This window comes from Lissotriton vulgaris, chromosome 7 (genome assembly GCF_964263255.1).
Source record: "Lissotriton vulgaris chromosome 7, aLisVul1.2, whole genome shotgun sequence".
Classification (NCBI taxonomy): Eukaryota; Metazoa; Chordata; class Amphibia; order Caudata; family Salamandridae; genus Lissotriton; species Lissotriton vulgaris.
This window is the reverse complement of record NC_141695.1, coordinates 171,641,857-171,786,035: the sequence shown is the minus strand read 5'-3', so window position 1 is coordinate 171,786,035 and position 144,179 is coordinate 171,641,857.

Below are 144,179 nucleotides of genomic sequence, written 5' to 3'. Positions count from 1 at the left end.
TCTTCAAAATTCCAAAATATTTACCCTTTTTTCTGGCACATTTACTCTGCTTAAAGTAGAACTATTCTTAAAGAACAGCGCTTCTATTTTTAGTAATTCTAGAGACAAAATATTACCTCAGCCTCTAGCACACTTACAAGCAATTGAATTTATATGTGATGAAATAGTCTCGACCTTCTTTTCTGTATTAAGAGACATTTCATGTGTAATTTTCGTTCAGCTAAATATATCTATGCATCCTTTTTACTGAATGATTACACTGCTTGATAAACGTACAGTACCAATAATCTTTCGTGTATTTCGCATACACCATTTCAAATGCAAAAATGTATTTTGGGGTGGGTTGGAATATACATGCACCTTTACATGTTTACTATTGCTTAGTTTTAGTAATCAATCAATCAATCAATGACATTTATAAAGTGCACTACATACCCGTAGGGTCTCAAGGCGCTGGGGGTGGGGGGGGGGGTGCCGCTACTGCTCGAACAGCCAGGTCTTCAGCTTCCTCCTGAAGGAGAGGTGGTCTTGGGTCAGGCGCAGGTCGGTCGGGAGGGAGTTCCAGGTCTTGGCGGCCAGGTAGGAGAAGGACCTTCCTCCTGTAGTCGCTCTTCGGATGCGGGGGACGGCGGCGAGGGCGTGGTTGGCTGATCGGAGGTGGCGTTTGGGAGCGTAGAAGTTGATTCGGCTGTTGAGGTAGCTCGGGCCTTGGTCGTGTAGGGCTTTGTGTGCGTGGGTGAGGAGGCGGAAGGTGATTCTTTTGTTGACGGGGAGCCAGTGAAGGTCTTTCAGGTGTCCGGAGATGTGGCTGGTTAGTGGGATGTCGAGGATGAGTCTGGCTGAGGCGTTCTGGATCCGCTGGAGTCTCTTCTGGAGCTTGGCGGTGGTACCGGCGTAGAGGGCGTTGCCGTAGTCCAGTCGGCTAGTGACGAGGGCCTGGGTGACGGTCTTCCTGGTCTCGGTGGGGATCCACCAGAAGATCTTCCGTAGCATGCGTAGGATGTTGAAGCACGCCGAGGAAACGTTGTTGACTTGCCTGGTCATGGAGAGGGAGGAGTCCAGGATGAAGCCCAGGTTGCGTGCATGGTCTGTCGGTTTGGGTGCGGTGCCCAGGGCGGGAGGCCACCAGGAGTCGTCCCAGGTGGAGGGTGAGGGGCCCAGGATGAGGACCTCCGTCTTGTCCGAGTTCAGTTTCAGGCGGCTGGTCGTCATCCACTCGGCTACCTCTTTCATCCCTTCGTGCAGGTTGGCTCTGGCGGTGGCGGGGTCGTTGGTCAGGGAGAGGATCAGCTGGGTGTCGTCGGCGTAGGAGATTATGTTGAGGTTGTGCTGGCGTTCGATGGCCGCGAGGGGGCTCATGTAGACGTTGAAGAGGGTGGGGCTCAGCGAGGATCCTTGAGGGACGCCGCAGATGACTTCGGTGGCTTCTGACTTGTACGGTGGTAGGTGGACTCTCTGTGTTCTTCCGTCGAGGAAGGAGATGACGCATTCCAGCGCCTTGTCCTGGATTCCGACGTTGCTGAGGCGCTGTACTAGGGTGCGGTGGCAGACGGTGTCGAATGCCGCGGAGAGGTCTAGGAGGATGAGGGCCGCTGTTTCTCCGTTGTCCATCAGGGCTCGGATGTCATCGGTGGCGGCGATGAGGGCGGTCTCGGTGCTGTGATTGGCTCGGAAGCCGGACTGTGAGGGGTCGAGGGATCCATTCAACTCGAGGAAGGCGGCCATCTGCTTGTTGACCGTCTTCTCGATGACTTTGGCTGGAAACGGGAGGAGCGAGATGGGGCGGTAATTCTTGAGTTCGGTGGGGTCCGCTGTGGGTTTCTTGAGTAGAGCGCTGAGTTCGGCGTGCTTCCAGCTCTCAGGGAAGGTGGCGGTGTCGAAGGATGTGTTGATGATGTCTCGCAGGTGGGGTGCGATGACAGCGTCAGCCTTGTTGAAGACGTGGTGAGGGCAGGGGTCGGTCGGTGATCCGGAGTGGATGGAGTTCATCGTGCGGATGGTGTCTTCGGTGCTGATCGGGGTCCAGGCGTGGGGGGGTGGTTGTTCGGTCTTGGTGTGCGTTGGTTGGTTGTTGAAGCTGTTGTGTATGTCCGCGATCTTGTTGTGGAAGTATGAAGCGAGGGAGTTGCAGAGGTCTTGCGATGGGGTGATGTTGTTGTTTCCTGCGCTGGGGTTGGATAGCTCTTTCACGATGTTGAAGAGTTCCTTGCAGTTGTGTGCGTTGTTGTCCAGCCGGTCCTTGAATGCAGTTTTCTTGGCGGCGCGGATCAGCTGGTGGTGCTTCCGGGGGGCCAGCTTGAAGGTGGTCCTGTTGTCCGGTGTAGGTTCCCTTCTCCAGACTTTCTCGAGGGCTCGACAGTTCTTCTTGGAGCTCATGAGTTCGTCGGTGAACCACGGGGCTTTCTTGCTGCCGGGTCTGCTGGGCGGGGTCCTCAGCGGGGCGAGTTCGTCTGCGCAGTTGCTGATCCACTTTGTGAGGTTGTCGGCGGCCTGGCTGGGGTTCGCTGAGCTGGCAGGAGGGTGCTGGCTCAGGGAGGTGGCGAGCTGGTCTGCTGTGATCTTGTTCCAGCTTCTGCGGGCGGCCTGTTGCTGGTGGTGGTGGGTCATCGTTCTCTTGAAGGTGAAGTGGACGCAGCTGTGGTCCGTCCAGTGGAGTCCGGTGGCGTGGTTGAAGACGATGTCTTTGCAGGATGAGAAGACTGCGTCGAGTGTGTGTCCGGCGAGGTGGGTGGGGGTGGACACCAGCTGCTTGAGTCCAAGATTGGCGAGGTTGTCGAGCAGGGTGCTGGTGTTACGGTCGTTGTTGTTCTCCAGGTGGAAGTTGAGGTCCCCCAGGAGGATGTAGTCGGCGGAGGGGAGGGAATGCGGGCTGACGAAGTCGGCGATGTCCTCGCTGAATTGTGTGCGTGGTCCCGGGGGTCGGTAGATCAGGGTGCCTCTGAGGGTGGTGTTCGGGTCGGTGTGGATCTGGAAATGCAGGTGTTCGGCGGTGGTCAGGGTGTTGTCGGTGCTGGTCGTGAGACGGATGGTGTTCCTGTGGATGATGGCGATGCCTCCTCCCATCTGGTTGGCGTTGCGGTCCCTCCGGACGATCTTGTAGCCCTCTGGGATAGCGATGGCGATGTCGGGAGCTGAAGAGGCGTTCATCCAGGTCTCTGTGAGGAAGGCAACGTCTGGGGCTGTGGCGTCTAGGAGGTTCCAGAGTTCGATGGCGTGTCTGTGGACGGAGCGGGTGTTGAGCAGGATGCACTTGAGGTGGGTGCTGGTGGTGTTCGACTTGGCGGGTGCTGGTGCGGGGCAGGTCCGGATGCAGGTGAATTTGCAGGCGTGGCAGCTGAAGGGTCCGTGGGTGCGTCGTGGTGTGGCTTGGTGGCATTCTGGGAGTCGGCCGGTGTTGAGTGCGATGAGGGTGGCGGCGGAGTACGTCAGGCGGGTAGGTCGGGGTCTTCGTGGGCCAGGGGTCCTGGCCCTGGTCGCGATCCGGTCGCGGACGGGACGGGCGCAGACGGGCTTACCTTTGACGCGCCTTCGGCGCACAATCGGCGCGCCCGCTGCGCGTGACCGCTGCGCGTTCGCACGGTCGCCATATTAGGCGAAGTGCGCGGGTGGGCGGGGCAGCTGGGAGGCGGGAGCGGGGAGGGAACAGAAGGAAAAAAGGGGCGGGGTCTGCGGTGGTGGCGGGAAGCGGGGAGCGGGGAGGGAAGACGGAGGGCGGCGAGGTAGGCGGGCAAACAGGAAGGAAAACGCTGATACGGCAACAAAAACAATAACAATGCAAAAGGAGAATAGGACGCTAACACGGGCACAGAAATAGAATACAGGCACAAATGAAAGTAAAAACAAGGCAAAAACAACAACAGCGGAGTCGGCCGTCAACCGGCAACGAGGCAGGCAGCGAGGCAGAGGGCAGGCAAAGGGGCACACGCAGCAGCTGGTGGCCGTGCGGCGCGGGGGTGTCCCACAAGTGGGTCACACTCACCTGCGTCGCACGGTCGCCATATAAGGCCAAGTGCGCGGGTGGGTGGGGCAGCTGGGAGGCGGGAGCGGGGAGGGAACAGAAGGAAAAAAGGGGCGGGGTCTGCGGTGGTGGCGGGAAGCGGGGAGCGGGGAGGGAAGACGGAGGGCGGCGAGGTAGGCGGGCAAACAGGAAGGAAAACGCTGATACGGCAACAAAAACAATAACAATGCAAAAGGAGAATAGGACGCTAACACGGGCACAGAAATAGAATACAGGCACAAATGAAAGTAAAAACAAGGCAAAAACAACAACAGCGGAGTCGGCCGTCAACCGGCAACGAGGCAGGCAGCGAGGCAGAGGGCAGGCAAAGGGGCACACGCAGCAGCTGGTGGCCGTGCGGCGCGGGGGTGTCCCACAAGTGGGTCACACTCACCTGCGTCGCACGGGCGCCATATAAGGCAAAGTGCGCGGGTGGGCGGGGCAGCTGGGAGGCGGGAGCGGGGAGGGAACAGAAGGAAAAAGGGGCGGGGTCTGCGGTGGTGGCGGCAAGCGGGGAGCGGGGAGGGAAGACGGAGGGCGGCGAGGTAGGCGGGCAAACAGGAAGGAAAACGCTGATACGGCAACAAAAACAATAACAATGCAAAAGGAGAATAGAACGCTAACACGGGCACAGAAATAGAATACAGGCACAAATGAAAGTAAAAACAAGGCAAAAACAACAACAGCGGAGTCGGCCGTCAACCGGCAACGAGGCAGGCAGCGAGGCAGAGGGCAGGCAAAGGGGCACACGCAGCAGCTGGTGGCCGTGCGGCGCGGGGGTGTCCCACAAGTGGGTCACACTCACCTGCGTCGCACGGTCGCCATATAAGGCCAAGTGCGCGGGTGGGCGGGGCAGCTGGGAGGCGGGAGCGGGGAGGGAACAGAAGGAAAAAAGGGGCGGGGTCTGCGGTGGTGGCGGGAAGCGGGGAGCGGGGAGGGAAGACGGAGGGCAGCGAGGTAGGCAGGCAAACAGGAAGGAAAACGCTGATACGGCAACAAAATCAATAACAATGCAAAAGGAGAATAGGACGCTAACACGGGCACAGAAATAGAATACAGGCACAAATGAAAGTAAAAACAAGGCAAAAACAACAACAGCGGAGTCGGCCGTCAACCGGCAACGAGGCAGGCAGCGAGGCAGAGGGCAGGCAAAGGGGCACACGCAGCAGCTGGTGGCCGTGCGGCGCGGGGGTGTCCCACAAGTGGGTCACACTCACCTGCGTCGCACGGTCGCCATATAAGGCCAAGTGCGCGGGTGGGCGGGGCAGCTGGGAGGCGGGAGCGGGGAGGGAACAGAAGGAAAAAAGGGGCGGGGTCTGCGGTGGTGGCGGGAAGCGGGGAGCGGGGAGGGAAGACGGAGGGCGGCGAGGTAGGCGGGCAAACAGGAAGGAAAACGCTGATACGGCAACAAAAACAATAACAATGCAAAAGGAGAATAGGACGCTAACACGGGCACATAAATAGAATACAGGCACAAATGAAAGTAAAAACAAGGCAAAAACAACAACAGCGGAGTCGGCCGTCAACCGGCAACGAGGCAGGCAGCGAGGCAGAGGGCAGGCAAAGGGGCACACGCAGCAGCTGGTGGCCGTGCGGCGCGGGGGTGTCCCACAAGTAATGTAATGATGCACATTAGATCGTGGAGTGGGTATTGTGTTTTTATCTAGGAACCTGAATCAATATTGCTATTCTATGCCCTTGTACGGCTATAATCAATAATATCCCTATAATGGCATAAAAATCAGATCCATATTTAAGTAAATCGCCCTTGCAGTCCAAGGCACGGCAAAAGCTACTTCCTTGGATTCCTAGAAAGCACAACGAGTTCTTTCGACACACCACACCTCCAGCAACCTGGGAAATTCCCACTTGCTTTGTTTTGATTTGTAATAGAACTCCTGCGAGCACTGTAAGAACGGACAGTTCTTAGTGACATCTTTATTGACGTCTTATGTCCAAACCTTACGTCAAACTCGGCACCTTTCAGGTATAAATATACCAACGTTGCCTTAAGCAAACACACGGTGGTGGTTTTGGAGCAGAGCAGCTATCTACTTGCCGAGAGCCCAGCTGATGCGAGAAGCCCACGGACGCTGCCCCTCCTCTTTGACGCGCTGAGAAAGACGCTGTCTTTTCTCCTGCCGAGAAAATCCAGCTCCGGCGTTTCCAGCCTACCCTTGCGGGTGACTGGGATATCGAGTCCTGAAAGAGAGATACCAGACCTCCCACATTCTATTCCCATGGTACAGTGCTGACTAAACCCTTAAAGAGAATTCTTGAATCAGATTCTTGGCAAAACCAACTTAACTTAAACTGCTACTTACTTACTCCTTCCCACGTATTAGGCTTAGGTCAGGTACACCGGGGTAGGCGTATTTTAGAAGCACCAGTTGAGCACGTTAGTCAATGTATATATGTATGTATATATTTTATCCATTTTAAAGTGTCTTATGGCTAAGAAACCATACCAATGCTTTTACAGTATTATTAATTAAGTTTAACATGGTCAGTAGAGACCTAGATGACCTCAGTCCTACGTCTAAACTGCTGTTTATGTTATTCCAATGCGCAGAGCCTATTGGGAAAATAGGAACTACACTACACCGACACTCGCGGAGACTCAGGACATTATTGAAGTCACCACCCCTGGGGTTAGTTTTCACCTTTTCTACCACCCACCAGCTTAGACTCTCTGTTTTATGTCTGAATATGGAAAAGTGATCTACCAAGGGCACTCCCGTTGTTTGGCATCTAATGCGGCTACAGTGCTGCAGGATCCGACTTTTTACTTTTTGAATCGTTTGTCCTATGTACATGAAATTGCATGGACAGGTAATGCCGTATATGACCCCCGTGGTGTTGCGATTGGTATGGTCTTGTAGTTCATGCCTCTGATTGTTATGTGTGAACCCTGTGGTTTCTTTTACCATTGGACATGCTTTACACTGTCCACATTTTGTATGGCCTTAGACTGGAGGGATGCCCCATAATGCAGTTTGGCTCCCAGTGGTTACTGAGGGAAGTAGTGAATTAACAACGTGATCTCTTACGTTTTTTCCTTTTTTGAAAGCGTGAAGTGGCGGTGGTGCATTGCCAAGCTCATCTGAAACTAGGTGCCAGTGAACATTGATACTCTTTTTGACAGAGTTACTCTTGGTCGAAAAAGTTGTGACGCACACTAGGCGGTCCTCCTGATCCTTTTTCTGTCTGGGTTCCAAAAGATGCTCTCTATGATTGTGCCACACACGCTTCCGCGCCTGTTTGAGAAGTCGAATGGGATACCCTCTTTCAATCAGATGGGTCAGTAGGCCCGCTGATTCGTCAAAATAATCTTCCTTTCTAGTGCAGTTCCTAAGCAATCTCAGGAATTGCCCAAAGGGGAGGTTATCCCTGAGGTTGCGTGGGGGATGGCTTGGGTAACAAAGTAAATCCTTTGCACACGGAACTCTGCTGCCGCTAAGACGCCCATCATTTTGCTGAGGGGGCTCACCTTGAAAGTCAACTGTAGCCCAGCCTTGCAGCGTCCTGCCCGCCTCCCGCCGCTCGCTGGTGAAGCGCAGCCGCCGAGTGGAGAGCGGGGCAGGAAACTACATTACCCATCAGCCCATGCGGGCTGCGACGCCTGAAACCGCGCCAGGAGGCGCTTAAAATCAGCGTTAGCCCTGACGAGGGGGGAATCCTTTGCACACGGAACTCTGCTGCCGCTAAGACGCCCATCATTTTGCTGAGGGGGCTCACCTTGAAAGTCAACTGTAGCCCAGCCTTGCAGCGTCCTGCCCGCCTCCCGCCGCTCGCTGGTGAAGCGCAGCCGCTGAGTGGAGTGCGGGGCAGGAAACTACATTACCCATCAGCCCATGCGGGCTGCAACGCCTAAAACCGCGCCAGGAGGCGCTTAAAATCAACGTTAACCCCGCCTCGCGGGACGCGAGCGGGACACCGGGCGAAGCCCGGGCAAAGGGCGGGCCCTCTGTGGCCCTCAGAGGCCTGAGGAGCCTGGCCTGGGCCACCACCCCTGCCTGATTTTCTTCAGCCCAAGTAAAGTCCGGAGAAAGAAACTGTAAGTTTGCTAATATCTATTAATACGACATTGGGATGTTTGACATTCATTGCTAAGTCCTAAGTATATGGACCTGTCTTTACACTGCTAATATTTTAAAAGGCCATTTGAGATTAGCATTGGGGCCCGCCATGAACTGTCGGGAAACCAGAAGCATGGCTGTTGCAGGAGCAAAAAAATTAACCGGGACTTTGGACGACTTTATTGTTCGTACCCATGCATTAATCGATGAGGGGATAATATTAATGGACAGGAGGGTGTCCCAAGACCTAGCGATGGCTAAGAGATCTTCTCTAGGGCTTATTGCCCAGGCATGCACGCCTAACACCGAATCCCGATCCAACACCCTTGCCATGGTACTTTACATCGGGGATACCGGGGATTCTGACGTCTTAATCTCACAACAAGACTTGGAAGCTACCCCGAATCTCAATCTTCTGACAGAGAGTGGCCCAGACAGAAATGAGTCAGACAATCCACCTTTGGCAAGTGCCACACATCAAAGGGGTTTGAAAGAAGGAGCTATCCCTAAACAAAAGGTCAACAAATCTACCACCCTCAAAGGGAAAAAAGTACAAACTGCCCACAACCGAAGCAACACCACCATAGACCCGGCTTGTCTCTAAGTCTTCCAGACGACACCATCATCGATAACATTCTGGAGGAAATCCTGGAGCTTAGTGGCAGAGTCACTAATCCAGCCAAATATAGCCAAGATGGGAGCGGATTAATTACGAATAATATTAACATTTTTAATATGTTGAAAGTCTTACTCGAACCCATAGAGGCTAGATTACGCTGCCTAGAAACTATCTTGAAAAATATCCATAAAGATATAAGTGCCCCAAGTTTTACCTTGAATCCTAAGACACCCCATGTTGCGAATACAGTCAGCAAGCCAGCTAATAAGTCATCCTTGGCTGAAAAAAATGTCACTGTGGCTAAGAACAATGCTCCCAAGAACCCTAGTAACACTCCAAATCTGGCTATCACTAAAGTAAAGACCCCTGACCCAAAACAATCAGAGAATCCAAATAATTCTAAATTAACTCCCCAAGTTATATCTAATGATTCCACTCCGCTGACCACAAATCCCGACCTGGCCCCTAGAGTTAAGGTAACGGCGCACAGAAACATCCATCTCCCCCCAGACGCCTGTCCCTACGTAGTGATTCTCACTGGAGTCTGTGGTAAATAAATTACCTAGTCAATTTTTCTGTATAATTATCATTACAAGACAGCTCATTCAAATGAGAGGCAGAGTCCGTGGTATCTGAGTCATACGGGTTTTTAATGAAAAACCTCGAGGTTGGAGATCATGTTCCGTCACCACTAGGGTTCGGGAAGGGACAGTCAACGTTTTATTAACAGTACACATTATATATAGTAAAGTATCATCATTGAATCCAATACAGTAGGCGTAACAGGTGAATAGAAGAAGATAAGAACACATGTGCGTAACAGGGGGCGTGAAGGAAGGCGTGTAATAGGCGTACACGGAGGCGTATAGTGTGGACGTAATGTAGACGTCACAGAGAGTGTCATAAGTGGGTGTGTGCACAGAGATAATCTGCAGAGTCAGCAGGAAGTGCGGATGCGCGCGCAGCTAGCATGACGTGACGTGGTCGTGTAACTGGGGAGAACTTTAACACTAGTAGAGGAGACAGAAGTCTGGGATGTCAGAACGACCTGGACCTATAACATATCTGGTATCTTATGTTTGGAGGATGTATTATCTGGAGTAGAAGGTCTCTCGGGCAGAGGCTATTCTATACTGAATGCTAGTGCGTGCATATGCGTCTAAGTGTCTACGTGCAGGGCCATGGGCCTACTATGGCAACGGGAACTGTAAATTACTTGCATGGAGACAGGACGGCTTGCTCTTTGCTCTGCAGCCGGGGAGATGTTTACCTAAATCACTAGACAGGAATGTATTTTCGAGGAGGCTGAACAGATAACTTGAAGACAAAATACTGTCTTGGCAGGCAGGCCAGGTTGAGCCAGGCACTGTTTCGCTTGGCAGGAAGTAAGGCAGAGGTCAGGGATACGTGTCCATGCTGCAGCTTTCAGAGGCAGAAAGCAGAAAGGGCTCGGAGACAGAAATCAGGGCTTAGCTCGGCAGAGCCAGGAAAAACATAAAAGTGTACCATGTAAAGACGTTGGCATGGCATGGTTAGGAACTGAATTATCGATCCATTCATGGTGGATCTGAAAGAGGACATGTTAACGTTGGACGCAAATGTATTTGCGTCTCCATATTCGGTCATGGAGGGAAATTACATGTACTTGAAGCACGTACATGGAGACATTGGGGTACACGTTAGGGGACATACTTGACCATAAAAATTTCAATTACCTCAAGTCACTAAAATCTCACCATCTGAAGTAGAATCCTACCAGGCCTTGAAAAATAAAGTGTGCCACTGGCTCTCCAAAAACCATCCCCTACCTCCAAACATTCCAAGTAATATTCTAATGGTGGAGAGAACCCCATGGGTGGGAGGGAATAGAAAAAACCTACAGGGGGATTGTGTTGTGGCCACTTTCGAGAACACACAGGTGGTAGAACACATATGCAGAGGATCCTCTAGATATCAAGCAAGCACAGTCACTGCTAGGCCCCTCTCTTACTTCTACTCACCGGGGAATCAAGTAGACAAAAGATGGAGCTGGTTAAGGGGCCCAAAAGACCAAAAATCCAGGCAGAGGTTTAACCCCCCATGGGAGGCGCAACCTTACGGCTGGGATGAGGGTGGAGACGAGGAATGGAACTTGGTCAGGAGAAGAAGAGGCAGACCGCTCCAAGGTGGGTTTGTCGCAGGGCCACTAAATAGTTACCCACATTATTACCACCAGACTGTAAATGGGTACGATAATCATTTTAACTTCCCAACCGCTAACCACTATGAATGTCTGTCAACCACGGATTGGGTTGACTGACAAAAACAGGGCCTGCCAATTGGACAGAGGACTCATACTCTCCTCACTCCTCCGGAAAAGGAAAATAGCATTCAGGACATGCAGAACTTAAATTTAATTTCAACTTCTGATAAGGGTCTTGTAGCTGCTGAGGTTAGGGTGACGTATAACCCCCAAAAAACATTTTGTAAAATCCTTACTTGGAATGTGGCGGGGATAACTGCTAAGGCCCAAGACCCTGTTTGGCAGGGTTTTGTCAAACAATATGATATACTGGCCTTCCAAGAAACTTGGGATAAATCAACCTGTTTTTCTTTGGATGGCTTTCATAGTTTCTCCACCCCAGCAGTATCGGGTGTAAGAGGGAGAGCTAAGGGAGGCTTACTCACACTGTTTTCACTTACCCTGGCTGGGGTTTTTAAAAAAATCGAACCTGCTCCTACGAACACGCTTATCATTGAGTGGGTCATTTCGGACCATCAAACGCTTTTATTCATTAATCTTTATAATTCCAGGGAAGGCTCTCTAGTGAATGAGCACCTGATTGCCCTGCTAGATTTTTTGTCAGTCTATAAACACGATTGCACTTCCGTCCCAGAGATGGTTATCCTGGGCGATTTTAATATTCACCCCTGTGAGGGGGATTGCTATAATGACACATATGGAGGTTTACCGGCCGAGGGGATTCCCCATTTCGAACACACTAAGGAGGGCGAGGGGCTTGAGAATCTTCTTGCCAACCTAAATCTATTTGAACCAGGCCTTGAGAATAATGAGACCAGAGTGCCCACATTTATTGGGAGAGATGCAAATACTATAATTGACTACATTTTTGTCTCATCTGGGGTGCTAGTAAAAGCACGGGAATACAGGGTGGAGACCGCTATTTTCAGCGATCACAACCCTGTTTTATTGACCGTGGATCTGGATTGTTTTCTGACTGGAAGAGACACAGGTGTGGTTGCCCCAAGAGACCTTTCAAGCAAGGAGCAGGGCAGGAGGATAAAATGGGAGAAGATGGTCCCAGAAAACTTCTTCCAAACATTAGCGCAGGAAACAGAGGCAAATATGGCAGTCTGCCTTGATCCTACTTCCCTAGGGCCTGATGTTGTGGCTGCTTACGTTGAGATTTGCTCAAGGATCTCCAAGAACTTAGAGTCCAGGAACGGCTCACAAGGTATCAAGAAGACACACAAATGGTTTGATAAGGAATGCTCGCTCACGCATAGTGCCTTACTGAAAGCACTCAAACATAGACCTAGAGACAAGATTCTTGTGGCGAGCCTCCGATAGGATTACAAACTTGCGTTTGCCAAGCGTAAGTAACAAATCAAGGAGGAAGCCTGGGACAAACTTTTATCCACAGACGTACTGAGAGATAGTAAAGCATTTTGTGCCATTACTAATCAACCTTTTTTCACAGAGGATGGGAAATCAGATATGGACTGTGTGATCGAAGACGAAAGTTGGCTTAACCATTTTAAACAAATTTATGAAACTGAGGTAGGGGTTCCAACTTCCCCAGTTATAGCGCCTCCTCGAAACACCATGACCATGAATTTTACCATCTCCGAGGGCGAAAGGGCGATCAAAGATACAAGTAAACATAAGGCCCCTGGACCCGATGGGGTCCCTGCGGACCTTTACATCCAGTATCCTCAATTTTGGTCAAAAATACTAACTAATGTCTTTAATGCTATACCATCAGCAGGCTTCCCATCCTCCTGGTCCACCTCTATTATTGTCCCGATCTTTAAGAAGGGGAACAGGGGGGATCCTGCCTGCTACAGGCCAATCTCCTTGTTGGACTCTGCTGTTAAAATCTTGGGCAGAGTCATTCTACAAAGACTTGGGGATTGGCTTGAGGGGAGTGGGGTTCTCTCTGACCTCCAGTATGGTTTTAGAGCACATAGGGGGACCATGGACCAATGTTTAAATCTTCACCTCATTATTAGCAAATACACAGTGGTGAAGGAAGGGTTATTATATTTAGGTTTCATGGATTTATCCTCCGCATTTGATTTAGTTAACCGTTCTAAACTATGGCTTATTTTGTGGGACATGGGTTTGGACATTACCTTGGTTAATTTTTTACACAATCTTCATCAGGACTTGTCCGCTTCTGTTAGGGTAACAAGGGACGGGAGGTGTACTGAGCAATTCAGATCAGAGAGAGGGGTCAGACAAGGTTGTATTCTGGCCCCTCTCCTATTTACACTCTATATCAATTCCTTGGGTAAATCTTTGAATTTAGCCACCCTGGACGTTCCGCGTATGGGAGGGTCACCTATCCCAGTCGTCCTGTACGCGGATGACGCCGTCCTACTTGCTCGCACAGGCACTGGCCTACAAAGACTGCTAGGCCACTTTGGATCCTTCATGGAAGCCTTGGATTTAAAAATTAATACATCAAAATCCCACGTTATGGTAACTGGTCCTCACAAGAAAAGCATGAAGATCAAAACTTTTAGATGTAATGAAACACCAATCTCCAGGGTACCTTTTTTCTGTTATTTAGGTGTTACTTTTGATGAAAGAGGGACCTGGGGGCCTCAGCTGAAACTTAAAGGCAATGGGGTTGTTAGATCCACCACAGGACTCATGAACTTTTCTAAAAGACTTGGCTTGAGACCCATGGAGGCTATGATCCGCATTTATAAATCCAAATGTTTAGCAATTGCATCCTATGGGGCTGATATTTGGGGCTATGTACCATCTCCAGGCATTCAAATTATTGAAAATAACTTCATCCAATCTCTTTTGTCACTCCCAAATTCCTCCCCTACTTTTTCAATCCATTGTGAAGTGGGCCTGGGTTATATTACTGACCTCCTAAAAATGACCCCCTTGTTACGATGGGTTAAAAACTGGACAAATGAGGAGATTACGCTGAACCACCTTATACTCAACGACTGTATGGCCTTGGACAATGCGAATAGTATACCCTGGCTTGCGTATGTTAGAGCGGCATGCATAAGGCTGGGGCGTCCGGACATGTACTTATCACCACAGGGCCTCAAGAAAGAGGATGTAGGGTGGGTTAAGTTACATTTCCAAAACATGTTGGAGGCAGAAAGGGAGGAGGTTGAACTCAGTAAACCAATGGTGGGATCAATATACCAATTATCAATCTCCCCAGTCATGGAACCTTATTTAAAATATGTGACTAAACCATACCATCGTTTTCTTTTACTTAGGTTCAGGTTCAATCTCATTCATCTTGTGCTTGGTGCTTACACAAAGTGGGGGAACCCAGAAAACATCCCTCCTTGTACCTGTGATAGTTTTTCAACACAGGACACGCTTCATCTAGTGATGTTTTGTGAACACTATTTGGTGCCCCGGAAAAAATTCCTATACCCAATTCTGAAAGATCTTAACTTTGTCCAGGTGAGGCCTGCTCTTCTACATTTGCAAATGCTTAACTCTGTGCAGGTCACATTTAGTGTAGCCAGTTTTTTGGTAGCGGCAGCTCGAATAAATAAATTAAGACTCGCCCAGACGACCATATAACTAGGCCGATAATCTTTCAACTATTCTTTGAGAAAATGTATTATGAATAGTGGGAGACAGGGCTGGCTTCTTTTAACTTACACTGTTTAGTATTTACTCTTTGTATCAAAGATTTTAATTGTTTTAAGTATGAACGTATGATTTGCAATCTTGTGTATATTTGTATATCTGTAATTTTTTATCTTGGATAATGTATGTAGGTATAAAAATGAATTGTGTACTGCTTTTATGGTTTTAATTAACCGAAATAAAGATATTTGACTGACTGACTGACTGAGTAACAAAGTAAAGTATTATGCTCGCTACTTTTCCTGTAGCGACTGGTATACAGTGTTTCAGATTGTGCATTAATGGTTATATCTAAAAAGTTTATTTTGTACCTATCAAAGTCAAGTGTAAATCGAATATCTGGGGAACAAGTATTCAACCAAGTGTGAAAGTTTTGCAGGATGCCCCCTTTCCATATGATGAGGACGTTGTCTATGTAGCGACGCCACATCTCCACGCATTCCACGTGTGAGTTGTAGTCGTTGAACACGTGTGCTTGTTCGAATGCATTCATATAAATGATCTCCAGGTTGGGAGCAAAACTTGCCCCCATCGCTACGCCTTTGGTCTGGACATAGTAATGGTCCTAGAAGCAGAAGAAGTTCTTGGTCATGGCAATAGTGAGTAGTTCAATGATGAATTGTGTAGGGACGGTATGTGGTGCGGACGTTGGTTCAGGGCAATTTCCATACAGCTAAGAGCATCAGCCTGGGGAATATTGGTATAAAGTGATGTAATGTCCATTGTGGCCAAGAGGTGAGTGCTACTGTCATGAGGGCGCTGATCTACTAATTTGATAGTTTGCATGGTGTCCCTAATGTATGTGGACATACTTTCTGCTAAGGGTTTTAAGGAGATATCGATATACTTACATAGTGGTTCCAATAAGGATCCACAGCCAGATATGATCGGCCTGCCAGGTGGGTCCTGCATTCTCTTGTGGACATTAGGGAGCGTGTACATGGCGGGCATCCTTGGGTGTTTATTATTAAGATACTCCAATTTATTCTTGCTGAGAAAACCACACTCAAAACCCTTCAGAGTCAAAGTTTCAATCATTTTGCTGATTGCCACGGTCGGATCCGTCCTGAGTTTTTCATAGTTACCTGGGACCTCTAGTTGGGATAGTATATCCTTTTTGTAGTCATCGCGGTTCTGAACCATGAAGGCCCCCACTTGCCTGCCGATTTTGTAACTATAGAAGTGTTATTTTTTAGGGTTCCCAGTGCTTTGCGTTCAGCTTTGGAGATGTTGTATTTTACATAGTCTCTTTACGAGAGGGTTCTGTCTACATCGCGTATCACAACTTGTTCATATGCCAGAATTTTTGATGGTTTGAGATGTGCGGGGTTGAATTTAGAGGGAGGTCTTAACCCACTCCCTGTAAAGGGAGTGTATTTTTTTAAAGTAATGTTTTAAACGTACCTTCCCAAAAAATTGGTGAAGTTCAACCTTTAGATTAAAGCTGTTTGGCAGTGAGGTGGGTACAGGCCTTTAGCAAGGATACCTTGTTCATCCGGGGTCAGGGTATACATAGACAAATTAATCACAGTGTTCTCAGCTGTATATTCTACCATCTGTAGTGCTGCCGTCTGGTCCGTATGTCCCCATGTGCCTCCTGTTGAAACTGTGTTTGGCCCCTGACACGGCTCCTCCCCCTGTTCCATGTTTGTGTTCTCGGTCCCCATAATCCTCCTCCCCCTCCTAAGCGCCTTGAGACCCTCTGGGTATGTAGTGCGCTATATAAATTCTTTGACTTGACTTGACTTGACTTGGTTCTGCCCCGGGGGCGTCCTCTTCCTCTCTGATCCCACCATTGGTCTTCTTCTAAAAAAGGTGTCTGGTCTGTGTATGTCAAATCAGTTCTTGAGCTGCCTACCCCGTGCTAGTACTTGGGCGCTCGCGGTCGCTCCCCGAGTTACTGTCTAGAGAGGATCTTGAAAAAGTGGCGTACTGTCTGTAGCCCCCTCTACCCCTGCTAGAGTATGTACCCTGCTGTTCCCTTAGGTAGTATCCGTCTTGCAAGTAGGGGTAGTTTATCTTTTTGTCATACATTTTATTGTCTTTTGCCACCTTGTTGAGTTTAGATGTTTGGGTATAGATATCAAACTCACGTATTGTCCTTTCTAATCTCTTCAGAGCTTCTTTGGCATTAATAAGTGCCGTATCTTTCTTTTCTCAGTTCCCCTATTTCTTTGGTTAATCGCTGGACTTCCTCAACTGCAGTCTCTATGCCAAGCACCATCCAGTGCCTCGAACAGTTGTCTGAGACAAAACTAAATCCCTCCTTGAACTTTGGATTGTCTACAAAAATTGCAGGCTCTTTCCTTACTCTAAGTCCCAAAGGTATTACATTGGGCTGCAAGTATTTGGCTAAAGTATGTCTGTGTAGCCTTGTTCTAATAAGCTTCTTTTCAAGTCGTTCTAATTTGGAAATCTTCTCATTTAGTGTGGTGTCAAAGTTGGGTGTAGTTCCTCCCAGGAAGCTCGACCCACCCTGAGCTCTTAACAATTGGTCAATGTACTCTTCGCTGTAAGACTCAACCTCGGTACTGGTTTGCCCTCCCGTCCTGAAGAAGACCCTCCAGCTGAGGTCCTACTAACCCTAGAGCACTAAGTCGGGTCTAAACATCGACGCCCCCTAACTCTACACTTGGATAACGATCTCCCCTATTGTGAATACGTGGCTAAAATTGATTTTGTAATTCTATTGCCCAGGAAAATGTAAAATATTGTTTGAAAATTCAAATGTGGCCATGTTTGAAATTGTACTGTGATCGGATGACCAGTCTTTTAAGAAAACACCTACTCTCACCTTTCCCACAGCTTTCTGACATCACTTGATCACCACTTTCTTGCACGCCCTCTGGGGTAACCTCCCCTATGTACCACATGTGTCTATAAGTAAATGAATTACAATTTACTGCTCTGAGACTGTGAAAAGTAAACCCATTGTTTTCTAAATCGGTTTTTGTTCTTGATTGTTGCACACTCTAAAAATTCATGTTTATATTTAAGTATCATGAGCGATCAAAGCAGGAGCTCAAAGAATGAGGTAAATTAGGATTGTAAACTTGTTTAATTCTATTTTAAATCAACGTCTAGGACCACTGTCTTTGATAACGTGTTCTATTTTGGCAGCCTAACTATGGTGCAAGGGTGCCTCAGTTGCAGTCAGGATTGTTCTTGTGCAGCACGGAGCCCCTTCCTTCACAAAAATAATTCTATGATGCGTTTTCTCTTTCCAGGTGCACTGCACTCTGCAGCACACATGGAAAGACGAAAAAACAAAGTGAAATGAACATCTTTCTCCTCGTTACGCCTCACCTAGGGAGGCGTATGGATTTAACTCTTTCCCAAGTTTACTACACTTTGTAAATCTGGGGCAGCTTCAAATTCCATGGGTGTTGCATGGGAAAACCCAACGCAACGTCCATGGAATGTCTCCCGGGCGCAGAGTAAGGTGATGCAGTGATTTGCGCTGTGTTATCTTGTTCATGATTATGAGGCCATTCAAAGCAATACAGGGTGGCTTTGGGCGGCTTTAAACACCTGTGAGAGCCCTGTATTATGCATGTACCACTTTACATGGGCAAAAGTGAAGCGGGGTTCTCATAAATAAGCCCCTGGATTGCTAGAGAATGCCTCACTCTGAGCTGCGGCTAAACAACACAAGTTTTAAGTCTAAAATTATCAGTTTTTGTGAAGCCTTGCTGATAGAGAAAGACATCTTGGTACATGCTGGTACATGTACAGTAACAGAATATTTTTTAAGTAAATGAATAAATACATTAAATAGTGTCAAAAACAGTACACTTTAAAGAATAAAACGAGAGTAAACGGCAAAACAGTATATATGGTTGTACAGATAAGGATATAGCAGATAAATTGTATTGGGCATCCCTTCCAAATACCGATTCTTTAGCTTATGTATTGATGTTTTGCAACTGAAAACTAATAGCAGATTATATATTTTTTTTACCACCAAATAAAAATTCGAACGGAACCCTTTCCCCTCTGTGAATGACAGTAAAAACATATTTTAGGAGCAGGCAGTGTTCTTCTATCGGATCACTGCCTGCCCCTAGAAAAATGTTTATGAATGTATAAATCTTCATTTTCAAACACATCCATTTTCCTAGCTTCAATTTCTATTTTGAAGACAGGCTGCATTTAAAAAATAAGATTTCTATTTTTAAAAGCAATCACAGACATGGTAGACTTGTAGAGGGTACATTATGTCAATTTGTGACCTACCACATCTATATTAACGAGGTAGGTCGAATTGCGTCCCACTATGATTTATTAGTTTGTGAAACAACCTATTAATAGATAGGTTGGTTCTCAAAATACCAATGCATTCCGTAGAAGTCAGTGTGCAAATTTCACCCACTTCTACGAATCCATTGCAATAAGAAATTACAAATGACATTTTTATTTGATTCGATTTTAGATTTTTTGATAGGATTCTAAGTGCATCAGGCCCAAGGTCAACATTGAAGATTTAATTTATTGTGTGTTCAGTTTTCTTCCATTATGGTTGGATATATTTACAATAATAAAGGAAGTGCTATATGTCACCAGGGCATTCGTTACAGTGCCAATAGAGGTTCAAGTCTATTAGCCCAAGTTTGTGTAGATTTACTAGAGACCAAAAAAGTCATCAAATCATTCAGTAGTTGCCTTAGTAAAGTGTAAGGAAAATACTGTGTGCATGAAGTGAGTTCAATATTTTTGCAAAGAGCATAGGGGAGGAGGACACATGTTGTAGAGGGTATGAGGATCAGTCCATGGGACCTATGCCTGCTCTTAATGATTTTTTAAACATTCTCAAAGGGCCAAGGGTCCCAAAGGGACCAGTTCCCATTTGCAGATGGATTAACACCAGCTTTCAGTTGTGGTAAAGTACAAATGTTTTGAAACCACATTTCAGTTCCAAAACATTAGTACATACCATTCTGATTCCCTATTTGGAAGGGAGGGCCTGAACAGGCCTCTCCAAATAGCTATTCTGCTTTTCTTCGCACGCGCAAACTGCAATATGGTAACTATTTACCAAATCGAAATCTGGAGTTTGTACATTGCAAAGAGCATTTTTGCAGCTGCAAACGGCCTGACTCATGAATCAGGCTGTTTGGAGCATTAAAAATGCTTTGTGCATCTAGCCTCTGATGGACTAGGGATTTAAGGGTACTTAATGCAGTCTGACATGTGGAATTTTCCTACTTTCCTAAGTGCAACTTTAAAATCATAATTTAAATAACGTAGCATTCCATTTTTCCAGTAGTGTCAAAGACAGCTGTAATACCAAAAACCGGTCCTAGTAAGCTTGTTTCCGGTCCAGGAAAGGCATGGCTTGGCAGTTCGGGCTGGACTGTTCCCATGAGGCACAGGGTCAGACTGATTTGCATATGGCCTTGTCTGAACTGGGGTGGAAGAGTGGGCTAAAGAACCTTGATGGATTAAATCCAGATCTGTTGACTGGGTGTGAGTGTTTGATTGGTTCAGATGCTCCATCCATCACCACCCCCTTTTGTACCGCTTTGTTTGCCATAAGTTTGCAGGGTGTGCTCAGACGTGAGTCCCTTGCTCACTTTGCCACTGGATTCAAGCAAGCCGGGCTGAAGACAGATGTAATGCCAGAAACTGGTCCTAGGAAGCTTGTTTCCGGTCCAGGGAAGGCATGGCTTGGCAGTTCGGGCTGGATTGTTCCCATGAGGCACAGGGTCAGACTGTTTTGCATATGGCTTTGTCTGAACTGGGGTGGCAGAGTCGGCTAAAGAACAGTGATGGATTAAACCCAGATCTATTGACTGGGTGTGAGTGTTTGATTGATTCAGATGCTCCGTCCATCACCACCTCCTCTTGTACCGCGTTGATTATGAGTTTGGCAGACAGTTACTCCATCTCAAATGTGACGGATATAATGTCAACCAAATTACAATTCCCTTACATCCTATGGACTTTTAATTTGGAGGACAGGAGTAACCTTTTCTGTCTGCCAAACTCGTAATCAGGTTCCTTAATCACTTTCATGCTTTCATTATATTAATGAAAGTTTAAATGGCATTCCAAACACAGCATCAGCAAATAATAATAATCACTGATGATACCAATCATTTCCGATTTTTGATTTCTCTAACATATGTAGCATAGGTACAGCATGGGCATCTGCAGTCAAATTTTCCCCAACTCTTAAAACAGATAGACCACAGGAGCTAGCTGAAGTGAAAGGTCTCCCTTCACACAGAGCTGGACTTGAAGTATCTCAGTCCTGCTGCATAGGGTGCCATGCGAAAGCTGAGCTTGTGTTATGGTCATACTTCAATGTTGCATGTCCCCAGAAGGTTGAGATTTTGGTGATTCAACAGCAAGGGTTAAATCAGACATCTCTGCACGTAGCATAAATGGAATATCAAACCAAAATCAATCAGTTAATTGCACACTGCCATTTTATCTAGATGTTAACACCGGGATTGGTATGTTCTAGATGCTCTCCATTCTGACAGAAAAGGGAACAAGAAAGAAAAGAGAAACATGCTTTGCCCTTCTAAGCAACCCTAGTTTTACATTCCTTAAAGAAAACTTTGGCACTTTTCTGTCTTATTGTGAAAACTTTGGTCCTGATTTAAATGTTGATGGACAGGCAACTCCATCGTAATGGCAACAGAGTTCCATCTGCCAACATTATGGTCTGCCCACCTGATTCTGCACTGTGCAGACCATTGGTTTGCTGATGGCCGAGGCTACACCGTCTCTGCCATGGTTAAACTTATCCGATGGCCTGATGGAGTAAGAGCCGTCAGAGTTTTGTCTCTATGTCCTCCCAGATAATGTAGATGGGCTTGCATAGAGCCAATTTTTGATGCCCTTCAGTGCTGGGAAAAATCTGGTGCTAAGGGGCATTAAAAGTGCTCAATGCCCCCCCTCGCAATGGGAGGAAAATTTGGGGTTTTCTTTTTTAAAGTAAAAAAAAAGTCAATTTGCCTTACAGCTCAATCATGTTAATGTCAGTTCCTGCCAATGCTGGAAATGTTCACTAGACTGGCAGACATTTCTAAATTTGCAACGATCCCGATGGAGGCATCCCTGGCCGAACTTCAGAAATATAAATCTGGGGTCACCTGGCGATCCCCGGCCAGCAAAACATACAGTGCTCTGGCTGAGTGCCTTAATCTCCCTCTTAATGCCATCTGGAATTCCTCACTCAGACAGGGGATCTTCTCATCGGCCTGGAAACATGCGTTTTTTTTCCCCATATTGAAAAAAGCTAATGCTGACTCTGAAGTCACAAGTAATTACAGGCTCCTTTCTCTGCTCCCCGCCCTGCTAACGTTTTAGAGAAACTAGCCCATCAGCAGCTGGGAGCTTTCATAGAATCCAATGGTCTATTGCACGAGTCCCAGTCCCGCTTTTGCCCTGGCTTACGTACAGAATCCACACTGTTTGAGATGGCTTACTCCATTCGCTGGGGGGTGAATGGAGTCTCCCATGTTGGTGCTTCTCGACTTGTCAGCGTCGTTTGACACTGTGACCCATTCCATCTTACTGGATCACCTTAAACAGATTGGCATCCAGGGGACGGCGATGAACTGGATCGCGTCTTACCTGCATGACCGAGAACAACAGGTCTCAATCCACCCTTTTACCTACCCTGCTAAACCACTAAAATGGGGGGTGCCACAGGGATCGGCCCTAAGCCCGCTACTTTTTAATATCTACTTGACACCATTGGCGGAGCTCATCGCCAAAACGGGGATCAAGGTGACATCCTACGCAGATGATACTCAACTGAAGTTCACCTTCAGCAGGGTGACGGCATCCACTAAAAGAGTGCCTTAAAAGCATTTCTGCCTGGATGAGCAGCAACTTCTTAAAGCTTAACGCCGACAAAACAGAGGTCTTGTTTTTTAACTAATTTGTACCACCCCGACGGCCTTTTGGTTGTCAGCTTCTGTTTCTCTCTTGACTTCTTTGTGGTTATGCTTCGCGCCAGGATACTCAAGATTAGTTGTGCGCGTAATAAATACCCATATAACATAACATAATATAATTTGTCCCCACACCTAAGGACGCGGTCAAAAATTTAGGAGTCAGGCGGGACAAAGACCTGCCCCTCGCTACCCATGTTCAACTGGTAGCTGCGGCCTGCTTTGGCAAAATGAAAACCATCAGAAAATGTATTGATTTCTTGCCAGAGTCAGCTTGCAAAACCGTTGTTCTTGCATTAATCACCTTCCATCTCCATTACGCTAGTGGACTTTACATGGGTCTGCCGATCGGCCTGATCCGTAAGCTCCAGTTTATACAAAACGCGGCAGCTAGACTGGTCTGCAAGGTCCCGGTCCACCAACGTGTTTCTCCTCACCTTGCACAACTCCATTGGCTTCTGGTAGCCAAACGCATCGAATTTAAGGCCCCTATCTTAGGGGCTCACTGATTAGAGCGGCAGACCCTGATGCAGAGGTCTAGCCTGGGACCAGGGTTCAATTCCCGACGCGGCAGGGTCCTGAGCCCAAAAATGTCCACGGACTCGATAATTCTCGCCTCGGTGCCTATTCTAATCATGGGGTCCCACGCTGCAACTCTGGGCAATAGCTTGCTTAATCTCCACTACAACGGCCCACCCGCTGCAGGATGCCTGGCTTTCACTTTGGGGATGCCCAGTAGGGGTCATCTCACAGGGAAAAGTCAGGACAGGTTCCCAAGGCAAGCACCTTGATGCCTTCGGGTGATACGTGCGCTATATAAGTCGCAATACATACATCTTTGCCTTTCGGGCATATGAAGGTATAGGGTCCAACTACCTAAGGAAGAGACTTCATCCCTACCAGCAGGACAGATCCCTAAAGTTCAACCACAAACGATACCCACCACCCTTCGTTTTGCAGAGGCAAGAATGGGGGAAGGACATTCCAGGTGGGTACCACTAAATGCAAACTACCTGCTCAATTACGCACAATGCATTCAAAACAGGAATTTAGAAAGGCCTTGAAGACCTGTTTTTTTAGTCGCAATGACTAGATGCGTACATACCCATACCTTTGTTGCTGTCCATGTAAGCGCCGGGACACCCCATTCGGGTTAGCTGCGTGCTTTATAAGTATCTTTTATTATTAGTATTTATTATTTGGTGAGAGGTACTCCCATCAGAGTGATGGAGTAATTTCCTCTGTTGCCTCAGGGTGACAGAATAATTTAGATAGATCTATCTATACTAATATAATAAAGAGAGAGCTCAAACCTTTGAGGCGGGTAATCTCAGGAACCATAGCCCCAATCACAACACCCAATATAGCGTTGGAAATGGCAGTTGCAGCAGAAGGACATAGGCTATGCAGACGCCCACCATATACATTTAAAAGGTAAAAGAACCGTGCCAGCAAAGTAGTCCCTTGTGGGTGTGTCTGCATTGTGCTGGGGGAGTGACAAATGCTGGGGGCGTGTGGCACGTTCCGCCCTTCATGCCATGTCTCATATTGTGTGCTGTGGGCGTGTGCTGGGGGCGTGGGCGTGTGCGGGGCGCGGGATTACAGTAAAAAAAAGCGAGCACTGTGCCCAATATTTCATTGTTTTTGCTTCCCAGATTCTGTACATTCCAGCTCCGTGTGTGCTTGCCCAGCGCTCCCAGTGACGTGCACCTGCTTTACTGTATGGAGGTCAGGCATGGCGCTATTCCCAAGGCCCGGAAGGAGCGCAAACAGGGGCCATTGTGCAGGAAATGTAATCTCGCCTCAACTTCCGGTGACGCCTGAAGCGCACACTGGAGATTTTCCACTTCTGTTGCGCACAGGCCTGGCGCCACGAATATCCGGACACAAGGCCGGCCTCCACGGAAATAGAAAGAAAGGGACTATCCCTCCCCCGGGAATATGTGACGATATTACGCAAACCAACATCCCGCATACCATCACTCCGCAATTTTTATAACGCGGGACTATTACTCCGCAAAGACATAATTTCTAAAACTTTTACAACGCATATGACTTTATCACGCATGCCATTATAACGCAAATGCATGTGTGGTAAAGTCATATACATTGTAAAAGTACGTTATTAAAACATCAAATATATGTTTGTATATATGTGTGTATATATATATATATATATATATATATATATATGCACGACAATAGCCAAATTGTGTATATATATATATATATATATATATATATATATATATATATATGCACGACAATAGCCGAATTGTGGCCCCAGGTCCCCAGGACGAAACAGACGACCAAACGAATCCAGTATGAGGCAAATAGGATTTTTAATAAGGCAAACTCAGCAGCAAAAGCGAACTGACGCATTTCGGGCAGATGCCCTTGATCACATTTTTTTAATTTAATTAAAACATGTATTCTTTTAAATTGCATTATTTATATTATTTTTATTTAATATTTTATTTTATTACCCTTTACACCCTAAAAACGAATCCCACCCTGCTCCCTATAAATACCCCTGCACCCCATAATCATAACCCACCCTTACTCCTTAAAATACCCCAACACCCTTAAACACTAACCCATCTTAACCCTACAAATATACCCTGTACCCCAAAACCCAAACCTATCCCTAAACCCTACAAATACCCCTGTACCCCAAACCCAAAACAGCCCTGAACCCTTAAAATACCCCTGTACCCCAAAACCCAAATCTACCCTTGAACCCTAAAAATACCCCTGTACCCCAAAACCCAAACCTAGCCGGGAACCCTAAAAATAACCCTGTACCCCAAAACCCAAACCTACCCCTGAACCCTAAAATACCCCTGTACCCCAAAACTAAAACCTAGCCCTGAACCCTAAAAATACCCCTGTACCCCAAAACCCAAACCTAGCCCATAACCCTAAAAATACCCCTGTACCCCAAAACCCATACCTATCCCTAAACCCTAAAACTACCCCTGTTCCCCATAACCCAAAACTATATCTGAACCCTTAAAATACCCAAACACCCCAAAACATATACCTCAGTACCCCAAAATATATAGCCCTATACCCATACTTACCTTATCCAAACATTAAAAAAACATGCAGCAGAAAACCAGAAAGGGTCAAGGCAGCAGACCGGGTCAAGCACTACAAGTTCTATGTTTCTAAATTTTTGGGTCGGTGCAAAACTTCTTCCTACACCTGCTACCAGTCGGTGTTAAGGTCAAAAGATCCAAATACAAAAAATGGAAGGTGCACTCAATGAGAGTCCAAAGGAAAGAAAGTATATTGTATATCTTCTTCTTTATTAGTAGTTTTTTTCACATACAGGCACAGCCAACGCGTTTCGTTCCATTAACCATGTGGAACTTCGTCAGGGCGAATTAATTCAGTATTGAAATTGGGATCTATACAAACACGAGGACAACCCGGGACGCCGCCACGAGACGCTATAGTAATTTGGAGCACCCGACTGCAGGTGCACAGTGGTCATTACCGCGAACACCGAGTTTTATTACGGACCGGTGACCCTTTTCTTTTTGTACTGATGCCGACATTGGAGCCTGGCACCAGGGGGAACAACAGGATATCGTCTTGGCGAAAATTAGATTGCCTGTGGACACTTACCCCACTTTGAACCAGTTTCCTACCTAGATCGCCGGCACCTTGAAGACTAAGAGGCATAGCATAAGAATTACCACTGGACGCTCAAAGGGGTATCCAGTTGAGTGCACCTTCTCTATATAAATGGTTACATGCCTTTGAAATACTGGAGACCACTATTTTTGCGATCCACAAGTCGTGTTTGTATAGATCCCAATTTCAATACTGAATTAATTCGCCCTGACGAAGTTCCACATGGTTAATGGAACGAAACGCGTTGGCTGTGCCTGTATGTGAAAAAAACTACTAATAAAGAAGAAGATATACAATATACTTTCTTTCCTTTGGACTCTCATTGAGTGCACCTTCCATTTTTTGTATTAAAAAAACATGATTTTACCATTCATGCATTTACAACGAATTTCGTTGTAAATGTATGAGTGGTAAAAGCATATAAAATGTAATGCCATGCGTTATAATGGCATTGCGGAGTCATGGGGCCTCATTTATGAGAAATGACGCATCGCTGCGTGAAAGCAGCGATGCGTCACTTCTCAGTGCGCACTCCTTGCGACATTTCTGATGCGTCATATTTAATGAATGACTCATCATGTCGCAAGTAGTTACAGATACGTCAGTATTTCTGACGTATCTGTAAGCGCAAAAGTGACGCATTGCTGGAGTGTGTCACAAAAGTGACACAACTCCAGCAATGCGTCCTTTCACATGGGGAAAGCCCCATGGGAAAGGGCCTGCGTCAGTCTTACACTTGCTGTGAGGCAGGCGCACTATTTTGACGCAACGGCATCCTAAAAGTGACGCAGTGAAATCTCATAGATTTCACTGCGTCACTTCTACGACCCTTCCTTGCGTCAATACACCCCCCTTGCATACATTATACCTGGCGTAGTTATAATGTGGCGCAGGGGTTTACAAAGTGACGCATGTACCTAGATGTGTCACTTTGTAAATATGGTGTGACAAGGCGCATTTTTTACGCCACTGATGCCTCACAAAAAGTGACGCACCGGCGGCGTAAAAGTGACGCACAGCATCATAAATGAGGCCCATGGTACTTTCGTAATGAAAGTATGCGGAGTGATGGTATGCGGAAAGAAAGTTGCGGAATAATGGGTGTTTACCCTCCCCCGGTAAGTACATTGGTGGCATGGCGGCCCACATCTCCAGCAACATACTCATATTTTTTTACCACCCATTTGATAAATGCACAGGTCTCTCTCATTGATGGCCAGCACCGACATACACTTTTAGGCACACCTCCCGCCACAAGTTCTAGAATTGCGAATTTTAGAGCAGGGCAGCTATGTTCGAATCTCGGCATCAGCTCAACATCCTGTGATTCCAGGCAAATCGCTTTGTCTCCCCGTGCCTACCACAAATGAATGTGTTCTTCTGTAATGTAAATTGTGGTCATGCCATGTTGTCGAGTTCGCGCTATATAATATTGCAAGGAAAAATAAAGTAGGGAAACTCAAGTTCACACACTACTGAACACGCACTCTTAAGTGCATCAGCAGTGCACTATGAATCGGAGCGTTTCAAAGGCCTGTCACATCGCTATCAAAACGAAATCCTACAAAACAATATACTACTGGCCGGCAGCAATTCATACCCGGACAACGTCGGGACAGGCTGCTAGTAGATATATATAGGTATAAATATTGCACCCAAAAAATTACGGTTTGCCGGTCTGCACCAGAACACAGGTGGTGCAAGGAAGGGTGCTGCTGTTAGCGTCTTTAAACTACCAACAAATTCCATATGTTTATTGGATCAGGCAACACAGAAAAGATACACTCATCTAATACATCTGGCAACTCTGAAAAAAGACTAATTTTGGCTGATCAGCAGCCTTTCTCAATCTAACATATCACTGTTTTGGTAGCTCTATATGTACTTGCAATCCACAAGATAAAGAAGAAATATATCCAAGTTACTTGTCTCAATCACACATACAATCAATATGAACAATCATTTTAGCCTATGCACTTTTTAATTAGCAGCTGGAGCAACGCCTCATGGAACTCCTTCAAAACGTTTGAGAAAAGAACCATTCATAATATTCTAACAACTCTCAAACCCAGAAACCTCTTCAATGACCCTCTACCTCCCAATTTCTCCTGGAGAACATTACTCCCACTTTAGACCAAGATTGTTATTGCTTCCCTCCTTCAAGGCATTATCTCCGACTGCCTTAAGTCTGGTCAGGTTTCTCCCATCCCCAAAAAACCAAAAGCAGATCAAACTGACTGAAACAACTTCCGGCCTATCTCCAATATTCCTACTTTGGCGAATGTCCTTGATAAATGTGTTTTCATCCAACTCTGTAACCACATTGATCCTTTCTGGTTATTAGACCAATTTCAATCTGGTTCTGTCTAGGGCACAGCACTGAATCAGATATGACACACATAATGGACGATGACACACTGAGCCCACCACTTCAAAAAACATAGATTTCTTGAACAGAAACTAGAACTCACTTGGGGTTTCAGATCATCCAGAAGCTACAACACCTTACTTCTGAAACCTCAGAGTTTCCACAAGAAGAAAATATACAACCAATCTTTCTCAGGGATTGCTCCAAGAATTTGGAATTCCTTGACCCTTGAATCCCTCAACTGTATCCTTCAAGAAAGATTTCAAAGCACTCCTTATGAACACATTTCTTCCATAGATCCTAAGATTCACATCCCGACTCCTCAATTTTCCTCATAACTACGGCATACTGACAACTTTCAGCCTGATTCATGAACGGGCCGTTTTGCGAGGCTCAAATAGCGATTCATAAGGAATCGCTATTTGAGACTCGCAAAACGGTATTCATGTAGGAATCGCAATATTAATTGCGATTCCCACTGATTCCTTATTTGCGATTAGCTAATTGCTAATCGCAAATAAGGAATAACTCCCCATGCATTCCTATGGGCCAAAAGGCCCATAGGAATGCATGGGGAGTCATTCCTCATTTGCGATTAGCAATTAGCTAATCGCAAATGAGATTGCGAGTACAAGGGTGCCAGGGGTGTCCAAAGGACACCCTGTAGCACCCTGCAATGGAAATTAACACAGGTGTTGCACACACACATGTCCAAAGGACATGTGTGTGTGTAACGTGCAACTCAGAAAAATGCATTTAAATGCATTTTTCTGAGTTTTCGCAATTTACCACGAGGTTTGACCTCGCGGTAAATTGCGGCCCGAAATTGCGATTTCGCAATTGTAAAATGGATGATGAATTACATTTAAGGAATCTCAAATAGAGATTCCTTAAATGTAAATCCTCGCAAATATGCGAATTAGCAAATAGCGATTTTTGCATTTGGGATGCTGAATCCCAAATGCAAAAATCGCTCTCGCAAAGGGCCAGATTCTCAGAATCTGGCCCTTTGCGAGCGCTATTTTCTTTCATGAATCGGGCGGTTAGTGTTTTTGAATTCTCAGTGCTGACACTATCCTCAGTTTTCTCAGTACAGCATGTTCCTGCAGTTTTCTTGATACTTTTGTTTTTATAGGCTTTTTACCTCTGCTCTCAGAACATTGTAAAGCTTACCCTTCCTTTCCGGATGCTACATTTTCCTATATTTTTCTCGAATATGATATTATAGTTTTTATTGCTCTCCTCTCTGTATACTTGTAAAGCGCTCTGTTACCCACAAGGGTCATGTTCGCGATATATAAAACAATGCAATAAATGAATAAGCAAAAAGAGCAAATAGGTAAATGCCACAATCACTATTACACTATGTAAATTTCGCCCAAGCGGTACAGTACAGAACATTATAAAAATGTATTTTGAAGAAGTTTGCTGCAGAGTCTAAATAGGAGAACAGATAAAACAGCAGTTCCAAATGAGCCCATGCCACCCTCATTGGAACTGCTGCTTGTGCCTGCTATCTTATTTATAAACTTAGGGATTTTTGCCTAAACCTCAAATGTTGGTTGAAACAATAAATGCTGGTTGACCCGATAAACAAAACTTTATTAGTTTACCCCAACAATGATTTATGTCTTTTGATTTTTACTCAGTTATCAAAATATTTTTTCTTTTTTTTGCTCAAAAACAAAAGATCGCCATCAACTTCATGTGTGGCCATATATAGTTTGTAAAACAGATTGTGAATATTTACAGTGAAAAAACACAACAGTGAACGTGTGAGTACATATACATCAATAATGTGTACGTGATTGTGACATGGACAAATTGATCATAAACATTATGGACAAATTAACCATAAACATTGAGAGAATCACAGTAATCAATAAACAACTTGGGGAATAGGAGACTTTCCAAAATCAAACCCCAGAACCTGAGATAGAATAAATCAGTACAATTCAGGAAGAAATGCTAATTTCTGCACCAGTAACATTGGCATTAAATGTCTGAAAGGGAGAAATGCCGATGCGTTTCGAATCCCGTTACATAGTTTGCAGGATTCTCATCAGGGCGGTATGATTCGGGTCCATGAGAACTGTTTATGAAAAGGAAAAGGATTGTTTTAGCAACCAGGGTCCTCAAGCCTAATGGTTAATAAAAATGTACGCATCTCAAGATGCGGCATACCTTGTGTAATTCTTGCCCAAGGATGCACTTGCTTAATGGGGTCGTCTATGCCGTCGACCCTGATTGCTTACCCATCAGGGTCTCAGGGTGCCATACACTGAGTAGCACATCCAGTTACTAATCTTAAGAGCCACTTATATTCCCATTTAGACACCCGTATAGTCAATGACACACCCAGTCACATACGGAGACACCCTGTTTGCCATAGGAATCTGTGTAGTTTACCGCTGCTAGATACACTTGTAGGGCCAGATCTACAAAGGAAATCTGAGCCAAAAGTCTAACTTTATGACTTTTTGTATTCACAAAGGTCATTTACTCCCATCCGAATGGACTGTAGTGTCTGATGGGAGGGCAAACTGTTCTGGAATATGATGTAGTTTCCGGCCTCACCTTTTTCCCTGCCTAAACTGATTTTCATGACCTTCTCTACATTTATCACACATTCTTAATGTTCCTTTTTTTAAAAACTGCATTGATTACATCCTGCCCGAGCCAGAGAGTATGACCGAAGCCAGAGAGTACTGCCCGGGTGTGGAGAGCAAGGCCCAAGCTGGAGATTTTGGCCCAACTGTGGACATAAAGATACAACTCGTAAATTACCTCTGTGAATACCAAAAGTCATAAAGTTAGACTTTTGTCTCAGATTGCCTTTGTGAATTAGGCCCCTGGTGTAGTTAATCAGACATACAGGAGGTTTAAGTGTGTTTCTTTATGTGTAAATAGTTAAATAAGTTATGTTAAGTTTATTGTAAACATTTTATTTAAATTGTATTGCAATCTTTCAGCAAAATGCATTTGAAAAATTATAAAAACGCATATTACTAATTTAAATTATGGGTCACAAATACACCCATATAGGTCCTCATACATGAAATCACACACCTGTAGAATAATTCACACAGGTACTGACACACCCACTCATGAACTCACACACCCACTCAAAATCCCATACAGTCTGTCACACACCCATTTAAACATGCATTCACCAAACTACACATTTAATGCGCATTGTTTTCTACAATATTCATGATTGTTTTTTCCCCACTAATCAAGGATGACTCTTTCAACATTGCATCATTTATGGTATATGAGTATAGAACCTGAGAACAGTACAAAAGGGGAAATGCACCCACAGAAGAAATTTTTATAGCGGCAAGCATGTCACATTTTGCACAGTGAGTAACCATCTCCCTCAAACCTTCACAGGCAGCTGGTATTGTAATGGTTGCCGCTGATGATGGTTCTCCCAAGGGTGCTGTAAAGGTGGACTGTCCTGCTGCACCTGCTTTCTCCCACATCATCCAGTTTTAGCCCCTTTCATGAGTTGCTTTTACGTGATTCTACGTGGAACTTGTTCCCTGTCAACACTTCTTGGTAGCACCCCTGGATAACTGCTTGCAGCAAAGATTACACTTCCCATATTTAGCTGTAACTTTCTTCTTCATGAAGGTATTGCAAAAGGTTTCCATGCATCATCATGGGCTTGATTTTGATGACTGTGGGACCATCACTGACAGCCTGTCGGTGGCGGTCCCACCGCCATCGTATCACTTTTTACCACCCGCCACATTAGTATGGTGAGCGGATGTCTGGCGGTTTGAGAGACCGACCGACATGCATCCAATTGGCTCAATGAACCTGTTGGTGCTTTAGAAGAAGTTGTAATCCCTACAACAGTGGCGGTGCCTTCTCATGCACTGCCATAGGGATTACAATGTCCCTTTCTGCTGGCCATTTCATGGAGGTTAACCCGCCATGAAAAGGCTGATGGAAAGGGACTTTGGAAACCAGTAGCATGCCTCCATTCCTCTCTGAAGCTCCAACTTGCCCCCTGGGGGTCACCAACATACCCCTGCACCATGTGGCAGGCACCGGATGGTGCCTGCCACTAATGGCAGGGATATGCACGGGTGCATATTTTGAGCCCACATCACCTGCCACAATACAAAATGTACACTTTTGGTCGCATTGCCAGAGTTAGTCCCTTTTTTTGGTTCTTGCTAGGCTAAAGATATTATTGGATGTATCTGGAGTACTTGTCCAGAAAAGTCGATTTGTAAATAGTTAAAGAAGTTGTCTTATTTGTTAATTGTTTTGATTTTAATTGTATTGCAATGTGTTACTAAATTGCATTTGTGAAGCTGTAAAAATGTTATGAAAAAGTCAACTTATACAAGTACTCATACATGAACTCACACACCTATACATTCATTCAGACACCCACTTAAACACTCATACAGCCACTCAAAACCCCTGAGTCTGTCACACATCCATTTACACATGCAAATACCTATGCATGTTTATTCATACACCCATGCAGTCATTCACACACCCACTCATACACCCATACAGCCACTCACACACTAAGCCACACACCAATACAACCAATCATGCATCCAGCTGTTCAGTGATACACCCACTCAGACACCCACTCCCCAATAGAGCTACTCACATCTGCCCATACACTGTTAAAGCAACACAGAGGCTGACACATCCATACACAGTCCAGTACAGTCACAGAAATACCAAGGACCTCACTGATACAACCACTGACAGAATCAGGCTCACACTGATACAACCACTGACACACTGAGGGAAACATCAATACAGCCACAAACATACCCGGACACACACTACCATAACTACTGACACCTAGCCACATTCCAATACAGCAACTGGCACATCCAGGTACATAATCATACAGCCATTGACCCACCTAGTCACATATTGATGCAGCCACTTAGACATTCAGCCAGACACTAATATGGCCTCTGAAACACCCATACATATACTGATACAGCCACTGACACACCCAGCCACACACAAAATACAGATACTAACACCCCCAGGCACACATTGTTACAGACACTGACACTCCCAGGCACATACCGATATAGCCACTAACACACATAAGTATACACTCATATAACCAAATAAAAAATCCACTCACACATTGATAGAGCCGTTTACACACCCAGACATACACTGATAACAGCTGCTGACACAAGCAGCCAAACTCAGGTACAGATACTAATACATTCATATGCACACTGATACAACCACTGACACACCCAGGCGCACAGGGATGCAGCCACTAACACCCAGTCTCACAATTATACACAATGTGTCACATTAAAAACACAGCGTTAGCTCTTTGCTTCACTAGATGGTGGTTCTAAAAATACCCAGGTTTTTTTGTTGTAGAAGCGTTTTAAAAGTTTATTTTACCCTTTTTTACAAAAAGTAAAGAGGGTAGTAAAAGGGTATGGATAGGGAAATGCAAAGAAGCAACTCACTTCAGTCTATAAAAAAACATTATGTGGTAACTGGAAGCAAAAAATAAAAACTAACAGTGATGTTTCTTCACTCTATCAGAGAATGCACCCCCAGAAGACATTTTTACAGCAACAATAATGTCACATTTCTCATAGAGTGTAACCATCTCACTTGGTTCTCTGCAAGCAGCTGGTATTGTGATGAATGCAGCTTATGAATTTTCTGCCAAGGGTGCTGTGGATGCAAACTGTCCTGCTGCATCACCGGCTTCCCTATGCATCATCGGGTTGTAGCCCCTTTCATGAATTGTTTTTATGAACTTACATATGGAACTTGTACCATGTGAATTCTTCTTGGCAGTGCCCCTCGATAACTGCTCCCCACAGACACTGCACTACTCATATTTATCTCTAACCTTCTTTTCTCCTGAAGGTATTGTAAAATTCTTCTAGACATCACTTTGATTTCTTGGAGGTGGTGTTTCTTCCTGCTCATCCCCAACACGTTTTTGATGTTCATTCTGGACAGAAGATGAAGTTTCAACCATTCTATGAAAGCAGAGCGCCACTGCTTCTCAATCCTCTTTCTACAGAGTTCACTGGAGAAATAACAGTTTTTGCGTATGGCTTTACATGTACACGGATGTGGTCCTAATGTTCCCAATCAAAAGGCAAGGCTTGGGTGTGTCATCATGCAGATTCGGAAATCCGGTCCTTACATTTGCGGGTTCGCGAAACTCATAAAATATTAAACTTTCTCGAAAAAAGATATTGGGGGCCATATATATATATATATAAATATATATATATATTCACTGAAAAAACCATAGGTTTAACACCAGTTATAGTTAGCTGGACATTTTACTCATGCAAAACCATTGAAATTCCCACGTTATAGTTAGTTGGACTCACTATAACTTGCGCGCCCGCAATCCACTGCTGATGGTGTCACATATGACATCATTCAAGACTTGGTCAGTGACATCACCGATGACATCGCTAAACATATATATATATATATATATATATGTGACCAAGAGCCCGTGAGCTCGAAACGCGTCTTGTTCATGCCCTAAATAAACAACTTTTTCGGTACCTGGTGGTGTGGCTCGTCATCCTTTTCCTGAATCGAAAGGAGTCCGTGGATATATATATATATTGACATGCTTTACACTGTTAACATTTTATAAAGCCTTTACTTTTCAACCATTGAATTCCTCACTAATAATGGATCATTCAAGAGAATCAAAACAGATTGTAAACATCTTAAGAAAGAATTGGAAAATTCTACACCTAGATGACACTGCCGGAAAAATAATGGGAAAACATCCTGAAGTAACATTCAGACAGGCGACAAGCCTGAGAGATAAGCTGGTACACAGTTTCCATCAAGACCCGGATAAAAAAAAAAGGAATTCAATGGTTGAAAAGTAAAGGCTGTATAAAATGTCAACAGTGTAAAGCATGTCAAATTGCTGTGAATAAAACAGAAGTAACATTGCCCAACAAAAAATCTATGATAATTAAACAACTGATAAACTGCAAAACTGGATACGTTGTTTACGTAATAGAATGTCCATGTGCGTTAAAATATATCGGCAGCACAAAGAAAGAACTAAAACTAAGAATCTTAGAACACATAAGAGCAACGGCGAATAAAGATAGAGGAAACGCCATTGCAAAGCACAAGGAGGCTGCACACAATGGGGACTGGAAACTTCTGAAATTCTATACATTGGAAACCATTGTCCCTCATAAGAGAGGGGGGGACAGAGAGCGGAAACTAAGATGTAGAGAGTCACGTCAGATATTGAACTTTAGAACTTTACATCCGGACGGTCTGAATCAGAGCGAAGAACTTTATGTACATCTGTAAATAGTCTAATTTGTGAATAATAAGATAAACAGACAAAATAGAACAACTAACTGTGAAACCATTAGAGTGGGACAATGATACATTAAGAGTATCAAAAACCTTTCCTTCCATAATAGGATATAACAATATATGGGTAACAGGCTAACACATTAGATTTAGTTGGGAACTGAGAGTCTCTCATAATTGTGCAAACAGAATGCAAGGTTGTGATTAGAACGGTAGAACTTCATGCCCACTGGAGGGCGTTATTCATGAAAAATAAATATCACTTTCTTCAGCGCAGCGAGTCCTCTGCTGATACACCATTTTGGCCCTTCACAACTGCGCAGCAGAACTACCCAGCCTCAGAACGGCTGTTTCACAACCAGCTCATGCCGCCTGACCTGGAAAGGGCGGAATTTGAGACCTCAACGACGCGTGCGCCTAATTACCGAGCTGTATTAAGTGAGTCCACAGCCTGTCTTCCAGATGTTTCTTCTTCACGGCCAGTGCTTCCTTCAAGCAATCGGACATCCCTGCGGTGGTCTGCGAGTAATGCATTCCTCCATCAAAATCGCCATCCGCTTAACTCTTTAATTATATGGTATTTATTTTGAACAATTTTACAGCTGCGCAGCAAATAGTGCCAGCTGCACCATTTAGGCCTTTTACAGCTGCGCAGCAAGTAGTGCCAGCTGCACCGTTTAGGCCTTTTTACAGCTGCGCAGCAAGTAATGCCAGCTGCATCGTTTAGGCCTTTTTACTGCCTGACGGCACATCAACCCGGTTTTCCCACCACAAACGTTTGGATTATGCGCCCCCTTTTTGCCCTCTTTTTTCTCCTCACTTCCGCTCTCCCAGCAACACCCCTCCCATCTCTCCCCCACCCTCCTTCGCCTCAGTTTCCCAACATGGCCACCTCTCGAATTAAGTCTGGAGCCAATTGCTACAAAATCATTTATCCTCCCGACCAGACTAAAGCTACAATAAAACGACTTAAGCATAGCACTATTGAACGTTTCCCGGACTCCCTTTTTGTGGATCAATTTTACAATGGTCGTCTTGGGAGGCTCAAAAACGATTTCATCTTCTTCACTCGCGACATACCCTCTTGGTCCAACAGTTTTTACAATTCCCTTAACGTCACCTCCTCCTCCTCTATCCCTTATGGGAAACAACTAAAAATTTCCCCCTCTGGGTGCTTCAATGGCTACCTCACTATCTCACTCTATAACAACGGTACTGTCATGATCCAAGGCAAAGACTCCTGCCTCTCGATCTTTGACCACCTCTTCCCCTCCCTACTCCCCGTCTCTGCAACCGGGTCTCCCCTTGACTCTCCTTCCAGCTCCACCCATTACTCCCTTTCTCCTCCGCCGACCCCTCCCCACTCCAACTGGCTGCACTCACGAGAAGGGCAGGTCGGCCCTCTTCCCTCCCCCCCCCAACTTACCTCATCTCCTAATCCTCCTCCCCCACAGTATGTCCCATCCCGCATTACTTCAGCCTTACCACTAGCTAACACGCTCCTCGTCCCATCTGCACCTTCACGACACTCCAATCTATTCTCCTCCCCCATACTTCTTCCCGTCACCCCCCTCTTTAGTCCACCTCTCCTCCAACACTCTCTCCCAATTAACTTTCCCTATGCTCCCCTTAGCCCTCTCTCCATCCCTCCTCTCCACCCCTTCATCCCCTCGTCATTCACCCCGTTTCTGCCACATTCCCACTGCATCTCTCTCCTCCCTCCTACTCCTCCAGTACTGCCGCACTACCCCCTTGCCACTCCTAGGAACACCTTCCATCTCCCTCACTCAGGCCCAGCAGAACCACTTCCCCTCCTCAACTTCCCTTTCTCTCAACCCCCCTCACTCTGCCAGATGACCGTTCCCTCAGTGCTACCTCTCCTAACTGACAGGACCTCCGCAACCAATGCACCTCTGTTCCTCCCAAACCTCCTACACTCCCATGACGCCACACAGGCCTCCCCCCTTCTACTTCCCTACCGACGTGTTCCGCACCTTTCTCCCTCTAAATTTGTCCTTAATTCCTCTCCCTCTTGCAACACCAACAATGACAACTCTCCCTTAACCCCCAATTCACTTACTCCCGCTTCCAACCCCCACCTTTCCCCACCTGTGAACCCCACCCCCCAATACACCTCCTGTCCCCCCACTTCTCCCTGCCGTCCACCACCAATTCCACCCCCCCTTATTTCAATCGAGCCACCCAACCTTCCGCGCTCGGCCTCTTTCTCACTGGAAAATACGCTTGGCTCTCTGATCACCTCCATCTCTCAGCTTACAGCTGCCATTTCACTTTTATGCTCTAAGATCTCCACCCCTCCATGCACCTCTACTCCCTCCCAACTTCCCCAGAGATTCACCTCGCCCCCTCACCCCAATACAGCCAAGCTCAACCTTTCGTCTGCAAACGTCGTTAACTTACACAAGCCCCTGAACGCCACCCTTCTTCAACAGGCATACCCTAGCAACCCCACTGTCTACACTATTCCGACCATCACCTCTGTCAGAACAAAGCGTCCACCTAAACCCTCCCGAGCACCCCCGCAAATGTACAATATCCCGATCACCCTTCAGAGCCCAAGTGCCCCCGTCACCAAAACAGTCTTGACAGAGCTGCGCTGTATGCTTCACAACTGCAGATCTGCAGTTAAACACAAACTTGAAATATCCGACACCATCTCCCTTCACAAACTTGACATGCTCTTCCTCACAGAGACCTGGTTCAAAGATACCTCTCACTCTATATTTGATCTCCTAGTACCCACAGGTTATTCCATATTTAGGAATGACAGAACTGAAAACACGGGGGGAGGTGTTGCTGTCATCTTCAGAAACGCCCTCCAACTTAAGGCGTCACCTAGCAGCTCCTCCCACACCTTTGAATGCCTTTCTCTTGAACTTCAATTGCAACACCGTTCACCGCTCAGATTCCATATCATTTACCGCCCGTCTCGTAGTAGTAGCTCTTCGTTTATAGAAGATCTCAAAGACTTCATCAGCGACCAATACTCTCAAAGTGACAATCAGACCATCGTGGGTGACTTCAATCTCCACTGGGGCGCACCGCAAGACTCCTCTGCGAACTCACTGGCCACCTTCTTCTCGGCAAATGATCTTATCCAACACTGCACTGAACCAACCCACTCTAAGGGCGCAATCCTGGACCTTGTTATTTCTAAAGCAGGCATGCTTTCTACTTCTACCCCTATTCATGTAGATTGGTCTGACCACCACCTCATCCCATTCTCTCTTCAACTTTCACACTCTATAACTCTTGGCCAACCCAAAAGGGCCATCTCCTGGTTCCGTGACGCCAAAAACATTGATGTCGGTCCCCTCTGTGAATCAGCTTTGCTTTCACTTCCAAGGCTAGACCCGAACATAGCTGTTGACGATCTCACCTCCCAATGCCTCACAGTTCTTGCAGCTGAAATTAATAACGTCGCTCCACTTAAAAGCAAAAGGATAAGGCCCACTCCCTCAGCACCTTGGTTCAACAAATCCCTTTATGAGGAAAGGAAGCAGCTAAGAGTCCTGGAGAAGCAATGGAGGCAATTGCCTTCCACTGACAATTTAGCCTTGCTTCGCACAGCAAGATCCAAATACCACAAGCACATCTTCCTTGAGAAAGCGACGCACTTCAAAACCCTCCTTGACTCCGCCAAAAATAGACCCAAAAAACTATTCGATCTCATCAAGACTCCAAGCTGCTCTCCCCCAACCTCCAAGGTGGAGGATTCTACAAAGAGAGCAGCGGAATTCGCTATTTTCTTCGATGAAAAGGTGAAATCACTTGTGGATCAGGTTGCTCATCCTACACCTCCAGAGGAGCGCAAATCCTTAACCATTTGGCAGAGCTTTGACCCCATATCTGAAGATGCCCTTCTCAAGTGCATACGCGAAACAAAGCCCTCCAACCATTCTCTTGACCCTATTCCCAGTGCCATTGCCTTTGACTTCTATACCCATTCCCTCTCCTATTGGTCCACTCTGATCAATATCTCCCTCTGGCAAGGATCCCTTCCTGTCTCCTTCAAAACTGGGCAGGTCACCCCTCTGCTGAAAAAGCCCACTGCTGATGCGAATGACCTCAACAATTTCCGCCCCATCACCAACCTTCCCTTTCTTGCGAAGATCACGGAAAGATGTGTAGCCAAACAACTCTCTCGTCATATCAAGGACAATGATCTTCTTGACAATTGTCAGTCCGGCTTCATCCAAAACTGCAGCACTGAAACAGCCCTACTGCAAGTGGTTGATGATGCGCTGAGGATACTCGACTCAGGGGGGTCCTGTCTGCTAATTCTCCTTGACCTTTCCGCAGCCTTCGACACTGTTAATCACAACACCCTCCTCAATATTCTTCAACAGAGAATGGGCTTGGAGGGCACTGTGCTTAAATGGTTTGCATCCTTCCTCTCTGACAGATCTCAAATGATCAAAATAGCGAACAGTCTTTCTTCTCCTGTGGCGGTGGGTCAAGGTGTTCCCCAAGGCTCTATACTTGCACCCACATTGTTCAATCTCTACTTAGAACCACTGGGAAACCTCCTAAGCAAATCCGGGATTCATTATCATCTCTATGCAGATGACACTCAACTCTACCTCAAGGTTGCCTCCACTCATGACCTCTCCATCCTAAGCTCCACTCTCGACTCCATTCAAAATTGGATGTCATCTCATCAACTGATTCTGAATCCCTCCAAAACTGAATTCCTCCTCTTCTCCTCCTCACTCTCTCCTCCCCCGGTTCAATCATGGATGGATCAGATGAATCTACTCAACAATAAACCCATCATTGTCGACAGCGCAAAATCCCTTGGTGTCATTCTAGACAAAAATCTCAATCTAACTCCCTACATCAATTCTATTGCAAAATCTGCTCGCTACCAACTGCGCCTTCTTTGGGCAATACGTCGCTTCTTCCCGGAGCAGGACCTTATAACCCTGGTGCAATCGCTGGTCCTCTCCAGACTAGACTACTGCAATTCTCTTCTTACTGGCCTCCCCAAATCTCACCTGTCCCCACTTAAGTCTGTCTTCCATTCAGCAGCTCGTTTCATTTATGGGGCCAAAAGAAGCGATCACATCACACCGATGTTATCCACCCTCCGCTGGCTTCCCTTCGAGGCTAGAGCTATCTACAAGACCGCTTGTATCACCCACAAAGCCTTGCACTCCTCCTCTCCCCGCTACCTGGCGAATAAACTGAAACTCTCTGGAGGCTCTAGACCTTCACGCAATGCGGAGAATCTACTGCTTGAACCTCCCACTTTCAAGAAGGAAAGAACAATGGCCCAATCCTTTTCAGGCAATGCAGTGAGAATCTGGAACTCGTTTCCGCCTCAGCTCCGGACCACCGCCTTCAAAAGGGACCTCAAAGTTCTCCTCCTCCAGAGACACCTCCAAAAGTAATTCACGTCCTCTTGCTATTTGGAGGAAGACTTCCCACTACTGATATTTTCTACTTTCCATGATCATGGAAGTGCCTTCCCAGTGTTTGTCCTGTGGTTGGAGTGTCTGCCTTTTCGCAGTATTCTCCATGTTCTTGTGTTCGGTGCCCTTTTGTAACATGCACACACCACTTTGCCCTTGTAACACACGGTTGCTACCTCTCACATGTTTTTACCTTTGATACTTGCACAAGTGCCACCTTGCCTACGTAACGCTTGTTCGTGTGCCTAGCATTTATTGCAGTATTATACCTCAATTTATACTCTGTTTTCTCTTATAACTACACACTTGTCACTTTCCTCTTGTGCACTTTTGACTACCTCATGTATTTTTGGTTGCTCACAATTTTTACTACCTCAAGTATTTTGTTTGCTCACAATTATCACTATTACCTTTACTACCTCATGTATTTTTGGTTGCTCACAATTTTTACTACTACCTCAAGTATTTTGTTTTCTCACAATTGTCACTTTTACCTTTACTACCTCATGTAATTTTGGTGGCTCACAATTTTTACTACCTCATGTATTTTGTTTGCTCACAATTGTCACTATTACCTTATGTAAGTAACGTATGCTTTTGTAATGTGCTCTTTTGTAATGTTTCTCATTATGTTTCATTTCTGTTCCTAATGTGAAGCGCTCTGACGCCTTCGGGTAAAGTCCGGGCTATATAAAAATGCATAAATAAATAAATAAATAAATAAATGAAGGCCCACTAGAGGGCGATAACCGGAAAAACAGATAATGGTAAACCCGAAATTCGGGCACTGAATGAATAAATGCATGAATAACTTGGGGTATGTATCAAGAAAAAAGAACCAGTACCCTTATAACACCGACAATTCTGTGAAAACATGATGTATAAAAATGCTTGCACAGGTAGAAAATAATGTGTTTATCAATACAATGTATGTATACATGAAATGAACTACAAGACCCATAATTCTTAGCTGTAATGACAGGAAGTCACGTGATAATCATGGGGCTTTGTGTAACCACTCCTTAAAGGAAGTTAGTGGGCAGACTGAATATTGACCGTGATCAAGCCATCAGTTGGCGGCAAAATGCGTTGGTAATCAAATTGATATTGAGAACTTTGGATAATAAAGGAATTGGAAAGCGAGATCCTGATGAGTGCGTGTTCATTTCCTGACATGGGAGGAGTGAATGATTGATTTCGGCGGGGCTCTGCCGAGGAACTCGCACCGATAGTAGACGCGCCAGGGGTCAACCAGAAACGAGCCAAGTTGTTGTGATATATATATATATATCTATATATATATATATATATATAGATATATATATATATATATTGTAAATATGTTCACACCGATGTCATAAATGAAAATAGAGGGAGGTACATATGTGAAATAATCTTTTAAATTTTCCTTGAATCTGCTGGTCCAACTTTGCTGGTTCATTAAATCACATGATTGGAATTACAAACAATCCAGTCCTTGTGGTTCTGCCTAGGTTTTTCGACCCTCGTATGCAATTATATTTATAAAAACATTATAGGGCCAATTACGATGTTGACTGGAAATCCTGTAACCGCTAGTTGAAGGCTTTCCAACCAGAGTCTGAGGCTTTCTGACTGTGAATTTACTGTCAGACCGACTAATTAGAATGTCGGAACTTAAACTGGCCAGTCATTATGACTCGATTCCGAAGAGATCTGGGGGTCTTCTTGTCAGTTGGAACTGCACCGTAATCCCCTATGGATGCCGTTTCCGCCATTGGATTACAATGCCGATGTCTCATAGCTTTTCTGCCCGGCTTTATGATATGGAAAGGCTGTCGGAGAGCGAGCCCCCGAGCACCGTCCACAGTTGGTCTGCTGTTCGCCGACACCTGGAAAAAGTGGCGCCGGCTGGCGCGTGAAAACGGTGATTGAGTGAAAACAGACGAGCCACGGAGTGCCCGGTAAGAAGTGTCCGAGTGTTTTTGGACGGATAGATTTTCAACCGACCGAACACTATATCAAGGTCGAGCAATTTACGCTCCCAGCTTAAAGTGCCATAATGTCCGCAAATAAGTTGCGCGAACGTGAGGAGGCAGCTGAAACAATGTTTCTGGATTCCCCGGCGGGGGGTCTGGTCTCACATCACAGACTGTGCAAACTACAACAGGGAGACCCACCACTCAGGATTTATTTAAGAAGCTGGAAAAGCTTATGCGTTCAGAACAATCGAAGTGGTGGGAGCACCGGTCCCTTACTCTGTATCTACAGGTCAACAGGGTACCGAGGGGGCTGAGAATAACTTTGGCTCCCAGCTACGAGAATCCTGACCCTGCTATGCTCAATGAGTGGGCAGAATCCAACTTGGAATCATCAGCAAAACTTATAAAGATCCTAGTTAAATACGCATCTAGTGATCGCATTAAATTGCAGGGGGAAATAGACAAACTGGAGGAAGAAATCTCTGCGTTGGGCATGAATGAGCAAATTAAAAAGATGCGTGAGGACAAGCTGGTTTGTTTGAACAAGGAGGAGGAGGTAATCAAAAAAAGAAAGACATACAAATTTGAAAGAGACCGTCTTGATTACCTGAACGGCCAAATTTTCACCTTTGCTCGGCGTTATGATGGTGTAAAAGCAAGAGTCAAGGGCTCACAAAATAAAAATACCGGGGTGCGGGAAATTTCTATTTCGGGATCTGACCTCAGTTCTAACGTCGAAAGTGAAGTGTAAGGTGAAAATTCAACGGATCCTACTTTGGGGTTTACCAAACTTTCCATGGCAGAGGAGGTAGACTGCCTCTGCCTAGATCGAAGGGATACGTTGCGCTCATGAACATTGCCGGCGAAGCAAACACCAGGCGCAACTACAAGCGGAGTCAACGCCGCAAAAAGTGCCGGAACCGCCAGAGGCAAAGCCAAGGGACCCCCAAGAGGAAGGTGGAACCGTTTCCAAAAGCGCAACACGACACAAACAACAACCCCAACTCAGTGATTAACCTAACGAAAATAGCACTATCTCAGCAGGAGGAAGCAGTGTTGTCGTTGGGCTTGTCTTTTTGCCCGCCATGTGATTTTAATTATGCAGATTCACGTATGGACACTTATAGGTTTGTCCGTAAACTGAAACTCAATATATTCCACAGTCTACAGTCCAAAAAGAAACGAACTGTTGAGGCCGGAAGTCCCACTTTACTGACAGTGAGGGACCAGGAAGCAATGAATGAAATATGGTCTCTTCAGAAAGAAACTGTGGGCAGTCAACAATCCGAATCTAACATGGAAATGGGAAATGCTTATGCTGGATTAACACCTTTTAAACGGAAGTCCATGTTTCAACCTATAATGCTCCACGATAACATAGACGTATATCATGATTTGGTGGTTAAGGAGCTAAAACAACTATATATTGCCACCAACAGTAAACGTCAAAAAAATCACAAAACAAAATTGGAGCTATGCTCAGTTGATTAAAAAATTGGACTCGGACAATAATATATTGGTGCGACAGGTGGATAAAGGTGGAAATGTTGTGCTCTGGCCCCGTGACTTATATCTGGAGGAGGCAGAGGCACAACTGAATGACATTTCCTGTTATAGGAAAAGCAATTGGCTGACTTTATTTATTTTTTATTTATTTTTTTTAGAAGCTTGTAAAGCGCGCGGCTACCTCCGGCGGAGGTGTCCCGGCGCTATGATTACCTGAGTATCCCCAGAGAGAGTTACCAGGTTCAAGTCCAACTGAGAGGAATAAGAGATACTGAAGAACTTTAACGTTTAGTAAACAACCAGGTTTTAAGTTTACGTCGAAAGACTGGCTCAGAATCAATGAACCTGAGGTCAAGAGGTAGGCTGTTCCAAAGCTTGGCAGCTGTGACGGTGAAAGTTCTGCCGCCACTTCGAGAAAGCCTGAATCTAGGCACGATCAGTAGACTTTGAAAGCAGCATGGTGGGATCAAATTGCTAAGCTCCAGGCTTGGAGAAGTGGAGGGGTTATCACCGAGGATGAATTTCGGTTCTTGAAAAAAGAGCACCCGGTGGTACCATCCTTTTACTTGATCCCTAAAATTCACAAGAACTGCAACAAACCACCGGGTCGCCCATTAATCTCGGCATAAGACAGCTCATTGGAGAATGTGTCCAAATACATCGACTATTTTCTGCAAGACTGGGTTAAAGGGTTGAGTTCGTATGTGCAAGATTCCACAGACTTTATTAGCAAAATTGATCAGTTGGAGTGGGGTCCAGACTTTTTGCTTATGACTTTAGATGTATCATCGTTATACACCTTAATTGGGTATCGAGATGGTCTTAAGGCAATTGAACATTTTCTGAACAAACTTCCCATATATTATGGGGTGCACAACAAGATGTTATTATCCATGACTCAAATGTGCTTAGAGTAGAATTTCTTCTTGTTTAATAATCAAATTTATCAACAAGTTAGAGGAGTCGCCATGGGGGCCTGTTTCTCCCCCAGTTACGCATGTTTACACATGGGGCTGTGGGAGGAACAGGTCCTGGCGGGGGTACTCCGGGCAGTCATGGAACAACATGTGGTCACCTACCTTAGACATATAGATGATTTGTTTTTTATTTGGAGAGGGACGGAAGAGGCAGCTATTCAGTTTGTCAATAGGTTAAACATTAACAACTTAAACCTACGATTCACGTCATGTATACCTGCAGTGTCTGTTAGTTTTCTGGACATGGAAATTTATGTTCAGGATAATTGCATTCAAACTAAATTGTTCAGAAAGCCCAGAGCGGGCAATACCATCCTGCATGCAGCTAGTCACCATCCACGCCACCTGATTCGCAGCATCCCCTACGGGGAGATGTTGCGTATCAGGCGGATCTGCAGCAGTGATGAGGAATGTGGGATTGCTCAAGAAGCTAGCAGGTGCAGATTCCTTGCTAGAGGATATTCTAACACTATCATCGAGTCTGCCCAAAAGAGAACGCAGCTTATATCCAGCGATACTGCACTCATCCCTAAAAATAAGGATGCCCTCACAACCCCGGCTGGGTACGTGATTAAACAACGAATGATTGTAGCATACAGTAGGCAACATTCAGCCCTTAGAAAAATAGTCAACCGCAATTGGAATCTCATATTAGGATATCTCATCATTGGCAATAGAGTGTTGAACAAACCGCTCCTCACATTCAGAAAATCAGTGTCGATGGCCAAATCTTTGGTCAAAAATACCTTAGAACCTTAAATCTCGAATACTTGGAAGGCTTTGGGCAGAGGTTTCAAGAAATGCACACAATGTAAGGCGTGCAAACATGGGGTCAACAAGACTAAATATGTTGTCCCATTTTCACACACACCACGTGAAATCACTAAACGCCTGCATTGTAAAACGGACTATGCGGTCTATGTGTTGGAGTGCACGTGTGAACTCAGGAATGTGGGTAGTACCCGCCTGCCGGTCCACAAACGTGTACTCCAGCACATTAGGGCCATCATTAATAAAGACCAAGCCTACCCAGTGGCAAGGCATTTTGAAACCGAGCATAGTTCCAATCCAATGCATTTATCACACTTTGCCATTGATTCAATTTGGCCCATGAAGAGAGGTGGGAATCGAGACGTGAGGCTTCGCCTTCTCGAAACCAGATACATCTTAGAATTAGACAACAAACAACCTCATGGGCTGAATGCGACGGAGGACCTTTACACATGCTTGTGAGTTGTCCTTCCGTTTTTTCACATCTCAGGGCCCGTCTGTTTTAAGGCTAACTAGGGGATTCCTTTGGGTTATAATGCAAACTAATACCTGTGAAAATTAAGAGAGATGCTCTATTTATAAATTGGCTTTGAACAATCCCCTGTGTTAAGAAGATGTTTTTGTACATAAGCAATCAGTAGGTTCTATAACAATTTTGCACAGTTCGATTTTAAATTTGGAAAATCATGAATTTTTTCCCATTTTTTTGGTGTCTGCATCACCTCACGTATTGATTAATTGAGCTATCTTTTAAGAGGGCCACCCCGGAGGAGATTCTGGGGTTATCAACATCAGGTCTATATTTGAATATTATTTCTTTCAATTTTTCGTTTAGCACTTGCACTTTCACTTTTTTATCAAATTATGCACCTCTTTACATGCCGGTAACAAAAAGAGCAAAATTCTCTGGGCTTTACACAAGGTCTAAGCCCACTTGGGCTCAATTCTGTTATACGTTAATTATGCATTCGAAAATGTGAGGCAACTTGTAAGACTGTATTGAACATGATCTGGGAAGGTGAACGATTTCATTACCCTTATTCATTGTCTTACCTGTATTTAAACAGTAATGTACAAACACATTTTTAAAATATTTAAATACTTATTTATGTATTTTATAATGTTGTCGTTTGTGTGATTAACATTGCGTTTCAAACAATTATCTCAATGTACAATATGTGGACATAGTATTTTGTCTATGTTGTTTGCACTCACTTGGGAATTGCCCGCGCACTTGCACTTAAAAATACCGGCGTTAGCTCTTAGCAACTTGCCATGTGATCAAGCTTTGTGGAAAGCGAACCGCGTAATGGCGGCGGCTGACTTGCTTGCTGGAGAAAATAAAGCACATTGATTGAGCACTCACAAACGGGTCTGTTCTTTCGTCATTGAAGTTTGGGCTGGGGCGGCGCCTCAGTTCGTGTGGCGAAATTCCGTGCATATATATATATATATATATATATATATATATATATATATATATATATATATATATATATATATATATATATATTGTAAATATGTTCACACAGATGTCATAAATGAAAATAGAGGGAGGTACATATGTGAAATAATCTTTTAAATTTTCCTTGAATCTGCTGGTCCAACTTTGCTGGTTCATTAAATCACATGATTGGAATTACAAACAATCCAGTCCTTGTGGTTCTGCCTTGGTTTTTTGACCCTCGTATGCAATTATATTTATAAAAACATTATAGGGCCAATTACGATGTTGGCTGAAAATCCTGTAACCGCTAGTTGAAGGCTTTCCAACCAGAGTCTGAGGCTTTCTGACTGTGAATTTGCTGTCAGACCGACTGATTAGAATGTCGGAACTTAAACTGGCCAGTCATTATGACTCAGTTCCGACGAGCTCTGGGGGTCTTCTTGTCAGTTGGAACAGCACCGTAATCCCCTATGGATGCCGTTTCCGCCATTGGATTACAATGCAGATGTCTCATAGCTTTTCTGCCCGGCTTTATGATATGGAAAGGCTGTCGGAGAGCGATTTTGGGAACCCCTAGCTGGGCCCTTTTGACTCTTCAGTCTACGGTTGGTGGGTGAGGGGGTACCTATGGTACTCCCCTGTACAACCCTACACTGTGTGGCAGCCACCATGGGGTGCCTGCTACTGCGTTCAGGGTTTCACACACACCCCCATTTCTCTATAGAAACCTACATCACGACTGGTTTAAATAAAAAAATGTAACACAAGCTCTCATAGAGATCAGTAGGAATCCGACCAAACAGTGTTCGGTCGCATTGTAATCAGGCAGTCAGTCCCGAGTACGAGACAGTGTTGGTCGGAGGCAACTCTGACCAACTTCATAATAAGCCCTTATATATTTTACTTTAAGTATGTATGTCAGTTTTACCTTTCAAAAGATATTCAAAGTAAATTCTTATGTAAAAAATGACTGCAGTTCAAAAACAAAAATGCTAACTTATAAATCAGAATAAATTATAGTATGCTTTGTACTAAAAATAAAAGCCATAAATTCATTCAAAAAAGAAAGCATTATGCAGGTGGTCAATGACTGGGTGTACGCGGATCAGTCGGAACCGGCCTACAGAGTGGACCGAATAGTTATGCTGGGTTGAAGTTTCGAGCCACTGCCCTAGGATAAAAAAAATGAACAAAAAAAGGAAAGCATTCCATGGACACAATACTTTAGAAAAAGAATTTGAAAAACCTTTGAAATTCTGAAAAACGAAAAGAATATCGCTGTAAAAAATATAATTTTCAAATCATATTTTTTTAAAAATATTTTTATTGTTATTGCAAGAAAGATATCATCTTCAAATTAACATAATACATCATATAAAAAAGAAACATCATTAATATCCTTTTAAACTTATGACAGAGGACAGCAATATTTACTTTTCACAAAATAGTCTAACAAGTACAGGTTCGTAATGGTCTCGTTCAATAGCTTTAGTCCATAAAAGTAAAAAAAAAAAAAAAAAAGGAATAAAGAAAAATAAATCAAAGAAAAAAATCAAAGATCAAGTGAATAGTGCCCAGATTTTTTCCCTCTTACTTAGAGCCTTAGGACCTCTAAGTTTAGCTAATGCCAGTTCTATAGTACGAACCTCATTGATCGAGATCCACCTTTCCATTACACTTGGAGGTTCCTTAGATATCCATAATTTAGCTATAACTAACCTAGCACATGCATATATTATAGATATTAAATCTTTATGATGATAATGAACATCTTGAATGTCCAATAGAACCAAGTGCTCCGAAAGTGGTGGAGTTGCAATTTGATTCTTAATTAAAACATCAATATTCCTTTCCAGAATATAGATAGCTCCAGGCATGTGAAAAGCATATGTTCAATACCAGCTGCTTCCAAATTGCATTTCGGGCACTCAGTTCTCTCATTTGTTCGGTTTCCTGACGACCAATTAGTAATTCTTTGTAGAGTATAATGTAGCTGGCAAATAGTTCTATAAAGCTGGAGCCTTAAGTTGGAGGATTGTACTACCTGGTTAATTTGTCTAAGTGAATCTGAGATCTGGTTAGGGCTGATGTTTATGCCTAGTCTATTCGACCATTTGGTTGCTATTTTCCCAGAGTCATCTATCTTACCTGAAATTAAATGGTTGTAGCTTTGACTAATGAGTGATTTTGTTTTATCCGAGTATAAACATTTTAAAGTATCTGAACTAACAACTACTTCAATTTTCATTTTTCGAACTAGAAAATCTTGAATCTGGATATATTTGAAGTACATATCATCACTTTTTTTATATAGAAGTTTCAAAGCAACAAAGCTTAAAAAACCATTAGATCAATAGAGTTCCCCCAGTGTAAAAATACCATATCCAGCCCATTGGGTCCCAGCCCCATCAGAGAAAATATTAGGTAATCCTGGATTCCCCCATAATTGTATTTCCGCATTATAGAAAGGAATCTTGTCGATAGTCATAATTTTATCCCAAATTTTCTTAATATGTCTGGCAGTCTTAAATTTTACTCTTTTAAAATAATTTGGATCATGAGCCCTAAGTAAAAATCGACTACTCACAGGTCCTAACATAAATTGATGATAAAAAAGCGGACTTCCATTTTTTAGGAGACTACATATACGACTAAAGAAAGTCGCCAAAAAATATAGCTTAAAGTCAGGGAAACAATGACACAAACTATTTATAACATATAAATTTCAATAATATTTTATACACAAAGATGATTTTAAGTTTTTAGACTTCAAATCATCTTTGTGTATAAAATATAATTTAAATGTATATGTTATAAATAGTTTGTGTCATTGTTAATTTATTTAAATTAGTTTGTAATTTTAAGTTAGTTATAATTTTATTTCAATTTAATTGTTAATGGTATTTTAATGTCGTAGCAGGATGTAAGGATTGCAGAGATACAGGGTGGAAGGTTAATTAAGTCTAATTAATTAAAAATGAATTTTGAATTTGCATTAATTATTTAAGTAATAATTAATTATGAATATTGTGCAATTATTACTTTTTTAAAGTTATATTTCAGGTGTGCATTGTTGGCTTTGTAAGGTCATACAGTGGGATGTTAATGACTTAATAATTAATAAATAATTAAATATATATCTTTTATACATTTTTTAACTTGAGAATGAATGATATACATTGCGTAATTATTATATTTTTTAAGTTAGATGTTAGGTGCAGGTAGTTGGATTTGTAGAGGTATAAGGTGAAAAGTTGATTAAGTAATAATCCATTAATAATAAATTATTATTGTATTGTTAATTATTTATTTGATAAATATTTAAGTAAATTGTGTACTTATATTGGTGTAGGTTGTTAGGTTTGTAGTGGGAAGTTAATTTAGTAAATATTACATTTCAATTAGTTATTGATTTTAATTGAAATATGTAATTTATTTATACTTTTGTGAATTATTTAATTGCAGGCGCGAGAGTTATAGTTAGCTGAACTAACTATGATGGGGGAATTTTTTATGGTTTTTTTTGAGTGAAATGTCCAACTAACTATAACCCCCCTGAAACCAATGGTTTTTTCAGTGAATTTCTAAGATTTTTTAAATGCTAATTTCTAACTATAACGTGCCTGAAACCTATGGTTTTTTAAGTGAACTTCTATAGTTTTTTAAATGCTAGTTTCTAACTTTGCCTACAGAGGTAGCTCATGTGAAGAAAGAAGAAAAAACGCAAATGCACAGAAAGAAGAAATGCAGAAAGAAGCAACAGAAGTCCTCCAAGGCAAAGAAAAGTGCAGGAAGAAGGAAGAGGTGCAGAAAGAACAAACTGGGGAGCAAAATCATCCTGTACCCTCAACTTTTTCAGATGGGTACTGGTGGTAACTGACTCTGACTAACCAGCCCTAGAGCCAGTGCTATGCTAAAAGACACTTAGAAGTGTGGCTCAGGGGTTAGAGGCGGCAGACCTGGAGCTTGAGTTCGGCCCGGGACCAGGGTTCAATTCCCCGCCTCGGCGGGTCTTGGGCTCAAAAATTCCACGGACTCGTTAATTCTCGCTCCGGTGCCTTCTCGACTCACGGGTTCACACTCTGCGACTCTGGGCAATAGCTTGCTTAATCTCCACAACGGCCCCTCGCGGCGGGATGCCTGGCTTTCACCTTGTGGATACCCTGCCAGGGTATCTCACAGGGGAATACCAGGACGGGTTCCCTAAGCAAGCCCTGAGATGCCCCAGGGTAAGTCGTGCGCTATATAAAACTCATTCATTTCATTTCATTCAATACAGTAAAAACACCTACATACACTAGGGAACACTAAGTGTTGGGGTACCCCTGTGATTACCATGGCCTCCTCTGTTAGACATTAGTACATAATAGGGCAGGGGGATTAAAACTACCTCTTAAAATGCACCACAGGGCGGGTTTGCACACGGGTGAAGGGAGGAGGGGCCTGAGGTAACAGGCCCCTCACTCTAAACACAGAGTCCACCACCTAGCACTTTTCCTCTATTTCTTCACACATCACCTTGTTGGAACAGTGCCCTCCTGTTGTTGTTGTAACATGTGTGCAAACACACCCTGTGTCTGTTTTAATTTGGTGGATAAAGTCCCCTTGAATCCTGAGTGTCCTTTGGGTCCAATCAGCCCACCAGCTATCTCCAGTTAGCGCCACAGAGCTGCATTGCAGAGAGGTGTAAAAAGGAGCACGGCCTGGACCACCTCTCTGCAACGCAGCTCAGTGGCGCTTACTAGAGGCGGTGATGTGAGGCTGGCGGCGGTGGGAGCAGCGGAGAGGCGGACATGGCACGGGGGAGGAGTGGCGGCAGACAGGCGGTAAGGAGCAGAGAGGCGGAGCGGAGAAATGAGGACCGGTTGCTGAGGCGCGAGGAGCGGTGAAATGAGGACCTGCGGCTCAGGTAATGCTCCGGGGACAATGTCGGGGCGGATGTATGACGGTACAACGCGTACCGTCACAACGCATCCCTTTACCACGCATCCCTTACAACGCAAGTCGTTACCACGACTTGCGTTGGGGGTGCGGATTTCGAATAGTATAATTTACTATTCTAACACCAGTCCCCGTGGACCCTAGGGAAGGTGTTGGGATAGTAAATTTACTATTTTTAATCCTTTAGCGCCCTCCAGCACAAGTCGTGGTAACGACTTGCGTTGTAAGGGATGCGTGCTAAAGGTACCGCGTTGTAAAAACTTCGTGGTAAACGAAGTTTACCTGTCGGGGCAGGCGGGTTTCGGGAAACACCAGTTGCAACTAAAGTATTGCATCGCGCTTCCATTGCGAACGCGACTAGGACATTGCGGCAGGCTTCAGAACGCATGCAATTACGACACATGCTATAACATCGCATGGACCTTTAAGTCGCTAGCGATTGCATAGCATCTACATCGGGTGGCTGTTTGGAGGCTGATTTGGATGGCGCTGTTGAAATAAATACCGGCAAATACCACGCTGAGGCACATGATTTGGATGGCGCTGTTGATATAAATACCAGCAAATACCACGCTGAGGCACATGATTTGGATGGCGCTGTTGAAATAAATACCGGCAAATACCATGCTGAGGCACATGAAGCTAAACATTATAAATACCCAGATGTTAAAATATGAGGCACTAGATCCAAACAGTACGATGTTGAAATAAATACCGGCAAATACCACGCTGACGCTCCTGAAGATAAACATTACGAGCTAATAAATACCCACAAATACCACGCTGAGGCACCTGAAGATAAACACATGAAGGCACATGAAAATACATAAATAATTTATGATAGCGTAAAGAGATAAAAGATTCGTTTATGAAGGGGAAGGTCGTGAGTTCTAATCCCCAACTTGCAACAAATGCTACAAATAATTTATGCAAAATGTACATTTTTGAGAATGTTGTATGCTGTATAATTTTTCTGTTACGTGTACATGAAAAGCTGTTTCATCATGTACATCGGTAGAAGGACGGATGGATGATGGGTGTGTGGTTGGACGGGTGAAATGCTGGGAGGTTGAATGGACGGGAGAAAGGCTGCGTGGATGAATGGATGGATGAAAGGGTGGATCGTTGGACGGGTGAACGGCTGGGTGGATAAATGGATGGATGAAAGGGTGGATAGAAGATGGTTGCATGATGAATGATGTATGGATGATGAGCTGGTGGATGAATGATGGGGGGATGGATGGATGAGAGGATGAGTGACTGTCGTTTGTAATGCACAAAAATGAATATTTGGCCGAACAATATAATACAGCGCTGACTGTCCAAATAACCATTCACAGAAGACAAGTTGGGTCTCTAAATACCAGCTTCCCATTAAAAATGTATGATAGCGTAAAGAGCTAAACGGAACGTTTATGAAGGGGAATGTCGGCAGTTCGAATCCCCAACTTGCAACAACTGCTACAAAAGATTCATTCCACATGAACATTTTTGAGAAATAACGTAAAGAAAAAAAATAATGCGATGTTCAGGATGTTAGGGCATTAATACTGTCAATATTGTATGCTGTATCATTATTCATGTATGTGTACATTCAAAGCTGTTTCGTCATGTACATCAATGAATGGATGGATGAAGCGTGTATGGTTGGACGGGTGAAACGCTGGGTGGTTGGATGGACAGTAGAAAGGCTGGGTGGATGAATGGATAGATGAAAGGGTGGATGGAAGATGGTTGCATGGATGAATGATGTATGGATGATTGGCTGGTGGATGGATGGGTGAGAGGGTGGGTGAACGGACGAAGGGTGTGTGGCTGGACGGGTGAAAGGTGGAAGGCAAGATGGATGCATGGATGGATGGATTGATGGATGGATGGGCGGATGAAGAATGGGTGGGTGTATGGATGGATGGATGTGGGGCTGGTAGGGTGCGGATGGATGAAGGATGGGTCAATGGATGGATGAATGGATGGATGGATGGAAGGGTGGATGGCCCAGTGGGGTGTCTCAGGTAATTAGTATCATGCCGATGTTCCCAAAATTACAATTATTGTTATTTGAACTCCAGTGGGCCTCTGAATGTCAATGCCAGTTTTTAGAATTATCTGCTGTTATCTGCTGCACCAGAGAGAGGCTCGGAAAGAATTGGATGGTGCTGTCTTCACAGCAGGACAGCCGCATTCATATATTCAAACCCCAATGCCCCAAACCCCAATGCCCATAGAGATCCCCTTTCAAGTGAACCTCCTTTTCCCGCTTTCCCTCACCCTGCATGGTCTAACCCCATATGCGTGATGCTTGGTAAAGCTGATGGTCCAACTGTTACACAGCTTTTCTCACAAATGCCAACATTTCAGGAAAATTGGTAAACTCCTTATCACTTGAAAACTAATGTGATGCAGAGATTACCTGAATCGTCCCAACAATTTAACAAGGACTCAAAAATGTGAATTGCCACTTACTGAGAATTGTAGAGATTCTTTGACAAATGTAGAGAGATAATGTGCAAAGTCTAATACCCCTATTACATACCTCTGGTAAATGATATGGCATTTATCACACTTTATAACGTCTGCAGAGTCAACGTTTATTGAGGTCAATAAATAACACCCAATTCATTTTTGGGGGGGGGCGTAACATGTACGTTTTCTTTGCTTTCTGCACCAAAATTGTTTGCATGTCTTACTAAATACTGAGCGTTTTCCCCCCAATAATTATCAACACGTTGGAGCTGATGATATTTATTACAAAACAAATAATTGTGATACTTGCTGTAAGAGGAGTTGCCACACATATGGCAAATAAACGTGCCGTTCAGTGGCGGCTGGTGGAATTTGAAACTAGTGAGGCGTAAGAGCAATTCATGAGCTTTGGGACACATGTGAGCAAGCTGGAATTTGTTTTAGGAAAGTTTCTCCCCCAGAGAATCTTTATTGAAAAGGGTTGTAAAAAGGTGCATTTTCCAGCTCAATGTCTATAATAAATTGCGAAAATACATATTTCTTACAGGCATTTTTTTTTATGGGCTTTAAAATAACATTATGAAAAGTGTCCTTGGTTTAGCATGACGCACATTTCATGAGGCTATTTGGTCGCTGTGTCCCATTTCTTTTACTACTACAAAGACATGCCCTTGAACTATGCACATAGCTTTTAGGGGCTGTGAAGAAATGTTGCCTGTGTGATTGAAAAATGCAAGACGTAGTAGTATTCTGCGCTTTGCAAATTAATAGCATACAGAAATCTGTGTTAACTTGTGTCAGGGCTTGCTTGTCTCTTTGTATACTTTGATGCTACCAAGAAAGTCCTCGATTCAGAAAAGGGGGTGGTGATGAACAGAGTGTCTGAATTAAGCAGACCACTCTTACCCAGTCCAAAGATCAGGGCTTGATCCATCACCGTTATTTATCTCACTGCACCATCCCAGCTCAGAACCTGGCTATATGCAAATCAGTCTGTCCCTGGCCCAGTGCATCATGGGAACAGGGCAGACTAAACTACCAAGCCAATTCTTCACCAGAAAGGAGACAAGCTACCGGGGACCGGTTTCTGGCATTTCAGCCGTCTTCGGCCCGGCTTGCTTGAATCCTGATGGTGCAGTGAGAAAGGGACTCATGTCTGAGTATACCCTGCCACACCTATAGTGGCCAAAAACGATTCAGAAAAGGGGGTGGTGATGAACAGAGTGTCTGAATTAAGCAGACCACTCTTACCCAGTCCAAAGATCAGGGCTTGATCCATCACCGTTATTTATCTCACTGCACCATCCCAGCTCAGAACCTGGCTACATGCAAATTAGTCTGTTCCTGTCCCAGTGCATGATGGGAACAGGGCAAACCAAACTACCAAGCCAATTCTTGTACTGGGAAGGAAACAAGCTACCGGGGACCGGTTTCTGGCATTTCAGCCGTCGTTGGCCCGGCTTGCTTGAATCCTGATGGTGCAATGAGCAAGGGACTCACATCTGAGTATACCCTTCCACGCTTATGGTGGACAAAATGATTCAGAAAAGGGGGTGGTGATGAACAGAGTGCCTGAATTAAGCAGACCACTCTTACCCAAGAAAGTCCTCAACATTCCAAGTACTTCCCGGCTAATTGTTCTCCTGCCTTGTGCCCCTTTTAATTTGGTACACCACTATGCTAGCATGGAGGGCCCAGATATCCCTTAAAGCAGGTTCTCTCTTCACGGAGAGCTTGCCTACAATGAGATGATTCCCTGTCTGTCAGAACCCAGCACTCGGTGACCCCTGAGCATATGGCCATGTCTCTGAGACTCCAACTTCACAGAACTGGTGTTACATGACAAGTGTCATAGGGTCCTGGCTGGTGGCACATGGCCAGTGTCAGATGACCCTGACTAACCTCACAGGGCCCTGGACCGTGTCACAGGACCCCGACCTGTGTCACATGACCATAACAAGCACACAAGACCTTGACCGGTGCCCCTGTTCCCCGATCTGGCTAGTGTCACCTGCCCCTGCCAAGGAGCAGTGAGTTCCATATGGTGACACATGCCACTGAGCAGAATTCAGTCCGGCTACTGTGGCTCCGACGTGGCAGAGCTTTTCACTGCTCTGAGCCCAGGCTCGTGCTGCAATAGCCAGATGCCAAGAGAGAGCCAGGTTTTGCGTTAGCATGCTTGGTTTTTAATTACACGCTTCGATTTGATGTGCCCATTAGGATGAAATGCAGAGCTGGCAGGACCCTCGGTGACCCAACTCTTCCGCACTTACTTATTTGCTGATGTAACATTTGTTCTTGAAAGTGATAAATAAAAAAATACACACAGATGATTCCCTCTGCTCGGGCACTGCTTTTCATGTTTGAATAATGCTGCACCTTCGTTGGAGTATTTTCACGATCCGACAGATTGAATGTGACTTATCATTTGCTTTTACTGGTGCTGCCTACACTGAGGTCACGCTGTTATTTCCCCGCTTTCCCAGAACTTGTATCTGCACAGCGCCCAGAGGAGAATTTGAAAGCAACCGGCTGTTGAGACCCCCCCACCGCCAGCCTCCCGCCGCCCTGCTGTTTCCTACCTTCTGACAGCGGGGCCGCCGAGTGGAGTGAGGCGAGGGGCTGCCTACAACTCCCGGCAGCCCTCGAGGTCTCCAGCCCCACCGTCACAACTCGGCGCCAGGAGGCGCATAAAGGTGCTCATTGTTGCAGCGAGTGGTGTCACGCTGTTATTTCCCCGCTTTCCCAGAACTTGTATCTGCACAGCGCCCAGAAGAGAATTTGAAAGCAACCGTTTCCGGGCTGTTGAGACCCCCCACCGCCAGCCTCCCGCCGCCCTGCTGTTTCCTACCTTCTGACAGCGGGGCCGCCGAGTGGAGTGAGGCGAGGGGCTGCCTACAACTCCCGGCAGCCCTCGAGGTCTCCAGCCCCACCGTCACAACTCGGCGCCAGGAGGCGCATAAAGGTGCTCATTGTTGCAGCGAGTGGTGTCACGCTGTTATTTCCCCGCTTTCCCAGAACTTGTATCTGCACAGCGCCCAGAGGAGAATTTGAAAGCAACCGTTCCCGGGCTGTTGAGACCCCCCACCGCCAGCCTCCCGCCGCCCTGCTGTTTCCTACCTTCTGACAGCGGGGCCGCCGAGTGGAGTGAGGTGAGGGGCTGCCTACAACTCCCGGCAGCCCTTGGGTCTTCAGCCCCACCGTCACAACTCGGCGCCAGGAGGCGCATAAAGGTGCTCATTGTTCCCTCTCGCGGGACGCTGGGCGAAGCCTGGGCCAAGGGTGGGCCCGTCCTAGCCCGTCACAGACCGGAGAAGACTGGGCTGGGCCCACCCCCCTAACATCTGCTATCAGGTAATTCCAAACCATAAACTAAACACGCTGTTCGGGGAGGGATCACATAGTACTCATCCTTTATTACCAGGAGCAAACCGTCATAAACCATTTACCTGGTCAAACCTCACACAATGTCTACAAGAGGCTCTAGAAGCAAAACGCTGAAAAATATGACGACCTCCGCTGGCCCCATAGACCAATTTATCATCAAGGTGAATCAAACTATAGACCAAACTGTAATGCTGATCGACAGACGCGTCTCTTATGAACTAGAGCAAGCAAGACGCTCATCAATGGGGCTGTTGGCACAGGCACGAACACCAAATGTACAATCACATAATATCACAACATTGGAATCACACGCTGACATTCACGTAATCCCAAATACAGTTGACCTTTCGGTATCTTTACAATTGTCTGACTCACAATTGTCCCAGGGCCTTGAGCAAACCCCCAACATTTTTGCAAACCCCCAATTACCTCAAAATGACCCCATACAGAGTGAAACTAGAGGGATAAGGGAAGGAGCAATCCCAAAACATCCAACACTCAAAGAAACTCATTCAGGAAACCACGCAAAAATAGACGTAGTGACCTCTGAATCTAACCTACATCCTAATCCTCGTGACTCAAATAAAGACCAGAGTTCGAATAATATCAAAACTATAGCAGTTACAGAACTTAACAGGAACATCAATACTGACGTACTTACAATTGAAGATCACAACGGCGGAGTTAATCCCAACCAAACCCACCAGAAAAAATCAGTGCCACCGCGAGTTAGAAATCTGAACAACGATAAGATACAATCCTCTTTAATAAAAGAAATAGTGGAAATAGTTAAATATCAGCTACAACCCATCCAAAAAAGCCTAGAGCTGATCTAAAAACAAGTAGCGATACTAATCGCTTCCTCAAAAAAATCCACAAATCCAAGACTTCAAGACCTATCAATTTCGGCTGGGCCTAAAGCCTTAGTTGGAAACGCAAAGTCTGCTAATAATTCAAAACAATTAGCCAATAACACGATGATAACAAATACTCCAAATGCAAAAACAGGTCATTCAGAGAAAAACTCAAAAAATCCAACTCCTTCAATCAAAACTAAGCCCCCTCAAGAACCCCCTAAAATAGCATCAGACACACAAAACCAACCACTAGCAAGTGTTCCCTCAGCTAAAGTTCCTTCAGCAAACGCTTCACCCAGACCATCTGCACCTACAACTTCACAGCCCGACCAGACAAAAAGGCACACCAACAAACCAGAACGACCAAAAAAAAGATGGACCAAACCAGCAAACCTCCCCCCGGAGGCAGCTCCCTTTGTAGTCATTCTAACAGGGGTCCCAGAATTAACCAATGACACAGATGAACCAACCTGGTCTTTGCTAAACAAAACCCGGTACTGGCTGAACATTAACAGACCTAACCACCCCAATAACATCATCAGAATCACCACGGTCAGAAGGGTTTCATGGATAGGTCACCAACCAAAAACCATCCCTGGTGACTGTATAATAGTCAACCTTGAAAATCCCCGCGCTGTGGATTATATATGCTCTTGGGACTCACTGGAAGGTAGTGGCGGAATAAACACCAAACGCTTATCTTTCTTTAACCCCCGACAAGGTCATCGTGCCGAGGACCCTAACTGGCCGTCAAACTGGTCTTGGAATCAGCGTGACCATGGGCAGAGAAGTTGGAACCAGGGCGACTGGGGTTTCGAAAACAACCAAAGGAGCAGATTCCAAGGAGAATGGGGGTATGACCAAAAAGACCAGGATGACTGGAACATCTACGGCAGGAGGGCTCAGCAACTACCACAGAGGGAACCATGGGCCGGAATACCAACCTTCAACAGCTATAGTTGTTTAGAGATGGTCGACTGACCATCACCACAGATCTATGATAAGATTCCCTTGTCGAAAAACAGTCTCCTTCCAAACAACTTAGCTAGCCTCCCCGTAAGCAATGTATCCAATAAAGATCACCTTGTGTCAAAAACCAGGACAAAAGAATCAACTACGATGTTAAAAACCCAAATCAAGGTAAATATGACACATGACTCACAATGTCCTTCCAAGGCTCATATGAGACCTCTAACAATGCCACAAACAGCCCAAAAGGTGCAGGCAAATGCCCCAAATATGGCATCCAACTCACAACCCATCCATCATGAAGAAATCATTGTTCAGAATATGACATCCACTGCAACTCTAGTAAATCTCGATAAGAGGGTGCTATTCTGGAACGTTGCGGGACTAGCGACCAAACACGCAGAAAAAAGTTTCCTTGAACTGATCGAATCGAACGATGTAATTTGTCTTCAGGAGACATGGCTTAACAGCCCAATCCATCTACTGGGATACAAAACATTCTTCTCCCAAGCAATAAGATCAAACTCAGGGAGAAGCAAAGGAGGCCTAACAGTATATATTTCCAACCTCTGGCCATGTCATGAAACAACTCCTACAATACTTCATCAGAACTTTCAGATCATCAATCTTCAAGGAACCAATCGTGAGGTTTATACCATCATAAATTTTTACAACAACTTGAACACGACGGAGTTGACCAAGACCCTAAATGAAATTTTGAATCAGACCAATGACTTCAAAATAAAGTATGCTAAGGTCTCCCATACAATAATCTGGGGAGGAGACTTTAATCTTCATTTATGCAATAAAAATAATACCTCCATTTGCGGGACCCCAGACGAACAAGGAAACTGCCTAACTCATTTTTCCCACACCATTGAAGGCAACACCATGCAGGCCATCATGGCCGAACTGGACATAGGGTTTGCCAATCTGTTAAAAACCCCCATAATCCAATTTACTCCTACTTTTCACGGAAGAGGACTCGAACCTTTAATCGACTATATATTAATATCTAGTAATAAAGCCACACGTATTAAGACCTTTGAGGTGCTCAAAAACGCACTCAGCGACCATTTCCCACTAAGATTGACCTACCAAGAACCGACCCGCCGAAAGAAAAAAGATAAGGCCAATTTTGGAATGCTCAACCAGGAAGTACTAACACTGGATAGATTAAATGGCTACACCCTCAAATGGAGTCAAATAGATCAGGAAGCTATCAATACAAGAATAATCAAAACATGTAAAAACCAAATAGACAAGTGCCTAGATCCTTCGACATCTTCAACAGAGATCATGACTAACTACGAATAGATCGTGAATAATATAAGAAATGAACTAACCAAACCATATAAACACAACAAGGTAATAAGAAAGGGATGGTTTGACACAGAATGCACTAAAGGTTACTCCGACCTAAAGAGGGCCTTAACAAAAAAAGAAAGAAACAGACAAGAGGTAATCAACTTAAGAAAATCCTATACGATAGCAATCAGGAAAAGAAAAAAGGACCTAAAAGCCAACCTCTGGATACAACTACTAAAAAGCAGCACTTTAAAAGACAGCACAGCTTTCTGGGAGATAGTTAAAAATCCCTTTCTAACAGATAACAATGACGATCCTTCCCTGGACGTAGCCATAAACGCACAGGACTGGGTGCAACATTTTTCAGGAGTATTTGGTGAGGACAAATCTGCAGACTCAACCTCCCAGGATTCCCTTCTGCCTGTGAAGTACCCAATAGCTATTCACTTCACACTCAGTGAAACGACAAAAGCTATGAAGATGGCCAAAACAGGTAAAGCACCAGGACCCGACTCGGTCCCAATGGACTTCTACAAACTCTCACCTGACCTCTGGTCTCCTCTCCTTACCAAAGTATTAAACGCGGCAAAGAACACTAACCTCCCCGACTCCTGGTCCACCTCGATACTCGTCCCCATCTTTAAGAAGGGCAACAGGGAAAGCCCCTCCTGTTATCGCCCAATCTCCCTCCTGGACTCGATCGGAAAGATGGCGGGGCGCATACTCCTTGATCGTCTCCAGGAGTGGTCGAAAGAACATGGCGTACTCTCAGACCTGCAATATGGATTTAGGGCAGGACTGAGTACAGTGGATCAAGTGCTAAATTTAACATTACTGGCTGGAAAATACGTAAACGCAAAAAGATCTTGCCTACATATGGTTTACGTCGACCTCACAGCAGCGTTCGACTGTGTGCAACACTCTAAACTCTGGACAATAATGCGGGATTGAACCACCAATAGTCGACTTTTTCAGCGAACTATATACAGGAGCCACGGGAAAGGTTAGATTTGGGACAGGTGGACAATTGACAGACAGTTTTCCTATACAGAAGGGGGTCAGACAAGGGTGCATACTGGCCCCTTTCTTATTTACGCTCTACATCAACGGCCTCGAGAGTGCAATGTTAAAGGATGTAAAAGATCTCCCAGAAGCCGGTCGTCGGCAGATTCCTGCACTACTATATGCCGACGACGCGGTAATTCTCGCCCAAACTCCAGTCCAACTTCAACGGGCCCTAAATAACTATTGCTCCTTCATGACCAGTTTAAACTTGAAAATTAACATCAAGAAAACATATGTGATGCACGCGGGTACCAAGGGGAAAAAAGTAAAGAATATATACGTGGACAACCTACTCCTTGAAAGAACAAACACGTACCCCTATCTAGGCATCACTATGGACGAGGCATTTAACTGGAAGGAAGCAGTCAACTCCCGAAAACTGTCCCTCATAAGAACAATTGGTGCATTAAAGGCCTTCTCCCTTCGCCACGGAAAAAGACCCCCGACCGAGATGATCAAGATATATAACGCCAAATGTATGAGTACAGCCACCTTCGGAGCAGGGGTATGGGGAACGACAAACGTCGAACAACTGCAAAAAGTTGAAAACTCTTTTCTTAGATTCCTACTGGCTGTCCCAAGAAGTACAACTACATACGGATGTCACCTCGAACTCGGGGTAGACTTTATTTCCGACATCATCAAAATCCAACCGATCATGTTATGGCGCAGAATATGGGCCACGGACGAGTGCCAGCTCACAAAATCAATAATTCAGAACTGTCTGAAATTAGATAACATGAGAAAGATAAAATGGTTGGCCTACGTGGAATCTTTTTTTATAGACATTGGTTTCCCGAGGTTTTTTGATGACCCTCTGTCAGTAACAGACATATCGAAAAAAGAACTTAAAACAATCTGTATGTCGCATCTATCTCAACTTCGGATGCTGAGTGAAATAGGGAAGCCATCAGTTCAGCATTGCCTATTAATTCAGCTGGTCCCCACCATCCAACCGTATCTGCAGTATGATTTAACACAATATGAACCCGTTTTAGGTTTAATTTATATCACTATTTGGTTCTGTTTCCTAAACAAAATGACTGGACACATAATATCTCAGTATGCCCTTGTGATTCAATGTCTCCACAGTCCACAATTCATGTCTTATTTTTCTGCAAATTTTATACACCATTACGCAGACGGTGGATAATACCAGTACTAAAAGTTCTAAAAATTCGCAGATGCCGCCCTGCCTACCTGGCACTACAATTTCTGGAAAATAACCTGATGACAAAATCGGTTGTACAGTATCTCAAATTATGTATCAGGCATCGATTGAACTTATGAATCCTGATGGGGAATCCTTTTTGATATTTGATATAAGATGAATTTCTAAAAATATGTTTTTAATGTACCGTTCCATACAAAATGAATGTGATTTTTAATATTCATTGTGTTTTTTATGTACTTTTATGGCTTTCAAAAATATGGAAACCGAATAAAGATGATTTGATTTGATTTGAGTGCCCTTCACATAGGCCGGAGCATAAGATGAAAGGCAGCGCCATTTACCACTTTGAGACTGAAAATGTATCTTTCTTAAACCAAACGGTTAATCGGCGCGTTAATAGAAAAATACTTGAAGCTATGACTGGGGATGTACGTTTGAATTTTTGCATAAAAGCAAACTGTTTGAACACTGAGTCCTGGCCGGGGGAGGCATTGATTCATGCATTGTGGTTAAGAATGCGCACGCTAACTCGCACACGCACTGTATAACATTAAGCCTCATCACTCACCATAATGTATTTCCACGGGTGCTGCTATGACATACATCATCTGCACAGGAGTCTGCTGGTTACATATAAGCATGGTTATGGTGCCAACAATGCTTATATTTGACTCCATGCAATTTGCCGGCATGACGGGCGGGTGGGAGGTGGGGTGGAAATGGGGTAATCGCGGGAGAGATTCGGGGGAGGCGGGAGGGGTTTAATTAAAGAAAACTATTAAAAAAACGTACTGTCCTGCTTCTGGGTGTGTCCCAAGTCCGATTCCCGCCGTCCACCATTTTCTAATTCAGACCTGCAGCAGCCCTCGTCATAGAACAGCCTCCCTCCCTCCCCTCCATCCACCAATCACAACGCTGTGCACCACATTGTTGCTGTGCCACTGCTAGCTCCAAAATATGAATTATATATACTAACTATTAACTAAACTCACTCACTATGACTATGAGGAGGAATCCTCGCTCCATCCGTCTGACTCAGAGCTCACTCAGCCGTATCGGGTCAAGGGGGAGCGCGTGCCATCACTCTCCTCGTGACTCTGGTGGTCATGTTGTAGCAGTCCTGTCCACGCCAGGGCGTGGTGATGTCCCAACAGCGCCGGCCAATCACTGACTACATGGAGCAGGGCTAATATTGCCCATAATGAGACCCGGCTCCCCCGGGTCTCTCCCTGGGTGAGTGCAAGGAGAGGAGGAGGAGGGAAGGGGCTACTGAGTGTGTGCGCATGCGTGGGCAAGTCATAAAAATGACTTGTCCTAAATGCGCACACACTGCTGCTGCCCCCTGCCACGCTGCTGCTATCTGCTAGCCCAGCCTGCCACTCACTGCCGAAGGCCCGCCCCCTACACCCTTCCGCGATGCCGACTGACCTCAAGGCTCAAAATAAATGCAAAATAAATAAAATAAACTCGGTAATTGGTATGTATGCAGTGACGGTCGGTAATTGGTATGTATGCAGTGACGGTCGTCCATGGCTAGTGAGGCAACGCCCCAGCGCCCCAATGGACGAACCGCCACTGGTGCCGCTCTTAATGAGGCAGATCAGCTCAGCATCATGTGACTCAGGGCAATAGCTCACGTAATCTCCCCCACGGCCCCTAAAGTCTAGAGACCCTTATGGGTGATTAGGTGGCACTGTACAAATACCAGGTTTTTGCAAAATGTGTATTAACAGGAAGTCACAAAAACTCCTTCATCAGTAAAGACAGGAGGTGTTTTGTGAGCCATTAAGACTAACTGCAAATGCATGGATTGGGCCTGCAAGGGAGGACGGATCTCCAGACCTGCATGTGCTTTCCTTACACGAAACAGGCTAAAATTAAAATAAGAGTAAAAAAAAATAGGGTTACATTACTTGCAATTTACAAATTATTAATATACCATACTAACAAAGTAATAAAAGTAGAAGATTTGGGGTTGAGGGGGACGGGAGGGGGGTGGGGGGCAGGGGTAGATGTGGGTTAATGCGGCAAACACAAGAAACCGCGTTGTTTTGCCCTGCGATGTAATGTACTGCGGGGTGATGTTCGGGCCAATAGGAAGCAATGCAATCACGTTTCAAAGGGATGCGATGTCATTGGTCATGATGTAATGATGGAAGCGATGTAATAGACGCAATGTTACAGCGTGCAATGTAGCTGACCCCGATGTAGCGTCATACATCCGCGGGTGTCGGGCCAGGCAGGGGACGGGAAATTACTAAAACAATGATCAGGTAGGCGGGGGACAGGGCGGGCGGGGGCACGGGCTGCTGGCGGGGCCAAGGGCTGCTGGGCAATGTCGGGGCAGGCGGGGGTAGGGGAAGCCTAAATGCTCCCGGACAAGGTCGGGACGGGCTGCTAGTATGTATATATATATATATATATATATATATATATATATATATATATATATATATATATATATATATATATATATATATATATATATATATATATATATATATATATATATATATATATATATATATATATATATATATATATATATATATATATATATATATATATATATATATATATATATATACATTGTACAACGAAGGCCCGAAATCAATGAGGGCGCACACAACAGTGGATGTAAACCTCACGGTTTTATTTTTCAAAAGGAAAGCCAGCTTCTCCATTCCGGTTCTGTTACTTCATATCGCCTGACGCGTTTCAAGGTATGCTCCTCTTAATCATAGGCAGTTTGCGTAGTGGCTGTTCAGAAGGCTCCAATAGTCTGCGTTCATTTGTACTGCCCCCAGTGGGCAACGCCCAACACGTGTCTTCATTTATGCAGGCTGGGACTTGTAGTCCTAAGAGCTGAAGTTTATCCTTAGTAGGTTCTTAAACAGTCACATATTTACCGTAATTATTTTAGCTGGTGGGCCTCCGGACGAAGAGCTGTTCACATTAATCCCATCCACTGTTCTGTTATGGGCGCATAAGTTACCCCAAGCAGCCCCTCCTTCAAGTTTGGGGTGGTGCAGCTCCTCCACGGCAGGTCGGCCGTGTTAATTAATTGTACAACAAAGGCCCGAAATCAATGAGGGTGCACACAACAGTGGATGTAAACCTCGCGGTTTTGTTTTTCAAAAGGAAAGCCAGCTTCTCCATTCCGGTTCTGTTACTTCATATCGCCTGACGCGCCCAACACGTGTCTGTTGTGTGCGCCCTCATTGCTTATCATTTTATTTATCACTGCCTCGCTGAGCTGATGGAGTCTAGGGTTGGCCCAGGCAGGATCATGGCAGGCAGGAGGAGCAATGGGCACTCTAAGTGAGCATGCCAGTTTGACTGGCCGTCTTAGGATGGCCAAACTGACATGCACATTTATGGTATGCACAATCAGGTGGAAAAAAGGCACAGGCTCTTTGTGTCTGAGCAAGCGTCAGACCAGCTGCTCAACCCAATACTGGTGATTGTCTCATGCTAAACTTAGCCTGAGAGCGGCTTCTGGATTGGGTGTGGAGCCTTTGCTTTGTGCCCATGGACTGCTGGGAGAAGAGAATTGCCAAGGCGGCCAGGACATTCAGTGACAGGTAAGTCTTTTGATTTATTTTTATTCCATTAACCTCACCACTTTAGATTGATGACAACCGCCACTGCATCTGCACCTTTAGCAAGGGTAAGATTAAAGCAGGACTGTGTTTTCAGCAGGGTGTCTGACTGCATTGTGGCTGTAACTACAGCAGTAGTCTTAGCATAGCAGAGAAGTCAGATATGATTAGATCATGGTGCTTATTATAACAGCTGTAACAACAGCAGGGCTAAGATTAAATTAGCACATTGATTACAGCAGGCATCTTACTGGATCAAGGCCACCGGTATAGCAGTAGTCATAATATAACAGAGCTGTGACTATAGTTGGTCTCTTTGTATAGGAGTAGGGTGACAACCTTGCTGCAGGTCATTACAGACACTGTCCTGAACTTTTCATCCACAACTATTTGATTTCAGGTATGTAAGTCTAATCAGTTCCATTGAAACAAGAGAAGACTAGAACACACAAAGGCCCTGTTCTGTAACCAATGTCCGTAAACACCTGGGGCCTTATTTATGAAGGCCTTGCGTCAGTTTTGCGCCGCTGGTGCGTCACTTTTTGTGACGCACCAGCGGTGTAAAAAATGCGCCTTGTTGCGCCATATTTAAAAAGTGACGCACCTAGGTAGATGCGTCACTTTTTAAACCCCTGCGCCACATTATACCTGCGTCAGGTATAATGTATGCAGAGGGGGCGTTCCCCCGCAAAAAGCCTCGTAATAGTGACGCAGTGAAATCTATGAGATTTCACTGCGTCACTTTTAGGACGCTGTTGCGTCACAATATTGTGCCTGCCTCACAGCAGGCGTAAGACTGACGCAAGCCCTTTCACATAGGGATTTCCCCATGTGAAAAGACGCATTGCTGGAGTTGCGTCACTTTTGTGACACACTCCAGCAATGCGTCACTTTTGCGCTTACAGATGCGTCAGAAATACTGACGTATCTGTAACTCCTTGCGACATGATGCGTCATACATTAAATATGACGCATCAGGAATGTCGTAAGGAGTGCGCAGTGAAAAGTGACGCATCGCTGTTTTCACGCAGCGATGCGTCACTTTTCATAAATGAGGCCCCTGGACAGAGGTAATCATCCTATATGTTGGACCCAACCCTTATTGTAGGATTACCCCAGATTTTTGCCTACCATTGCTAATCCTGTTTTGATTGTCCTTTATGACTCTGTTCACAGCCCTTGTACCCTGCTAATCAGAGATAAAAGTGCTTGTGCTCTCTCTCGAAAACATGCTGACATGGGTATCCCCCTGAATGGTACATTTAATGTACTTGTAAATGCCTAGTATATGGTACTGCATGCGTCCCAGGCCTGAAATTGAAATGCTACTAGTTAGCAGAAGCACTAAAGTAGCTCTTTAAACATGTCTCAGGCCAACACTGAAGCCTATAGAGCAGTTATAAACTGCCATTTCAACCTGGCAAAATAAACCTTTTTACTACATGTAAGTAACCCCTACGATATAACCTAAAAGCTCATTGGGTAGAGTGCATGGTATCTACAATGTAGGACATGTGTGTTTACGTTTTACATGTTTTGACAGTCAAAAATGTCTAAAGTTGTTTTTCACTATATCTTTCATGCAGTATTACTGAGTATTTCTGGGGTACCTTTTTACACTTGAAGTGCATTCTTCAGTTTGGGACCAGATGAAGCCAGTTAGAGCCATTCTGTTTCAACTCAAATAAATTATACTTGAAATTCTATTTAATGGAAATGCCATGTTTTAAGTTATAGTTTTGAATATGGCACTTTAAGAAGGTTGGCATTTTTCTGCCTAAACCAACTGTGGCTTTCTGTCTGTGCCTTGAGTCACAAAATTGTGAATTGCTCTCCTGTTGTGGATTGTGGATTGTTTCCAAGACATTGAGACCAAGAGGCCACAGGTGTGAGGGGAGAGGGGCTCCCTGACAAGATGGCTGAGATGGAGCTCTGCCATACCTTGATTATATTTCAAAGGGCTCTCGCTGCAGCACAAACAAAGGACCCTAATACATGGCCTGCCCTTGCCTTTGTCAGCTTAGCCAGTTTGGAGCCACAGGAAAGGGAGAACTGACCAAAACAGTTTTGGGGGTTAGGCTAGGGAATTTCCCCACAAAAAGACTTGCACTAGTATTAAAGTGGAACATTTGGAACCTCTTATCAGAACACTCCGGGAGCTCTGTAAGATTGGGAATAAAGGCTGCCATGCTGCATGAAGGATGGCCCTGCTGCTGGAAGGTCTGCCTTGATGTCTGAAGAAGGAAGATTGGACCTTCTTGCTTTGTTCTTAGTATATCCAGAGTGATTGCAAGATTCAGTTGGCTGACCTCTTGAGTGAGCTTAAGGGGCACAACAAGCTTTCAGAGGCCTCCTTGCAACTACCCAGCTGTCCAGCAAGAATTGGACCTTCCTGGTCCTGCCTTTGGCCTGCTCCTGGCTCTTCTGGAGGGAGTCCTGATCCCCAAGAGGTGCTCTGTAGGTCCTTGGTACTTGGTTGGCATCAGTGGGAACTCCTCCTGAAGAAAATGTGACTTTTGGGCTCCTGGTCACCACTTTCTGCTGGCAATTGACTGCCTGTGACAACTGCCAACACAAACTTGATGGGACCTGCCCTTCACACTGACAGTGACCGTCTGTGATTACTAGCAATATGAAATCTGATCTTTGCATTGGCAATGAAAGCCCATAAAGACCACCAATGTGAGGCCTACTCTTTGCATCGAACAGCAGTAGTCTGTGATGATCGTCAGTGAGAATCTCCAGTGTTAGAAATGGGAGGGGGGGTCTCTTGTTGGCAAGGACTTGCACCTTAGTCCAAGTAGGGACCCTTCTTCCTAGCCCGGATAAGGGAGTTGCTCTCCTAAAATAATCCCTAATCACCTCTGCTCACCCCCTTGGTATCTTGGCACGAGCAGTCAGGCTTATCTTAGAGGCTGTGTGTAAAGCATTTGGACATAACCAACAGTAATACAGTGTAAGCACTACAAAAGGACACCACACCGGTTTAGAAAATTAGCCAATATTTTTATATACAAGACGAAAAACTATGAGAATCCACAATACAGTACTTAAAAATCTACAGTTAATAAAACACGTTTAAAAACAGATCCTTGATGTCGATAGCTCCGTTCAGGTCTATCACGGCATAGTGAGCAAACAAATCCAAACAGTTTAGGCTGGTTGCGGTGTCGCGGACCAGCTACGGTGTCGGGAAGACCCGCAAACAGTACCTGTTAGAGATGCAGGGCACCACGGCCCTTGAAGTTACTCGGGTTGCTGTTCGAGCTCCTTTCTGTTGGGATCAGGAGCGCTGGCGTCGGCAGGCGCCGGGTGCTGCATTGTGAAGTGCAGTGGTGCGGGGTGCGGTGCCCTCAGGTCGCGGTGCTAGCAGCAGCGTCAGGTGGCGTGGGTGGTGAGACCAGGGTCACGGTGCGAGGTGAAGGCGGTGCTCGTCAGGGAGCTGGCAGGCCACGGTGCAAGAAGCGTGCATTGCTAAAGCGCTGTCATCAGCTGATGAATAGGAGTCAATGGTGCCGGCGTCGGTAGGCCAAGGCTGCGGTGAGGAATCAGGGCGGTGCTTCGTGTAACTTTATGAACGGTGCCCTTGAAACACGATGCAAGCAGCGGCATCGATTTCGACGTGGAGCGTCGGGGAGGCCAAGGCGTCGACGTTGTTAGACCTGGCATCTTAGGTGTGGTTCCCCTGACTTTTTGACTTTACCTCCTGTATTTTTAACGCTGTGCTGGATTTCATTTCTGCTTGTTTAGATTCTTTGGGAACTTTGCCACTGCTGTTCAGTGTCGAAGTGCAAGTGCTCCCTAAGTAAATTTTTATTGTGATTGGTCATCCATGATTGGCATGTTTGGTTTACCAGTAAGGCCCTGGTAAAGTACACTGAGTGTGCCAGGACTGGTGATTCAAATGCTACTCGTGGGCCTGCAGCACTGGTTGTGCCACCCAGACAAGTAATCTAAAATCGTGTCTCAGGCCTGCCACCGCATTGCCTGTGGGCAGTTGCTAACTGACATGCTGACATGACCAGTGTCCACACAGGCCAGGCACAACCCTTCCCTTTCTCTACACATTGGACAGCCCGATTGAAGGGCCAAGGTACCCCCCTGGGTAGGGTGCAGTGTATGTGAAAGGTAGGGCATGTCCTGATGTAGGTGACATGCCCTGATAGTGAAACACTGCCAACTTAGTTTTTCACTATTGAGAGGGCTATCTTGCACATAGGCTATAATGGGGAATGCTGTGTATAATGTTTACCTGCATATCCTACCATAGGAGCAAGATAGAAAATTAAAGTTTGGTATCCCTGAACTCATAATTTATTCACCTATCTTTTAGGAAGGATGTTTTTAAATCCTGTGTTTGAGAACAGCACTTTTAGGAAGTGGCTGTTCTCTTGTCTGACCTTTCTGTGTGCTACCCAGACAACAGAAAATTAGATCATCCCAGAATCAAGAAGGAACCTCTGCCAAGGAGAAAGCTGGAAGACTGAAGAGGAAGGACTGTCCTGCTGTGTGTTTGTGAGCTGACCTGCAGTTGCTTTGCTGCCAAGGAGAGGGGAAGGACTTTTCTGTTGCTTTATCCCCTTGCTGGAAGAGATCTCCAAGGGCCTGAGAAGAGCTGACTCCCTGTTAAGAAGTCCCAGGAGCAAAAGGACTTCACCCCCAGCTTCCCTCTGAACTCTGCTGTATGAGTTCTGCCCTTCCTAGAGTGTTTGATCCAATTGTGGGTCTCTGGAAGTTAGGCCTGCTGTTTCGGGAGCTGGACAAGGAGAAAAGTAGAACATCTGCAATTTTCACGCTTCCCTCGCTTGCGGAGCGCACCCCGACAGTGCGAGGAAATTCCCACTGCCGAGAAGATCGAGATCATTACAGCCCCTGTTGCCGCTGCAGGAACCAATGCATCATTCGCTTCCGGAACGCATCGCCCCTGTGTGGGAAGATTCCTGTTGCTGCGAGACGACAGGCTCTGCGATTCCTGTCGTCGCAGAGCCTGTCGTCGCTGGGTGAGATCGTCGCATCGCTTGCTTGCGGACCGCATCACATCGCTGCGAACATCGTCGCAGAGCCTTCGCATGGAGGGGCCGTGAGAGGAGAAGATCAATGCAGCGCCGCGCATCGCCGCCGTACCTGAGATCATCGCAGTCCCAAAGATCATCGCATCGTGACTGTGCGAGACGCTTCCTACCGAACCTGCGCACCGGAATCCATACAAGGTATCACATCCATCACCATTCAGAACGGATCAGTCGCAACACGTCCGCTGCATGCAGCGGGGCTGTCGCATCACCTCCCCTGGAACTCAGGAGTGACGCGTCACTTGATTTTCAATGCTGCAGCTTCCATTTGGAACTTTTGTTGCATCTACAGTTACTTTGGGCTAAACGTGATGCAACTGTGGATCATTTTGATGCAAACCCTAGAACTATTTTAAAATCATATTCTTGAACTGTGTATGTTGGATTTTTATCGTTTTGGTCTTGTGTAGTTTAGATAAAGATACTTTATATTTCAAAACTGGTGTGGAGTCCATTCGTGGTATTTTCACTGTGTTACTGTGAGTGCTGGTACAAATACTTTATACATTGCCTTTGATAAGCCTGCTCGTGCCAAGCTATCAAGGGGGTGAGCAGGGGTTATCTAAGAGTATATCCCCCTTTCCCTGACTAGAAGCAAGGGTCTCTATTTGGACATTGGTACCTACCTCTGCACACTAGAGACCCCCAGATCTAACATTGTTGGTCAGCGGTGAGGATTTGAACTTGTATTTGTCCCACAGTAATTGGTGTACATCACTCGTTTAGTGCAGACCACTACGCAACCAAATACTGTGTTTTGATATTTTGTTCCATTTTTGAGTAACTCTTCAAAGCATCATGTCTAACCATGAGAAGGCAACAAGTGAGCCAGCAGAATTGGAGTTTTGCATTGAGGATCTATATTCATACAAAGTTAAGCAGCTCAAACAATTCTGCAAGATTCGTGGTTGCCCTGTGAAAAGCAGCTCTAGGAAGGATGAGCTGCAGAGAATCTTGAAAGCCTGGTGGGAGGCCCGATATGGAAATGATGCAAGTGGTGGGGATGGATTTCAACCCCAAGATTTGCCTGTGAGCAACCCAGGCTCAAGGCCTAGCAGCACCCATTCTATTAGGGATTTCACTCCAGAAGAGTTAGAGGAGAATCAGAGATTGAGAAACTATGACTCGGAAGTCATGAAGTTAAAGATTAAGCAATTGGAAGTGGAAAAAGACAGAGAAAGGGCATCGGAGGAGAGGAAGAATGCCCGTGCCCTGTGTAGGAGAGTAGGGTCTGCAATCCTATGATCACCCAGATTTTTTGCTTTTGTTTCACTGGTTTACGACTTTCCCTGGCTGTGCGCCTGCCAATCAGACCCACAGCCTAGCTGTTCTCTCACTAAATTGACATGTGTACCTTAGGTGCATTATCCAATTGGAACTGGGCCACCTTATCAGACCCTGTAACTCAGGGCATAGGTGTACCCAGGGCCTACCAGGGGCTGAAGCATGTATTATGCCACCCCTGGATGGCCATCTAAATCTGACACAACTGGCTGCACGACAGCTGGGGCAAGGTGGTGTAATCACCCTTTGCTTTAGATATAGTATGCCTATATCTAACCCTAAAAATGGACACACAGATTCCTATCAGTCACTCCTATGGCAGGCCTTGACAATCCTGAAGGCAGAGTGCATGGAATCGTGTGAAATGGTGCTCTGGCATGAGCTGAGCCCATTTGCAGCTTGCGCAACCAAGTCCTAATAGCTGTTCCATGATAACGCATACCATATACTCTTAAGTGCATTATAATCCTCGCGGTTAAATGCTATCTTTGGTATTGCTTTATCAAAACATGTCGAGTAAGGTGTCATACGAATTGGAATACTAACCCCTCGCCAATACTCGCGACGGGTTAGCATTCCACCCTTCTAGAGGGACACAACATGTATGTAACTGTGAACCCCGGTTAAAGTTAAACGAAGCCTCAACTCCACAAAATGGATGCTGCCACCACAGACACGAGTCTGACCTCCTGCTGCTGGGAGTCCTTCCAGCGAGGAGAGCTTGGACAAAGGGCTTCCTGTCAGGGGCGGTGCTAGCACCATCCCAGACAGGGTTTTGTGTATCCTGGGTAGGCAGGGCTTTACAGGAAGGTGACTGCTGAGTGGCACCCCGGTGCTCACTACGCATCTGCCGGCTAGAACCAGTTCCAGGGGCACACCAGCCCCTGGCCTGGGGAAAGTCCGGCATGGGAGAGGGGTGTAACCACCCCCCTTCCTGGTCCCACCCCTAGGGCAGGACCTAGTCGCGTACCCACCCCTTTCTTTAGGATAAAGGCAGGAGCGGGGACCCTTCCAAATTAGATCATCTTTGAATCAAGAACTACTTTCTACGAAAGGAAACTCAAGACTCTTCTCAAGATTTCTCCCTTGTGGCTAAGGAGTAGTCACCCTGCATCCGCAGGCACCATCTAAGAACTCTGCAGTTTGCTGCACGTCCTTCCTCAGGAATCCGACCGACCAGCACTACGAGACCCGGCTTGCCTGGCACCTCTGACCTCTACCTACCTCTACATCTAAGCTGAGAACCGTAGGTGCGACGAGACCTCGAGGGACCGGCCATCATCTGAACTGCACGACTCTTATCCAGCACAACCGCCGAGGGATCCTCTGGTGAGTGCTTTGGGGTCCGAGAAGCCCCGACCCTGAGCAGCTCCAGCACCAAAGTCCAGCCTCCCAGCATCTCCACAATCTGCGTGGGGCCCTTCTGCTTTTTGCTGCTCACCGCGTTGTTTGGCTACTAGCCCGCTGGCTTGTGGCCTTCTTAACGGCGCCCGACGACATCACTGCTGCTGGTCTGGTTGCTCCAGACTGGCCCTTGCTCCCTTCCAAAAGAGGAGCACCCCGGACCCTCCTGGTCCACTCCGGACGCCATTTTGAGTCCACCGCGTGGGCTTGAATTTGCCAAGACTTGTTGCCCCAATCCTGGGTCCAGCGACGTCGACAGCATCATCCATCGTGGGACAGCTCGCACCTCCATCCTGGTCGCCGACAACGCCTCCTGGTCCGTGAGCTCTGCAGAGCACAGCGTCTTCCACTCACCTAGTCGAGGTGACTACCATCCGGTGCCCTCCTGGTGCCACCTGACTACTGGCTAGTAGTCACGAACTTGGTCCCCTCTGCTTTCAGGTGTCATCCATCTTCGATCCAGGCTTGGATCAACTCGAACTATCTTCACTGGTCGCCTGCCAGCAACTTCTTTCTTCAGGCTCCTGGTTCGTCTACGAGGATTCCGACGTCTTTTGAGACATATGCAGCTGCAGCCCCTGGGCTAGGTGAACTCGGCATTTCGGTGCCCCAGCATAGCCTCACTATCCAAGGGTCAGGATCCACTTTCGTTTTTCTCCTACCAGGTCGGGTTCGCCCGAGAACACTAACTTTGTCTTTACTAGCTCCCATAGACTTTGTCCCGCATCCCGCGTGAGAGTGCACACTCTGCACCCGAGTCCCCTAGGCCTCCTATTAGTAATCTGAAGGTTCAGTAGTCAAGTCCTAGCGATTCCAAAGCCTATTAGTACAGTACTTACCTGCTAGTAATTTCGCGTTCCACTTTTAGAGTATATGGTTTTTCGTGCCCCTCGGGCATTTGTGTAAATTGTGCAACTTAAAGTATTTTCGTAAGAGTTTTGTTGTGTGCTTAGTACACTGTCCTCATAAAGAGTACAGGGCTGTTGTGATCTAAATAAATACACTGTTTATTTTCATAACACTTGTGTGGTGTCCTTTCACTTGGTGTTCAAGGGGTATATGTGATGGTATAACAGCTGGCTTAACACGCCCTCTAGAGTTTAGCCCAAAGACTGCTCGTATCCAGCCTACTAGGATAGCTGGTCTATAAGGTTGACTTACAACCAATCACCATAAGGGTTGTTTGGACTGATACAAAGTGCTCACTAGAATAGTGAACATTATTTATCAGGCCAACTTCTCACATTGGTGAGCAGCGGTTGGGATTTGAGCTTGCTGTTGTTTTACCTCACGTATCCTAAGAATATCTTGTGAAAGATCACATAAGTACTTCAGGTACATATAACTTAGCTTAGAATACTCTGAGTTCTACTGAACCAGCTGTTGTAGCTCCTCAAGGCTTAGCACACCTTGGCTGCAACTCTTAGCAATGGATCAGTAGGCAAACATATAGTGTAGGTAGGTGCATCACTTACACCACACTAGAATCAGCATGTCAGACAAAGGAGAAACTCTGAGTCTCCCCTTGTGTCAGTGGACCCTCCACAGGTCACTTCCAGATATGCTGCTCTTAGCTTCCAGGAGATGAGACAAGTGTGTACCTCCAGGAAGCTAAAACAGGGGTCTAACCCCACAATCCCATTCCTGATTGGTCTCTTAGAAACTTATGATGCCAGGAGGGCTGGTAACCCAGACCCTTCTAATCCAGATGGGAACATGCCTCCCCTAGAGGGAACCACAGGTGACCCTGACCTCATCCACCTCTCTGCAGAAGGTGAATACCTTACAGGTGATTGAAAAAATAGGGACAATGACGGAGAGCATTCTCTCAAAGATCGAGCATATTCAAAACCTCGGACTCTCCTCACAAAGAATCAGTAATGAGACTAACATGCTTGCAAAAAATAGAGATAACCGTCCAGACAGGACAAAATCTTTGTCAAAGGAGGAAACGCTGGCGTTAATCCGAACATATGAACCACTGAACCACATGGACGAAGAAAGAATTGAAACAGTACCACTCGACAACAACAGAACATCAAGAAAGAAGGATAGAGCATCTAACTCTCACAATTTACAACACATACAGCTAACAACAACTGAATCCGAAAATATGAACGTTAGTAACAAAGAAAATCCGCTGACATGTCTTCTACTCAATTGTCGGTCGGCTACCAAACATGCATCGGACTTAGCGGACCTCATCATTAACAAGGACATTGATCTAGCAGTCCTCACAGAAACATGGCTTACGGAATCTTCATCCCCAACCTTGGACCTCTTAGTACCACCTCAATATAACATCTTGAGACTGGATAGACCTATAAAGATAGGGGGAGGTATAGCTTGCATTTATCGATCTGATATGGAGGTCAAACAAATTCAAGCAGACCCTCTAGAAGCAAGCGAATACCTGGGTCTTAAGATAAAATATACTAACAATCAAAGATGCAACATACATACGTTTTACCACCCACCAGGGGACAATGCAAAGTTCACAGAGGAATTAATGGAGATCATAACGGCCAACTCTAACAGCGAAACCAAAAACATATTCCTAGGCGATTTCAACCTACACTGGGAGGACGACAACGATAAACTGGTCAACACGCTTAAAGATTTCCTCGTCGAACTAAACCTCACCCAAATATGCACACAACCCACACACTCGAAAGGAGCGACATTAGACTGGATTATCTCTAGGAACAAAGATACAACTATCCTCTCCATAACCCCATGCGACTGGTCTGACCATCATGCTATAATATTCGGGATACCCATAATGGAAAAAGGCAGGACCAGACAACCCTTCCAGTCCAAAAAATGGATGCGGGACACAAAACAAGCAAATATGGAGCTATTGGTTGAAAGCTGTGAAAGAGACCTAAAGCCACCGAACAACATGGAAAATGTCAATGAGCTGACCGATCATTACATAACTACGGTAGAAAATATCGTCAATCACACCATGCCATTAAAACTGAAAAGAGTCACGGAGAAGACAAAAAATCCATGGTTTAATGAGTCACTAAATGAAGAAAGGCGCAAACTGAGGATGGCCGAAAGAAAATGGAGACAACACCCTTCATCCCCCGAGCTGAAAACCCTCAGAATAATCAGAAGACAATATAACAAAAAGATCATCAACTCAAAAAAGGAGTTCATAAGATCTGAACTAGACAATGCCAAAAACAGACCACGAAAACTCTTTGAAATACTAAAGCAGCAATCGAACAAATTAGCCAAAACCGGTCAAGAGAGCACAAAAACATCCCTAAACTGCGATGACTTTTCCACATTTTTCACAGAGAAGGCTAAATCGCTAGAGGCAGAGCTCAAAAGCGCTGTGGCGAACCTTCCCATCGAACGACTGCATTTGAGCGATACCGTCTCTTCAACGGAGTGTACTTATGCAAAAAACAAGGCAAGATGGGATACATTCGAACTGTACGACCAGCACATGATCGCCAAGACGCTCTCAGAAATCAAACCAAACAATCACTATCAAGACGCACTTCCGGCAAAGTGCTTAAGAGAAATCAACCACGTTTTAGTTCCAATATGGACCGAAATAATAAATGCCTCTCTGTCACAAGGGATCCTCCCTGACTGCCTAAAAACAGGTCAAGTCGCACCCATAATCAAAAAACCCTCAGCGGACACCTCAGATCCAAACAACTTTCGCCCAGTGACCAATATCCCTGTACTAGCCAAGTTAATTGAGAAATGCGTCCAGAACCAACTCAGCCAACACATCACCAAGTTCTCCTTGCTTGACGAATGCCAGTCAGGATTCAGAACAGGACATAGCACGGAAACAGCGATTCTCCATATTGTCGACGATGCGATACAGGCACTTGACCAAAATCAAGCATGCCTACTGATTCTCCTTGACCTGTCATCGGCGTTTGACACAGTAAACCATGAAGCACTACTGACCAGGCTGCAGGACAGGATGGGATTGTCGGGAATTGTACTGGACTGGTTCAACTCCTTCTTACAAAACAGAACACAGCGATTCCGGGTCAACGAATCTATCTCATCTGCATGCCCTATCTCAATAGGAGTCCCTCAAGGATCGACGTTATCCCCAGATCTGTTTAACCTATACGTCGAACCACTTACAGAAATTCTCCAAAAATCACAGATATCTTATCACATGTATGCGGATGACACGCAGATATACATAAAGATCGCATCCCTAAAAGACATTGAACTAATGAACGAGACATTAAAAAGGGCACTACAATGGCTAACTAACAACCATCTGAAACTAAATGCTCACAAAACAGAGTTCCTACTAATCTCACCACCAAGGAGCCAGGCGGAAATAAAGGAATGGACGAAACTCGTGACTGCGCTCAACTGCACCCCAACCCTAGTCAATTCAGCTAAATCGCTTGGAATAACTCTAGACGAGAATCTAGACATGAAAGCCCACATTAACTCAATGGCTAAAAATGTCCGCTTCCACCTGAACTACTTAAGAAAACTGAAACCATTCATCTCAGAGCCAGATCTCAAACTGGCAATCCAATCCTTGGTTATCTCTAGGATTGAATATGGCTGCACCACCTTAGCTGGCCTACCAAAAACATCCACAGCCCCACTAAAAGCCTGCCTCAACGCCGCGGCAAGACTTATCACTGGATCTAGGAAATATGATCATATATCCCCTCACTTGAAAGCCTTAAACTGGCTACCTTACGAAGCCAGAATCCAAATGAAGATAGCCTGTATCACTCATAAAGCGCTCCACTACAACACCCCTGGATACCTAGCCAAGAAAATTCAGCTGTCTGGAGGTAACCGACCAGCCAGAAGCGCTGAGGAGTTGCTATTACGACCAGCCATTTTCAGAAAGAAAAAAACCTATGACAGAGCATTCTCAGGAGCTGCCCCCAGAATCTGGAATTCACTCCCTCCAACCATTCGGAAGATCAAAAATGTGGCAGCATTCAAGCGGGAAGTGAAGAGCCTTTTGATGAACAAATACAATAAATAGAGAAGAACATCGATCACTGCCCTGATCTATTGCTGCTTGACTTCAGAACATTTATGACATCAGAAAGGCGAAGTATAATCAGTATTATAAAGATTTGCTAATTCTAGGTTATGAAACGGCCCAAAACTTACCTCCAAACGGTATCTTTAAATGACCTTATAACCGCATCCCTCAGGGACTTATAACTATCTACCTCACCTATGTGTATATACTTTGCTTTTGATACAATTGGAGCTGCAACTCACTTTGATCACACTGGCACATGTGTCAAGAATGATTGCATCTCATCTACCTCATATCTGTGATTCTTTTTACTGTCTTTTTACTGTCTATATATATGTTATGTTTTTCACCTACCCTATGTGAAGCGCTCTGATACCCACGGGTCTTGTTCGCGCTATACAAAACTCTATAATAAATAATAAATAAATAAATAAATAAATCTAGAGCCATCTGAGGATGAGGCAGACAAAGGTCCAGAAGTAGTTAGCCAGCTAACTAGGGACAACTTAAGCATGAGAATGGTACTAGGAGACCCCTGGGGCCCCTCTCAGGCCAGCTTAACATGGGGAATGGACGAGTTAGGTATCTATCAAGAGGCTCTAACAGATCCATTCAAACCAATGGCTCTCAGTCCTCTTCTCAAAGGAGGATGACATCCCCTCAGAGGAGAGTATATGAAGCCAAGGAAAGGGAAGTCAATCTGAGGATTGAAAGGGAAGAACTTGCCCTGGCCAAAGAGAAACTTGCCTTTGCTAGAGAGCAAGAATTGAGTGGGACAAATCCCACTGGTGGCAGCATTCCCCCAAGGGAAAACAGGAGTTTAGACACTAGGCACCTGAGTAAGATAGTGCCCCCTTTAAACAAGGGGATGATATCCACAAATGGATTACTGCTTTGGAGAGGGCCTGCACTGTACAGTGCGTCCCCCAGAGTCAGTGGGCAGCTATCTTGTGGCTCTCCTTTGAAGGTAAAGGTAGAGATAAGCTCCTCACTACTAGAGTGGAGGATGCTAACAATTACCAAGTCCTGAAGAATACACTGATTGATGGGTTTGGCCTAACCACTGAGCAGTACAGGTTGCTGTTCAGGGATACCCAGAAAACTCAGTCTCAGGATTGGTCTGATTTTGTAGATTGTGCCCCTAAGGCTTTGGAGGGCTGGTTGCTGGGCAGTAAGGTTACTGATTACACAGGATTGTATAATTTGATCATGAGAGAACACATTTTAAACAATTGTCAGAACCAGTTGTTGCATCAGCATCTTGTTGACTCAGATCTGACCTCTCCCCAAGAATTGGGAAAGAAGGCAGACAGATGGGTCAGAACAAGAGTTAAGCAAAACCAGGGCCAGAACCAGGGTGGTCAGAAGAAAGCAGACCAGAAGGGTAAAGATTCTAAAGGTGAGCAAAATGACCAGAAGTCTTCAACAGGTCCCCAACAACCCAAAGAGGGTGGGGGTCAGGCTTCCCAGAAAAAGAAGAATCAAGAAGGCCAATCTAAAAGGTGGTGCCAATACTGTAAAAGTAAAACTCACTGGTTTAGTGAGTGCACCAAGAAAGGAGGGCAGACTCCTACTACTGCAGCCCCTAAGGCACCTGTGCCCCCTAGTACAGCCAGCAGTAGTAGTGCACCTCCCAAGGGACTAATTGGGTTAACCTTGGGTTCTGAGGGGTATGACAACTTAGTTGGCACACTCACTCAGGCTGTCCTTGTCTGTACAGGGGATGTGGATATATCCCCTGATGTCAGTCCCAATACTTTGGGCAAATACAGACAGACACCTTTTATCAATGGAAAAATGGCTCAGGCCTATAGGGACACTTGTGCCAGTGTCACAATGGTGACACCTAACTTTGTGGACCCTGGACAGATCATGCCAGGTACAGATTTCCTGGTGACCAATGCAAGCAATGTCACTACCAGTCATAGTATGGCAATTGTAGCTTTCTCCTGGGGAGGGGTAACTGGCCAAAAGAAGGTTGTAGTTAGTTCAGACCTCCCAGTGGATTGTTTGTTGGGCAATGATTTGGAGTCATCACAATGGTCAGAATTGGAGCATAGGACTCACATGGAGATGCTAGGCTTGCCAGCACATGTGATTGCTGTGACTAGGTCACAGGCCAGAAAATGCCCCACTGAACAGGTGCTGGATCCTGGAACAATGGACCAGACACCTTCCAAGAAGAAGAGCAGCAGGGTTAAGGCATTGCCTTCCCCCTTGCCCCAGGTTGAGGATCAAGTCTCAGAGGAGGCTGACCTACAGGAACTGAGGGAAACAGAGCCTAAAGAGTTTGAACTTGATCAAGTTGAATTTCTGGGCTCAGGAGGACCCTCAAGAGAAGACCTGGGGAAGGAACAATTAGACTGCCCTTCCCTTGAACCCCTCAGACAGCAGGCTGCTGCTGAGGCTGCTGGGAATGCCACAGGTACCCACAAGGTATACTGGGAGGATGGACTCCTGTACACTGAGGCAAGAGACCCCAAGCCTGGCATGACCAGGAGGCTGGTTATTCCCTTGTCTCAGAGAGGTTACCTTCTTACCTTGGCCCATGAGATTCCCTTAGCAGGTCACTTAGGCCAGACAAAGACTTGGGACAGACTTGTCTCACACTTTCACTGGCCTCACATGAATGAGGATACCAAAGAGTTTTGTCGCTCCTGTGTCACTTGCCAAGCCAGTAGTAAGTCAGGTGGCACAACAAAGGCCCCCCTTATACCAATGCCTGTGGTGGGGGTGCCCTTTGAAAGAGTGGGGATTGACATTGTTGGTCCAATGGAACCCCAGACAGCATCAGGGCACAAGTTTATACTGGTGGTAGTGGATCATGCCACCAGGTATCCTGAAGCTATTCCCCTTAGGACCACTACAGCACCTGTTGTGGCAAGAGCCCTAGTTGGAGTGTTCTCCAGAGTGGGCTTCCCTAAGGAGGTTGTCTCTGACAGAGGTGCAAACTTCATGTCAAGCTACTTAACTGCTATGTGGAAGGAATGTGGTGTCAACTACAAGTTCACTACACCCTATCATCCACAATGCAATGGGCTTGTTGAAAGGTTCAACGGGACCCTAAAAGGGATGATTCATGGACTACCTGAAAAGCTCAGGCGTAGATGGGATGTCCTGATACCCTGCCTTCTGTTTGCTTACAGAGAGGTCCCACAAAAGGGGGTTGGCTACAGCCCTTTTGAACTTTTGTATGGGCATCCTGTAAGAGGCCCCCTGTGTTTGGTGAAGGAAGGATGGGAGAGACCTCTCAAAAAGCCTGCAACCAGCATAGTGGACTATGTACTTGGTCTCCGCTCCAGGATGGCTGAGTATATGGAGAAGGCATCTGAAAACCTTAAGGCCAGCCAAGAACTCCAAAAAGCTTGGCATGACCAAAAGGCTGTCCTGACTGTTTATCAGCCTGGACAGAAGGTGTGGGTGTTGGAGCCAGTGGCCCCAGCAGCACTCAAAGACAAATGGTCTGGGCCCCACACAATTCTTGAGCAAAAGGGAGAGGTCACCTACCTGGTGGACCTTGGAACTCCCAGGAGCCCCCACAGGGTGCTCCATGTTAACAGGCTCAAAGCATATGTCGACAGGAAGGACATGAGCTTGCTCATGGCCATAGATGAGGGACAGGAGGAAGAGAGTGACCCTCTCCCAGACCTGCTCACTCAGAATCCTGATGATGGGTCAGTAGATGGTGTTGTCTTTTGTGGCAGCCTCTCTGAACATCAACAGAAGGATTGTAAACAGGTTCTTCAATCCTTCAGACATATGTTCTCTCTAACACCCAAACAAAAAGGTTTCTGTTTCCAGATACCCAAGAGCCTAGCTCAAAGAAGTAGTACAGTCAGCACACACTGGGGTTGACCGTGAGACATATGTTAATGTGTGTAAAAAGGGAGAATTGCTCCTTTTTTAGGTGTCCCCTCACTCACCGGGGTTGCCCCATGGTGACATGCTTCATCATTGGGGCCATCCCAGTCCTCTACGGGCTGGGGCGTGCTACGACTTGCGGAGTTACGTAGGAGCACTTTTAAGGACTATGTGTGGTGCATGTGTAATTGTGGGGAGTGGACTATGTGTTGTAAGATAAAAATACCTGCCCAGTAGGTTTTCAATAAACTTTATTCTGGCCTCTAGGTGGTAATATTAAAAACGGGGTGGGGAGACAGGCTACCCTAAACTCAATGTGTTCAGATGTTCCTATCAACTCCTATAGTCGACATGTTTCGTGCATACCCCAAGCACTTCTTCGGGACTACACAGGGACCAGCCCTGTGTTCGCCACTCCTTAACTCTCCAATTGGAATTTATCAAAATTACTTATTAAATGCAGCAAACTATATTAAGTGCATGCAAACAATACCTACGTATTTTGTTCCAAAAAACACGTGGTTCTTTTCAAGAGACCTAACTGGGCCCCATGGAGTCGGAGGGGTATCGATATCCTAGCAACTTTGAGCACCGGATACCGCCCGCATTCAGGCACCTACTTGTGTCCCTCCGGTCCGGTTTGCTGCACGTCCTTCCTCAGGAATCCGACCGACCAGCACGACGAGACCCGGCTTCCCTGGCACCTCTGACCTCTACCTACCTCTACAGCTAAGCTGAGGACCGTAGGTGCGACGAGACCTCGAGGGACCGGCCATCATCTGAACTGCACGACTCTTATCCAGCACGACCGCCGAGGGATCCTCTGGTGAGTGCTTTGGGATCCGAGAAGCCCCGACCCTGAGCAGCTCCAGCACCAAAGTCCAGCCTCCCAGCATCTCCACGATCTGCGTGGGGCCCTTCTGCTTTTTGCTGCTCACCGCGTTGTTTGGCTACTAGCCCGCTGGCTTGTGGCCTTCTTAACGACGCCCGACGACATCACTGCTGCTGGTCTGGTTGCTCCAGACTGGCCCTTGCTCCCTTCCAAAAGAGGAGCACCCCGGACCCTCCTGGTCCACTCCAGACGCCATTTTGAGTCCACCGCGTGGGCTTGAATTTCCCAAGACTTGTTGCCCCAATCCTGGGGACAGCATCATCCATCGTGGGACAGCTCGCACCTCTATCCTGGTCGCCGACAATGCCTCCTGATCCGTGAGATCTGCAGAGCACAGCGTCGCCCACTCACCTAGTCGAGGTGACTACCATCCGGTGCCCTCCTGGTGCCACCTGACTACTGGCTAGGAGTCACGAACTTGGTCCCCTCTGCTTTCAGGTGTCATCCATCTTCGATCCAGGCTTGGATCAACTCGAACTATCTTCACTGGTCGCCTGCCAGCAACTTCTTTCTTCAGGCTCCTGGTTCGTCTACGAGGATTCCCGACGTCTTTTGAGACATATGCAGCTGCAACCCCTGGGCTAGGTAAACTCGGCATTTCGGTGACCCAGCATAGCCTCACTATCCAAGGGTCAGGATCCACTTTCGTTTTTCTCCTACCAGGTCGGGTTCGCCCGAGAACACTAACTTTGTCTTTACTAGCTCCCATAGACTTTGTCCCACATCCCGCGTGAGAGTGCACACTCTGCACCCGAGTCCCCTAGGCCTCCTATTAGTAATCTGAAGGTTCAGTAGTCAAGTCCTAGCGATTCCAAAGCCTATTAGTACAGTACTTACCTGCTAGTAATTTCGCATTCCACTTTTAGAGTATATGGTTTTTCGTGCCCCTCGGGCATTTGTGTAAATTGTGCAACTTAAAGTATTTTCGTAAGAGTTTTGTTGTGTGCTTAGTACCCTGTCCTCATAAAGAGTACAGGGCTGTTGTGATCTAAATAAATACACTGTTTATTTTCATAACACTTGTGTGGTGTCCTTTCACTTGGTGTTCAAGGGGTATATGTGATGGTATAACAGCTGGCTTAACACGCCCTCTAGAGTTTAGCCCGAAGACTGCTCGTATCCACGCTACTAGGATAGCTGGTCTATAAGGTTGACTTACAACCAATCACCATAAGGGTTGTTTGGACTGATACAAAGTGCTCACTAGAATAGTGAACATTGTATATCAGGCCAACTTCTCACACCCTGGAAGAAAAAAAATTGCTTTTGGCTCATGAGTTGAGCATGAGAGAACTGGATATCAAGGCCAATGAGTTGGAGTCCGGTTCAAATGGTGGCAGCGCACAGCCAGTGCAAGGGGGTAAAGTATATATCCCCAAGGATTTGGTACAGAATTATAATAGGAGCGAGGATATCTATGCCTGGTTAACCTCGTTTGAGTTTGCTTTAAGGATGAATGGTGTGCCTGAACAGCATTGGGGGGGCGGGCCTGTGGAAACAGTTTGAGGCTTCTGGGAGGAGTGCTCTAGAGCCCTTAGAATTAGCAGGTACCATGAACTTACTCCAGGGCAGTATAGACTGAAGTTTAGGAACTCCAAGAAGAAAGAGTCTGAGACTTGGATGGAGTGTGTGAATCTGTACTCGCGAGAACTGGAAGGTTGGATGAAGGGCAGCAAAGTAACTGATTATAAGGGGTTGTTGCAATTAATGAGTTGGGAGCACTTCAGTAATCTTTGTGTTCCAGAGTTGCGCCAGCATCTTTTAGACAGCAAGCTGACAGACCCCATTGAGCTTGCTAAGGAGGCTGACCTCTGGACCAGTTCCAGGGTCCATAGAGGAATTGTGGGTACCACAACCAAAGGTCGGCAGGGTCCCCAGCAGAAGAGTGGGGTTGACAAGGGTAACCAATGGAGTTCTTTCAAGGGCCCCAAAACAGTTCCTAGGTTAAAGGAGTCCCGACTCCCCAGACCTAGACCAACCTGGCCCCTGTCTGCTATCGCTGCAACAAAGTGAGACATGTTGCCCCTAAATGCCCCAAGAAATCTCTAGCACCCACTGGTGCTCCAACACCGGGTTTAGTGAGTGTAGCTTTGGGAGAGGATTTAATTTCCAGTGAGGGGGAGGGACGAGCAGTTATGACCCTTGTCTCTTTTGGAGACCAAGAGATGGTCCAGGAAACCTACCTGCCTGCAAACACTAAGAAATACGGGCAGTGGGTGACCATCAATGGGAGGAAGATAGAGGCTCTAAGAGAAAGAGGAGCCAGTGTGACATCTGTAAGGTATCAGTAGGTGTCTGAAGGGTAGGTCATTCCCAATGTACTTCACCCAGTAGTTGCAGCTGGCAACTAGGTGCGCCTCTGCAAGGTGGCACAGGTTCCATTTGAGTGGAGGGGGGTCCCAGGTCTCTTGAAGATTGTTGTGAGTCCATCCATGCCTGTAGACTGTCTGCTAGGAAATGACCTGGAGAGTTCCGCATGGAAGGAGGTGGAACACCAGCCTCAAATGGAGATGTTGGGTCTGCCTGAGCGGGTCTGTGTGACCACTCAATCAATGGCAGCCAGTAGGGGTGATTCAGCAGACCTGGGGCCTGTAACAGTGGCCCAGGTGCCTGCCAGGAAGAGAAGGGGTAGGGGGCACGGGAAACTCACCCCTGCCATTACCATGGCCCATGAAGCAGCAGACCTGAGGGGGATGCCCTGGAACCTACAGGGGAACAGGAAGCTGAACTGGGGGACCTACCGGAGCTGACCCATTGGCAGCAAGAAGGTGGCCCCTCCAGGGAAGAGTTCTGCAAGGCGCAGATGGAATGCCCTGCTCTCATTGGTGTGCGGCAGCAGGCTGCAGACCAGGAAGCAGGTGGAGAGTACAAGGATCATCTTCTTTATTGGGAAGATGGGTTGCTTTATAGTGAACCTAAGGTTGTTGAGCCCGGTGCAGCCCGTGTGCTGGTGGTACCCATGTACTTCAGGGCCTTCCTAATGGGTCTGGCTCATGACGTGCCTCTCGCAAGACATCTGGGGCAAGACAAGACCTTCCAAAGGCTTATCACCCACTTCTTCTGGCCCCAGATGAAGAAGCACGTCTTTACATTCTGTAGGACTTGCCAGACTTTTCAGGCAAGTGGCAAGAGCGGAGGAAAGCGCAAGGCACCCCTCCAACCCTTTCCTGTGTGAGCACCCCTTTCGAGGGGATGTGCATCGAAATTATGGGGCCACTGGACCCCAATACAGCCTTAGGCAACAGGTTAATCCTGGTCTTGGTGGACCATGCCACCCGGTACCGGGAAGCTGTCCCTCTCAGGACAATCACAGCACCCGTGGTGGGCTATGCATTGATGGGGATCTTTTCCCATATGGGGTTCCCTAGAGAGGTGGTCCCAGGCCGGGGTACCAACTTCATCTCTAGGTACATGAAGTCTCTGTGGGAGGAGTGTGGGGTAACTTATAAGTTCACCACTCCTTACCACCCTCAAGGTAACAGGTTGGTTGAAAGGTTCAACCGAACTCTGAAAGGTATGATTATGGCCTTGGGGAGCCCATGAGATGGAAGTGGAACGTCTTTTTTCCATGCCTGTTGTTTGCCTACAGGGAGGTGCCTCAGAAGTCCTTAGGGTTCAGTCCCTTTGAACTTCTATATGGCCACCATGTTAGAGGACCTTTCACTCCGGTGAAAGAGGGGTGGGAGAAATCCCCCGGGTAAACCCCCAGGATGAGTTCTACTATATGCTGGCCTTCTGCAACCAGGCAGCGCTTCAGGAAGCTCGCTCAGGAGAACCTAGAAGCTAGCCAGGAATAAATAAGAAGATGGTATGACCAGAATGCCACTCTGGTCGAATTTCAACCTGGGCAGAAAGTGTGGGTGATGGCGCCAGTGAAGCCTTAAGTGCTCCAAGACAAGTGGATTGGGCCATATGAGGTGGTGGAGCGCAAGAGCGAGTAACCTACCTGGTTAACTTGCAGACTCTCAGTCAGCCCCTTAGGGTCTTACATGTGAACCGCCTCAAACCCCACTCAAGAGGTCTGATGTAACAATGCTCCTGGCTATAGATGCTGGTATGGAAGAGAAAAGTGACCCTCTTCCTGACCTCCTGGCAGCCAAGAAGCAGGACGGGTCAGTGGATGGTGTGGTCCTCTCGTTCACCCTGACCCCAGAACAGCAGAGGGACTTTCACCAGGTGTTGGGTCAGTTTGTCTCCCTGTTCTCCCTGACCCTAGGTGTCACCAATTGATGCATCCATGATGTGGACACTGGAGATAATCTACCTGTGAAGTAGAAAGTCTACAGGGTAGCTGGCAAGGTCAGGTCCAGCATCAAGGAAGAGGTTTCCAAGATGCTGGCGCTAGGAGTAATTGAGCCCTCCAGCAGCCCTGGGCTAGCCCAGCGGTCTTAGTACCAAAAGCTGCTGCACCCGGTGACACTCCAGAACTCCGGTTTTGTGTGGAGTACCGTGGGTACCGTGGGCTCAATGCGGTCACCAAGATTGACTAACACCCCATCCCCAGAGCTGATGAGCTTGTGGATCAGCTGCCCAGTACCTCAGTACGTTTGACTTAGCATCTGAGTACTGACAGATTGCCTTAACTGAGGGGGCCAAGGAGAGGTCTGCATTTTCAATGCCAGAGGGGCACTTTCAGTTCTGTGCCATGCCTTTTGGGTTGAAGAACGCCCCTGCCACGTTCCAGAGACTGGTCAACCAGGTACTGTCCGGGCTGGAGGAATTCAGCACCACATACCTGGATGACATTGCTTTGTTCAGCTCCACTTGGGACGAACACTTACAACACCTCTGCAAAGTGTTGAAGGCTCTTCAAAGAGCAAGCCTCACTATCAAGGACAGTAAGTGCTTGATAGGGCAGGGATCAGTGGTGTACTTGGGACACCAGGTAGGGAGCGTCCAGGTGGCACCCCTACAGGCAAAGATTGATACCATTCTGGCTTAGGAGCTCCCTAAGACCCAGACAGAGGTGAGAGCCTTTTTAGGTCTCACTGGTTATTACCGAAGGTTTGTCAAGAGATATGGCACAATTGTTGCCCCCTTGACAGAGCTGACTTCAGGAAGCAGCCCAGAAGAGTGAATTGGGCTGATGCCTGTCAAACTGCTTTTGATGCCCTGAAGACTGCCATGTGCACAGCACCAGTGCTCAAGGCACCTGATTTCTCCAGTGAGTTTGTAGTGCAGACAGACGCTTCATGGTGTGGGAGCAGTACTCTCACAGATCAATGACGAGGGCTTAGACCAACCCATAGCCTTCATCAGTAGGAGGCTACTTCCCAGGGAACAGAAGTAGAGAGCAATTGAAAGGAAAGCTTTTGCACTGGTCTGGGCTCTGAAGAAGCTGAGGCCCTACCTGTTTGGGACTCACTTCCAGGTTCAGACTCGCCACAGGCCCCTCAGATGGTTAATGCAGATGAGGGGTGAGAACCCAAAACTGTTGCAGAGGTCCATCTCCCAACAGCGAATGGACTTTACAGTGGGACATTGCCCTGGCACAGAACATGCCAACGCTGATGGTCTGTCCAGGTTTTTCTGCCTTAGCAATGAAAACTCCCAAGACAGTGGCCAATTCTCTCACTTTCAGCTGGAGGGGACACGTGTTAGACCTGACATCTTTGGCGTGGTTTCCCCTGACTTTTTGCCTCTACCTCCTGTTTTTTTGATGCTGTGCTGGATTTCTTTTTGCTGATTTAGATGCTTTGGACACTTTGCCCTTGCTGATCACTGTCAAAGTGCAAGTGCTCCGTGAGTACATTTTTATTGGGATTGGTCGTCCATGATTGGCATATTTGTTTCACCAGTAGAGGCCCTAGTAAAGTGCACTAAGTGTGCCAGGGTTGGTAATTCAAATGCTATTAGTGGGCCTGCAAAACTGGTTGTGCCACCCACACAAGTAACTCTAAAATGGTTGCTAACTGCCGTGCTGACCTGACCAGTGTTCACACTAGCCTGGTCTAACCCTTCCCTTTCTGTATACATTGGACACCCCTATGGAAGGCCCAAGGTACCCTTCTGGGAAGGGTGCAGTATATGTGAAAGGTTGAGCATGTCATGATGTAGGTGACATGCCCTGATAGTGAAATACTGCCAATTACGTTTTTCACTATTGAGAGGGCTATGTTGCCCATAGGCTTAAATGGGGAATGCTGTGTATAAAGTTTACCTGCATATCTTCCCATAGGAGCAAGATAGAAAATTAAAGTCTGGTATCCCTGAACTCAGAATTTAATAACCTATCTTTTAGGAAGGATGGTTTTTAAATCCTGTGTTTGAGAACAGCACTTTTAGAAAGTGGCTGTTCTCTTGTCTGACCTTTCTATGTGCCTTGGCCTGTTTGTGAATTGACAGTCTGGTTTGTGAGTGACAGGGGCTGGGGAGACCCCAGGAGGCTGGTTGAGTCAGCCCTAGGCTGAATAGCGGTATCTTTATCTTAAGTGGTGGGAGGGGATAGCACCTGGGCCTCAATAGGGCTGTGCCTGCCTTCCACAATGCTGGTTCCCCCTCCTGCTGGGTGGGTGACAACCCTGCCCTTCTCTCTGAAAGGAAAGAAGAAGTCAGGAAATCAAGGTGCTCCAGGACTGACCAGAACTGGTTCTGACTAAGCCAATACTTCTCTGCCTCGAGGGAACAAAGGAAAGACTGGTATAAAAAGGGCTACCGAGACTACAGAAAATTAGATCATCCTGGAATCAAGAAGGAACCTCTGCCAAGGAGAAAGCTGGAAGACTGAAGAGGAAGGACTGTCCTGCTGTGTGTTTGTGGACTGACCTGCAGTTGCTTTGCTGCCAAGGAGAGTGGAAGGACTTTGCTGTTGCTTTTTGGATCCTTGCTTGAAGAGATCTCCAAGGGCCTGAGAAGAGCTGCATCCCTGTAAAGAAGTCCCAGGAACAAAAGGACTTCACCCCCTGCTTTCCCCTGAACTCTGCTGTATGAGTTCTGCCCTTCCTAGAGTGCTTGATCCAATTATATATATTTTTGTCCACCCTAAGCGTGGAAGGGTATTCTCAGATGTGAGACCCTTGCTCATTGCACCATCAGGATTCAAGCAAACCGGGCCGAAGACGGCTGTAATGCCAGAAACCGGTCCCCGGGAGCTTGTTTCCTTCCCAGTGTAAGAATTGGCTTTTGTAGTTTGGTTTGCCCTGTTCCCATCATGCACTGGGACAGGAACAGACTAATTTGCATACAGCCAGGTTCTGAAACTGGGATGGTGCAGTGAGCTAAAAAACGGTGTTGGATCTAGCCCTGATCTCTTGACTGGGTGAGAGCTTTCTGCTTAATTCAGAGACTCTGTCCCTCACCACCCCTTGTTGTAAATATTTTTGTCCACCCTAAGCGTGGAAGGGTATTCTCAGATGTGAGACCCTTGCTCATTGCACCATCAGGATTCAAGCAAACCGGGCCGAAGACGGCTGTAATGCCAGAAACCGGTCCCCGGGAGCTTGTTTCCTTCCCAGTGTAAGAATTGGCTTTTGTAGTTTGGTTTGCCCTGTTCCCATCATGCACTGGGACAGGAACAGACTAATTTGCATACAGCCAGGTTCTGAAACTGGGATGGTGCAGTGAGCTAAAAAACGGTGTTGGATCTAGCCCTGATCTCTTGACTGGGTGAGAGCTTTCTGCTTAATTCAGAGACTCTGTCCCTCACCACCTCTTGTTGTAAATATTTTTGTCCACCCTAAGCGTGGAAGGGTATTCTCAGATGTGAGACCCTTGCTCATTGCACCATCAGGATTCAAGCAAACCGGGCCGAAGACGGCTGTAATGCCAGAAACCGGTCCCCGGGAGCTTGTTTCCTTCCCAGTGTAAGAATTGGCTTTTGTAGTTTGGTTTGCCCTGTTCCCATCATGCACTGGGACAGGAACAGACTAATTTGCATACAGCCAGGTTCTGAAACTGGGATGGTGCAGTGAGCTAAAAAACGGTGTTGGATCTAGCCCTGATCTCTTGACTGGGTGAGAGCTTTCTGCTTAATTCAGAGACTCTGTCCCTCACCACCCCTTGTTGTAAATATTTTTGTCCACCCTAAGCGTGGAAGGGTATTCTCAGATGTGAGACCCTTGCTCATTGCACCATCAGGATTCAAGCAAACCGGGCCGAAGACGGCTGTAATGCCAGAAACCGGTCCCCGGGAGCTTGTTTCCTTCCCAGTGTAAGAATTGGCTTTTGTAGTTTGGTTTGCCCTGTTCCCATCATGCACTGGGACAGGAACAGACTAATTTGCATACAGCCAGGTTCTGAAACTGGGATGGTGCAGTGAGCTAAAAAACGGTGTTGGATCTAGCCCTGAACTCTTGACTGGGTGAGAGCTTTCTGCTTAATTCAGAGACTCTGTCCCTCACCACCCCTTGTTGTAAATATTTTTGTCCACCCTAAGCGTGGAAGGGTATTCTCAGATGTGAGACCCTTGCTCATTGCACCATCAGGATTCAAGCAAACCGGGCCGAAGACGGCTGTAATGCCAGAAACCGGTCCCCGGGAGCTTGTTTCCTTCCCAGTGTAAGAATTGGCTTTTGTAGTTTGGTTTGCCCTGTTCCCATCATGCACTGGGACAGGAACAGACTAATTTGCATACAGCCAGGTTCTGAAACTGGGATGGTGCAGTGAGCTAAAAAACGGTGTTGGATCTAGCCCTGATCTCTTGACTGGGTGAGAGCTTTCTGCTTAATTCAGAGACTCTGTCCCTCACCACCCCTTGTTGTAAATATGATCCAATTGTGGGGCCTCTGGAAGTTGTGCCTGCAGTTTGGGGAGTTGGACAAGAAGAAAAGAAGAAAATCTGCAATGTCCACGCATTGCTTGCTTGTGGAGCGCATCCCAGACAGTGTGAGGAAATTCCTGCTGCTGCGAAGATCAAGATCGTTGTTGCACCTCTTGCAGCTGCAAGAACCGACGCATCGTTCGCTTGCGGAACGCATCGCCCCAGTGGGGGAAGATTCCTGTCGCTGCAAGTATCGTCGCTGGGTGAGATTGTCGCACCGCTTGCTTGCAGACCGCATCACGTCGCTGCGAACATCATCGCAGAGCCATCGCATCGAGGTGTCGTGAGAGGTGAAGCTCAACGCTGCGCAGCGCATCGCCGCCGTACCTGAGATGGCCGCCGTCCCGAAGATCATCGCATCATGCCTGTGCAAGACGCCTTCTTCGTAACCTCTGCACGGCAATCCATACAAGGTATCGCATCCCTGCCCATACAGACCCAGTTAATCGCATTGCGTCTCAGAGGTGACGCATTGCTTGTTTTTCAACGCTGCAGCTTCCATCTGGAACTTTTGTCGCATCTACAGGTACTTTGGGCTAAACGTTACTGTGGATTATTTCGACGCAAACCCTAGAACTCTTTTAAAATCATATTCTTGAGTTGTGTATATTGGATTTTTGTTATTTTGGTCTTGTGCAGTTTAGATAAAAATACTTTATTTTTCTAAACTGGTGTGGAGTCTATTTGTGTTTTTTTTTACTGTGTTATTGTGAGTGTTGGTACAAATACTTTACACATTGCCTTTGATAAGCCTGTCTGCTCGTGCCAAGCTGCCAAGGGGGTGAGCAGGGGTTATCTAAAGAGTGTATCCCCCTTACCCTGACTAGAAGCAAGGGTCCTTATTTGGACATTGGTACCTACCTCTACCAACTAGAGACCCCCAGATCTAACAGTTGTGAAGCTAGGCGTTGCGCAGTGCGGTGCCCACAAGTCCTGGTGTGAGAAGTGGCTCGCTGGCGGCATCAGCAGGTGTCATCGGTGAGACCAGGGTCGCGTGCAGCATTGCGGCGGTGCTCTCTGAAGTGCCCAGGCTTCGGCATGAAGGGAGACGGTGGGGAGTGCGGTGTCCATAGGTCGCAGTGCAAGCAGCGGCTCGGTGGCGGCGTCAGCAGGCGTCATCGGTGAGACCAGGGTCATGGTGAGGCGTTGTGGTGGTGCCCTCTGCCGTGCCTTCAGGACACGGAGTCGACAGTGGTGTTGCAGACGTCGTCGAGTTGCTTTTCTTCTGTTGCAGAAGAAAAGAGCTTGAAGTCTTTGCTGTTCCTGAGACTTCTCTACCTCAAGCCATTGGAGAAACGTAGATTGCAGAAAGTTCAGTCCAGCCCTTTCACTGCCCAAGACAGAAGCAGCCACTGTAGGCCAACACAGCAAAGCACAAAGCAAAGTGGTAGTCCCACCACACAACAAAGTGGTAGTCCCACCTCACTGCTTCTCCAACTCTTCTTCTTGGCAGTCTTCTTGATCCAAAATAATCCTTTGATCCTCTAGGCAAAGGGTGTCTGTGCCCAGCCAGAACCAGTTCTGCCTTCTCTGGTGTGATGCCTCGGCAGTGGGTAGAGACGGCATTGTCAGAGGCAGACCAGGCCCTTTGAGGTGCTAGGAAATCTCCTCCTTCTTCCCTCATCACAGCCTAGGTCTATTCCTTCCTTTCCTGACCTACCTAGACTATCAGGAGCAACCCTTGCTTACTAGCCATCTGTTGTCCAAAACTCAGACAGGCAATCCACATTCCAGCAGAGGCACATGGGATGACTGAGCAAGAAAGTATCTACCTCCTAAACGTGGTATTTTCAAACACAGAATGTAAAAATCACCTTTACTAAAAGATGCATTGTTAGATTCTGAGTTCAGGCATATGAAATGTTATTTTCCCACCTAGTTCCCAGGGCCAGTTATGTTTATAAGATGTTATAAATAATCTTCCCATTCTGTCCTTTGGGGAACAGGTAGCCTTGCAATATTGAAAAACGAAATGGGCTGTAATTCACTATCAGTACATGGCACACACACCAGGGCATGTCCTACCTTTCACATACACTGCAACCTGCCCACAGGGGTACTTTGGGCCTACCTTGGGGGTGCCTGACATGTAAGAAATGGGAAGGTTAGGGACTGGTGAGTGTTTGCACGGGCCATGTCGACATGACAGTTACAAACTGTGCGCAGACTCTGCAATGACAGGTCTGAGGTACCTTTTCTGGGCAACTCACGTGGGTGGTGCAAATTCGTGCTGCAGGCTCACGCTTATAATTTGGTTCCCAGGACCTGGCACACTCACTGCAGTTTACATGGGGCTGACAAGAAAACCAAACAGCCTATTATGGAAACACCAATCTATAACATACTGTACCACAGGAGCACATGCACTTTACCACTGATCAGCAATGCAAAAAAAGTGCGCAGAAACACTACACCAGCAAAAACAGAGTCAAAACGGGGAGGGCAGAAAGCAAAAACTCAGGGGAAACATGCCAAAAGATGCCAAGTCTAACACATGTCCCCCTCCAGATATAGTCATTTTAGTCCTTTTTATATGAGATACTTGTCTTTGTTAAACCCATTTCATTAAGATTCAAATACATGATAAGGTAGGCATGGTGACAGATTCAATCACCATCAATCATAAATTGTATGTTCCAATCAAGCCCGAAGTAAGCAGGTTATAAATCCAGGGACCATGTTAAGTCCTCACTGCTGTCCCACATCCCGACAGCTCTTCACGGAACATACAATTTATGATTGATGGGGATTGGATCTGTCACCACGCCTATCTTATCATATATTTGAATCTTAACGAAACGGTTTTAACAAAGACAAGTATCTCATATAAAATTGCCTGAAACAACTATATCAATGAAATGACTAACTATTGACAAGCCTTGACAAAGCCCTGCCGGGCGAAACGCGCGACTGTTGCTGTGTGTATTTGGAATAAAAAATGATTACCGACCTTTCAACGTGGATTTGGATCACTTTGTGGAGTTTCCTGTGTCATACAGCACACATACAATTAGACATAACAACTGTTAATCATTGTGCATTTATAATGTTTGAACTGTTTGAGGAACTTTTTTAGTGACTTTGCTTTGGTGTGCTTCAGTGCTAGTGAGGTGGATTTTGATTTGGACTACTCTGAAGATCCGAAGGTTTAATACACTAGGTGGATGAGTATTTGGCACAGTTCTAGCATGCAGTACCAAATGGATGGAGAGTGACACATTGTAATTTTCATGACTTATGTACATATGATGATGTGCAGATCGAGATAGCAAATCCACCTTTTCTCGTTTGTATAAGCCTCATGGGTTCTGTTAAATCCTTATTCATGCCCTTCAAGGTCTCGTTGAACCTTTCTACCAGATTGTTACCTTGTGGATGGTTAGGGGTGGAGAACTTGTAGTGACACCACACTCCTTCCACAGGGTGTCAAATACTTTGATAGGACATTGGTTCCCCCTGTCAGAAACTACCTCTTAGGGGAACCCCATGTGGGAAAATATCCCCATTAATGCCCGTCCCACCACTGGTGCCATTGTTGTCCTGAGAGGGATTGCCTCCGAGTACCCAGTGGCATGGTCCACCAAGACCAGGATGTACCTTTTGCCCAGGGCTGCCTTTAGATCCAGTGGCCCCACAATGTCCATCCCCATCCTTTCAAAGGCTGTCCCAACAACGGGGAACAGTGAGAGAGGAGCTTTGACCCTCCTCCCACTCTTACCACTTGCCTGGCAAGTTTGGCAAGACAGGCAATGTACATCTGACAGGCTTTGCATTTGGGGCCAATGAGAACTGGGTAAAAAGCCGGTCAAAGGTCTTGTCCTGCCCCAAATGTCCTGCCAAAGGCACGTTGTGAGCCAGACCCAATAGGAAGGTCCGGAAGTGCTAGGGTACCACCAGTACACGGGCTGACCCAGGCTCAGGGTCCTTAGGTTTGCTATACAGGAGATCATTCCCCAAGTAGATCCGATGTGATCTGGACTGATCACCAGTCGCATGGACTGTGGCCTGCTACCACGGACCCTCCAGAGAAGGGCACTCTTTCTGCTCCTGGCAGAACTTCTCCCTGGTGGGACTCCCTTCTTGCTGCCAATAGGTCAGCTCCCAGTTCAGCTACCTGTTCCCCTGTATGCACCGGGACGTCCCCCTCAAGGTCCGCCTTCTCCCGGGCTGTGGGAACTTCAGGTGCCAGTTTCCGTGCCCCTTGCCCTTTCTTTTGTCAGGGACCTGGGCTACAGTTACAGGATCTGGGTCCCACTGATCACTCTCTCTGGCTGCCATGGACAGAGTGGACACGCATGCCCACTCTGGCAACCCAAGCATCTCCAAGTGGGACCTAAGCTCAACATCCTTCCACAAGGACTTCTCCAGGTTGTTACTGAGCAGACAATCTACTGGCATGGAAGGGTTCACAGCCACCCTCAAGGGACCCGAGACCCCCCACTCGAAGGGAACCCGCCCCACCAGACACTGGTGCTCTGATTTGTCGACTTCAATTACTTGGTGGAATGCCCCGGGGACTACCTGCTCCTCAGAGACCAGGTGACACCGAACTGAGGTCACACTGGCTCCAGTATCACTGAGAGCCTCTACCTTTCTCCCATTGATGGTCACCCAGGTGCTGTTTTTCTTTGTATTAGGGGCACCTGGGTCCCTGGGACCAACTCACTGTCCCCTAGAGAGACGAGGGTCATTTCTGCAGGGTCCCCATCCTTCTGTGGGTAATCCTCCTCCTCCCAGAGTGCTACACTAGCCAACACCTTGAACTGCTCACCAGTGGGTGGCTGTGCCCCCTTGGAGCACCTGGGGTCCCCCTTCATGTGCCCCACCTGGTGACATGCAAAACATTTGCGGGGGCCAGTCTCAGTAGGCTTGCCTGACGAGACCCCCTGATGAAAAGCAACCCCCTTTGATACCCCCGAAGCTGCTTGGCTTATCACTTTTAATTCACTTTCTATCTAATAAAATAACGAGGCAGGCGCTGGAAGGCAATACCGAGGTTTATTTACTCTAGAGGATAGCACGTCTACCGCAGACACCGGGATGTCTCTCAGGGAGGTGTTCTAACTTCAACTCTTCAACAGGCTACTTTTATACACTGTTTTGACAATACAATCTTTATGAGCGGTGTCATGTAAGCTTGGTACCCCGCCCCGGACAAGATGCCATACATTTCGGACAAGTTGGTTCGTACCCTCCCAATTATAAACAGTCGGACATATGATGTTTATCGGGCAGTAGGCCTTTGTGTCAGGAACTGACCATGCGCCTATGAGGACCCAAGAACTACAAGTCCCAGAAAGCCTTCTGCCGCTCAACGTATTTATGGCATGTGACGCGGAAGTGCATCATACGTGATTCTTGTATCCTTGCTGGTGTTAGGAATTGAGACGCTGGCTTCTGCGTCTGTTCCCTTTCAAGATTCTAGTGGGTTTCCCGGCTGGGAACCTCTGTTCTTAGTATCCATAGGAACCCCAGGCTTCGGGTTCCTGTTGCTGTTCGGCTGAACCGTATTCCGAAGGACCATGCTTCTGTCTGTGGCTGCGGCGGGAGTCGGAGTGTCTTCTCTTCCTCGGAGCCAGAGGCTTTTGGCTTTCTTGGTATTCTTGCTCGGCTGAGCCGGAGTGCTGGTTTGTTCGTTTCTTCTGACAAAGGCTGTGGCAGGAAGCGGAAACGTACAGAGTCTGCCTGACTCGTTTCTCTCCTGTGTCCGAGTCTTCCTGCCTGCTCGGCTGAGCAGGGCCCCTTCCATTTTCCTCGCTTGCGGATGCGGCGAGGACAACCAAGTCATTTCTCGAGCCCAGTGGGGCTGGATTGCAGGACTCTGACAGTATTTGTTGCTGGTTGTATCCAGGGCAACGCCAAGGTCCAGTAAGGAGTTAACCTGTTGGGAACACCTCATGTGACTTGGTTCTTTGCATTCCTTAACATTGTGTTTGCTGCCTTCATTTGGAAATCTGGTTGTCAAGACTATTCAAGGACCTATCCTTAACTTTGTTTTCACCAAAGGTCTTCCTTTCTGGCTAGAAGGAGTCCGTTTTGCTTTCTGCATCTTTATTCCAGGCATTGCATCTCCTTGCTCAAGCTGTATTGAGCTGGGATTATTTCTGTTCTATATATGAATGGGGGCTGTGAGTTTTTCGGTACGTATGAGACCTGGCGGTATGATTGTTGTGCTATTGAATTCCGAAGTCGCCTATACCCACATGTGTTTGTCTCATAGGATGTCGCTTCACGCTTTGAACCAGACACCGTTATATTGATTTCATGAAGGGTCCACCTTCTAAGCTGAACCAGAAAGGTGTGTTTTGTTTCTAGCGAAACCATTCGAGAGTAGTTTGGTTTATAGGGTGTGTCTAATATTGTCATTTCTTGTTTCAGGTATCCCTTCCACTGCAGCCCCTTTCCTTCCTTCCCACACTTGACTACCTCTTTGCTCTGCGTGTTAAACCCTTCAGAGTGTGGGGAAGTCAAGAGGTGGACCCCTTTTAGCATCACTCGATTCTAGAGGAGTTCGGACGGACCGTGACACTTTGCCTCAGGGTCGGGAACATGTGAGACTGGTCAGGGTTAACATCCTTTACTGTTAATAGGAAAACAAGTTCCATTGCCCATTAGGAGGTGCATTCTTCGGGGTGCAATAAACCAGGTTAGTGCGGGACCTCTTGGTATCTATAATCTTTGGTTACATGCACAGTGATGGGGAGGAACAAGGAATGCAAAGGTTTGTGGCGGCAATAAAATGTCGTTCTTGAGTTAACGTCAAACACGGGCATGTCTGCCAGATTATGGCCCTTCGCACACATACCACGTCGGTCAGAAGGTTATACAGATAATTGTAGGAGTACAGGTGAAACAGGGGTGAACAACAGAACAGAAAATGGTTGTGGTTGATCAAAATGGCTGCGGCCTATGTGTGCGCAAAAAGGACCATTAGGCAAGATCACGCAGGTAATGTTCACGATTATCGGCCCAGGTTTCACAGTCCGCCCTTTGAACATGACTAGCCAGCTTGTCAGTTTATTTCGATCCCCATAATATCCTGTATCGCTTGTCCGTATAGTACTCTCATTTTTGTCAGCTGAGTGTCCATAGTCACAGAGGCGGTGTACAGTGTACACATAAACAAAAAACACATATTGCCAATACTGGGATCATTAATAACTTCCAACCCCACTCCCATAATATGCCCCAAAGCCAATTTCTAAGTGTCCAAGTCTCTGTTACTTGATGGATTTCCGAAGACAGTCTGTGGAGATCCTCAATAGCTTCATAAACAGAAGGCGAAGTGTCAGGGACATATGTGTAACAGCTTGCAACGATGATACGACATGCTCCTCCACGGTCCGCTAGTACCACGTCTAGGGCCATATGATTTTTTAGGGCCACCAGACGGACTGCCTGAAGCTCGGCAGTGTTGTTGGAGAGGATGCAAGCTGTGATGTTCAGGGCAGTTTCAACCCAACCGCCTGAGTCAGGTGCCTGATGGCTCGGCTGTTTGCCATTGGTCCCAATAATGGAACGAGCCCTTTCGCTGCGTCAAGGAACTGTGATGCAGCAGAGTCTGCTTGGTCAGTGTCTTTGGAATGCCTTTCTCGCTGATGCTCTGCAGGGGCCTTGTAGGTTGGTGGTAGGACAAAGGCGATGTAGCACGCACCTCCCCAGCCCCGTGGGAGCCAGGTGTAGGCCTTGATTCTGCAGACAAATTAAATGTTGGGTGAGGCCACAAATGCTGGAGGGTCGGCAGTGTTCAGAGTCCTTGTAATTTTGCATGTGCTGTGTCCCACATTTTTAGTCCCATGGCCTCTGATGCACACAAGGCCCGAGACATTCATCACAGATAGAGCCACAGTCAGTGTTGCAGAGGTTCTTTTCTTGAGGTAGGAAAAGGTGCTTCTGACAGGATTGTTGAAAACTTGGATTTCCACTCGCTGTTTGGAAGGGACATTTATTGGGAATGTCGCACTGGTGGAGTGAGGACAGAAAGGAGCTGTTGTTCATCCTGTTTTGTTCAGCCAGAACTCAGTGTAGAAACAAGCAATTGTTTCTCCGGAAGTGGCATTGTCTCTGTAACTTACTTGGAGGAGCATCATCCAGGCAAGGCAAGATCCATGAACGGAAAAGGGTGAAGGAATTAATGGGATAGATCGTTCAGTGGCATGTGGTAGCAGTCCACAGACCCAACAGTTGTTGGCATTAGTGGCAAGACTGTGCTGGTGCAACAGTTGTACAAACAAGTTGTTCCAAAATTCTTTGCGCCACTCTCGGAGGTGAGGCGACAGTGATATCAGATAATATTCTTTCTGGGTGGTGGGTTGCAAGGTGGGAAATATTGTTCTGTGTGCGGCAGCATTCTCTTCAATGATCCAGACTGTGATCATTAGCAGGAGACAGGAGAAAAATACTGCCGCAAGTGCAGTTGTCTTTGTGCAGTGCAAGTTGGCGGTCTTGGAGGCTTTGCGATTGTTCTTCTGGTGTTCGATATCTTCCATCATCTTCAAGGGGCTTAGTGGCTGGCAGGACCACAGATTTTGTCAAGCGTTTTGCCCTGGTAGCGCTGGCTGTGCTACCCATTTGAGGTTTTCGACTCAATAAGTGACCTGGTTGTTGGAGCACCCTCCTTTCGTTGATCTCAGGTTGTACCCTTTCTTGGACAGCACTGTGGGGTCAGGAACTTCTGTGAGTTGCAGTGTGTCTTCTTGTGGATAGCAACCCAGTGCTGGCCGGTCTTTCGTTAGGATTTTCTCGAGCACTTCCACCTCTTCGCATGTTGCCAGCGTCGGAGGTATTTTCTTGCAGTGGTTGGTATGCAGCCAATTTCGCTTCCCTTCCACCCAGAGGGCAGATCAGGTTATGATCAAGACTTGCCAGGGGCCCGTCCACCTTGGCTCCAGACTCTTGGTCCTCTGGAAGTTCTTCACGAGGACATGGTCTCCGGGCTTTATCTCATGTCCTGGGCCCCTGGATACATCTGGCAAGGCTTACTGCTCCTGTTGGTGGATAAGTGTTAGCTCGTTTGTCAGTTTATACAAATAGTCGGACATCAGTATGGCCGGGACATCGTTAATGGAGGTTGGTTTTGGAGCTGCCCAAATGCTCATAGGCCTTCCGAAGACTACTTCATAAGGAGTTAGTTTGTGCTTGGTTGGGGTGGAGCTCATTGATAATAATGTCAATGGGAGGGCGTCAGGCTATTTTAACCCGGTTGGGGCAACTATTTTGGCCAGTTTTAGCTTCAAGGTTGCATTGTATCTTTCTACCAGGGGGTGGAAGACGGCATGAAACTTCTGTATTACCCCGAACCCTCTCAGGATGTTCTGTATCACCTCTGCTATGAAGTGGGGGCCGTTATCACTCCATAAAATTTTACAAAGGCTATAGCGAGGAAAGAATTATTTGAGCAATACCTTTGCAGTGGCTAAGGTGGTATTGTCGCGGGTGGGGTATACCTCCACCCATTTGCTAAAAGCGCACACAACCACTAGGACATATTTCAGACAGTGGCACCTTTTTACTTGGATGTAATCCATTTGTGGGACTTCAAAGGGGTGGTCAGGGACTCCAAACCCTCAACGTGGTACTATGGTCCCTTTCCCTGGGTTGTGTTGTAGGCAGACTATACATTGTTGCACTAGGCGTTTGGCAGATTCGGCTATCTTTGCATTATGCCACAGTCTGGTGATCAGTTCAATCATGGGGGAGGAGCCTATGTGTGCGGGTAAATGTGCCATGGTCAATATAGGGATTAAGTAGGCATTGGGCAACATCCATCTATCTCCATCTTTAGTTCTCCAGCAATCTTCCTTGTCCTTCAGTCCCACCCTTTTCCATTCAGTCAGTTCGTCCTGTGTGCCTGTCGTCTGTATGTCTCTTACAATGGTTCTAGCGCTCGCCCACTGTTCTGCTTGTGACCGGGTCACATACATTCATGTCGTAGTCCTGTTTTCTGCCGTGGCTCGGGCAGTAACATCAGCTAGTGCGTTTCCCTGTCCAATAAGATCAGTCACTTTCTTATGTGCTTGGCATTTTATCACCGCTAGTTTCTTGGGGAGGAGGACTGCTTCTGTCAATGCGGAGACTAAATCTCCATGTAGGATGGGTGTACTATGTGAAGTCAGGAACCCTCTCTCTTTCCATAAGATCCCGAAATTATGTACTACCCCAAAGGCATACTGACTATCAGTGTATATGTTGACTGTTGTACCTGCTGCTAAAATACAAGCTCATGTGTGGGCAATGAGTTCCTGGGCAGAGCGTTGAGTAATAAGGGCTGTCTCTAGAATGGTTTGGGCTGTGGTGACAGCGTATGCGGCTGAGGTGGTGCGGTCAGGGAGTTTGATGCAGGAACCGTCCACTAACAGTTCTCCATCTGGTTCTAAGAAGGCAGTGTCTCTAAGGTCTACTCTACTCTTTGTCTGCTCGTCTGTCAGTGTCACACAGTCATGTACTGGAGTCATACCAGGATCGTTTTCGGGTAGTGGTTACAAAGTAGCCGGATTGAGGGTGGTGCACCGTTTCAGGGTAATGTGTGGCGCTAGCAAGGTCAGCTCATATCCTGTCAGTCGGGCACTAGTCAAATGTTGGGTCTTGGTCTGGTTCAGGAGTGTGTCAACCGCATGGGGTACCAACTAGGCATGGGCGGAAAATCCGTTCCGCTCGCGGATTTTGCGGATTTTCGGGAAATCCGCAATCCGCGAGATTTGCGAATTTCCTGAAAAATCCGCAAATCCGCGAGCAGCGGATTTTGCTCGCACTGCTCGCACTGTTCGCGTGAGTTCGCGCCCCGCGAATAAGTGCGAAATTGCAGAAATACGATTTTAGCAAAACTGAAAGTAACTACTTACCAGGTTCAAAAGTTCAGGCTCATCATTAGTAGCCATTTCCTGTAGTGCTTCCTGAGGGGCCCCTCCAGAGTTCAGTTGCCAGTTGCAACTATTATGTGACCCTGCTCTGAACCTCAGAATAGTTACACATATGCCACAAAGGTCCTGAATTACAGCTAAGGGAGACAAGCAGGAGCCAGGCTGGAAGTTAAAATCCATTAATCAGCCCCTAATTCATTATTGTCAGTTGGGGCAGGGCAGGTGTTGTAACTAATTTTGCAACAATGAAAGCACTTAGCAAGTGCAAAAGATCACTAATCAGGGCGCACTAAGGAAGCAGGTGCCAGCTAAAAAAATATTCTGTGACACATTAATCAGCCCCAAATTAATTCAGGTCACTTGAGGCAGGGAAGGTGTGCTTTGCTTTGCCAAAAATAATGTACACTGGACAACCAGAGGGTGTGGTGATGAAACAGAGGGTGGCATGGGTGGGCCAGAGGGTGGCATGAGTAGTCAGAGAGTGGCAGTGGTGACAGAGAGTGGCAGTGATGAAGAAGAGTGTCCCAAACAGGTTGGACACGTAGAAACAACAAGTTCGCAAAACTTGCGACCCGACAGGTAAGTTCGCAAATTGCGAAATTGTAAAAACCCTCGCGAACTGGCAGAAACACGGGCGAACACAAAAAAAAAAAAAAATCCGCAAATTCGCGGGAATTCGCGGATTTTGCGGATTGCGAGTTTGCAAATCCGCAAATTCGCGGATTGCCAATCCGCAAAATCCGCTCATGCTTAGTACCAACACAGTGATTGGATAGGAGAGCACTATTCCTTCGCTTTGTCGTATTGATACTGCTGCGGCTGCTACAGCACGCAAACACGCTGGCAGAGCTCTGGCTACTGGGTCGAGGGTGGCAGAGAAATATGTGCAAGGGCGCTGCTTGTTACCAATTGATTGCGTTAGGACAGACAATGCACATCCCTCCTTCTCGTGTGTGTAGAGGGAGAATGGTTTGGCGTAATCTGGGGTTCCTAGGACAGGGGCCGAACAGAGTGCATCCTGTAGCTCTTTAAAGACAGTTGGCATTCAGGGGTCCAGGGGAGAGGTGAGTGGATGTCCTTAGCTAGGAGGGAGAGAAGGGGTTTGACGATGAGGCTGAAGTTCGGCAGTCACTGTCGGCAAAAGGAGGTGAGACCTATCAAGGAACGTACCTGCTTCTGACTTCTTGGGACAGGAGTGTCTAGGATTGTCTGTATTCTGTCGGGTGTGATTTTCCTCCTTTCTTTGAATAAGAAGTGACCTAGATAGGTTACTTGTGAATTTATTTCGGGGGACCTTTTGACCATTCTTGGCAAGAAATTGGAGCAGTTTGATGGTGGCTGTGACAGCTAATGGTGTGGTGTCTGCTGCTAGAAGGATGTCATCTACATATTGTATTAGTGTCACACCGTCTGGTAATTGTATAGCATCTAACTGTCTTTTAAGCGCTTTGCTATAGATGCTTGGGCTCTCTGTGTACCCATGGGGTGCTCTACAAAATCTATATGATCGAGAATTTAGGGTAAATCCGAATAGATAGCGGCTCTCTTTGTGAATAGGTATGGAGAAGAACGGATTTTTTAGGTCGATTACGGTAAAGGTGGTAGTAGTTGATGGAATTAAGGTCAGAATAGTAGTGATGTCGGAAACTACTGGGTACTGTGGTACCACAATTTTGTTTACTTCCCGCAGGTCAATGATGAAGCAGTAGGCTTTTCCATCTCCATCTCCATCTCCCTGTCTCTTTATTATCGGTAGTATCGGGCTGTTACAAACGTTGCTCTCTACTTCCTCTACCACCCCTGCCTCCATCAAAGAGTATATGATGTCCGTCAGTGCCTTCTCGCCCTCTGGTGAGATTCTGTATTGTGGTACCTTCGGTAGGATTGCGTCTTGCTGTATTGCCACGTGTACTGGGTCGATCATCATTCGTCCTATGTCTGAATCAGCTCTAGCCCATAAATGTGATGGCAAAGTGTCCAGTAGGGTTGTGTCAGTCTCAGAGATGGGATACATGTGCAGGGAAGGGCTATCTCTATGGTGCTGGCCATTGTCATATAGGATGACACGCACTCCGTGCAGCTAGGATCTGATTGCCACATGGAAGTGCTTCAAAAGGTCAAGACCCATAATAGCGTCTGGGGTGTTGGAAGAGAGGAGAAATGTCGTTTCAACAATATTGCTGTCAAGGTTGAAAGGAATCGGGTTGGACAAAGGGTTGGAGGAGGGCGTACCATCAAATCCTATTGAGGTCACATGTGAGCCAGACAAGGGTGCCCTTGGAATCAGTCGTTTAGATAGTGCACTACGTGTAGCTCCAGTGTCTACCAAAAATGTTGACTCTGTGCCCAGGAGCTTTGCGGTAACATAAGGGACTTGCTGATCAACATAGAGCTCGACTGGATCCCTCCCTTGCCCCTGGCTGTCTATGCAAAGTCATACGTGTTATCATAATCTGTCTGTTGATACTGGTTCTGTCTAGGACGGTCAAATGCGTTCAGTCTTTCTGGCCTTTCTTCTCTTGCTTCACTTGCGTACCCTCTCTCACGTCCTCTTTGTGAGAAGTTGGCCTGGTATATAATGCTCACTAATTCTAGTGATCACTTTGTACCATGCCAAGCAACCCTTATGATGATTGGTTGTAAGTCAACCTTATAGACCAGTTATCCTAGTGGTAACGTGGACAAAGCAGTCTTAGGCTAAACTCTGAAAGGCATGTGAAGCCAGCTGTATTACCATACACAACCCCCTTGAATACCAAATGAAAGGACACCACACAGATATATATTGAAAATATATATTGATTTATTAACTAAAAGTATCCCCTGGACTCTTTATGAGCACAGAAGCACAAGCATTAAACACAAGACAGTTTAAAATACACAAAAGTTGCACAATATGGATGAGCCCTAGGGGCCACCTAAACAATATACTAAGAAAGTGGTATAAGAGATACCAATCAGAAAGGAAACAGAACTAGGACCTTAGGAATCGCTGGAGCTATTCGAGACTAGCAGTGACTAAGTCGGGAAAGGCCAGCGGGACTCGGGTGCAGTGTTTAAAGTGCACGCACTCACCAATGCAAAGTCTATGGTGCTTAAAAAGTACAAAGTTAGTTAGTTCGGAACCTTCCGAGTGACCTAGAAAGCTGAAACTTGAGACACAGGCCCTAGAGGTGTTTACCAGTGTAGGAACACCGGCAGAGCTGAGTTACCTCACCCACAGGAAGCGGGTGCACAGGGTCGAAGTAGTGTCGGGTTTCGTCGCGCTGATCGATGGTGCTTGGAGCTGAAGATGCTGCAGGCGGCTCGAGATGAAGAGTTACGGTGGATCCAAGGGTGGATCTGAAGATGTGAAGACCTGATAGCAGAGGGGACAATGTTCAAAGTCACTAGCCAGTGACTACCGTGGAACCAGATTGGAACCAGGCGATGTCGGGTGCAAACAGGCGTTGAGGTGTAGCTTCTCTCTGCAGCCACGTGGACACCGGGAGTCGAGGACGTCCAGGAGTCGTCACGAGCTGTCCCAAGCAGGCTTCTCGTTGTTGGCGGTGTTGGCATCTTGATCGGAGCAAACAGGCCTTGGTTAATGCAAGCCACGCAGGAGTCGAAAAAGGCTTATCACTCGGACCAGCAAGGTCAGAGCGGGTGCTCCTTTCTACAGGAGCTAGGGCAAGTCTGGAGCAACCAGACCCACAGTGTAGTTCGTCTGTTTCGTCACCAAGATGGCCGCTGACCACGTGGCTAGTGGCCGGGATGGCGCGACGAGTGGCACAATGCAAAAGGGCCCCACGCAGATCTTGGAGATACTGGGGGGCTGATCTTCGGTGCAACAACTGCTCGGTGGTGGGAGTTCTCAGTCCCCAAAGCACAACGTCGAGGATGCCTCTGATGCTGCGCAGTCAGATTTTCGGGTGTCTTCCAAGAAGTCCGGTCCCACGTCTCTCGGTGCCTCCACGGGTCCCTTCTTTGCAGGGACTGTGGATCGGGCTGTGAGAAGTCTGGGAGTCTGGGTCTTGTCAGGCTCAGGGCTCGGGCTCCGGCGGGAGGCAGCGGCAAAGCAGACATTGATTCGCTGGTTGGTACCTGTGTTCCCAGGGTGGCCACTCCTAGGCCACAAGGGAGATTCTCTTCAGTCTTCTGTGCAGCAGAATGTCGAAGTCCAGTCGTCTTCTTCGTGTAAAGGTGATTCAGGATGATCTGCTGTGCAATGGCACTGCTCCCACTCTTATTCCCAATCTGAGGGGTGGATCACCTACTAGGTCCCTCCTCTGGGTGGGACCAGGAAGGGGGACGGTTACACCCCCTTTCCTTTGTCCAGCTCCTCGCCAGGCCTGGGTCTGGAAAGTCCCAGGCCCGGTTTGGACTGGCTTATGCACGGCGACACCTTGTGTGCCCCGGGCATGTCTCAATCTATTCAGCCCTGTCCTACCCAATACACAAAACCCTGTCTGGGGTGGTGCTCACACCTCCCAAGGCAGGAAACCCTTTGTCCAAGCCTCCCTCGCTGGAAGGACTCCCAGCAGCAGGAGGTCAGACTTGTGTCTGTGGTGGCAGCATCCATTTTGTGATGCTGAGGCTCTGGTTAACTTTAACCGGGGTTAAGGCTACACACATGTCGTGTCCCTCTAGAAGGGTGGAATGCTATCCCCGTCGACAGAACTGTCGAGGGGATAGTATTCCAATTCTTATGACACCTTACTCGACATGTTTTGATAAAGCCAAACCATAGATAGCATATAACCGCGAGGATTATAATGCACTTAAGAGTATATGGTATGGCAATATCCCGGAACAGCTAAGGGAGTGGTTCCCGACAGCTGCAGACAGGCTCAGCTCATGCTAGAGCACCATCTCACATATTTCCAAGCACTCTGCCTCCAGGATTGATGAGGCCTTCCATAGGAGTGGCTGATAGGAACATATGTGTCCAGTTTAAGGTCAGGCACAGGGATACTATACCTAAGTAAGAGGTGATTACACCAACTTACCCCAGCTGAGTGATCAGTCAGTTGTGTCAAATATGGAGGCCAGGCCAGGGGGGCACAATACATGCTGCAGCCCCTGGTAGGCCTTGGAAACACCTATGCCCTGGGTACCTAGGGTACACTGTTACAGGGGCCAATAAGGTGAACCAGTTCCAATTCGTAATGCACCTAGGGTGCATGGAGTCCATTTTAAGGAGAGAGCAATCAGCCTGGGGCCCTGAATAGCAGGATCCCAGGCCAACTATGTCAAAAACCAGCTAAACACCAGGCAAAAAGTTTGGGGGTAACCATAGTCAGATATCCACCTTCCTACATCACCCCCCCCCCCCCAAAACGAAAGGAGATAAGGCTATCCTTGTCCAGATAAGCCTATATTGCCTAAGTGGCCATATAAGGAAGTACCAGCTCTGGCTTGGTTACCCCCTGTCTCATGGTCCACTAAGCAATCCCTCACCCTAAGGGTATCTGAGGGTCTCCACCATAGGGAATCTCTACCTGTGGTGTGTCTTTGCAAAGTTAAAGGCTGGTTTTGAGATGGAGTACTGAAGTGAGTTTCCTCTGTAGGACTCAGCTTCCTCCAATCACTCTCCACCATGTGTGCCTTTCTTTCTCTGACTGAGTTGCACTGTGCTCTCAGGGTCAACCTCTGGCTACCTAAAGCTGGAGGCTGAGTCCCTCTGTTTGTCTTACTGGAGGGACAGTTCAGGTTTGGGCCTTTAGGGTCCCAGGTTTGTCTGTGCCCAACAATATCCATCTGGGGGAGGCCCCTAACTACTTTTAATGGGGGTCCCTCAGGAGTTTTTAAAGTTTGCACCTCACTAGGGCTACTAGTTTCGGTGCCCCTAATCTGTTGATGGGGGTGCTTTATTTGACAGGGGGCCCTTTGGGTCTCACTGTCCTTCTTGTCCTCTGCATCCCTGGACTGAGTAAGGCAAGGTAGAGAGGGGCAGGTTACCTGCTGCAGACTGGGTCCCACCTGAGAAGGGTCCACTGCCATCAGAGGCTCTGTCAGGCCAGGCCTAACAACCTCTGGGACAGTTCCTTCATCAGGGGTAAGGTCAGTTCCCTGAGGAGGCCTTAAAAAACACGCTGATTAAACCATTACCAAAAAAATCTAACCTTGACAGACAAGATCTGAAAAACTACCGGCCTATAGCAAGTCTTCCTTTTTTAGCCAAAATTACGGAGAAAGCAATGAACCAGCAGCTGTCGGATCACATAGAGAGAAATAACCTGCTCGATGATACCCAGTACGGGTTCCGTAAATATCATGGGACGGAAACCACTCTCATCAAAGCAGCGGAGGACATCAGAGTCATCCGGGACCAAGGAGGGACAGCATTGCTGGTACTCTTAGAACTCTCAGCAGCATTCGACACGGTTGACCACAAGACCTTGGTCGACCGTGTCGAAAAAATGGGTATCCAGTCCACTGCGAGAAACCTGCTAGCCTCCTTCCTGGCTAACAGAACTCAGGCGGTCACATTAGGACCATTCCAATCTGCCAATCTGTCGTTACCGTGTGGGGTTCCTCAAGGCTCATCCCTAAGTCCGACACTATTCAACATCTATGTGTCGGTCCTTGCTAGTGTCATCAAAGCACATGGGATGAGCCTAACCTCATACGCCGATGACACGCAGTTGGTGTTGGCCATTAAGGGTGACGGTCAGGAGGTGGCCGAACGGTTCCAAAGAGGCATGACAGCCATAGGTGAGTGGATGGCAGGAAACTGCCTGAAGCTCAATTCCGATAAAACGGAGGTGGTCATCTTTGGCAATCTCTCGCCATCCTGGCCCACATCTTGGTGGCCATTAACATTTGGCACCCCACCTTGTCCTACCTCCAAGGTTAGGAATCTGGGGGTTATCTTTGATGACCAGCTCAACTTTATGGCCCATGCCAATAAGGTAGCTTCCACGGCCCATTTTAAACTCAGAATGATTAGGAAAATTCTGCCTTTTCTGCCTGACACGGCCGCTAAGACCCTGGTCACATCATTGGTTCTAACCTCACTAGATTACTGCAATGGACTCTTTCTGAATGCACAAAACAGAGTCACAAAAAATCTTCAGACGGTACAGAACGCGGCCGCACGCCTGTTGTCCAAAAAAAAACAAATTCGCTCCCATTTCGGATACTCTGAGGACCTACCACTGGCTATCTATCCAAAACAGGATAAAGTTTAAAGCCATGTGCATAGTCTACAAAGTAATGCAGGATCAGGGGCCTCGTTTCCTAAAAGATCAATTAAAACCTTACAATCCAGTCAGAAGGCTCCGATCCTCATCACTTAACCAACTAGAGACTCCACGCAGCAGAACAGTCACATGGGGCGACCGTCGCTTCCTTGTTGCGGCTCCCAAGATCTGGAATAGCCTACCTCACCACGTCAAATCCAGCCCCTCACTCCTACAGTTTAGGAAAAGACTGAAGATGTGGTTATTTAACCAGTAACACAGAAAACCAGCCCGCATGAACCCACCTCTAAGGAGAGACATTACTGCAGTCTAGCGCCGAGACACCCAAGGGTATTCGTTCGCGCTCTATAAATGCCAGTAAATAAATAAATAAATAAATAAATAAAGTCTGGTGGGAGGGAGATTTCTCTTCCTCCTCAATGCTCTCTGTTTGGGTTGAGTGATCCATCATTTCAGGCTTCACTACCCATGTATCAGTTTGAGTTTGGGCTGTGGCCATCACAGCCCCACCAACCTTTTCAGGAGGAGACTCAGTTTGGGTATGGGCTGTTACCATCACAGCCCTGCTACTCTTTTCAGGAGGGAAGTTAGCTAAAGAAAGGGGCTGAGGTTTGCTCAGCCCTCCCAACCTTTTCAGGAAGGACATCTTGGATTGGGGCTGTAGCCATCACCGCCCCACTAACCTTTCCATGGAGATTTACCATTCTAGAATGGGTTTGCTGTTCAACCTCAGCCCAGGCTGAGATTTCCAAATCATTACCCAGTAGGCAATCTACAGGCAAGTTTGCTGACACTGCCACTCTCTTTGGGCCAGTGACACCTCCCCAGCTAAGATTGACTACTGCCATGGGATGATTTGTTTCTATGCCATCAATGTTTGTCACCTGATATCTGGCATCAGGTAAAAGTTGCCTTGAGCGGACTAGACATTCAGCCACCATGGTGATGCTATCCCCTGTGTCTCTGAAGGCCTCAACTTTCAAGCTATTGATGAGGGGCTCCTGTCTATTCTTGCTCAAAGTGTTTGGGCAAGCAGTGAAATTGGCAAACCCCATGCCAGTCTCATAGACAAGAGTATCTGAGTTAGGGGGCCTGGATAGGCCAGAGTCCACCTGTCATCCAAAAGTAAACCCACCCAAATTCTTGGGGGTGCTCCCACCACCTGGGGGATCACTGCTAACAGTGACAGGAGGTGTTGGAGCCTTACCTGGAGGTATATTCTCCTTATTGCCATTCTTGGGACAACAGCTGTCTGTTTTGTAATGCCCAACCTGTTTACAGGCATGACAATAAGGCTTTTTCTGGGTCGAAGAAGTGTCTTGGGACCCACCCCCATTCTTGGAGTTTTGGGGCCCTGGGGAAGTCTTTTCCTTGCTTTTATCCTCACCCTTCTCTTGAGGCTTGGTAGTCTCTTTCTTTTGGTCACCACCCTGGTTCTTAGGCCTGATCCTGGTTCTGACCCATTTGTCTGCCCTCCTACCCAATTCTTGTGGGGAGGTCAGATCAGAGTCAACCAGGTGCTGATGTAGAAGCTGATTTTGACAATTACTTAAGATTTGCTCTCTCATAATTAAATTATACAATCCTGTATAGTCAGTAACCTTACTTCCCAGCAGCCAGCCCTCCAGAGCCTTAGTGGCACATTCAACAAATTCAGACCAGTCCTGAGTCTGTGTCTTCTGGGTGTCTCTGAACATTAACCTGTACTGTTCAGTGGTTAAGCTTAACTCATTAATCAGAGCACTTTTCAGGACCATGTAGTTTCTAGAATCCCCATCACTAACTGTGAGGAGTCTGTCTCTGCCTCTACCTTCAAAGGAGAGCCACAAGATTGCTGCCCACTGCTCCTGAGGGATCTGCTGTACTCTGCAGGCTCTCTCAAGTGCAGTCATCCATTTGTGGATATCATCCCCAGCTTTGTAGGGGGCACAATCTTACTCAGGTTTCTTGTATCAAAAGACCTGTCTTTATCCTTAGGGATAGTGCTGCCACCAGTGGATCCTAATCCACTCTCTCTAGGCTGTCTTGCTCTGGCAAGTTTCTCTTGGGCCAGGGCAACCTCTAACTCTTGTCTCTGGATCCTCAATTCAGCCTCTCTCATTTTGGCCTCATGTTCCCTTCTCTGAGGGCTAGTCATCTCCCTTCTGGAATGACCATGAGGACCTCTAGAAGCATGGGAGTTGTTAGAGTCACCTGAGTGAGTCCTTCTCCTCCTAGGCTTCTGGTTAAGTCCACCTGGGGGTCTGAATGGGTTATTCCCAGATTCAGTCCCAAATAGGCTTAAGTTAGCCTGGTTCAGTCTACTGACCAGTACCTGACTATTTCTGTCATCATCTGACTCACTGCTCCCCCCTTCTGTCTCTTCTTCCTCTTCTTCCTCCTCATCTGTATGAGGAGCTCCAGTGATGGGGGCTTCCTCTTCTACCAGGACTATAGGGACAGGGGCTTCTACAGTGTCATCCTCAGAAGGATGGCCTCCTTCAGCATTCCCTGTGGAGTCTGCCTTAGAGGTCTTTAGAGTCTCAGACTGGTCTAAGAGCTCTCTAAGGTGGTCTGTAGTAGGGGAAGGCCCTGTCTTCAGACCCCCTAAGACACAAAGCTGTCTTAATTCCTTAAAGGAAAAAATTGCAAATTTGGATGGTGCCTGTAGGAGAGTAGGGTCTGCAATCCTATGATCACCCAGATTTTTTGCTTTTGTTTCACTGGTTTACGACTTTCTCTGGCTGTGGGCCTGCCAATCAGACCCACAGCCTGGCTGTTCTCTTTCTAAATTACGATATGTACCCTAGGTGCATTTACCAATTGGTACTGGGCCACCTTATCAGACCCCGTAACGCAGGGCATAGGTGTACCCAGGGCCGCCAGGGGCTGCAGCAGGCATTATGCCACCCCTGGCTGGCCGCCTAAATTTGACACAACTGGCTGCATGACAGCTGGGGCAAAGTCGTGTAATCACCCTTTGCTTTAGGTATAGTAGCTCTATATCTAACCATCCAATGGACACCCGAGTTCCTATCAGTCACTCCTATGGCAGGCCTTGACAATCCTGAAGGCAGAGTGCGTGGGCTCGTGCGAACTAGGTTCTGGCCCGAGCCGAGCCCGGTTGCAGCTTGCGGAATGAAGACCCAATGGCTGTTCCATGATAACGCGTACCACATCGGTAACTTCGGTGTCGCGTTATCAAGGCATGTCGAGTAAGGTGTCATACGAATCTGGATGCTGCCCCCTCACCAATTCTGGCGACGAGGTTAGCATTCCGCCCTTCTAGAGGGACACGACATGTACGTAACTGTGAACCCCGGTTAAAGTTAACTAAAGCCTCAGCTCCACAAAATGGATGCTGCCACCACAGACACGAGTCTGACCTCCTGCTGCTGGGAGTCCTTCCAGCGAGGAGAGTTTGGACAAAGGGTTTCCTGTCGAGGGCGGTGTTCGCACCGTCCCAGACAGGGTTTGTGTATTCTGAGTAGGTAGGGCTTTTGCGAGAAGGTGACTGCGGAGTGGCACCCCGGTGCTCACTACGCATCTGCCGGTCAGAACCAGTTCCAGGGGCGCCAGCCCTGGCCTGGGGAAAGTCCGGCAGGGGAGAGGGGTGTAACTACCCCCCTTCCTGGTCCCACCCTTAGGGCAGGACCTAGTCATGTACCCACCCCTTTCTTTAGGATAAAGGCCGGAGCGGGGACCCTTCCAAATTAGATCATCTTTGAATCAAGAACTACTTTCTACGAAAGGACATTCGAGACTCTTCTCAAGATTTCTCCCTTGTGACTAAGGAGTAGTCACCCTGCATCAGCGGGCACCATCTAAGAACTCTGCGGTTTGCTGTAAGTCCTTCCTCAAGGAATCCGACGGCCCAGCTCGACGAGAACCGACTTCCCTGGCACCTCTGACCTCTACCCACGTCATCAGCTCAGCTGTGATCTGTGGGTGCGACGAGACCTCGAGGGACCGGCCATCATCAAAACCTGCACGCTTTCTTAACCAGCACGACCATCGAAGTAATTCTCTGGTGAGTGCTCTGGGGTCCGAGAAGCCCCGACCCTGAGCCGCTCCAGCACCGAGGTGCAGTCTCCCAGCATCTCCACGATCTGCGTGGGGCCCTTCTGCTCGCTGCTCAGCACGTTGTCTGGTCACTAGCCGCTGGCTTGTGCCCTTCTGTGACGACATCCGACAATCAACACTGCTGGTCTGGTTGCTCCAGACTGGCCCTTGCTTCCATCTTTGCGAGAAGCACCCCGGGCCCTCCTGGTCCACTCAAGACGCCATCTTAGGCCCACCACGTGGCCCTGAGATCTGCCAAGGCTTGTTGCCCCATCCTGGGCCCAGCGACGCCGACAGCATCATCCTTCGTGGGACAGCTCGCACCTCCACCGTGGTCGCCGACAACGCCTCCTGGTCCGTGAGACTGCAGAGCCTAGCGTCGCCCACTCACCTGGTCGAGGTGACGGCCAACCGGTGCCTTCCTGGTACCCTCTGACTACTGGCTAGTAGTACGAACTTGGTCCCCTCTGCTTTCAGGTATCATCAATCTCTGATCCAGGCTTGGATCCCTACGAACTATTCATCACTGGTCGCCGGCCAGCAACTCCTTTTCTTCCGGCTCCTGGCTCGTCAGCGAAGACCCCGACGCCTGTAAGACTTGTGCAGCCGCAGCCCTCGTGGCTAGGTAACTCGGCATTTCGGTGCCTGCATAGCCTCTTTACTCTAGGGTCCCGAGTCCCTCGCTTCCGACTTGCCTTATCGGGTCCGCCCGAGACCTTAAACTTTCCGTGTCCTCGGGCACTTGTTTTAATTGTGCACTTGAAGTATTTTCCTAAGAGATTTGGTTTGTGCTTAGTACCCTGTCCTCATAAAGAGTACAGGGCTGTTGTGAATCTTAATAAATATCCTGTTTATTTTCATAACGCTTGTGTGGTGTCCTTTCACTTGGTGTTCAAGGGGTACATGTGTGGTAAACAGCTGGCTTAACGCGCCCTCTCGAGTCTTTAGCCTTAGACTGCTCGTATCCACGCTACTAGGATAGCTGGTCTATAGGTTGACTTACAACCAAACACCATAAGGGTCGTTGGAACGATACATAGCGGTCGCTAGAATAGCGAACGCTGCATATCGGGCCAACTTCTCACAGTGCCCTTGGAGGGTCACTCTCACCAGAGACATTCCCAGTGGAACCCTCTGCTCCAGACATTGCTCTAGAGTGGGTGGATGTGTTGCAATCTATCTACACTGGTGTTTACCTACTAAACCTATCTAGTAGTTGTAGTCAGGGTGTGCTACTCCCTTTCCTCTACAACAACTAAGTTCAGTAGAACTTAAGTATACTAGTCTTGTTTTATATGTACCTAGCAGGTACCTGTATGATCTTTCAAATGATAATCTCAAAGATTGTAATGGTAAAAGAACAGCAAGCTCAGATCCCAATCCACTGCTCACCAATGTGAGAAGTTGGCCTGGTATAAAATGCTCACTAATTCCAGTTATCACTGTACCATGCTAAGCAACCCTTATGATGATTGGTTGTAAGTCAACCTTATAGACCAGTTATCCTAGTGGTAACGTGGACAAAGCAGTCTTAGGCTAAACTCTGAAAGGCATGTGAAGCCAGCTGTATTACCATACACAACCCCCTTGAATACCAAATGAAAGGACACCACACAGATATATATTGAAAATATATATTGATTTATTAACTAAAAGTATCCCCTGGACTCTTTACGAGCACAGAAGCACAAGCGTTAAACACAAGACAGTTTAAAATACACAAAAGTTGCACAATATGGATGAGCCCTAGGGGCCACCTAAACCATATACTAAGAAAGTGGTATAAGAGATACCAATCAGAAAGGAAACAGGCCTAGGACCTTGGGAATCGCTGGAGCTATTCGAGACTAGCAGTGACTAAGTCGGGAAAGGCCCGCGGGACTCGGGTGCAGTGTTTAAAGTGCACGCACTCACCAATGCAAAGTCTATGGTGCGTAAAAAGTACAAAGTTAGTTAGTTCGGAACCTTCCAAATGACCTAGAAAGCTGAAACTTGAGACACAGGCCCTAGAGGTGTGTACCAGTGTAGGAACACCGGCGGAGCTGAGTTACCTCACCCACAGGAAGCGGGTGCACAGGGTCGAAGTAGTGTCGGGTTTCGTCGCGCTGGTCGATGGTGCTTGGAGCTGAAGATGCTGCAGGCGGCTCGAGATGAAGAGTTCCGGTAGATCCAAGGGTGGATCTGAAGATGTGAAGACCTGAAAGCAGAGGGGACAATGTTCAAAGTCACTAGCCAGTGACTACCGTGGAACCAGATTGGAACCAGGCGATGTTGGGTGCAAACAGGCGTTGGGGTGTAGCTTCTCTCTGCAGCCACGTGGACACCAGGAGACGAGGACGTTCAGGAGTCGATCACGAGCTGTCCCACGCAGGCTTCTCGCTGTTGGCGGTGTCGGCAACTTGATCGGAGAAAACAGGCCTTGGCTAATGCAAGCCACGCAGGAGTCAAAAAAGGCTTATCACTCGGACCAGCAAGGTCAGAGCGGGTGCTCCTTTCTACAGGAGCTAGGACAAGTCTGGAGCAACTTGACCCGCAGTGTAGTTTGTCGGTTTTGTCGCCAAGATGGCCGCTGACCACGTGGCTATTGGCCGGGATGGCGCGTCAAGTGGCACAATGCAAAAGGGCCCCACGCAGATCGTGGAGATGCTGGGGGGTTGATCTTCGGTGCAAGGGCTGCTCAGTGGTGGGAGTTCAATGTCCCCAAAGCACAACGTCAAAGATGCCTCTGATGCTGCGCAGTCAGCTTTTCGGGTGTCTTCCAAGAAGTCCGGTTCCACGTCTCTCAGTGCCTCCACGGGTCCCTTCTTTGCAGGGACTGTGGATTGTGTTGTGAGAAGTCTGGGAGTCTGGGTCTTGTCAGGCTCAGGGCTCGGGCTCCGGCGGGAGGCGGCGGCAAAGCAGACGTCGATTCGCTGGTTGGTACCTGTGTTCACAGGGTGGCCACTCCTAGGCCACAAGGGAGATTCTCTTCAGTCTTTTGTGCAGCAGAATGTCGAAGTCCAGTCGTCTTCTTCGTGTGAAGTTGATTCAGGATGATCTGCTGTGCAATGGCACTGCTCCCACTCTTATTCCCAATCTGAGGGGTGGATCACTTACTAGGTCCCTCCTCTGGGTGGGACCAGGAAGGGGGGCGGTTACACCCCTTTCCTTTGTCCAGCTCCTCGCCAGGCCTGGGTCTGGAAAGTCCCAGGACCGGTTTGGACTGGCTTATGCACAGGGACACCTTGTGTGCCCCGGGCATGTCTCAATCTATTCAGCCCTGTCCTACCCAATACACAAAACCCTGTCTGGGGTGGTGCTCGCACCTCCCAAGGCAGGAAACCCTTTGTCCAAGCCTCCCTCGCTGGAAGGACTCCCAGCAGCAGGAGGTCAGACTTGTGTCTGTGGTGGCAGCATCCATTTTGTGATGCTGAGGCTCTGGTTAACTTTAACCGGGGTTAAGGCTACACACATGTCGTGTCCCTCTAGAAGGGTGGAATGCTATCCCCGTCGACAGAACTGTCGAAGGGATAGTATTCCAATTCGTATGACACCTTACTCGACATGTTTTGATAAAGCCAAACCAAAGATAGCATATAACCGCGAGGATTATAATGCACTTGAGAGTATATGGTATGGCAATATCCCGGAACAGCTAAGGGAGTGGTTCCCGACAGCTGCAGACAGGCTCAGCTCATGCTAGAGCACCATCTCACATATTTCCAAGCACTCTGCCTCCAGGATTGATGAGGCCTTCCATAGGAGCGGCTGATAGGAACATATGTGTCCAGTTTAAGGTCAGGCATAGGAATACTATACCTAAGTAAGAGGTGATTACACCAACTTACCCCAGCTGAGTGATCAGCCAGTTGTGTCAAATATGGAGGCCAGGCCAGGGGGGCACAATACATGCTGCAGCCCCTGGTAGGCCTTGGAAACACCTATGCCCTGGGTACCTAGGGTACACTGTTACAGGGGCCAATAAGGTGAACCAGTTCCAATTCGTAATGCACCTAGGGTGCATGGAGTCCATTTTAAGGAGAGAGCAATAAGCCTGGGGCCCTGAATAGCAGGATCCCAGGCCAACTATGTCAAAAACCAGCTAAACACCAGGCAAAAAGTTTGGGGGTAACCATAGTCAGATATCCACCTTCCTACACTCTTCCTTTCTGTTTGCTTGCTATTTCCCTTGCCCCTCTGCCTCTACCAGCTTCTGATAAGGCTGGGCATTGGGATCTCAACTGTCCATATTCCTTGCAAAATGCGCATTGATCCTGTCCTAAATCCTGGTGGCGTACATATGGTGTCAATGAGTCCTTTCTGGGCGGCTGTACTCTAGGGACATTCTGTTGGTATCCTCCCTTATATGGTTCCCTCCCTGTATTCACCCCTTGGAGTTGGGCTATATTTACTCTTTCCTTCAAGTCCTTCTTTTTCTTTTCTGTCGCCCTGTCATTCTCGGTTTTCTGATGATCATAGTACTGGGCCATTTGGAGAATGGCCGCTGGTTTAGATGCTACCCAACTACTTTCGCTAGTCTGTCATTTCTGGGATACCTTCGGCAGCAACCCTTTGACGTAATTTTGCACAAATAAGTGGTGTCCAGTTGCAGTGGACATGTCCTGTCCACTGTAATCGGAGAACACTGTTTCGAATCTCGAGAAATACTCAGAGACATCCTCTTGTGGTTTCTGGCGGCACGCAGTTACTATGGACCAGTCTATCTTTTTCTCCGGTATCAGTGTTTTTACCTTCTGCACTATTTTGTAAGGGAGGTCCAATATAGCTTTAACGTGTTTTTGACCAGGATTCCGCTGTTTGTCTATTGTGCTGAGTTGTTCCCAGGTATGACCAAGCAATTCTGTGTGGTCTATCTTCCTAATCTGCTTTCACACATCGACTGATAAACATAACCTGAAGAACAAGTCGATGTCAGCGAGCGTCATTATTGTGGACCACAACGCGGTACCTAGTTCTGTGTAAAAGGCGGTGGGATTCTTTCGTAAATCCGGCAGAGATTTACGGAATGTCAGGATGTCTTGTCTCTCCCATGGCTGATACACCCAATTGTAGACCACCCTCCCTTTAGCGTCCTGATGATTTATGTCATCATTAGTCCAAGTAGGCCAAGGCTGCGGTTCGGCAGGAGGAAGGTGCATCATGTAACTTTATGAGCATGCCCTCAAACCACTGTGCAAGCAGCGGCATCGATTTCGACGTGGAGCAGCGGCTTCGGGGAGGCCAAGGCGTTGTCGTGAATCTAGGCGATGCGGAATGTGGTACCGGTGTCAGGAGGCGTTGTTGGTGAGACCAGGGTCACGGTGCGGCGTTGCAGCGGTGATTTCTGCGGTGCCCAGGCTTCGGCATGAAGAAAGGCGGTACGGAGTGTGGTGCCAACAGGTCGCAGTGCAAGCAGCGGCTCAGTGTCAGCATCAGTAGGTATGGTCGTTGAGACCAGGGTTACGGTGGTGCCTTCTGCGGTGCTTTCAGGACATGGAGTCGGCAGCTGCGTCATAGATGTCGTGGAGTTGCTTTTTTTCTGTTGCAGCATAAAACACACAGTCCCCAGTGCTGCGGGCAGAAGAGCTTGAAGTCTTTGCTGTTTCTGAGACTTCTTGAACAGGAGGCAAGCTCTACCTCAAGCCATTGGAGAAACTCACAAATGTGGATTGCAAGCAATCCAGTCCAGTCCTTTCACTGCCCAAGACAGACTAGCCACTGTTGGCCAACACAGCAAAGAACTCAGCATAGTGGTAGTCCCTCCTCAAAGCTTCTCCAGCTCTTCTTCTTGGCAGTCTTCTTGATCCAAAAGAATTCAAAAGTTCAGGGGTCTGGGCCCCAGTATCTGTATCCTAAAATCCTTTGATTCTTTAGGCAGAAGGTGTCTGTGCCCAGCCAGAACCAGTTCTGCCTTTTCTGGTGTGATTTCTCGGCAGGGGTGGTACAATCCGTGCTGCAGGTCCACGCGTAGCATTTTGTTCCCAGGCCCTGGCACACTCAGTGCACTTTACTAGGGGCTGACAAGAAAACCAATCAGCCAATCATGGGAACACCTATCCATAACATAATTTACCACAGGAGCACTTGCATTTTACCACTGATCAGCAGTGCGAAAAGTGTGCAGAAACAGTACGCAAGCAAAAACCGGGAGGGCAGAAAGCAAAAACTCAGGGGAAACATACCAAAAGATGCAAAGTCTAACATCCTTCAACACACAGATATTTGTGCTACAGCAACTACCATCCTTGACTCTCGACCTGCTCTTTGCGCCAACAGCCCTCCATCGCAGCCCCTTCCAATGCAAGCAAAACTGTTCATGTGGAGTTGAGAAGCTAACTGTACAGCAGGATTTACCCACCCTCCATCGCATTTGGTCTGAATTTGTGACTTTCCCCCGGTTCAGAGCGACCAGATAACCACCAGTGGTACTTTCTTGCTTTTTACATCTATTACAAATTAGTTTGGGATTTTTCTTGTGTTTTGTGTTCACTTTATTCCTGTTTGTGTGCTGCGTAAATACTTTACACATTGCCTTTAAGTTAAGCCTGTCTGTTATATGCCCGCTACCAGAGGTGCATGTAGAGGTTATGTTAGTGACTTTTCTGGTCCACACTGTCAAGGATTAAGGTGTCACCTGGTTCGGGCTTCCATCTCTCTCAGTTAACAACCTAATTTCTTGCACTGTGTAGAAGAGTTTTAACTGTAGTAGGCTCTGAATGTAGCATCATCGTGAGGCAGCATTGCTCTTAATACTGGAGTGCTTTAATTAAAGGTGAGCTCTGATTAGAGCAAAGCTCTGAATATAGGAGGGTTGTAACTGGAGCAATAATCCAAATATAGCAAAGCTCTGAGTACAGCAGGACAGTAGGTGGCAGTGATGTAAAGATAGTAAGCTCTGAATATTTCACCACTTTTATTTCAGCCTAGCTCCTAAAACAGGACTGCAATTGAAGAAGAGTGGTGAAAGCAGAGCTCTCAACACAGAAGGGTTGTGACTCGAGTGGGACCAAGAATAAACAGGGTTGTGATTATGTCAGCATCTGAATGTTAGGAGGACCTGGCTGTGATTGTTACCAGACTCTGAATATATCAGACTGATGTCTCTAAAGCAGTCTTCCGATACAGGCAGATCTCTGATTCGGGCAGTGCTTTGAGCTTTGTGCTGAGATATGGCAGCATCATTATTAAGGTAGAGCTATTTACAGCAGTTTTTGTGGCATGGAACTGGGCGCCACAACCCCATTTCCTGAGTAAAGATGGCCTCTCATTGTAACCAGTTTTTAGGTCTTGCCTGGAGAAAGCAGCACATGTGCTGTCTCGCCAGAGAGGACCTTTTGGAATCAATTCTCCACCATGGGCTCATGCACGCGACTGCATTGACATAGATGGCTGCTCTCGACATCCAAAGCAGAAAGCATGTGCGGGTCCGTGGGACAGTGGACAGTCCACTGACATCTTGTTCACGCCGGCTTCCTTCAACTCTGGCTCCGGCGTGCTTTCACTTTAAACAGTACACGTGCACACGCGATTGACCCAGAGTTAAAAGGAAGCCGGCACGCAACAATTTACAGCCAAGATGTCTTTATCTAGCATTGTTTAGCGAAATGCAATATTTTACTTGCAAAATAATAACGGGACCTGTAAATTGGTTTATGGTTTTTTAAATTATAAAGCTGAACGCGTGGCCCTCAAGTGTACATATTTCTGCTGGTATTGTGTGGCTGAATTTTGTGTCCAATATTAAACACGCATACTAGATTATGGAAAGGTGACCCCAGTTTTCAAGCCTCAGACTTGAACTCTGCGTTACCCCTGCAGTTCATGGTCTCCTCGGCGCCTGCTCGTGTCCAGCATTACCTCAGATGTCCGCGGCGGGAGAGGCGCTCGCATCAGCTGTGCATTGTTTTGCTAATGAGTTCTTCACTTAGGTACATGGGGTCAGGGCTTCCGTTTTTGTTGAGGCTCCTTGCAAATAGGGTTATTAATGCTTCCACAACACAGGGCCTGAAATCACTGGCCCATGTAGTCATACTTCTAGCCCGCGGCCTTCCCTTTGCAAAGTTTTACACCGGCACGATGGTGGGCCCAAAAGCTGCCATGCTGGCCGACAGACAGACACTTAGATAATGCGAAAGGCAGTCTGAGTGCATAGATGAGGTACTTATGGGTAGATCGAATACCTTTGAGTGTGTTCTTTCATTTCAACACAGCATGTACACTGACAGTGAGCTGTGCTCTGTGTGCATCCGGGCAGTGGGGTTCTGTGCACTGTGTGTATTCAGAGTGTGGGGTTGTGTGCACTGTGTGTGCGGGGTCTGGGGTTCATTGCACTGTGTGTATGTGGGGATGTGTCCACTGAGTGTATGTGTTGTTGTGTGCACTGTGTGTATGTGGGGTGTCGGGCTGTGTGCACTGTGTGTATGTGGGGCTGTATGCCCTGTGTGTATTCGGAGTGAGGGGTTCAGTGCACTGTGTGTATGTGGGGTGTGGGGTTCTGTGCACTGTGTGTATTCGGAGTATGGGGTTGTGTGCACTGTGTGTATGTGGGGTGTGGGGTTGTGTGCACTGTGTGTATGTGGGGTGTGGGGCTGTGTGCACTGTGTGTGTGCAGTGTGTGGGGTTCAGTGCACTGTATGTATGCAGGGTGTGGGGTTCTGTGCACTGTGTGTATGTGGGGTTGTGTGCACTGTGTGTATGCGGGGTGTGGGGTTGTGTGATCTGTGTGTATCGGGGTGTGGGGTTGTTTGCACTGTGTGTATGCAGGGTGTGGGGCTGTGTGCACTATGCGTATGGAGGGTGTGGGGTTGTCTGCACTGTGTGTATGCAGGGTGTGGGTTCTGTGCACTGTGTGTATGAGGGGTTGTGTGCACTGTGTGTATGCGGGGTGTGGGGTTGTGTGCTCTGTGTGTATCGGGGTGTGGGGTTGTTTGCACTGTGTGTATGCAGGGTGTGGGGCTGTGTGCACTGTGTGTATGTGGGGTGTGGGGTTATGTGTACTGTGTGTATCGGGTGGGGGGTTGTTTGCACTGTGTGTTTTTGGGCAGGGCCAGCCTGGCTGTAGCGGGCACCGGGAAATCCCCCGGCGCGCCGCACAGGTGGGGGGCTGGTTTGGGGCCCCTAGGGGCCGTTTTTGTTACAGGGACGTTTTTGCATCATAGCAGCAAAATCGGCCCTGTAACAAAATCGGCTGATAACCGGCCCTGGCAAAGAGCTCGGCGGCACCCACAACCCCCGGGGGTTGGGGGAGGGGGGCCGGCTGAGCACTTTGCCAGGGCCGGTTTTAGTTCCCAGTCCGGCCCTGTATGTGGGATGGGGCTTCACATCACCTGCTTGGAGGCTTTGGGGACGTTTATTGATGTGGACAATTTACTCTCATGCCAGCTTCCTCCAACTCTTCACCGCCCTTTCTGTGAAGAGCTTCCCTGAGTGTTTCTTAAGCACATTGCCCAAGACTGTTCCGAAAGGGGACGAGGACGATGATTTGAAAAACTTTATGATCGACCAATACACTAAAAAAATAACAAACTTGTCTTCAGAAAATAAATGTGCAGCCGAAGTCTCGGCGCAGCCCGTAAGCTCTCTCAACTGCTTGCTCCTGGCACGGGAAACAAACCCCCAGTCGTTTATACTTCACGTTTTAGACACACCTTTCCCCTCTGTGAAAGTCAAAGTTCCAGTTCAGCATGAAAGAACCATATTCCGTTCGACTGGTGCTGGAAAGATACTACAATAAATAAAAATGCTACACATGTAATTGTAATAAACACATTTTGAACTACAAATCCAGCTACTGTTGATTGATATAAACGTAAATATACATCTTATTATCTAAAAAGATGCAAATATACATATACAAACATACATATCTATGCTCTCTACTCACTCACTACTACTGTCTACTCTCTACTACTTACTCTCTACTACTCACTCTTTACTACTCTCCTCTACTACTCACTCTCGACTACTCTCTACTACTCACTCTCTACTACTCACTCTCTAATATCTACTACTCACTCTCTACTACTCACTCTACTACTCACTGTTAACTACTCACTCTACTACTCACTGTCTACTCCTCACTCTCTTCTCTCTACTACTCACTCTCTGCTACTCACTCTCTGCTACTCTCTATTCACTCTCTTCTACTCTCTACTACTCACTCTTTGCTACTCACTCTCTGCTACTCTCTACTCACTCTCTACTACTCCGTATTACTCACTCTCTACTACTCTCTATTACTCACTCTCTATTACTCCCGTGCCAGGAGCAAGCATTTGAGAGAGCTTAAGGGCTGCGCCGAGATTTCCCAGTAGACTAGAGTTTTGAAAGCCCAAGAGGATTGGGGAAGCGTCAACTCTAGTCTGGCTGGAGTATCTCTTTTAAATGTCTGTCTGCACATTTATTTTCTGAAGACAAGTTTGTTATTTTTTTAGAGTATTGGTAGATCATAACGTTTTTCCAATTATCGTGCCCTTTCGGAACAGACTTTGTCTTGGGCAATGTGCTTCAGAAACACTCGGGGAAGCTCTTCACAGAAAGGGCGGGGAAGAGTTGGAGGAAGCTGGCATGAGAGAAAGTATGCGCCAGGGGGCTGCATTGCAGAGAGGTGTTCTGCGGCCATGCCTCTTTTTATACCTCTCTGCAACAGAGCTCTGTACGCTTACTGGAGGTAGCTGGTGGGCTAGTTGGCCCCCGGGGACCCCCAGTATTTTAAGGGAAGAAGGGGGCGTGGCCTCCCGCCGGTCTTTACCTTTTTTTTTGTGTTTAAGACGGGGGCTGTGTGTCCCCCCTTCTTTTCCTAATATTTTGGTCCTGGGGCACTAGTATTAAAAGTTCAGGAAGGAGGCCGCGTGGCCCCCCCTCCAGAGGCTATAATTGGCCCCGGGGACCCGATCCCACAGGGAATGGCCATTTAAAAGGCTTTTTTATGTATAGTAGGGGGCGGCTGCCTTGCCCCCCTCCTTAGGCCATTTATGGCCCTGGGAACCCTATCCCCCTGGGCCGGCCTTTATTTATTGATTTTTTTTAAATTTATTTTTTTTAAATAATTTACATTTTGGGGAGGGGGGCCCGTGGCCCCTGGGCCACTAATAGCCCCAGGAACCCCATCCCCCAGGGCTGGCCCACTCCATTGGGAACCGTGGGTGGTCCCCAATACCCCCATGGTCCTTCTGGCTTCCGGTCTCCTGCGGGAGCAGCCATTGCTTTTCCACATGGGGAGCAGGTAACATGCTGCTCCCCCTGTGGAAAAGCAATCTGCTTTGCTATTTGGAAGAGAGAGCAGGTTTCCTGCTTTCTCTTCCAAATAGGAAAGCAGTTTGCTATGACAGGGTGGGAGCCGGGAGGCTCCCGCCCTGCCATAGCAAACTACAGTGTCCCGGGGGTGGACACCCCGCGACACTGCAGGAGCCGGCCCTGGGGGGTACCGGTACTCAGGGCAATCACATGGCTCTAGGAGGGGGGCCTCGTGGACCCCTCCCACCATCTGCAAAGCCCCAGGGCTCGGCGGGCATTAGAGGCCCCCCAAACCTTAAAGTATTAAGCCCTGGGGTGGCGTTCCCCGGGACTGCAGGGGGGCAGTGTGCCCCCTGCAATTATACATACTTTTGCCCCGGGGGTGGCGGACCCCGGCGCAGTGTGGGGCGGATTGGGCTTCCCCCACACTTTTTTTATCAAGATGCCCCTGGGATTTGGCCCCCCTGGGGGCTAACAACTAATATAGCGCAGGAGTCCGCGCTTTGTTTTTTTTGCCCCTCGGCAAAATCCGTGCACCCTGCGTGGATTTTGCCAATTTAAAAAAAAATATATGATTTTTTGGGCTTTAGGGTTCCTTGTGGACCCCCTGAACAGGCCTAGGGGGTCAGGGTATTTCTACCTTGCCCCCTTTTCGCGTTGTACGCCTTTTTTTCATAGGTTTGTTTTGCCTTGGTTCTACCGAGGCACAAGATGGCTGCCAACATTTCCTGATTTGGAGTGTTGACAGCCAATTACAATACAGCTCATGCACGGCAGGGTGCGCTCAGGATGCGTGGATCTTGTGCGGCCATAGTTATATATGTACTTTTAAATGTCATTTTCTCAGGCGCTACTGAACGGATTTACACCAATTAAGCAAAAGGCATTAGTCTGCACTAAGGACTACCTCTTTGACAAATTTGGTGTAATTCAGTTCAGCAGTTCAAGCTGTAGCCGTGTTGAAAGGTTCCTATGGAAAATTACGTTGGGAAAACACATTTTGGGACCCCCTTTTTTCGCCCCCTCTTGGCAAATCACCCTGAGACTTTTAGAATCGGAGCTGACCGGAGCGCCCCACCAGTTTTGAAAATTTCGCGAAGATTTGTCAACTGGCGCCAAAGTTATTCCAAGTAGAATGTTGCGGATTTCCTATGGAAAATAGGTCCTAACTATAACTATCTACTGGCGATTAGATGATATATATATATGTAAGGGGGACTGAGGAAAACTTTGTTACCTGTTGCTACACTACAGTGGCTGTGGAGCACTGACCAACTCGAGTTGAAGACATCACCTGGTGTTCAGTGGGTCCATTCACTGTATGGGTTCCTGCGGCAAACTACGTTGTCCAGCATGCAGTAGAGAAGCAGGGGCCCAGCACAAGGAGCATCACACCTGTGAGGCAGGGGAGGGGCGTGATCACGTGACTGGGAGTGGTCACAGCTGATATAACATCACAGCAAAGAACCCCTCACAAGGACACATCTGAAACAGACACTGAGTAATCCATTTGAAGGATGAAACGCATCTGCCGAGCGTTTCAGAGACTCCTTTTTACGCTTGTGCATTTTTATCAAATAAAGCCGCTTTTTCAGTTCCCCGGAGCATGGTCACACTCTTTTCTGATTTGGAGGGAGGGAGAATGGTGTTTATGTTTATGCCAGCTACCATGAGCTGGCTTGTGTGACCGCCCTCTAGTTCTGGTGCTACGCGATCTTCCTGTTAAACCGTGGTACATTGCTGCAAACGGCATTCGCGTCACCCCCCCGCCCCCCAGTGCTGGTCCCGGCACGTGGGGAGAGAGGAGGCAGAATCTTCTGCCTGATAAGGGAGACTGAGGAAAACTTTGTTACCTGTTGCTACACTACAGTGGCTGTGGAGCGCTTACCAACTTGAGTTAGAGATATCACCTGGTGTTTAGTGGGTCCCTTCACTGTATGGGTCCCTGCGGCGAACTAGGTGTCCAGCATACAGTGGAGGATCAGGCACAGCACAAGGAGCATCACACCTGTGAGGCAGGGAAGGGGCGTGATCACGTAACTGGGAGTGGTCACAACTGTGACCCTGTCCCTGCACGCAGGCCAGGTCACCCCCCTGCTGCCAGACAGCTCCACCTGATCGCCAGCCGCTGCTGAGCCGAACGTGTGTTCGTGCCCGCTCTGCCCTTCTGCCGCAGATCACCATTGTTGGTTGCTCTTCTTTGCTTCATTTTGCCTCCCTTGTTCTGTGCTTTTGCTGCTTCTGCCTCCTCTTTCCCACATTCTCTAGCATCTGTGGATCGCTGACTGCGCCAACACCCTCGCCCGCTCAATGAACCATCCATCAACCACTCCAGCAAGAAAGCCGCCTGGTTCACCGAAGAACTCCAGACTTCCAAAAGTGCATGCCGGACGTTGGAGAAGAAATGGCTCAACGACCGCGCACCAGACAGCCTCGTAGCCCACAAGGACGCCATCCGCAGACATCACCACCTGATCAGAACAGCCAAGAGATCTTCCTTCAAAGCCCGTCTGGACAACAACGCACACCACAGCAAAGAACTTCTCATCATAGTGAAGGAACTCTACAACCCCAGCGCCAACACCAACGAGTTCCCGTTCTCGCAAGATATGTACGACTCACTGGCCACCTTCTTCCATCACAAGATCGCTGACATTCACAACAGCTTAATTACCCCATCCACCCCGACCTCTACAGACCCCACCCCGAACACCACCTGCACCACCCAGCTGACCTCCTGGTCCCACGTAAATGACAATGAGACACGCAAGGTCATGAACTCCATCCACTCAGGATCACCGTCAGACCCCTGCCCACACCACATTTTCAACAAAGTGGACGCAACCATCGCACCCCAACTACGGAAGGTCATCAACATCTCCTTCTACACAGCAACATTCCCGGAAAGCTGGAAGCACGCCAAAATCAACGCCCTCCTCAAGAAACCAAGGCGGGCCCCAAAGGCCTCTAGAACTTCTAGCCCATCTCCCTCCTCTCCTTCCCGGCGAAGGTCATTGAAAAAATCCCCAACTCATAGCTGACCCACCACCTCGAAGACAACAACATCCTAGATCGATCCCAGTCCAGAATCAGATGGAACCACAGCACCGAGACAGCCCTCATCGCCGCCACAGATGACATCAGGCGCCAACTGGTCAACGGCAAAACGTCAGTCCTCATCCTCCTTGACCTGTCGGCTGCCTTCGACACGCTCTGTCACCACACACTAAGAACACGCCCCCAAGAAGCCGGAATACAGTAGAAAGCCCTGGACTGGACCACGTTCTTCCTCTCTGGCAGAACCCAGCGAGTTCGCCTCCCATCCTTCCGATCGGAAGCCACCGACATCATCTGCGGCGTACCCCAGGGCTCATCCCTCAGCCCAACCCTGTTCAACGTCTACATGGCTCCCCTCGCACAAATGACCCGCCAGCACGATCTGAACATCTTCTCTTATGCCGACGACACCCAGCTCATCCTCTCCCTCACCAAGGACCGTCACATCGCCAAGACCAACCTCCACGAGGGAATGAAGGCCGTCGCCGACTTGATGAGGAGAAGCCGTCTGAAGCTGAACTCGGACAAAACAGAGGTCCTCATCCTGGGCCCCAACCCATCTGCGTGGGATGATTCCTGGTGGCCGACCACATTGGGAACAGCACCGACACCCACGGACCACGCACGCAACCTAGGATTCATCCTCGACTCCTCACTCTCCATGACAAAGCAGGTCAACGCCATCTCCTCCTCCTGCTATAACACCTTTTGCTTGCTACGCAGGATCTACAAGTAGATCCCGACCGAAACCAAAAGAACGGTGACCCAAGCCCTCATCAGCAGCAGACTCGACTATGGCAACACACTCTACGCAGGAATCCCGGCCAAACACCTGCAACGACTACAACGCATCCAAAACGCCTCCGCCCGACTGATCCTCAAAGTCCCCTGCCACAGCCACATCACCCCCCACCTCAGAGACCTGCACTGGCTCCCTGTCAACAAGAGGATCACCTTCAAGCTCCTCACCCATGCACACAAAGCACTCCACAACACTAGACCAACCTACCTGAACACCAGACTCAACTTCTACAACCCCCCCGCCAGCTCCACTCCACCAGCCTCGCCCTTGCCGCCATCTCACACATCCAACATACATCCTCTGGCGGCAGATCCTTTTCCTTCCTCGACGCCAAGACCTGGAACTCCCTCCCCACCCATCTGCGGCAGACCCAAGACCTGCTCAACTTCAGAAGGCTCCTCAAGACATGGCTCTTCGAGCAGTAGCAACACCCCCTCCGCCCCCCAGCGCCTTGAGACCCTCACGGGTGAGTAGTGCGCTTTACAAGTTCACTGATTGATTGATTGATTGAGCTGATATAACATCACAGCAAAGAACCCCTCACGAGGATACATCTGAAACAGACACTGAGGAATCCATTTGAAGGATGAAATGCGTCTGCCGAGCGTATTAGAGACCCCCTTTTTATGCTTGTGCACTAGTATCAAATAAAGCCGCTTTTTCAGTCCCCCGGAGCATGGTCACACTCTTTTCCGATATGGTGGGAGAGAGACTGGTGTTTATATATATATATATATATCTATCGGTCTCCCGTAAGGTAGGTGAAGCCTAGGCAGGGAGCTGTATAATATTAAGTAGGAAATGTACTTTCATATGTCCTAATAGTAAAACTTCCAAAATGTGTTTTTACTGTGAAAAAAACTAGTAGTCCCATTGACTAGTACAGGGTTACATGCTGACATTTCAGCCTTGCTAACTCCTGAACGGGACTACTCAAGTGGGTACTTAAAATGTATCACATTAACTGTGGCATTAAACCCAACTTGATGCCAAGGTCAAATTTGATGTCACTTTTAGAAAAGTTTTAGAAAGTTGCCCCTCTGTTGCTCTGTTTACCTGGTGGCCATTCACAGGTGCTGGCCACCAGGAGGTCTTCTGTCTATCTAGGGAGTCATGTGAATGACTTCCAGCCTCAGTAAAAGTATAGGCCTGAACAGAAGGAGGTGTTACCTCCCTCTTGGAGGAAGCCACACATGGTGATAGCCCAAAAGGCGAGCTTCAAAGGAGAAGTCAGCTTTGCTGGGTAGATGGCGATCACACAGGAGTAGGTCTGCCCCTTTGTTCAGCTAGATGGAATAGCAGCAGGAATATAGAGTTTGAAACAAGTTGCCAAACCATTCTTTTGGTGGACATGTACTCACAGGTAGCCAAGCCTCTAGAGTGGACTACTAAGCTCCTAACAGCCAAAGAAGGGTTCATACATCTTGAGAGTGGGCAAAATAGTTCACCCTGGGGTTGCCAGATACCACATATAGCCAGCAGTCATCACAGGGCAGTAGATAGCCTGATAGCCCATTGGCTATTGGCAGCATCATTCCCCCATGGCACCTTCTAGGCTTAAATGTGTCACCTTGAACCTCATATCACAGCTGAATAGGGGAACAGACTTAAAAAAGAACTGCTCTGCTGATCCCTGGATCTGACAAGAGAGGCTGCACCAACAGCTGGACTGAAACTGCTGCTCCTTGGTCTAGTAACGGGTCTGTGCCTGTGGTGCCTGGCTCTTAGAAATGTCACACTAGGGCCCTAGACCAAAAAGGTGAATTCCAAGAGTCAATCGTCTAATCCCTTGTTCCAGCAGCAGGTCCATGAAAGCTGAAGTAGACCCTCCTTACTAGTCATTAACCATCTGCAAGGAATCGCGGCTGACATACAGCTGGGAAGTCCTCCCCTTGGTGTAAAGAGTGGAACTGGACTTGAGACTGCTTTGGTAACTCAGCAACTGCCGAAACATTACTTATTGGCCTTTCTGACCACCTTCCTGTCGGAACTGTTTCCCAGTCTGGGCCCGAGTAGTCAAACACAACTGTTCCAAACCTTTCAAAAGTTCCCAAACTTTACTGTTACCATTGCTTGTTTGCACTTTCGACTAGACAGCTGAGAACTGAGATTTAAGGTTTTTTTATCTATATCTTCAAAAGCCTTCAGTCGAATTTGATCATCTTGATGTTGAAAGATGTATAACAGTATAATCTATTTTTATAAATTGGAGTCGGATTTCTTTAAAGTTGTGTGACTTTCCTATTCTGCTGTTTTGTGCTTCTAAATGTTTTTTTTGCCACTAGCTCCTTTATTTAAGCCTTGCTGCTCTAAGTCACAGCTACCCAAGGCTGAACAAGAGGTTTTACAAATAGACTGAATGGACCCAAAACGGGTTTGTGAGTGCTTTAAACTGTGACTTCTCACAACCCATATTATACATCACAGTTCCCATGTAAAAAAAGAGATTGTTTTATTTAAAAGCAAAGACATGGAGGTCTGCTGACCCCAGCAGGCCACCATCCCTGTGATAGCTATCATTTCCAGTTGGTCACAAACAGGGACCTACCACATATTTCATGAGGTAGGTTGATTTGCGAACCACAAGGTATCGCTAATTTAAAATGTAAAGTTTAGTTAATTTAAAATAACAATTACCAAATAGCGATTTGGTAAATAACGCTGTTTCAAAACGCTATCCTATCCTAAAGGTATGCACATTTGCAGGCACATGCATCAATGTTGTCTTTTGCAATTCCTTAATTGCGATTTTTAAGGAATCGCAATTAAGGAATCGCAAAAGCCTATGCATGTAGAAATGACTTAAAAAATTGCGATTTCTAAACATTCCTTAATTGTGACACGCAAATTGCGAGTCACAATTAAGGAATACCTCCGCATTCATTCCTATCGGCCTAGAGGCCCATAGGAATGAATGGGAAGACATTCTCAATTTGCGATTCTCAATTAGAGAATTGCAAATTGAGAATGCAATTTCAAGGGTGCCAAGGTGTCAAAAGGACACCCTGTTGCACCCCTGAAATTGATCTGTGCACATATGTGTGTGCACAAAATGAAACTTTGGAAAATGCACAAAAGTGCATTTTTTAAAGTTTTTGCAAATTACCATGAAGTTCAACTTCATGGTAATTTGCTCTCCCTATGATCAAAATCGCTGATTTTTTAACTTCAATGCATTGCATTTAAGGAATCGCAAAATGAGATTCCTTAAATGCAATCGCAATTTGAGAACTCGCAAATCTCAAACTGTGAGGGCCTTAACCCTTGATGCATCTCTAAAGCTAATTTTGCGATCGCAAACGAACGATTTTTGAGAATCGTACCGTTTGCGATTGCAAAAGGCTTTGATGCATGTGCCTGTATGTCCTTGGACCTTTGGCACATTCATTTTGTGCATTTGCTTTCGTTTATGCTTTCTGAACAGCAGCCACTAGGTGGTAGGCTTGGATAAAACATTCATGTAGTAAAATAACTTCCTTGTGTAAACAAATGTAATTTATTTCTCCGGGAACAGGTTGGCAAACCTTTGGATTTATGCATTTATCAGTAAAACCAGACCTGTTTCAATGTATTTCTCTTAAGACCAACAAGCAGCTTATGGATAAAGTCTATTACACCTATTTAAATTGCTTGATACATTTTCACATTTTAAGTGTGAAGGCGCTTACACTGTCCATGCAAATGTACTGTAACATATAATTGGAAAAGGGACAAAAAGGCCCATTCAACCTCAGCCATTTACTGTAGCCAGGCAGTGTTTAGGTCGAGCCTATAGCGGCAGCGTGCATGCACTGCTCGCTTTGCGAGGCATGCAGTATTCTGTATGGAGTGGAAGCTCAGTAAAAGCTCCACCCATTTTTTTCATTAGCTTCTGTCTTTGTCGGTCCCAAATGCTGCCTTACAATTGGTTTTAGCCTTGCTAGTCCCTCCTTATGACTGGCATGTCGTCATTTGTATCTTTCCATGGCTACTGGCCCATTTACTACGAGTCTGTGCCTTCTCACGTGCTGCTCAGAACAGGCTTAGCAGAATCTAAGGACGATGGCTACAACCGATTTCAAGCCACAGAAGGTAAGGTCACGAGGCATCCTTTAGCTCACTTGGACGAATTTACTTTGTTTTGTGCAATATGCATCCCTCACCAAGCCCTCAGTTCTACAACCGTACCAATGTATTATGGATGCATGCGAAGTAACTATTATGCTTTGAAGTACCCAATTTTGAAATTTCGCATTTGATAAATGGCAAAATAAAATGCTGCCTTCTGCGTTCAACATCACTTCCAAAGTTAGCTGCACTCAATTTGCTTTCAATAAATCCACACTTAGCCCCGGGTCTGAACTGCTTGTGCGGCATGATGAAGTGCCACAGAACTAAAAGAAATGAGTCACAAAGCGCAAGGCAACAATTAAATGTAAATGGGTTTGAGTGCGTGCAGGGTTGGTGGTTGTGGCATCTCGAATGCTCGGCACGTAAGAGTGACTTGGGGGCACATTATCAGCAGCCAGTGATAATTATCGCTGGCCGTGCTTAGCGATAATTTTATTGTCGCAGGCTATCTCTGGAATTTATCACCTTGGTTGCGCGTTATTAACAATGCGTTATTCCAGGACGATAACATTTCCAGAGATAGTGAGGTTATCGCCGTTTTGCAAGGAACATCGCTGGTTTTCCAGCGATGTTCCCTGCAAAACCGTGATAACCTTGCTGATACGAACTACAGGGTCGTATCAGCATAATCCACCCCAATGTTAGGGATAGCTAAGTCTGCATTTTAGCAGACGTTCGTTTTTGGAGAACACAGCAGTTTTCTCTAAAAACTAACGTGTGCTAAAATGCTGGGGCAGCCTTGTAAATATCTCAATGTGAACATCAGCGATATTTGCAAGGTTGTCCATCCGGGGTATGCCCAGTGACGCCCACTTTGCATCTCATTAGAGATGCAAAGGGAGGCGTTGGGAAAAAGGGTGCTAACATGCGATTATGCATGTTAGCACCCTCTTGTAAATAGGGTGATAGTTTTATCTCTGCATTTTTGTCTTTTTAAGCCAAAAAAGAAGAGCTAAAGCACTTGTAAATATGCCCCTAGGTGCTTCTACAGTTAATGCCGTAGAGAATTGTGGCTCTCTGAGAAGGCTCCGGCTTTAAGGGAGAGAGGCCTGAGTTGTAATCTGCTTTTCGCTGAGAAACATGTTGTGCACTGTTAAACAAACCCCCTTTGCCTCAGTTCTTGAAACTCTCGGGGTATATTAGTTAACATTGAATCTTGTTATCACCTACCAAGTCAAAGTGAGCACTGAATTAATGTTGTCCAAAAGGCAATGGTTAGGGAATAATACAGCTATATTGGCACTTCGTTGGAACGTTGAGGGCAGGAGAGCCAATTGGATGAGTCTGAAATCATCAACCAACTGCATGTACACGCCCTTAGCTCGAGCTCCGGAATATGCATCATATTTTAAGAGGGACAGAGATGGGAATGTTGGCATAGCAAACAAATGCATATGTTAATATGATTACTAACCTTGGAAACCGCCAGTAACAATAGTTGTCTATTGCCACCTCAGTCATTACCTACATGCTAGTAACTAGAGTTGTAATTCATCGGTCACAGTGTTCATAGTCCTACATTTTAATTGTTTTCTTTTTTTTAGATTGATATAGTGCGAACATGACCCAAAAGGTAGCCACCTAGGCAGACCAGGATATCCTGATTCACATAGCTTGCTGTTGCTGAAACATATGGCGAAGGACAGGGAGGCTTCAGGAGGGGATCACTGCTAGGGCTATCACAAATGAAAATAAAGACTCATCCCCTTGTAAGTGGCAATATATTGAACACACACTGTTGGAAATGGCCCTTTTTGCAGGTTTATCTCAAAGCGTTTAGCTTCTTTCTCCTATTGTGTTTGTTGGCTGTAGGACTCTAGGCACTTTACCCCTGCTGACGAGTGCTAAAGTGCATATGTTCTCAGTGTAAATTGTTATTGTAATTGGTTCTCCCTGATTGGCATACTTGTTTTACCAGAAGGTCCTTAGTAAAGTACACTAAGTGTGCCAGGGCAGGCAAATGAAATTCTACTAGTGGGCTTGCAATAACAAGAATCAGTGGGTTTCGTCCAAGAGCAGACACCAGGTATGTATGTATAATTACAATGACGAAGAAAAGAATAACCTGGTTGTCAGTTTTTCACCCGCTATTTTATTTAGGCAGACAGAAGCCAAGATTTAGGAGTTCATATGCTTTAAGTGTCATAGGGCCATATGTATCAAGCCTTTTTTGATTCGCAAAGGCCAAAATTCGCCGAATTTCGGCCTTTGCGAATCGCAAAAGGCCTTTTTGCATGTTTTGGTATTTATGAAATATTCGCAAAAAAAGGGATAGCAAAGAGTTGATGTCCGTTATTTTGCCATAGCATTTAAGGAATCGCAATTTTGCGATTCCTTAAATGCTATGTATGTAGCATTTTTGGGCTGCGAATTATGGTTAAGAATTCGCAAATTACCACCAACTTGTAGTTGATGGTACCTTGCGAATTCTTCTAAAAAAGCACAATTTGGCATTTTTGAAGGTGGCATGTGATGCACACACATGCCCATAGGGCATGTATGTGAGCCATATGCACACTCATGTACATTTCAGGGGTGCAGCAGGGTATCTTTGAGACACCCCTGCACCCTTGAAATAATTCTCAAATTGCGATTAGCAAATTGCGAATTCGCAATTTGAGAATTATTTCGCAATCATTCCTATGGGCCTCCTGGCCCATAGGATTGCATTGGAAATTATTCCATAATTGCGAATTCGCAAAATGCAAATTCGCAAATAAGGAAGATTAAGGAATCGCTAAAAAAAAGCGAATTTCGTCATACATACCATTTTGCGATTCCTAAATAGCGATTCCTTAAAAATCGCTATTTAGGAATCGCAAAAGGGTTTGTTGATACATATGGCCCTTAATCACATTCATTTTTTTTAAATGTTCGACACATTTATAGAATATTGTGCACATGTCTGAGATTAATACAATTCCAATACACAACAACTACAATATATATAAAGTGCATTCGTAAATTAGACTAATGTGATATGAAAATTGTGCAAATGTAAAATAATATATAAACATTGTACAAAAATGACACCAGCAAAATATTAGTGCAAATAACACAACGCAATTCCATAGGGCCCTGTAATTTGGCAATGTTTATGGGACTGCCGCCAAATGGTATGGATAACACTCTGTAGGGATTGTGAAAAACAAGGAACCCCTGAGTAGTAGCATAAAAACAACTCCTAGGACAGGGAAATAATGTGTGAATAAAAATTCCTACGCAGTCATATAAAGGAAAAACAAGTGGCAAACAATGACAGTAAGGAAGAACCCAAAGAAAAATTAAAAAGGACTGAATTTTAATTAACAAGTTTAAAAATCATATAGTAGAACACAAAGTAAATACTATATGATAACAATTAAATACATATTTTCATACAAATTCATACATATAATCAAAAAAATACTTAATCATAAAATCATGGACAACCAAACAAACAATATGTAAATGCTGACCAAGAAAAGCGGTGGCGATTGAACTTTCGATGCGCGTTTCGGCGTACACAACGCCTTCTTCAGGAGCCACACAGTTTTATTTATAAATACAAGAGGTCACTAGGTTATGACGATATTTTCAATTTCAGTCCGTAAATAGAATAGGGAGGTTCAGGAGACGATATGATCCTGACTCTTGTTTAAAAGATGAAAAAACGGATTCGAAGCGCGCACACGGCGAACGTTACACTATAACCACCAGTGTAGGTCAAATGATATCAGCTATAAACGTAATGTTGAGAAGGATTCCTTGTCTTGGTGTTGCTCAGTGTGCACTTTGGAATCAAATATAATTGATAGCACTATTCCATTTGGTGCAGAGGGTTTCCTTAAAAGTAAATATCTCTATATTCACAGACCAGACGATTCATATGTATACATTAATTAGTGGGGGGGGGGGTAAAGACTTCAATTCTCTGTCACAGATCAAGTTTCTTGAAAGTAAAAAGCAAGATGTTGCAGAAAAGCATACGTTGGTCCCGGTGCGCCTTCGGGTCGAATCATCATTTTCGACCCAAAGGCGCACCAGGACCGACGTATGCTTTTCTGCAACATCTTGCTTTTTACTTTCAAGAAACTTGATCTGTGACAGAGAATTGAAGTCTTTACCCCCCCCCACTAATTAATGTATACATATGAATCGTCTGGTCTGTGAATATAGAGATATTTACTTTTAAGGAAACCCTCTGCACCAAATGGAATAGTGCTATCAATTATATTTGATTCCAAAGTGCACACTGAGCACCACCAAGACAAGGAATCCTTCACAACATTACGTTTATAGCTGATATCATTTGACCTACACTGGTGGTTATAGTGGAACGTTCGCCGTGTGCGCGCTTTGAATCCGTTTTTTCATCTTTTAAACAAGAGTCAGGATCATATAGTTTCCTGAACCTCCCTATTCTATTTACGAACTGAATTGAAAATATCGTCAAAACCCAGTGACCTCTTGTATTTATTAATACAACTGTGTGGCTCCTGAAGAAGGCGTTGTGTACGCCGAAACGGGCGTCGAAAGTTCATATGGCTGAGATACCCGCCACCCCCTCTCAACACAATCCCCAAGGATGGGAAACCGGAAACAGTTCTGAACTTTTGGAAGACGGGAGGGAGTGACCCTCCCGGCCGTATTTATTAAAATATGAAACAAAATTAAAACATTAAAATAACAGTTTCATATTATGTACAATTTCATTACCACATTGCGATGTTTGGCTAACCTTAACATATTCTCTAATACAAAGGTTCTCCTAGCCGAGCTAACATCCTACAAAACATTTAACTTGCAATTTTGAAATTGTACATCCTAACGTTTAAGGGCCAACGGCAAGGTCGTAACCGGTGTCAAGATCCCTAAACCAGAAATATCCCCCTCACTTGTGAGGGGCGACCGCACAGAGGTGTACCTCGAGTGCAACTACCAATTTCCCTTGACTTGACGGGGGCCCCAATAAACTCGACGCCACTTAAAGGTCGTTCGAGGACTCGTGTGAGGTATCTAGAAGGTAGCGTAGACCCCCCCCCCCAAACCCCACACAACTTACCGCATCTGCCGTCGCAGATGACCTGGCCCCGGGAAATTCTCCAGGAGGGGGCTGTAGCCCCTCCTACCCAGGAAGGGGCCTTGACCGCCTTTCCTTTCCTTTCGGCGGCCCATCCTTAGAAGGGACCGCCTACCCCGTTGAGGGGCCAATGGCCGCCTCCCTCGAGCGCTCCCATCCGTAATGGGTGACGCCCACTCATAGGGATCTTCCAATTAGTGCTCACCGATCATGACCTTACCGCCCGACCAAAATAAATACGACAGTTCTAAGCTAAATTACTAACTTACTTAAAGGACAGTTAAGAGCAACCACTTTATTAAAAGCATGCTACTGATCAACACTAGAGCAATATTACTTTATTTGCAAAAACATACCACAATTGCCCATTTCTTTATTGCATATTCAAAGTTATCACGATAATAATCCGGAACCTGCAAAACAAAAGCATTACCATATCAAACTTTATTCAATACCACTTGCTGTCCTCAGGGGCTGGTGGGTGGGTCAAAAATTGGCTCTTCGTTCCGTCACGAGCTCACGTGCAGCGAGGTGGTGCAGCTTCAGAGCACAGGAACAAGAGGATGCTTCCTTGGCTTGTTGCTCCTTTTATCCGTCTTCAGGGCGGGCGTAAACCCGCCCCGGCCTGCCTCGTGGGCGTGGCCCGGCCTCGTCAGTGTCTAGGCCAGCCCACTCCAGGGCGGGAAAAGGCGCGCCCCGGCTACGCCGCTTTGGGCATACCAGCCGAGACTCGCCTCCCGCCCAAGATGGCTTCCCGGGGGGATCGTGGTACTCTGCCATACGTTCGGGGGGACCGAATGGTCGCCCCTTTCCATATGGCTGAGATACCCGCCACCCCCTCTCAACACAATCCCCAAGGATGGGAAACCGGAAACAGTTCTGAACTTTTGGAAGACGGGAGGGAGTGACCCTCCCGGCCGTATTTATTAAAATATGAAACAAAATTAAAACATTAAAATAACAGTTTCATATTATGTACAATTTCATTACCACATTGCGATGTTTGGCTAACCTTAACATATTCTCTAATACAAAGGTTCTCCTAGCCGAACTAACATCCTACAAAACATTTAACTTGCAATTTTGAAATTGTACATCCTAACGTTTAAGGGCCAACGGCAAGGTCGTAACCGGTGTCAAGATCCCTAAACCAGAAATATCCCCCTCACTTGTGAGGGGCGACCGCACAGAGGTGTACCTCGAGTGCAACTACCAATTTCCCTTGACTTGACGGGGGCCCCAATAAACTCGACGCCACTTAAAGGTCGTTCGAGGACTCGTGTGAGGTATCTAGAAGGTAGCGTAGACCCCCCCCAAACCCCACACAACTTACCGCATCTGCCGTCGCAGATGACCTGGCCCCGGGAAATTCTCCAGGAGGGGGCTGTAGCCCCTCCTACCCAGGAAGGGGCCTTGACCGCCTTTCCTTTCCTTTCGGCGGCCCATCCTTAGAAGGGACCGCCTACCCCGTTGAGGGGCCAATGGCCGCCTCCCTCGAGCGCTCCCATCCGTAATGGGTGACGCCCACTCATAGGGATCTTCCAATTAGTGCTCACCGATCATGACCTTACCGCCACAGGCGGGATAGTTGACCGGCTATCCGGACCCCCCACAACACTCCTACCTAAAGGTCATGTCTTAAAGTCTTTAGCCAAGCTATACAGTCCCCTATGAGTAACTCGTTCCCCACCCGGGACAAATGAACACCATCCCCCAAATACATACTGTCACCAGTAATACAATCATGCGAAATAGAATGCAGTGTATTGGAACGGAGCAATCTACTCATTTTGTTATTAATTTTCCTTACTGAATGATTCAGAGCAGAAACAGAAATAGCCCCCCGCCATACTTTTCGTGGGATCATATGTGACCATGCAATCGTGCACCCTGGAACTCTCCTCGCCAACCAACTTACAGTGGAAAGCATCGCCTCAAGGAGAAGTCGTCTACCAGTGGTGACCAAATCATTGCCCCCAAGATGTACTATGATTATAGCCGGCGGTGACCTCGTCCGCCCTAGCAAACCCTCAAAAAATGATTGAAACTGGTCAATACAGAGTCCGCCCTTTCCGTAGAAGGACATACTGTACCCGTATTCCCCAGCCACGTGAATCATGTCACCTGCTTTGAATACGTCCGCGGCACGCCTCACGTATGAGTGGCCCACGACCCACACCTCCTTTTTCACAGCCGGTGAAGTCTGACCGCTGGCCCGGTGTTGGGTCGACTGCATAGTCCGCCCCGCCTCGTAGGCTTGCGCAACTGAAACCAAACAAAAACAAGAAGCGTGAGTACAACATTACAGCTTCACAACATGTGCAACCGCACGTACCTCTTATAACAATTGGAGGACCAACGCCCCACACGTTTAATTTGTTCAACATTCAACCCCCTGGCTGTAGCCTCTGTAGCAGCCCCTATCCGAAAGGAATGGGTCCCAAACTCGTCCGGGTTCAAGCCCGCAGCCGTAATCGACATCGCAAGCACCCGCTGAAACTGAAACCTCGTCAGTGGGGTGGTGTCAGCGTGTCTCAACAAGGTCCCCCCCCATGATGCCACCCTTTGTGCCAAATATTCCTCTACACAACTCACCGGGCACATGGAGGACCCGGGTATCCTTTGTATGATTATGCAATCACCCCTTGCGCCCTGATCGGTCTTGGACCTGACGAACGAGAGAGTCATCGTCTCCCCTCTGATCTGAACGTGCTCTCGGCACAGTCCCCCCATCACATCCTGCTTGTTCCTCGCCACTAGTTCGCTTACTCGCATAGCCCCATGGAATGCCAGCGTAAAAGCGGCTCGAAATAACACCGTTTCATACTGGGATGAACATGTTGCAGGGAGTTTAGATAATAACAGGGCCAACCTATCCAAACCTATCGGGCGCCTTTCATCTACTCTGCGACCCTCAAGGCGTTGCCACCCACGTAGCGCTTTTTGTACAACGAAAGACGCTGTCGGGTCCTGGATCCCATGAGCCCTAGCCACAAAGGAAATGGCGGCCCGATGCCTCTGGGCCGTAGCCACTGATTTGCCTGCCTGACGTAACGACAGCAGGAATTTCACTACCAACTCCTCCTGACCCCAAAGCACCCCTCTAGCCGCCCCCAAAAAGGCCCAATAGGAACGGAACGCCCCTTCATATGCCTTCCTCGTCCTGGGTGCTAAACTCTCTCCCACGAGGTCCTGTAGTTCTGGGCACCGAGAGACCAGAGAGCTTCGGGAAAGGGTGCTGCCACCGGGTCCGCTGTGGGCAGAAAACCCCAGAAGGCCTGCATATGAAAACGAGAAAGCGCATCAGCCGCTTGGTTCATGTCTTGCCCTAAATAGTACATTCAATTGCATACACAATAACACAATTTCCTTGAGCAATCTCAGAATCCATTTGCATCGTGCTGCCTGGCTATTGATACACTCAACAACGGTCATGTTATCAGACCAGAATACCACAGAGTGATCTCTGAACCCCTCAGGCCAAGTTCTCAGGGCCACCAGTATGGGAAAAAGTTCTAGGAAAGCAATGTTGCTCGTCAGACCACTATCATGCCACCATGACGGCCATTTTTGTGCCGACCACTGTGTGCCGAATATGGCACCAAAACCAATGCTCCCTGCCGAATCTGTCCACAGCCCTAGCTCCTCAGAGGACACGGCCGGTTTGTTCCAGACAATTCGACCATTGAAATCCGCCAGAAATGCCAACCAAATGCGCATGTCCTGGCGAACCTCTGCCGAGAGCCTTGTGCGATGATGACCCTCCCTCAGGCCGACCATGGCTTGAGCGATCGAGCGAGAAAAGGGGCGGGCCATCGGTATAACTCTCAGGGCAAAATTCAACTGTCCCACCAATTGCTGTAATTGATGTAGCTTCACCTTAGACTCA